We start from the raw sequence: 144,179 nt of genomic DNA on the forward strand, positions 1-144,179 counted from the left end.
ATATTTGAATTGTTCTTTTATCCTTCTTCTTTCCTTCCCATCCCCTCTCCTCTCTTCATAGTATAGAGTTAATTATTATTTTGTTAATCTTTGTTTTTAATTTTTGTATAAAATTTTAAGATTCAATATTTCCGTGTAATTATAATTTTCTCAAACTTAACGGTTCGGGTAGGTAGGAAGAAATTGCCTTAAGGCAATATGCCCGCCTTTATATGTATATATATTGTTTATGTATATCAAGTGTCAAATAAATATGATATGTATTTTTTTAAATATATGTACAGGGTACATGCTGTGCTCGTGTTTATAAATATGTTGGTTAGATTTACGCAAACAACATACGTAAGCAGAAACGTCAAAAAGTCAATTCCGATTATTCAAATTACCACATGACGGACTAAAAATAGCCACATGAATTACGGTTCTCAAAAATAATTAATAATGTATTCAGAAATTCTTGCATATTTTGAATAGCTAACTCGAGAAATGCGTACGGTTTTCTTTAGGTACCTACAAAATAGAATGACGGTGATTATTATTTTTTACAAAAATTATTTATTTACACCTTTTATTAATTATACAATTTTACTTTCAGTTTGCCCAGCTAACAAGGGTACATACTTCGTTCCAAGCTAGGTAATTATATTCTAATATATGATAATAGTTAACAAATTAATAGAGAGCACAGACTAATAAAATGTAAACTTACTCGTATACACATTTTGATACATAAACATACTCACTCACACACACACACATATATATATATATTTTATTTTATATTTTATTTTCGTCATCCAGTAAGAATCTCCAATCCGTGTCATGCATCAACTTTTCTGACTCCCTACGACCAATGTCACAAAAGAGCGAGGTCAACACCTTCCGCAACTTGACAACACTTCGTCTTTCCACGGTTTTGGCAAAGGTTATGGACTTTTTTGCCTACGTTATAGTGTTGTCTCGATGCCAGAACAGTGTTGACCCCTTCACTTAGTATCAGATCCCTTTTAGAGTATTTTGTATTATGGTTGCGGTTGACGCTTGGGTAAATATCTCTATTTATGTGTGTAACCACTACTGTTCTCAATATATACTGTTGAATAATATTCAGTACTCTGAATTCTTTGAAGAGCAAGTCTCTTGGATAACGAAATGTTTTTTTCAAAATGACTCGGATTAAAGATTTCTGTGCAATTGCTACCGGTTCAAGGGCGGTTTTTGTGCAAGCTCTCCAACCAATTAGACCGTGAGTCAACACAGAATTTGCCAGTGCATGGTATAGGTGTTTCAAGTCCGGAACTTTTAAAAATTAATTATTAAACACAAAAGTTTTTTAACGGTGTGGTTACAATTTATTGAAATAGGATTAGATCAGCACGTTGTCACTTAAAGTTCAAAACCGATCAGCATAGTAATAATTATATTAACTAGCAGGCGAAGACTTTACATGATAGGAAACTCGGCTTTTTGGGCTTCATGTAATCAGCAATCTGTTCTCTTGGCCTTATTAAATCAGCCCTACGGGCCTCAGTTGATCGACTTTTAGGACTTCGGTTAATTAGGATCTCGGATGAGCTATATAAGTTATCCATAGTAATAATAATATAAATCAAATACACATGGTATTTAGGATACAAGTGTATTATTTTCGGTATGTAAAAAAATATTTGAATTAAAATTAATCCACAAATATCCCAGTCATTTTTTTTTTTGAGTAAATAATACATTTTCTTTGAGGTATTTATTATACGACTAAAATGGCGCTATATACGATGTATATAAAAATAATAAATAAACATATTATATGGGATGTTGGATTATATGGATAATATTATGTGGATAATTCGAAAATAAATATGGGATGCTTTCTTATTTTCGAAATGTAAGAAAAATAATTTAAGGGAATAAAAAAATATTCCTGTGACACATTTTGGAATTTTGTCTGAATATTATCCCGCTGAGAGATTGGATTGAATAGAAAGGGAGGCCATTGAATAATGAAAAACGTGCGTAGGCAGATATGTAGTAAAAAGGGTCAACATTGATTGAAATGTAACTATCTAAATACTTTTTCCTTTCTCCTCCTTCTTTCCTCACCCCCCACCACTCTTCATATAATAGTGGAGATTTTTAGTTAATTTTTCTTTTTAAAAAATGTGAATACATATATGTGTTGTATACACATATTAATATTGTAAATTATATGGCTAAAAGATGTTCATATACCTACAACTTATTTTCTCAAACTGAACGTAAAAAGTGTTAAATATATTATTTGATTTTTATTTTTATACGATTTTCAAATCTTTCGACTTATTGTGTTGCATTACTGTCTCTAAGATGACCCTTTGCATACTGTGACAACACCAGATTTCTGATCTGACCGAAAACTCTGATTGAATAGAATAATATAATAGATTAATATATGAATAATTTGATATTGTAGTATTAAGTTGTTTCAACTTTAATAATGTATTGAGAATATAAACTTTATCTTATGCTTTAAAAAACCTATTTGGTTTGGTGGACATTTAATTATTTTATTACGTTCGTCGGTTATGTTATATTTTTAGACATTATTTTTTTTAAATTTATTATTTATGTGTATTTTACATATGTGATGATAAGTATTTGTTATTGTCTATTAATTTTTTGCTTATTGATTCCAAAAAGAAAATTAAATCAAAGCAGTTTTAACTCGAAAATAAATATGTATATTTGTATAAAAAAAGAATGTTTAAATTTAGACCAGTTTGGTTTTTGGTCCGATGGAAGATATTGCTTTTAGCAATAAACCCTAACAGAGTGCATATATTTTCGTACAGGAAATATTTATTAATTAAATAAATAAAAATAAAGAAGATTTTGTAATAATTTTAATCAATTATAAACAGAGATTTATAATTTAAATTACATTGATTTACTATCGAACTGGCTTGTCCAACTCAAGATTTATATTCCGTAAAACCGTTAACTAATAATAATAATGAAGAACTTTAAATTTTAATACTGGAAATTCGATTAAAGCATTGATTTAAAAAAAAAAAAAATTACTTATCGTAATATCAGCGTTATGATTTTTTAAAGTTTTGTATTTCTGGAACTACTCCGCGTGTGACGTCTCAAGTTCTCTTCTGCTTCTTCTCGGTCAGTTCTGCTGATTGGTCCGTTGACGGTAAGTAAACTGTAAATCTCCTACAACTCTTTTATCATCGGTTGATTTATATGAACTAGTGACATTGTTCAATCGTTTTCATTAAAATATTTTTATTACTTTTTAAATATTGTAATATTAAATAAATAATATATATTGTTAATATTAATAAATGTTTGAGTTAAGGACATGTGATTTAAAAAAATAATATTTTAATTTAAAATAAAGAAAAAATGTATTATTTATTGATTTGGCGTTTATTTTGTAGAACTCCATATTTACACTTTTAGTATTTAACACTGATTTGAGTCTACTGAACACATTATTTTGATTATAGTAATAAAAATACCTTTATAGTTTTGTTCCACTTTTATTTATAATTTTTACCAGTGACTGGGTTTCATCGCGACCAACATCGTCACACTGGTGGGAGACTAAACAAATAATAAATACAGACGTATTTTTATTATTGTAATTAAAATTTATTCCCACCAAGAAATGTCAGTAGAAAAACTAACTTTATTTTATTCAAAAAAAAATAAAAACAAAAAATCTGTGACAATTGTTTCGCCTTGTTAAAGTATTTTCAAACGAATGAGAAGATTAAATAGAAATTAGTGAAGAATGGTGTGGTATGTCGAGGAACAAGAACCTTTAAATTATATGTCATTCGACCACCTAATAAATCGGAGCCTTATTAGTTATGACAATAAAAATAAAATGAAATGTTCTTATAAAAATGTCCCCTTATCGTTTATTTATATATGGTAGGCAAATTTATACGTAACTTCGTCCTGAATATCGTCAATCGTATACTGTTTCATATTCCAGTAATTATACAGTAATGGCTCTTGCAAAGGATCATAATTAATATTAATTGATCCTTCTGCAAAGGATCGTATATCTCGCGAACATAAATAATAGCACATACCTGAAATTCGAGACGCTGAAATTGTTGCACGTCACGTGCTGCGACTTTCGGGTAATAAATTGGTCGAAAATGAACCAATCATTGACAGGATGGTTGTAAAAATTGATGGATGTGTTGAATTATGTGTTGATATTACTATTTTGGTGAGTTTCACACTTACTTGGTATGAGATAATAAATGATTATAATCATAGGGATCTCTACAACTTCTGTTTTTATTTTATGTGTTTTAAACGCCCTTAGCGGGCTCTTACGTTTAAAAAAAATACCTACGTAGGTTTATTAAGTTGACTGCGAAGTAATAAACTATTCAAAATAAACTTATGCAAAAATACTTATGAAAATAAAACTACATTAAATCACAAAAACAATAGTGATACTTAAACACAAAATGGCTAAATGACCCAATAAATTATTCTTCAATGTTATAAAAGCCTTTTTTTATTGAAACTGGATAGAAAAATATATCAATACATTGCCTGTGAGTTCTATGCAGTCTCTGAATAGGCGAGTGAATATTATAATATTTCTTACTAGATTACCGTATTAGCCCGAATATAACGTGGCCTTAAATATAACTCTATCTGTTTATTATATTTTGAACAAAAATGAAAGAAAAACTCAAATAAACAGCAAAAAATATAGTAAGTAAATTGTATTATGAAAAAACCTTTTTTTCATCACGATCCATTCCCCTAAGACTGGAATTGATGGTTTCTTTATTTCCCCTGTCAGGGGGTGATTTCCAGCTAAGAGCCAGTAAGAAAATTTCACATTTTTTTAAAATTAAAAGTAATAAAGGTCTATGAAATACTGTCCAGTAAAAATATATTTTTTGTTACTTTTTCTTCCTTTAGCGGGGCCTTCTACCAAAACATAATAACAATTAACATTTTTTTATTTACAATAAACATAAGAACAACACAAATAACAATATAGACACAAACAAAAGACAACAAAAGTACAAGAATAACATAAAATAATCATTGAAATAATGAACATATAACTAAACTAACGAAATTCTAACCAAAATTGAAATTGAAATAGGCACAAACAGAAAAAACCCACCAAAAACCTAAGAGCGCCTAAAAAATTTAAGCTTCTAATTTTGAATTCTCGTATAAACAGTCATTCCATTAGGCACGCCCCTAATACGTCGCGATTCAAATTTATTAGTTCCTGGCCATTTAAATTAGTTTAAAACATTGTCACGAATCTTTACGTCACAACTATCAAGGCCAAACATGTCAAAACACTTTTTGAAATTTATTTATGAAAACATTTTTCCACAACATCCAATATTGATTTTGAAAATACAATTAATTATTCCAAATCCATTTCACATATTTTTATCGGTACTCGTAGAATGTGATCTTTTCCTATTGCTGTACCCCTTTCGTAAATTTTCGTTTAAAGGTTTATTGGCAACTACTTCTAAAACTTGCAACTGTCAAGTCATTCCTACTGAAATCATCACAATATCAGGAATCTTTGGAGATTCCATTTTTGTCTTCAATTTAGTTGTCGGATGACTTTGAAATGCATGACATTCGAAATGCTGTGCGTGTGATAGGCTAAAAAGCTTGGCTGTGTGCGTAGCTTGTGTGAACTCTAGTACACCTGAACGCGGCCTAATTCCCGAATATAAGGCGTATGTTTTTTTTTTGAAAAATATTTTTGATTAAGAAATATCGCGGTATATACTTGATTAAAACCCTATTTTTTCGCTACAAAATGAATGACCAGAATCTGACACGAACATCGAATGTTAAAGATCTGGGCGTTAGATTTGTGAGCATCCTGACATTTCATGAACACATAGAGACAATCAGTGGTAATGCATTGAAGATGTTAGGATTTGTTCTGCGTACTGCCATTGTTTTCGAAAATACCCGCGTACTGAGAACTCTTTACAACTCCTTGGTGCGAAGTAGACTCGAGAGTGGCTCGATGATTTGGGGGCCACATGAACTGAAGTACACTCTTATGATAGAGAAAATCCAAAAGAAGTTTCTGAGATATCTCTACATGAGAGAGTGCGGGTAATATTATCTTTGGCTCTACCCGACCTAGCTTCTCCAGGGTATGCTTGGCTACAACAGTTTAGAGACTAAAAGGAATGTGTATTTGACTACATTTTTTTATCGATTGTTAATTTTGAGATTATGATGAGCATTGGTTTGTATGTTCCTGATAATTACCTAAGACAGCGTCAGCATAGATTGTTTCATATTCCAATATACATGACCAACCTGCCTATTGTTATGCCTGTTGGAAGGGCTACCGCTATGCTGAACAAAATCGCTCTGGATATTGATCTATTCCATGTATCCGAAGGGGTTTTCTGGAGCAGGATTCTCCTACTACTTTGATATGAGTCTCTTCCATGTACTTTTTTCTTTTTTACAATAGGTACGTATTGAATATATGTTTGTAATGTAAATGTTATATTTAAAATAAAACAATTTAATTTAACTGAATTTTTATATTATACGACTTAAACTTTCGTGAACAAAAACATTCACCTAACTTTTTTAACATATCATTGTACATTAGATACACACATTTTAATTCGGTAATATACGATTAAATACACGAATTATGAAAATCAATAGTTTTTTATGAGGATATGCGATCCAAGAGCGTATTGATAAATAGGTATTTGAATACCGTTTTTCAGTCACTTTCTCGAAGATGCCTACCCGAGTACCGCGCGAAAAAGTCAACCACACGTCTGACTGATTATGCGTTACTAAAATTGAGAAAATCGAGGTCTCGTATTCCCATTTTCCGCACCCTAACACTGAACTGATATTATTTTTGATTCTTGACTTTTTTTTTATTCAATACTTGATTTTTGACTGATTTTTTTTTTTTATACCAACACGTTTTGTCTAGACGCTTTTAAGGGTATTTGCTTCTAAAAAATACGATTTATCAACTAAATAAAAAACAATAAGGACACACCAATGATAGATATCTATGTGTAAAAAAAGCAATACTCTAGTGCAATAATCCATCGAGAAAATACGAAAATACGTATGCATAAAGAAAAGTTGGAACGCGTATCCTCATCCTCGATCGTTATTGTTGTAATTCCGTCTTCTCTCAACGTAATTTGGTCGCCCTAGTAAAAGCTGAAGAGGCATTTAGGTATTTCCTCTAGTGAGAGTGTATGACCCGCCTCCGGTTCAGTATGGCACTGACGGAGAGCGGAGAGACAAGAGCTGGTGAATCTACTGTGCTTCTATTCTACTTCACTTCGGCCTCGGCTCGTCTGAATTTCAAAACTCCATTTCAGCTCAGTCTGAGAGCGCGCGTTGGCCGGCGCGGCCGCCTGTACCTTGCGAATTACGTACGTACAATTTCACAACAACTTACTGTCAACGACATGCCTCTGATCAATTGACTTTGGGATACATTAATCCGGGTTACACTCTGTGTTGTTTAGTGTGTGTAATAAACATAAAAATTAAGAACTTTCAGTTAAAAGACTACCTGTTAATATTGCTGCATCCCGGATCCAGTATACAGCAAAATTAAGGTAGGATTGACACACGTATTAATAATTATTTATTAAGACATGCGTAAATAATCCAATGACAATTGTGGTATACAATAAATTTAAATTATACCACCTTCGTTTTATTATGTATGTATGTATGTATGTATGTAAATAAGCAAATGCATTGACATTTTATATGCGATAAAATACCTTGCGTACCTGTATAAACTTCATAATAACGTAATGACTTGTTATTTGACATATTTATTTATTAATATACACGGCACGCAGTGCCTTTTACCTAAAAAAGATACAAATTAAAAATAGTATGAACATTTTAATATAATGTGAAGAACTTAAAAATTAAATTGAAAAGTATTATTTTACATAAATACCATATATATATAACACAGCAGTTTTGTATAAAGAACATATTTAGATATAAAAAAATAATTAAACAATGCGTGCAGATAAAATTTTAAAAGGAAAATAATTTATATATATTTTTATTTAAAATGTACAAAATATAAGTATATTAAATACAATTAAATTCTTGTCTCAAAAATTTAAAAAAATAAAATAGTAATGATAGTGACAATTAAAGTATTTTAAAAAATAAGTATACGCGTAAATATGGTATACAATAGTACCCATTCAAAAGTAAACATAAAAAGCACTATAATCTTAAAAATGTAAATTACCGTTCGTCATCTTTGAAATGATAAAATAGAGTTAATTTATATAAGCTATACTTTATGTGAAAAATATCAGCAATGTCGGAATAGTTATTGCCGAGTACGTGGAGTAGATTTAGACATATGTTATATTTTTAATGTATCTGTAAAGTAAAGTTGTTTATTACATGTATCATATTAATAATTCATGTATCATATGATATTAGCCTCCCATTTAGAAAAAAGGTGACGTCACAAAATTCAGGCAGCAAAAAAATATTAAGATAAGGATAAAACATTCCTGAAGAAAAAAATAATTAAAATTCAAACTAAATGTTTAGACATATGTGTTAAACCACCTACAAATTAAATATGTTTATAATGTTATTATTAGAGAACGCATAAGAATATATTCATGTGTGCCCTACTTCAAGATTCAAAATGAGCCTCTAGTGATATTAATGTCATTTTTTTCTCCTGAATAAATTCAATAAAATGAAATATTCAAAACTCACGAAATGTGACTCTCTGTCTTCACAATTTTTCGCGAAAAGCAAAAAATTAGTAAAAATGCGACGATTGCGGAAAAAGTTTTTTTTTTGGTTTAATAAAAGAGTTTTAAAAAATATATAAAGATTTTGTTTCTTTTTCTTCTATGACTGTATGTAAAAATATATATTTTATGAATAAAAACCGATTTTATTAGATACATGAACCCGGTGTCCCGCAAATAAGGTTTTTTTGCTCTACTGCGAAATTGATTATTTGCGAACTCTTAAAAAACTGTCTTAAAAAAATATTTTGCACGCGGTGATGTGACATCGTGTTACGTCAAGCAAAAGACAGCATATTATGAAGTTTAGACATGAAAAAAAAACACAGAGACATACTATAAAGTGATTACTTTTCCATGATTCATAAGAATTGTAATATAATTTATGCCTGTAAAAGCAAAACAAATTAAAAATCATAAAAACGCCGGTCGTTTAACTAGCGTGCACTCCTCTTCACTGCCAATAACAGACTGACTAAACAAATTTCTTCTTTTGTTTTTGAACAGCGCCTCTATCTTCCTTGTTATAAGGTCTTTCTTCTACAGTAAAACAGATTAATTGTGGTATTGGCATCACTTTCATTTGTCTAATTGTTCTTCGCATAGCAAGGGTAAATATTTTTTGTATTAAAATCCAGGATATTTACACAAATTTTACTTTCCAAATTCGGTGCGAAAATGTCCCTTAGAAAATTCCAAAAAATACAACTTCATCATTTAAATAAATAAAAGAGATATATCAAGTATTGTATCATATGTAGACTCGCGTTACACCACAGCCACTCAACAGCCCATGAGCCTGATTTTTCCGTGTACCATTTGATACCGAAGTAAATAATATAAAAACCCAATTAATTATAATCAAATAAATAAATTGTAATGTTTTGTACAACACGAAGTATCATGAGTTGGTGTGAAATTAAATTAAAGTGAGAATGAACAAAACGATTACACACATCATAATTTGTTAGAAAGTAACACTTTGTTGGCTGATAATTTGAATAAAATTTGAGCTTGCTTTACAAAGTTCAAAACATCTGGTGGGTTTAGAGAGACACATCGTGAATTTAGTGAAGAGTGAAATCAATTTATTAAAACTAATTACCCGATGAGAAAAGAACAATATGAAATGGTTAAATTAATTAACGATTAACAATCTTGTGATTACAATAACACGTAATTGCCATGTAACTTGATCATTTTTGTTACATCTAGGTGAGATTATCAGTCTTACGCTTCGGGTACCAGTCCAGGGACTATGAAATATTCTAGTGTAAAAACACCATTCAAAATAAATATTTCATATCAACCATGCCGAGAATAGAGCCCGAGACCTCTTGCATGGTAGGCAAACGCGCTGATCAGCGACACCACGAGGCTAACACGTACAGCAGTATTCCAAAAATCATTTCTCTCAGGCGGACAGATATATAACGGACCTAAACTGTGTTATGTTAGAATCTAAAAAAACAAGAGTATTAAAAAAAAATAAAAAAATTGGTTGATAGACATAAGCGTAAGGAATTAGATAATTTGTAAAGGATAGTGTCAGCGCCCTTGAAGTGATTACTCACGAAAACGGCGCTATAAAAATTGTCGAAATTCATTTATTATAGTTATCCAAACATTATGCAATTCTATTAAATCACTTATTAATCTTTTTTTATTTTTACAAAAACTTTTCATATTTTGTGCTACCTGTTTTTCTCTTTCCATAATATTTTTTTTAATTATCGGAAAAATACTCGAAAAACATGTAAATGTATGACTATGGATAAATAAATAAAATAAAAAAATTCCTGTTATACTTAATACCTCAGAGTTTACAGTATTATAAATTATTTCATATTATTCAAATGATCAGTGTTCTTTATTTAAAAAGCGAAGTTGAATAATATATTTTTACAAATTAACATACAATGACTGGTGACTTTTTTTTATCTCAGGCTAATTAGGGTTTTAGTTCAAATAGTGCCAAGTTTTTTTTTTAAATTATAAAATAAAAGAATACCTATTATTTAAATATATTTTTTTCCTTTATTAGCTTACGAAAACTTGATAACATCGGCCAAAAACAAGTTACATTAATTTGTAATAAACATTAGAACAACATAAACAGAAAAGAATAACAATATAAATACAAACAATAGACAACAAAAATATAAGTACAAGAATAACATCAAAATAGTATTCGTAATAATAAACATATAACTAATCTAACAAAAATTTCAACATAAATTGAAATAGGCACCAAGAGAAAAACCCACCAAAACTTGATAGTGCCTATTTAAAAAGAGAAAGTTACAGTAAAATATTAGAAGGAAGATGGAACTTAATAATTAGAAAAATTATAACAAAATAATCATAATATTAACAAATTTAATCTTATATTAATGATAAATTATAATTATTAAAATTAAAATTAAAAAATAAACGCCAGGAAGTAATAATGACGTTAAAATGTTTTACATAAACTTAAAAATGTAACATAAATTTATTGTAAAAAAATTAAGAATTAATTTAAATATAATTATTTTAATGAAACAAATATTACAAATCATAATAGGAAACAGTTTGAATAGTTACATCTACAGATCGATTATAATTAGTAACTCGTTTATCAAAAATATTATAAATGGGTAGGCGCTAGGTGCACACGGGTAATCTGCATATATTGTATTTGTTTCAAATAACTTAAACAACCAAATGCCATTATTTTCTTTATAGTTAACTCCGAAAAGGTGATCAGAGCTAATTCGAAAACGTAAATAATTGATTATAACATTGATTAATCAATTGAGCCACAAAATCAGCTATTTCTGGTAATGTATTTAATGCGGATACCTTTTTTTAACCTGTAACTGTGGTTTTCATTTTTCGGTATCTTTGAATTATTTAGCAAAAAGTAAACAAAAAATATTACCGGATTTGAAATCAACGTTGGCCGGAATTAACATCTCCGTCGGCCGGAAGTAAGATGCTCCGGGCCGCTAATAATCCACCCTTGACATAAAAAATAATAACTCTTGACATGAAAAATGATGAGTTTATTTTTTCGTATTTTAAATGCGTTAAGTTTTTAATGTACTATTAATCTATGTTAATTTATTTTTGAAGAGATAAGGGATATTCAATTGTTTATTAGTGATATGAATATATTTTATACATCAGAGTATGGATTCTGTTCTATATTCTTCCTTTTTTTAAAATATTTATTTTCAGTTTTTGTCATAACCCAAAAAGCAGTTAACGAGTTTTTTATTCAAACAATTTTGAAACTAAATTAATTGACCATTATGTATTGCTACTTCATAAATCTATTGATGAAATGAACATAAAACCTCATTAAGATATGTTGAGAATAAAATTAAACTTCAAAGTCGTTTTTTTACATTATAAAGTTAGCAAATTTAGCTTGTTCCACAAAACTGTGAAGCAGGCTCCCTTGAACGAGCATCTATTATAGCTATATAGGAGCCAGCTATAACCTGTATCATTGTAATTTTTTTTTTTTTTTAATTTTATTTATTGGGGATATCCACAGTAATACATGTAACAAAAATACAACAAATAAAATATACAGAGAATAAAACCAATGACAGATATCCACAGAAATACATTAAATACACGTACAATACATACTAGTGTGTTTGTGTGAGTGTAAGTGAGTGAGAGGGTAGGTGTTATATTGGAATGAGGGTGGGCATGTGTGTAAATATTGCACAAGTGTCAAGTGTCGAAAAGATAAATATATTTAAAATATTAAGAATTAGAGATAAAATATAATAAAATAAAATAAAATAAGATAAGATAAAATAAGACTTCATTATTGAAACTAAGTATAAGACAAAAAAGTATGTTTTAAGACGCGCATTTTAAATGTTACTTTTTTACAATCAAATGGATCAATAAGGGGAAAGTTCAAATTATATTCACTTACAAAACGTATAAATGGAGAGTTCTAGGCATAGTTCGTACGAACTGCTGGCAGATGAAATAGAGAGATCGACGTGTGACGGGTGCGTTAGCCGGGGACATTTAATGATAACTCCGACAAAAGAGCCGGAGCGAAGTTTAGATACATGATATTTTTTTAAGTTACTTGTATTATAGTTATGAATCATTATCATCATTCCCTTTCCGCACCTAATGGTGCATAGGGCACTGCATTGGTACACTAATCGCAGCGTATCTTGATCATTTTTTGTTACATGAAGGTATGGTGATGAAGGTATGGTGAAGGTATGGTGATCAGTTATACGCATCAGGTACCAGTCTAGGGACAGTGAAATATTCTAATGTAAAAATACCCTTTCAAATAACACTTTATGTCAACCATATCGGGATAGAACCAGAGACCTCTTGCATGGTAGGCAACCGCGCTGAGCATTACACCACGAGGGAGGCCGATAAACGACATTAGACGAGGTGGTTGTGAATATCATAATTAAATGTTTTATTTTAAAATAGTTTATAATTTTAAAATAGTTCCGGTTGTATTCACACGCAACTGTATTCTTCATCCACCCGGTCTTACAGTTACTGTACTGTGGTTGTATACTCGAGTTGCGATCTTATCAAACAAGGTTATCAAGATATTAATTCCAAATATTGGCGGAAAACCCCTCCTACGTACCATGTTAAGAGTGAAGAATCATCATGTCTCAGAAACGTGTACTTAATAATATTTTTGCACGCTAGCACAATCATTATAACATTTAAAGATGATCTTGACAGGTGATGGCCATCTCAAAGTAATTTTTGAAATTATTGTAACCATCGGTTAATGTTCAATTGCTCTTTTATAATCATTAAACTTTTAAGTTCCTAATGTGTAAATTAGTGTAAACAGCCTTCAAAATTTAGTGATGATAAATTGTAGTTATTAATTATTTCAAGAAAGAACATTATTTTATTTTATGAATAACTTTTCAACAGTTATTTTTTTTTTAGTATGTCCAAGCCTTTGTACAAACATGGAATGAATCTTTCAAGCAACGTAGAAAAGCTCCGTTACTTCATGAAAACCAATAAATAGAAAAATGATAGATACTGATTTTCAGTTTATTGATCTTCTGGCAGAAATTGTGTAAAATTAACAAATAAATTTCTTGACTTGATTTGGTTGTTTTTTCAAAAATAGTTATCATATTAGCGTACTGTACGCGTACGTCGGAAGATGGCCAAAATTGGGCGCTTTTATGGGTTTTTAGATGAGCCTAGTTTCTATTATAAGCAATTTATCAAACAACAAAATGGTGTTCCAATCTATGGTGTGTAAAAAATCACTGCTCAAGTGTAATAATCCAGGGTGAAATGACGGGAATACGTTTATATGAAAAAAAGACAGACCGCGTGTCCACTAACGGAAAGATGTTAGATTAATTTAACTTTTATTTTTGTTTTTCATAACTGGTAACGCAGTGAATAAAGGCAGCACTAACACACGTTTCTTTTCAATAAAAATGTATTTTAATATTTTTTTAATAAATCCATCGTAAATATGTCATTAATATTCTATATTTATTGTTGTTTTAAAATTCGCATAATATACTTTTTGCGGGTGCTGCCATTACTGGGACATGTATGTATAGCGTATATGAATGACTTTATATACGGTCTCCACAATTTGTCACACATAAAGAAAAGTTCGAGAAAATTCAATGGACATTTCTTAGACATCTTAACTGGAGATGCAGGTATACCGATCTCAAGTATATGTCTTCCTGCAAAAAACACCACTTGCTTACTTTAGAATATCGCCGTCTACTGTTGCACATGGGAGTGCTTCATGACATACTTAGTGGACGCCTTGATAGTCCGGCTCTTTTGTCGGAGTTATCATTAAATGTCCCCGGCTAACGCACCCGTCACACGTCGATCTCTCTTCCTCTACATTCATCCATCTTCTCATGCATTTTCTAGTATTTGTTGGATTTGGTCATGCCATATCTTTCTCGGTCTTCCTCTATTTCTGCATCCATCAACATTTGCATTGTAAATATTTTTAGCCGTATTTTCGCTGTCCATTCGCTCTACATGTCCAAACCAGCGCAGAGCTCCTTTCTTGATTTTGTTTATAGTGCCTATCTCAGCACATAATGTACGGATCTCGACATTTGTGAGATTATCGTGCACAGTTTTACCACACATTCGCTAGAGATCGTATTTCGACAGCATTCAACCTACTTTCATCCCTGTTTTTCCAAGTCCATACTTCGCTCCCCTATACATCAGAGTCAGGACCAAGACTCCATTGTGAACTGCTAATTTTGCCACTTGCTACAAACATTTGTTTGCCCACGTTGATTAAAGTACACCGTTCACTCTGGTACTCACCCTCCTTTCAATATCTTTCTGTCATTCCATCCATTGTAAATATACTTTCCAGATACACAAATTCCTCTACCTGTTTTAGTATAACCCCATTTACGTTGATTTCACATTTAGTCATATTTTCATTTCTTTCAAAAACCATCACATTCGATTTATCGACATTCATCAACAAATCGCTTCACTTGCACATATTTTTTTTTTCTGATACGTAAAAAAAAATCATTCTTTAATTCATGCCTCGTAGTACATAGGGCGCGGCACTAGTACTAGTAATTATAATATTATATTCAAATATACTCAAAGCGGTGAATGTTAGCATTTCTTTTTCAAACTGTAATTATTAACTTTGTGTTGTAGTACTGTCCCTGGTGCTGATTTTTTCATAAAAGAATACATTATGATACATTGCTTATGTTTTATTTAAATATTACAAAAAAAATATTTCTATATTTATCAATATACACGGCGCGTAGTACCTTTTGCTTTACAAAAAATACATTTTGTGTAGAAATAAACAGTTCAAATAATATACAGTAGAAAAACGATAAAAAAAAACATAAAAAGTTTATATATACATGTTATAAAACAATGGTTTTATTCCATGAACACGCTAACATGTTGTGTTAAATAAATCATTAAAAAGAATATACGAATTAAAAAGTACGTAATATGATTTTTTTTGTTTGAAGATTTTTTAAAAAAAAAGGACAGGTAGGTATATCTTTAATCATAGGTACATTGAACAAAAAAAATACAAAATGTAATTATGCTAAGTTTAAGAGATAAAAATATTTTTTTAAATTTAAAAATAAGAATCCAAAAAAACATATACTACATATTCACAAAAATATACAAAAACTGGAAATTTTGTCTTGAATGCTAACGTTATGGGTTCAAATGTTCATGATTTTTTCCTAATGTTTGCCACTTTAAATTTTTGTTTTTATATGCACGATGTATTTTATACTTTTTTAGGCATAAGCCGTTGAAAAAAAAAATTATTAAGCAATGTAATATCATATTTTATAGGTTAACAGCTTATATCCCCTCCCTTTCCTAACACTACTCAGATACAGATAGCTAGTAAACAAAATCAACTTGTTGATTATAAACCTTGTATATTATAGAACTACTTATACTTTAAAATATTTAAAAAAAACATTTTCGAACATTATTTGCGCATAAAAACATATTTTAGACATTACTGGCAATAGATTTCTCGTAGCATTTTTTTAGTGTTTAAATTGTAGAATTGGACAAACCCATAATATCGTTGCTTAAACCAACTGGTCCAAGAAGATATACAATTTTTAGACGTGTTTTCGAACAGGCTGAGCCCTGTTAGATGAAAACTATGCTTACCAGAGGACGCTCCGTTTTCATTTTATAATTCACTAGTTTTATAGTCTATATATAGTTTTTTCACTAGTTATTCTTGGTATTATTATGTGTATATATATATGCAATAAATTTATAAAAATAAATACAATAATATAAGCAAGTACTGTAACTCCCATATAAAAAAAAGCATTAATTTTCGTAATTTTTCATACTCTCTTTGTAATGTAATGTATTTAGGTACTTTAGATAGCTTAACAAAAAAGTATAAAATTTAAGCAACTAGTTAAACCCTTATTTATAAACAATATATGGATAGACAGAATCAAGAAAGGGGTGCTGCGTCGGTTTGGACATGTAGAGCGAATGGACAGCGAAAGAACGCCTAAAAGGATCTACGATGCAAATGTTGATGAATGCATAAAACGAGGAAGACCGAGAAAGACATGGCACGATCAAGTTCATCAGATACTTGAAGATGGACATGTCAAAAGTAGGAATAATCGACGTGCGTGCATGAGAAGATGTATGAATGTAGAGGAAGCGAGGTCTGTATGCCAAGATAGAGTGTTATGGCATTCTATCCTCTCTGCCTACCCCTACGGGGAAACGGCGTGATGGTTTGTTGTTGTATATGTATAAAAATAATTTCAAAAACTAATCATTGTAATTAAATCTAGACTTTCCGATTACACTTTATCTATTTACATAATATATGGATGCTTGTTTTTACAAAAACCAACGCCACCCACGAAACGATGTGATAGTCCCAGCATCCTTTATCTCTTTTGGCCACTCATTAAATATCTTATGTTTATATGGTACGGATTGTTCTGAGTTGCCTGGATTCTTGTTTTTGGGAGTCTAAAACATTCACCTCCGTTTATATGTCCGTAGGCATCTGTTAAAATTTCTGTCAATATTATATATATAATTTCATGCAATTTTTGGGATCTTTTTGTACCTACGCACGCCTTTAATGGAAGTATTTTGAGTAACATGAATTAGCGCACGCATGTAACAAAATTATTTACATGCCTTTATTCCACCATCACAGCAATAATTAAAAACCTTTTTTAAACCTTTTCATTTTTATGGCCCTTTGAAAATAAACCTTGTTTACCTATTTTTTGAAAACATTGTAATGATCCAATTTATATTTAAATAGAAAACTCAAAATCTTTGCTTGGTTACCTGGATGTTTTGCAATTTTATATCGACGAATTTAATTTAATTTATTTGTTTGTGTTGTGTCTTTAGAAATATGAACAGAATACAAAAATATTGTGTATTTTAATCTGATTCTATTTTTATTAATTAAAAACATTTTTATCTTTATTATTATATAATTATTTTCCTCCCATAAATTTTTCTAAGTGTATTTTTTATTATGGTACTTTTTCCTAAATCAATAATACATTAAAATGGAAAATGATAAGATGAATATTTATCTTTTATTAAAAACATGTTTCTATAACAAAACGCGTTTTTGTTCATTTTTATTTGTATTTATGCTAAAGAATAAAATAAAATTCCGATACTTATACTATTTTTAAAGTATTAAATAACCTATTAAATGGATGTAGTCATTGTGGAAAATAACTATTGTGTGTGATTTTATAAGATATTGCATACATTATTATTTTTTATTCTAAATGTCGATTCAATTATGGACGTACAACTTTATCTCGGCAATCTAGGTTTTTCCACTCCAGCATTTTAATGATCCGGTATTATATTATACCGTGTCCAAACGGATGTAGAATGCAGTTCTGAGTGTGAAATAGAACCAGAGCCCCTGCTTTTCTTAACGGTTTTATAGCGCGTGTTTACGCAGTAATACGCGCAACAAAGGGGTTCAGTTTACAGGGCTTATGACCTGTCATGGGCTGGTTTTTAAAATTGATTCATTTTTATTATTATATTTTTTAGTTTTTTTTTAAATTATACATAAGAAGTAAAACATAGTATTCCAAAAATAAAGAATAAGTACATTGAAATTAAATAAATAGCATTAAAAATAGTAAACAAAAAATCCCACAAAGGTATGGCCTGTTCGTGGGTAGACAAGAAATGTTTATGATTTTTTTGCTCCTGTAATAAAAAGACAGGTATTATATTTTTGTGTAATATAAGAAAGAGAAAATAAAAAATTCTGTTAAAGATTAGAAGGTACTTTTTTATTTAATAGTAATTAAAATAGGAAATAAAAAAATATAAATAAACATAAAAATATTCCTCTTTTTGAAAGGGCAACAAAATATATCATAGAAAAAAAGAATTAATATCTTTGCGTGTTTCAGTGGCCACTTTACATACTGTGTATCATTTACCATTCTGCCTGTGTTTACACATCCATATTTCTTCAACTCTTCCATCTGCTGGCTTTTGTGAAGTAAAATATCTGAGACCTTTATCACGTGGGTGAGATTCATCCGGGTGAACCAATTCGCCTACTAGGCAACGCCCGAAATCAAATTTCCAAATTTATACTTTTTACGCCAACAGATGGAAGAGTTGAAGAAATGTGGTTGTTTAAACTTGGGCAGACTGGTGAATGTTACACAGTGTATATATTGGCCACGTAAACAAGCCAATGACTGGTCATAAGTTCTGTAAATGCCTAGACTTCTATATTCCCTTCTCAAAAATGCTTTCCCTCTCTGTTGCAATAAATTTAGATCTGACTCCCTAGGAAGGAAATCCAGCCTGTCTAAAAACATTTGCGCATTTCACTTTATATTATCTTAAATGTATTTTTACGTGGATTATTTTAGTATAACATCGAGTAGATACATATTTTTAGATGACACAATGTCAACGAAATGTGCTTTCCGAAGTATTTCTAGCACAAAATTGGAATTTACATAATATTCGTGCTTGTATTTCAGCAAAATATTGGCAAGGCAATGATGACATGACGTGACATGAAGTGTAAATAAAAAGTGCTTGGCGTATATTACAGGGATTTTAAAATGTAAACAAACGTCTTCCGGTAAGATATCAAACAGGAATTTTTGCCAAAAATGGTTTGAAAATGTGTTGTACGAAGGAAATGACGTCGTTTGATTTTTTTTCAGAGAATTATTAACGATAAAATTCGATATATATATATTTTTTTTTTGCACAACAACAGGCCAGGAGGCCCAATTACAGTTGTGAATTACATCACAGAACACCCAGGCTTGAGAAAAATCACATTTATTTTTTTGTGTTCTTAGCGGGAATCGAACCCGGAACTTTCCGTGTGTGAGTCAAGCGTCTTGACCACTTCACCACGGAGGCCGCCTAAAAAAAATCCTCCGATTTAATGAGGGGTTGGCATACGTGAGGTCAACGAGGTTCACATTCTGGATTTTTATATCTAGGTAACCCTTCTGCAACACGGTAGATAGGTTTCTACAAAATAACGCGTTATATGAGACTCAAAGTCAGTACAAAGGTTTGGTTCCAAAAAAATCAAAACGGTTTATATATTTAATAAAAACTATCATTTTTCTTTGTCAAATGGTAAAATAATACTATTTCTTTTGTAAAATCTTGATTTAATATTTTTTTTTCGCATCGCTGCTCGATACACCTAAATGTAAAGGTTTTTTTAGTATAATGATAATATCATCATCTTCACTCTCTGAATCTTGTTTATCATTTGCGCTTTGCCCTATCTTTAAAAAAATGTGATTTAAGTTTGATTGATGTTTTTAAAAAAGTCTTCGTAGATTTACTGGTACGGAAACAGGCCATTTTCCAGTTCCTCTTTGAATTTTCGGCTTCTTCGAGTCGCATTTTTTTCTACATAGCCCTTAAGTTCCCAATAAAGAAGACAAAGCATGTAAATCATAAGCTCTTTATTTATCAACAATTTAACTCGTAGAAACCTTTTTGAATTACTGGTTAGATTCCTCAAAGATATCCAACCTCTCACTACTTTGTATGAATGATTGAGTGTTGAGTTCTTGGTTACATGAGTAGTAATCGATATTTGATCTGATGATTTGTAAAAAAAAATGGTAAGTAAAGTTTTGTTGCTGCAATCGAAGTTGAAAGAATAGCCACATATGTTTTGTTCATCTACAAACGAATGTATTATTTTATGTACGGATATTAAGTCTGATAAATAATTTTCGCTTATTGGACAAAAATTAAATCAGTATGTGGTAACCTATCATTATACGTGCGTAAGGTGTAAAATAGTTAGTTAAATAGCCATTGCATTTTGCATTTTGATTGCCTAAATATCCATTTTTCAACATAAAAAATATTTCTTATCTTTTGTCGAATTATAACTCGTCAGCTTAATTAAAGAAGTAACTAACTAAAAAAAATACTATTCTAGAAAAACATTTTAATATCAACTGGTGTATTTGTAAAACTAAGACCTGACCTAAATATTAATGAATCAACAAATTAAAGCAGATTTTAGAGAAGGAAATATAACATTCTAGGCATTTACAGGACTTACGACCTGTCATTGGCTGGTTTAAGTGGCCACTTTAGACACTGTGTAACATTGCGTAAAACTTGATCCAATCTGATGTTTTTAAATTTATAAAACTAATATAATGGACATAGGCTATTGTGATACAAGTAAATACAGTTTTAGCTACCATTCATGTTTGCAATATGGCCATGAGGATGAATGACAATATCCGTTAAAGGCCTTCCATATTATTCGCCAAACTCACAGTGAAAAGGGCAACGAAAGTAGTTGAGTTAAATTCAATTTAAATCGTGATATACGAAATTTAAATTTCTAAAAGAGTAACTCGTGTACTGTCACTGTGGAACATTCACCATTATGCCCATAATTGAACATCCATACTTCAATTCTTCCAATGCTATCTTAATCTTATAATTAATAAAAAAAATAAAAAATAAATGTAATTTTTCTCAAGCCTGGGAGTTTTGTGATGTAGTTCACCACTCTAATAGGGCCTTCTGACCTGTTGTGGTGCAAAAGAAAAATATAAAAATATAAATATAATATAAAAAATATATATATAAATATGATTCTCTAAGGGGTGAAATCTGGTCTTTTGTCTACAAACATTAGAAGATATTCAAAATATTGTATTTAAAATAAAGCCCCCATTATATAACAAATAAAAAATATTGGATGTGTTAATTTTATTACATAGCGGCCTACGTGGTATAATAGCTAAGACACTTGACTCACGAACGGAAGGTTTCGGGTTCGATTCCCGATAAGAACACAAAAAATAATGGAATTTATCTCAAGTCTGGGTGTTCTGTCCTGTTGTTCGCCATTGTAATTGGGCCTCCTGTCCTGTTGTGGTGCAAACAAAAATAATATTAAAAAAAGCAAAATACAAATTACATTGAACTGTATTTTTAAAATAAAATCTCATATCTCAGAAGTACATTATGAAAAAAAAAAATCATTATCTATATACGAAAATACATAAAAGGCAATGTTCGTATATGTGTCCTCGATGGACTGAATAACTACTGGATCGATTTACATGCGGTTTTTGTCGAAATTATGGGCTTTGCCATGGGTATATTTATAACTCTTAAAATGTTGAATCTGTTCTGTAGAAAAAAAGTAAGGAGCGTTGAGGAGAATGCATGTACTAAAATATTGAGTGAACGTTATTTAAAAAAAAAGTTTGTATTTGAATGTTTACAAAAATCATTCGTTTTTATGGCTCCCAATCAGGTGTTTTCCTTTAATTTCTTATTATTTCCACCCATTTTTTCCTTTTTATTGGATTTTTAGTAATACTATAAAAATATGAACTGATCTTCAATACATTTTTGAAAATCGTATTCCTACATTAAGTCCACCCTTGTTTGCAAAAAGATCATAGTTTGACCTTCATTTACAAAAATAATTCAAAATTTGAATATTTATTATGTTAAGTTATAGAAATCAAGCATAAACAAGCACTTAAGTACCTACTTACCAATAAAAAAATACACTCTATTGTTAACGATTATCCGTTTATCATTGTAAAGTATACTTACAAGTATACTTAATAATATTTAATCTTGAAAGAAAACGCAGTCTGACATTCCTACATACAAACGTGTTCCGTATTTTCTCCCTGGATTATGGACTAAAACAGTGTTTTTTATGCACTTACCGTTGGCGAGTTTCTGTTGCTTTGTTTAATTTTTTTATAAATAGTTTACTATGGGAACTAGAACCATTAAAAATTCCGTAAAATGCCGTATTTCATCCGCTGTCTTTGGGCACACGGTATACAAATGGAATAATTATTTTTTTTTAAACACAAGACGTACAAATACAAAATTTTTTATTCAGAAACTCTGTCTAAAAAAATAACGAAATCGGTTCAGTTTGACGTGCGGAAAATGGGACAACGAAACGACAATTCTATCAATATAAGCTAGATATAAATGGTCCGACTTGCAGTTGTATTTTTCACACAGTATCGGTAAGGCATCGGCAAGAAAGTGACAGATAACCAATGTTCAACTACCTATTTATCGGAATTACCTGTCACCGCGTATCCTCATAATTTATGTAGTCCGAAACACAGAAATCAAACTTTCCATTCTGTTCATTTTATCCATGTACAACCATTTGCTCAAATTTAGCAGTAGCAAAGCATTGTCGGGTTCAGCTCGTTTATTTTTAATCATACTCAAATTGTATTAGGAACACTTTTTCTTTGGCCTTATAAAACTTAACATACAATTTTAATTGTTTTAAGTACCATTTTCTTATTTATCTTTCAATCCAGAGAACAAAAAAAACCTACAAAGAAAAACACGATTTATGTACATCCTGTGAAGCCTCTGTATGTAGGTCAGATTTGAAGGCAAAGAAGTTTAAATTAAAAAAGTTATTCCTGGATGACCTCTTACACTGTGGAATCTGGTCCACTTCATAAACTTTTAGGGTAGTTAAAAAGTTGTCGCTTGTAGTTTTAAACGACGTTTTTTATAACGTTACGTTTTATCGTTATAGGGTCTTCTTACGTTTTTTTATTATTATTTTTTAATTTGCAAAAAAAATTTATGTTAACGGTGTATTTATTTTTTTCTTGCGACGTCGTATATATTTTCTACAAAGGTTTAAAATATGCTCATTTTAAATAACCTGAAAAGAAGACGTTGCGCGCCCTATATGACATACGGTACGTATTACGTGACCGCGCCATATTTGTACGAAATGTTTGTCAAAGGCGCGTTCGGCGGGCATGTGACGTCAAAATGACGTGACGCCAACTGCGAACCATTTTGTATGGGCTCGCTTTTAAACCCGAAAATTATTCAGTAAAAAATTTATGCATTGGTAAATATATCATTACAATCGTAAAAATCCGCTCTATATATTTAATATATTTTTAACGTTAATATTTCCGACGTGTGAAAATACCCTATTGCAGTTTAATCTGATTTTTTATTTCTTCTAATAAATTGTAATACTAAATCATGCCTGGATCATGAGGTTAATAAAGTTACGTAAACTCAAAAAATGAAGGTGTACTTTTTTGTGAAAAAAGTTTTTAAATTTATTATTAAGTTATGAGGGTCTTCAAACACTAGAAAACCAAATTTATTAAACTATGAAGATATACGATTCTAAATAATAATAAATTTGTGATTTTTTTTTATTAATTTTTTAATTGTTATTAATTATTTTTATTCAGGAAACATACAGTCATACATAATAAGAATGAAAAACAAAAATTTAAAAAAATACAAATACCAATGAAGTTTTCATGAATTATGTAAAAGAAGTAAACATTAAATGTGACAAAAAATAAATAAATAAAAAACTTAAGTAAGAAAAGAATAATCGTTAACATTCGCATTTTCCTAAAATATATAAAACATATACAAACACATACATTACAAATACATATTATTATTTATTGTTGTTATCGATACATACAATAATTCATAAAATAATACTAGAAATTACCACCACCATCATCATTCCATGTCCGCTCCCTAGTTCGAGCAAAATATACACCCGGTATCTCTGCCAACTGCCAGTTCATGTGCATCCTCCCAAGTTAGATTAGCGCCCAAAGTTTTGACATGATCTGCTGATGATCAGTCAGCAGCGGACGTCCAAAACGACGAAATCCTGATGCAAACAATAGAAAACCATAACTCGATTTTAGATTATATAGTTTGTCTAGTACGTACAGTAGGGCCCCGTCAATCCGGACCCCCGCTTATACGGGGATCGTGGTAATCCGGATGGACGGGGCGGGCATTCGTGAGGAAACCGGGAGGTGTTTTACTTGCATCTAGCGTCGCGCTTTTGATTTTCTTTTTTTTTAGCTTTCCTGCATGTTTATTATTCATTATTATTAATATTGTATGGGTGGTTTTTTTATAACTAAAGAATATGTGTTTTATAACCATCAAAATGATGCAGACCGTTATATGCACTACTGACCATTTTTCATTTTATAATTTAAAAATAAATATAGTAAAAATATCCAGAACAGAACACAAACTTGTAATTCTGTACAATTGCAAAATACTGACCATTAATTAAAATTCACAATAAATTATGATTTTTTTTTCCTAAAAAACAATAAATCGATCATTAAAATGGGTGGACAATTGGTTTGACGTAGACAAACGGGAGAAATGTCAAGTTTGAACATGATTATTTTTGCTAATCGGGGCAAGTCCATGCACACAAATGTTGTTATTTTGTGTCCTGAATACGATATTTTACGTACAAATTTAATTTCTTTCATTACTACATTACCATTTTAAAATTACATTTCTATCCAGAAAATTCAAGTTAATTCTTTCACAATTAATTTTATTTACGCCTGCATAATTCCAAGTGATAACAGGCAATCATTATGTCAAACTAATGATACTTCAATAGTAGTTATTTCATTAGTTACCTTCAGGCGTATTAATTCGATCATTATGTAAAATGTTTGTAAAATGAAGTGAGAGTGTCAGCGATTAACTACTGATTAACATTCAAACAACATAATATATTATGTATGTGCAGTGCATGGATATTTGTACAATGATGTTCATGTGTCCATTTTGTTATGAATTGAATTCCGCATTCAATTAGTACCATGTTTGAGGTCTCGGATTCGATTCCTGCAAGAAACATCAAGAAGTATCCATATAAAATAGTGTTTTTCAAAAATACTTTTTAGATTACCTAGATAAGTATCCGAGGTGAACAAGTCCTCACCTTGTTTTTATACGACGATGCAATTAAGCGGATAAGGTAATGGAAATTGATAAATAAATCACTAGGTCAGATAATACTTTTATGAAATCGACATTATTTTTCTGTTTAAATCACATCTGAACGAACATCTTCTTTCTCTTTCTTAATCTCTCCTCCTTTCCTCTTTATTATTTTTTCCCGTCAAGTAATAGTATTGACTTAAGATAATTCATATACAAATACACTTATTTATATTTTTGCACATCTTAAGCTTTTGTATTTTTATTTTCTAATGCTTAAATTTATTAAAAAAATAATATTGGTTGGTTGGAAGAAATTACGCTAATAAGCCCGCCAACGCACAATTTACATTTTGTACAAAAAGTTAGAATACATTAAATATATATTATGTCGGCCTCGTGGTGTAATGGTCAGCGCGTTTGCCTACCATGCAAGAGGTCTCTGGTTCGATTCCCGACATGGTTGATGTGAAATATTTATTGAAAATGGTGTTTTCACACTAGAATATTTTCATAGTCCCTTGACTGGTACCTGAAGCGTAAGACTGATCACCTTACCGTCATGTAACAAAATTGATCGAGATATGCTGCGATTAGTGTACCAATTCAGTGCCCTATGCACCATTAGGTGCGGAAAGGTAATGATGATGATGATGATGAATGTATTATAATTTATACTCGTATATGATTAACGTGTTCACAAAAACCCTGTTGTACACAACAAAAATGGTGACACGTATTCAAAATGACATTTTTTGTTAGATTTCTTCCAGTTTTTGCTTTTATTTGTGTACACCACGGCTTACCAGTGGCGAACCGTGTATAGAAGCGATTATTTGAAGATTCTTGATTTGGAAAACAGTATTTCAAACATTGTTTCTTAAGGACTATTTTTATTTGAGATGGTACTTTTGACATAAGACCATAATTACTTTCATGCGTCATGTTGCAGGACATATAGCGCTCCACGCGGCCGTTTTTAGCACTATTAATTACTAGAACAATTCGGCCAGTTGACATTTCAATTGAATACCTAATATCGACTGAATTCATAGTGGTATTTTTTTATGTATTTTTTAACGAATTATATATTAAATTAATGGATAATATATATTTATATATATATATATATATATATATATATATATATATATATATATATATATATATATAATATATAATTCATCACGAAGTTACATCGTTTGAGTTGATTTCATGGATGAGAGTTGTTGTATCACACAGAACCACAGAAGAATATCAATTTATAGTATATATTACTTTCATCATATTATGTGCCTCCTATGTAGGTACAAATATATAATATTTATTTATAGCTTTCCCATAAATAAAATCACCATTCGCTACTGCGGCTTATTTACTGTTCTGGAATATGACGCTAATAAGTTTATAGATAATAATAATACATAAAAGAGAAGTTGTTAAGGTCTTCGATTTAGATGTCTTGACCTTTTTTACTGATTTGTCATTTTATTCTTCTGCTTATTGTAAGCGTACATTATTTTTAAGTTTTAGAGAGGCAGACTGAATTTACCTTTGTTTTTGTTTTGTTTTGGAACTTCAACAGTTTATTTTTTAAAGAAATATTCGTCTTCTTACGATTTTCCCAAATAATTAAATTTAGTGGACATTTTCAACAAGGTGTGAATAACTCATTATTAGAAAATGGATATCAAGTTGTGGTAGAGTGATCCCCGAGTCCGCGACACTAACCACAGGACCACATCCCGGTAACATCTTCAATAATTTATTTCGTATGCGTTGCGCAAATAAATAACAGGGCTTTTGATTAAAAAATAACACGACGTTATCCGGTCTCTGTATTTTTTTTCCACCTCAACAGGTTTCTAAAATTATCGCAGAAAATGTTCGAGCGCACGCAATTTACATTTTCAAACAATATTTTCAGTAAGCATACCTAAATACGTATGCGTATTTCCTATGCCAAGGTGCCTTGGCCTTGATTGTTGATAGTATTCGTTTGATACGCTGGAATCTAGATACTACTCTTCATTTTGAGTCCAGTCTTATTACAAATGTTCGAATTTCCGCGCAAGCGCATTAAAGTTCATAACGCTGACGTATTGTTCTACGAGACTCACAGAGATAAAAGCATCCAACTTGAGTAATAAAAAGAAAAAACTACTCTTATGAAATTGAATAAAAATTTTAGAACATCTCGAGTATTAGGTACTGTCCAAATGTTTACAGCTTCTCCGCTATGCGCGCCTGCTCCTGTGCTCCGTTAATTTAAATGTGATCAACTATTTATTATTATTATAATAGAAAACTTACATAGAATCACTTTTTTATAACATAATACCCCAAGCGCCCTTTGCAAAAGTGATTCTCTACAATATTTATTTTAATTAGATGTCTACCTATATGTACTATCACACCCACTAAATGTAAAAACATGTTTTTTGTCAGAATCCCTGCTGATAATATTCACCACACGCGCCTAATTTATATATATATATATATATATATTTATATATATTTATATATATCGTGGTTATACAAGTAAATGTGACCATTTGCAAAAATGACGAAATTGAGATTATTGACTTTTTGACATTGTATTAGCATAATGCTTGACTGGTAAAAATACCAAGTCGATCCGACTCTCTAAAAAGAATTTAATTTGTAAAATATGTGACCATTTGATAGAAACTCACAGATTTTTGAAAAGTAAAACAGACCAACACACAAAGTCACTTTTATCAGTAAATTTAAGACCCAAAGAATTGACTAAGTAACAGTTAGTCAATTTTACTTGTAGGTGATGTCACCAGTGAAGAGTTAGTTAGAGTTAGTAGTCAGTAGTTAGATGGTAAGTATACGTTTTGTATTTGACAGATACGGATTTTTAAAATAAAAAGTTCATTAATAAAATATATTTTTTAGATTATTACGTAACACTTCTTAAATATGATACTTAATATAATACTTCTTAATATAATACTTCTTTCTATTCTTGAATATGCATCTGTAATCTGGTCCCCTCATTATGCTGTTCATATCAAGCGCCTTGAATCAGTTCAACATCGTTTTATAAGAAAAATTGCATGGAAGATGGGATTGGAAAGAGGAGACTATTCATATTCTGATATGGAGAGGTTTTTAAGCATATCAAGTCTTGAAAAGCGCAGATGCATTGCAGATATAATCTGCATGTATAAAATTATGAACTGTCTCATTGATGCCCCTGAAATTTTGCAAAAGATTCTTTTTAACGTTCCCACCCGTAGACTAAGAAATAATGAAATGCTTTTCCTCGGTCACTACAGGACCAATTATGGTGCACAGTCGCCTTTGCCCAGAATGATCAGGCGGGTGAACGATCATCAAGATCTTGATTATTATGGTGTAAGGATGTCTTTCTTTACAAATCAGCTAAAGAATCTGTATAGTTAGCCTATGCTTTTTACTTAATCTAAAAAATCTATCATCTGTCTTTGCTGCTTATTTCTGTTCCTTATATTTTTTTATTCCTTTGTAAAAATTTCTTTTAATTGTAATGTTTATAATGGACTTTGTCCGTAAATAAATAAATAAATAAATAAATAAATAAATAATTTGTTCTTTTTCATTTATTTTGTATTTCTATGTTTATTTAACCTTCATACATATGAAAAAAATAGATTATTGAAATAAACAATCCCAAAAACATAATTTATAGTTATAAAATAAAATACTATCTCCCTCAATGAACGAAACAAAAATGATTATCTGCCAAATTTCATGCCAAATTTTACATGTAAAATTGACTTAGTTTTTCAATTAATTTTTTTTATACAAAAGTAATAATGTTTTTTAAATATATTTTTACTTTACATTAAAGTTGAAAGTACCGTTCATATAATGTAAAATTACCAACCACCGACTTGAAAAATCTGATCTTTGAGAATCAATTGAACTATATAAAAACACTAAAATGGCTCCCCTGAACATTATTGATTTTGTCACTTGGTCAATTTCTCTTGTATGCCCACGAAATATATTCATGAAAATTTATAGTATCTCGCCAGGGACCTGTAATTATTTATCAAGATTAATAAAAATACATGCATGTTCTATTTTTCATACAGAAAACATAAAGATAAATGCTAACTTCCAATTGTAATTCGGGCCCCAGGGTGCCTTGGACTAACTGGTCCAGATTCATCAACAGGCCAAAACATATTTATCTTTTAGTCACTTTTTACCGAAATCTAATCATTATTAATTTTAATTATCTTTTTTAATTTAGGTGTTGGTAGAAACGTTTGTTAACATTTCTACGTAAGTTCTAATAGCACAATTATACCACTAATTCATTATTCTAATCACAAAAGTGTGATATTTGTGAGAAATGAATTACCTATTGTCTGTTTGTAGATTAGCAGTTAGAAGTACTTCGTAAGTGATATAACAATGCAAAAACATCTTGTGTTATTATTTCACTCTATAAAACGCTTAATTACCAATAGTTAAATATAGAAATGGCGGACTTAAATTAAAGCACACTATTTTTGTTTCATTATTTTTTTGTATTTTTTTTACAGCTGTTTCAGTTTTTTAAAGCATCGGAATTTACAGCAGCAGACAGGGAAAACTACTTTGAGAAAGGAATATTTAAGTATAGGTATTAACACTACTTATGATCTGTCATTGGCTGGTTTAAGTGACCACTTGGCACAATGTATAACATTTACCATTCTGTTTTTTTCTTTTTCATGTAAAGAAATAATTACATTCTTATAGTTACTCAAAAAATTTCAATGTTTTTTGGCCATTTTCAATTAGTTATGAATAACTCGATTAAAAAAAATTGAAATCAAGTTGGGCTTGAATGGGGTTTGAACTTTGGAACTCTGATCCGTAAATTCGTGACAATAGCCACGGGGCTATAATCTGATAAAGATTTCATCTCTTTTATAGGATTTTAAGTTTTAACATAAGTTGTGTCTTTTTTTCCAAATGAAGAGAACAAGAGGACACAACAAAAAAAGTGCAACAAATTAGTCAATTTCCTTCCCAAATCCTTAGATATATTTTTTTCAAATCTCGATAATTCATAGCATCTTCACCGTACACTGCGCAAATATCGCGACTAGCATTGGCAACTTTATTCCCTTAATTGAACGCGAACCGAAAGAGGTTTCGCAAATACTCACTTTCGTTTACTTTACATTCCATTTTGAAGGCTTGTAATAAAATAAAATAATTTATGTAATGTAAAAAAAATACAAAATCTTGTAGAGCAAAAAAATTTCTTTCGAATGTCGTATAACCATTTTATCTAATTTTTAGAGCTCATTTAAATTCGAAAAAAAACGGACAAACTTGTGTTAACGCCTAGTACATACGATTGCAAAAATGTAAATAGATTCATACATAAAGAAATGTCGACAAAACTAAATTATTACAAGATTATGACACATTGTCACAATTCCAGAGATGGGTAATAAAATATTATGCTTATATTTTTTTAAGGAGATAATTGATATATACAACGAAGTTTGGATTAGGTGCAAAATAGGTATACTAAGTACCGTTAGTTCTTTTCACCACTATGATCAAAAATATTAATTGAAATAAGCCAAAATAAGCAAATACAACGTCATGTAAATTTAAAAAATGTTTTTCTTTTAATCCAGGTAATTTATTAAAAGTTTTTATCCAAGCAATTTCTCATTAAAAAATAATGTACTGCTTGTTCCGCTCATAAGTAAGTACTAATTATTTTTATTCCCGGTCGGATGAGGATGCCATAAAAATACAAAAAATATAAGGCACGCTTAAATTATTTTCTGTTTTAAATTGTAAATTGTTAATTAAAAACAAACAAAATAAGAAAGGTATGTAAAATCAAAGTTAATACATGATTTATTTTAGTTAAGGTATGTATTTTTGCAGATAAGACAGTCAAGTTTTTACAATTATTTTTGGAAGTACTTAAACTGTATTATGAAAAGTGCTTACAACGGTATTTTTAAAAGTGTTTTTTTTTTTAATATTTACGCATAGTTCTGTGGTAAAAAAACATTACCAATATAAATAAAGTTTTAAATATGTAATTAAATTATATTGATGTTTTTTGTTGATATTTCTTTTAAAAAAATCCATGGTTAATGATTAGGATAAAATTATAAATAAACTTATTAATTAAACTTCTTGGTTTAGATTTACTTTTTATTATTTTGACCAACGAGCGCTTTCGCCTAAGTAGGCATCTTCAAGACGAGTGAATTGTTTACAACATTTACAGTTTTTATACTATTCTTAACATATTTTGGAGATAAGATCAAATAGGTATTTAAACAGGGGACGGGAGCATAAATATTTACAACTAGTTTGCTAAAAAGTCAATTTTTGGGATAAAAACTGTAAATGTTGTAAACAGTTCACCAGTCTTGAAGATGCCTACTTAGGCGAAAGCGCTCGTTGGTCAAAATAATAAACAATAAAACTAAACCAAGAAGTTTCATTGATAAGTTTATTTGTAATTAAATCATTTCACAGTATTATCAAATAAAAAAAACTTTATATTTGATTATACTGAATAAAAAAATAATAGACAGTAATCTATAAGCCCAGTCGTCGCGCTGGGGAAACAAGGTTCTATCTAACAAAATATGTTTTTTTTTTATATTGAACTTTTATTATATTTATATTTAAATATCGGTTCTATCTGTATTAAAAACTTAGAGAAAAACTAAATAAATACTTAATTATTATTAAATTTATTAAGATAATATTAATAAAAAAAATATTAGATTTAATAATGTATTAATTTCTAAGTTCAGTGTCTCAAAAAATTATGAATCTACATAGAATCTTGTTTTCCCAACGCGACGCAGTGGCTAGGTCGTGAGAAAGGGGTTTTGCTTTCAAAAGGTAAAGCCGTTTTGCATTTTGAATGTGTTTTGTGTTCCCAAACCCTTATTAAATATCCTAGTTTTCTAATTTGGCAAGCCTGTGCGCGCGTCAGCATGACCCATATTTAGTGTTCAATCACGTCAATAAGATTGAAATTTCTGTCTATACAATGACATTAACAGCATCATCGTTAGAGCAAGAAGAAGATATTCCGATCACTTAAAATGAGGTGAAAATGGCAATCAGTGCAATTTCGGAAACTGAAAGTAAACTGTCATTTGGCTAGTGAAATTTGATTGATATTAATCAGGTCATTGTAACTTTTTGCCGTATCAGATCTGGCCACTGTTGCACTCCGTCCCATCTTTTTAAAATTAAAATTTTAGACTCCAATGCCTGCGAATGTGGAGGCATTGGAAATCTTAATAACATTTTTTTTTTACATGTCCTTTAATGACTGGGAGGAAAAAAATATTTGATATTTTACTTATGTTTCTTATAACCTTTCCAATTCATTTATCTCAAATTTTTTCTTGTATAAATTGTTTATTGATCAATTCTGTTTATATTTTTTTAAGCTCAAACTGTTCCCTATTGTGATTTGTAATAATTGTGTCATTGAAATAATTATGTTTGAATTAATTCTTTGTTTTTTTACAATAAATTTATCTTGCATTTTTAGGTTTATGTAAAATATTTTGTCATAATTACTTCCGACGTTTAATTTTTAATTTTTATAGTTATAATTTATCATTAATATAAGATTAAGTTTGTTAATATTTTGATTATTTTGTTGTAATTTTTCTAGTTATTAAGTTCTATCTTCCTTCTAATTTTACTGTAAGTTTCTATTTTCTGTTAAATAGGCACTATCAGGTTTTGGTGGGTTTTTCTGTTAGTGCCTATTTCAAATTATGTTTAAATTTTTATTGGTTTGGATATGTGTTTATTATTACAATTGATATTTTGATGTTATTCTTGTACTTATATTTTTCTTGTCTTTTGGTTGTATCTATATTGTTATTCCTGTCTGTTTATGTTTTTCTTATGTTTATAAATGTAACTTGTTTTTGGCCGATGTTATCAAGTTTTGGTAGTAGGCCCTAATAAAGAAAAAAAAAACTTTTCAATGGTGTCAAATTGCAAAATAAAAAATGGGCCGACTCTTCGCAGCATCTAGCAGTGGTATTAAAATAGTTAACAACAAATTTACAACTGATCCAATACCAAAGATACTAGAAAAGTTTTTTGTAGAATCCACGAATTAAGATACGTTGAGCAAAAATATTAAAAAGTGGTCATGCTGACGCGCGCTTAAGTGCTCCAAATTAGATAACTTGGATTTTTCATTGGAGCCTAGGTACATACGATATATCAAAAATCCCAAAATGTATTTGGCCACTGGACTATATGTTGTCATCTGAATGTTTATGAGTATTTATGTAGTATTTTTAAGATTAACTGAATATACAGGGTGTTCTTTAAACTCTGTCACATCCAAAACCACGATGATCAGTATGAGCAAGAAGACATATTGGCACATTAAAATAAATTTTTAGAACGAATAAAATTTAAAAAAATAAAATAATAAAAAAAACAAATGGTTGCTAACTTCTGCAGGGGAGAAACGAGGAGGGGTAGGGAGGAGTCTGACACACCGTTAACCACGCGGCCGCACCCCCCTCGCTTTTCCCCTGCAGAAGTAAGCTACCATTTGTTATTTTTAATATTTAATTTTTACAAATTTTCTTCGTTCTAAATATTTTTTTAAATATGCCAATATGTCTTCTTGCCCATATTGACTATCGTGGTTTCGGATGTGACAGGGTTTAAAGAACACCTAGTATAACATGATTTAAAATGTTTATTATTAGTAATATTAAAGCTTGGTTTCTTGATATCACGCATTTTTTTATTTTATTCACATCATATTTCGGATACACAGAATAATCAAAAAACTCTGTAACATACGAAAATTTACGATTTATTAGTGTCCATTGTTTATCATTATTTCACTATCCACACCTAGTGATCCATAGGTCACTTTATTCGTACTACACATGAAAAGTATCAAGATCGTTTTTTTCATAAAAATAAGGTGATAAATCTTACTCTGGGGTCCAGTCCAGAAGCCACATGCCTTTAGAAGCTGACTCCAGCGTTGGTGTTAGCTTTTAATAGCATGTGTTATATCAGCACGTCGGTTTTATATTTTCGTGCAACTGCTATGATGAAGGTTTATACTGCCGTCGTATGTACAACGGCAGTTATTTGTATTTTTAGATATGACACCTTTTGTTATTTATCAATTATATGCAAATTAAAAAAAACTGTTAATTATCATAAATAAAAACACATTATGCCAATCGTTTTTACTACTACTACTACTACCATCACGCCATTTCTCCGTAGAAGTAGGCAGAGAGAATGGACCACCGCACACGTCTATCCTGGCATACATTCCTAGCTTCTTCCACATTTATACATCTTGTCATACGTGCCCTTCGTTTCTGTCTGCTTTTTGACATGACCAGACGTAAGATTTTGGTTTATCTGATCATGATACATCTTCCTTGGTCGTCCTCGTCTTACGTTGCCGTTCATTTTCGCCATATATACTTGTTTTACCATTCTTTCGTCGTCCATTCGTTCTACATGACCAAACCATCTCCGAGACTCTTTCTTAATCTTATCAATTATACTTGACTCAGATTTACACTCTCGCCTGATTTCATCATTCGTAACCCTGTCATACATTGATTTCCCACTCATTCGTCTTAGAGATCGCAAATCAACCGCGTTCACTCGGCTTTCATCCTTCCTCTGCCAGTTCCATGTTCATGTCCATGTCTATATCTATGTCACATCTTTACTTAGTTTTTTCTTATAAATCTCTAGATATTGTGCTATTTCTTTTAAAACTTTTTTTAAAGGTTTTTTTTTTACTTCTCATTGTCATTTGAAGGTATTGAAAGCAAACGTAGAAATCTCCATTAAATGAGTAACTGAAATATTTGCGAAAAACTTTGAAAAAAGAATTGTGAGGAATTCTAAGGATGCTTCACTTAATGCTAAGTTTGCGGTGTCAAGTACCATAATTGAAATCAGCTTTTGCAAGATTTAGAGGTTTTTTAATTACGCTATTATTTATATTGGTAGGTTTTATCAATAACTAATTTTACGTTTTTGGTGGAGATTTCTAAGTTTTATCAAATGGTTTGAAATTTTTTATAGAACGTGACCTAATATTTACCTCATTTTCGTCAAAAATGTTCCTTTTTGTTTATGACGGTAGTAGGTATAATGGGATTACCATGTTATTGTAATTCATATCCTGACGAAAAAAAGGGTATGACTTATTAAAGTTAATCATTTTCTCTTCATGTTATTACGAATTAGAGAACCGATGCGGTGCCCTATGCACAATTGAGTGCAGATAACGGGTAAGGGAACTAATAATAATGATCATGCCTCGCACTAATTTCATATATACAAAATACAAACCGGTGTAATTCTTCTTTTCTGTTATGGCGCTGGCGGTTAACTGACTTATGTAATTTGATCAAATTGTTATTATGCTTGCTTTACCAAAAGTTACGGATCGCGTAACTTTCCCGTGTGCGGCGAGAATAAAAATCAACAAAGACAACTTATTTGTCTTCCGGCTAGTGACAGGGGAAATGGTCGATGCGCCGTGCTGTGTACACTAGTGAAAGTTTAATTAAGTTACCTGTTCATTTGAATCTGTATTATGCGGACCGGAATACGGGTCATAAAACTGATCAGATTTTGACTATGAAAATATTGTGACGTGTAATACCCGAAAAGCATATTATCACTTGGAAGGAATATCGAATTTAACCTACTCTACAAATAAAAGATTTTTTGAAGATTCTCCTAGAGTTTATACAAACCTTTATAATGAATATTTTCATTCATTATTTTTGTTTCGAAAATAAGGTCTTTCGAAAACGATCGTTTCTCAAGTTGGTATTAAATGTTGTCACAGAAGTTAACGAGTAATGCATTCATTTTAATGTTGGTAATGCCACAGGCCACAGATAGAAATATAAGGAGAGTTGTCTATGTATATTATCTTAAGCCCCCCCCCCCCTTATCCACTCCACACTCCAGTTCCAGGCCTTACAGATGAAAGTGAAAACCGATTGCACCTTACGTCTCGAATTTCTTTTATTATTTATGGTTTTCAACCTCTTCTAAATATTAATTTATTATGATAATGATAAATTGCATTATCAATTTATCATGAACATTATAAATCACAACTCGTAGCGTTTGATAAGTGATAGGACGCCAAAAATGTAAACAAACGACACATAGAAAAAGGAAGCTCTCTATCTATCTGATGACATCACAAAACATCCGAAGACGGCATACTTGATGACGTCACGAATTGTTTGTTTTTGGCACCATTCAAATTACTAGAATGTAATCTTTCATATCTCCCTTATTTCTTAATAGATTTTAATAAAAATAGTATCGATCGGCTTGTGATTTTTTAGATTAATTTATTGGCTAATAAAAAAATCCATGATAATTGCCCATTATTTGAAATCTTGTATGCGAATCACCGGCGGCTCCTGACCAAAAATACTGGCATGTATTCGTTTACAATGCGTTTCTTTACATTCAGTACAATGTTTAACATGAATTTGAGATGAATAAGTCAATTTGATACCAAAATAATATCAAATTTCTAAGTTCCACACTGGTCATGGTCAAAATAGTTTTGTTTTAAAATGAATAAAATATTTTAACAATCTCCCCTATGCATTAAAAACTAATAACACTAATTTATCACTAGATGATCAAAGCAATAGTAGTTTATGTCACTCTCATAAGCGCGTCAGCGTGAGAGAGACAGAGATTATTTTCATAATGCGTATGACGTGCACGTCCTACTATACGCTTATTCACAGATACTACACAATGCGTTTGTGTAAGTTTTGCGAACGCGCCAGCTTAAAATAATCAACCACTACGCCCTGTATTTATAACTTGAGCATTAAATGCATTTATTGCATATCTTATTGCGCATGCCCACGGACTAATTTCGAATCCGAAAACGAACTGTGGAATACATAAAATACCTCCAAATTTGAAATACGAGCTACAAGATTAATGCTGTTCAAAATATAGATCTCTCGTTCAGTTTTCTGATCCGTACAATACGGCCATTACTACGAAAGGGTAAACGTAAACACGTTGGCTCGGCTCCGGCTGACTGGCTCACGGTTACCAATCGACCACACGTTTTTACTATGAGCCACGTTTTAAGGCACTCAACGTCAATATATTATATTGCGTAACGCCACGCCGCGGCCGGTGGGCGAAAACCACGAAAAGTAAAAGCGGTATTCAGTTTCAAGTTGCACGATATTTGTATTTATTTATGCACGGTAAAAATACATGTATAAAGACTAAAATAAGAACAAAAATAGGAACAAAAACGTCGTTAACAGCAAAATAAGAGCAGAAATATCATATAGCAGCAAAATTATATGAAAAACATCATAATATATCGAGGTTTTACTGACATAATGCATTAAGTCTTTAAAACAAGTTCCGAAACAATCGCATTAAAAGCTTTTTTATTCCTTCAACGCATTATTTCTCCCACAACTTTCTTTTATTTTATTTTTTTTAAAGCTTCGAAAGTGTAATAGTAATTTTTGACATAGCATACAATTTTAAATCAATATCTTAGACCTCTATTGTAAATATTTGAATTTTATTAAGACTATTGGTTTAATGCATTCGGTCAGTATAGCCTCCCGTAAAAAATATTAATCTTTGTAATATTTTTTATATAAGTATGTATTTAAATATATATTTATATTTATTTACGTAAATACTTTTTTATCGTTCAGTGTTATTTAAAATTGTTTTCATATCTTCATTTTTTTTATTTATTTCGTATTATCAGCGCTATGTGACGTCAGAGGTTATTTTTCACTTAATCTCGGTCGTTCAGCCAATCGAATTTTCAAAAAACTTGCCGTACAATTTGTACTCAAATTTTTACCGCGCGAAAGAAATAAAAAAATGTATCAATTTTCCCGTAGGGCTGAAAGTTCCTCAATGTGTTGTTTGCTTTATTAAGTCGATAGAAAAATATTTTTTTTTAAAAATATTTTATAATAAATAATCAAAAATATTCTTAATTTCTAATTTAATTCTGTCAAAACCGTCATTATTCAAAAATTGTATTTGTTTAAACGTTTTTGGAAAGTGTCCCTATTTTACAGAAAATAAGAGTGAGTTTACTACATATTATATATAGGAACATACGTAATTAGTATATTGTGTTAATTATTAAAAAAATAAAAATAATCATAATATTATAATTGTTCTATTACTTCCGTGTTTACTGCTGCAAAATGACGTCGGCACGCCGGTAAACTTGTATAAACGGTCTGAAAAAACTAGTCTCAAATAAATGACGTCACGCAAAGATGCTTCTGTGATTTTTTGTGCAAGCGTTTCATGATTAAATCAACGAGGTGGTTTCTCGTCTGTGAATTAATAAATGTTAAATGTCAATTTCGGTAGGTGTCAAAGCAATCATGTTTTTTTTCATCATTCAGACAGCATTTTTGCGATGCGTCGCGCCGCACAGTGTTTCGTTTCATACAAGCTAGAAACTAAAAATTCTGAATGTACTTTTAACTCACGTATGCGATTCATTTAATCCTAAAAAGAGGTTTTTTTCATTAAATATGTAATAATAATTCGTTTTATAAAAAATATGTCACATTTTGTTATTTCATAAACGAAATAAATTTTCTGGAAATTAATATCTGCATCCAATAATGTATTTAAGGATCATAAATAATTGAAATTATTACTTTAATTCTATTGACGGATAAATCGGTTAACCTATAAAATAAATAATTGAAAATTATATTAGATACTTTGGCATAAAATAAAGATTTCACCCGAGAGAACTAATCTGCCTTCACTTGTTTTGTCAGAATAACCATTTTACAGCTGATTTTATTATGTTAAACATGACAACTGAAAGGGTTTAAATAAACTTAAAAGTTTGACATTGTATGGAACACAGAAGTGAGGCAACGGACACAGCAACTCTTGGTATCTACTGTCATCCAAGGAGTTTTGGCTGGCAAGGCCATGTACTACGTATGCCTTCCGAGAGCCTTAACCATGCTTGCCTATGTTACAAAGCATCAGGTTCTTGGCGTCCTGGTCGTCCACTGTTGACAATTTGTGGGCAGTTTGCGTCAGAGTTGCGGTACGTGGACTTAACTTGGGAGGATGTACGGGAGGTCGATCGCTTGGCCGGAGGCAGATTATGGAATCCATATGCTCCACATAGGGAGCGGATATGGTATGATGATGATAAAACTTAAAGGTTTTTAAATAAAACATTTGTTATAAGTGATTTTCAAATAGATGTATTTTGAGAAATATAAAAAGAGCATGTAATGTAGATAAGCCAAAGGAATAAAATTCTTGTCGAGAAACTCTATTAATACTAATAGAGTTCATTTCACTGGGTTTGGCGCCACAAATATAACAGGACATGGTTGACTTATTTTCAGCCAAAACGTTGCAAATTTTACCATCTACCATTATTAAAAGCATTTTAAATTTTATGGACAATACTACACCTCCAATATTAACATTAAAATTTTCAAGTTTTTCAATTGCATCTTGAAGTTTTTCGATTTCAGACTTAGTAAGAATATCAGTTTCTTTGGCGAAAATAAATTTAATAGGACGACAATAAGAGGTTGAGGAAGGGCTTAAATTTTGCCAAATTACTATATTAGGGTCATCAATAAGCCTTAGTTGTATTGGAACGAATGACATAATAAATAAAAATTCATCTATTGCATACTCTGTGTGAAATTTCTGTTTATAATTACTATGTCCCGAGCTTCCATCTTCACCCTACTTGCATATAAGAGTCAGTACAGAACCTGAAGGAACTCTTTCTTTTAAGACTTCTGATTCTACATTTAGCAATCGTTCCACCGTATGATTTAAAATCACTTGTAGCTGGATTTCTGCACTAGTTTCCGTTATTTTGACAAATTTCTCGCTCAGGCAACATGCTTTTTTTGTTTTTCTTAAACTATAAAATGCCGGATATATGTTGTGGTCGGTTTTTATGGCATTTTTACGCATAACTTTGTAGGAATACGAAGATAATTTACAGTCAACGTATAAACTTAGCGCTTCCTCAATTGTCAATGCCCGCTGTTTGTTTACTTGTTGACGTTCCCTACGTATTTTTGCTATTTCATTGGGAGTAGCTTTCAAAATTTTCTTTAGGAGATCGGCAACTGTGCGTTTTCCTGATGCTCGAATAGATACCTGCGTGGCAAACGAAAGTTCTTCAGATGTCTTCGTACTCACTAAATCACGCACTTTTGTCCTTTTGCACTGATCACTGCATGCCCCAAAATCCTTTGCGGGCCTTCCAGTAGACGTAGATGGTTCATTCATGTCTACTGAAGGACTTTGTCGAAAGTTTTCACATATCAAAATATTTTCACTACCGTCGAGCCATTCAAATTTTTTTTTAACAAATCTATCTAGTTTACAGCCAGATTCGGTCCATTTTCTGCTTATATTTAAACAAATAAGCTTAATTTGATTTTTTAACAGTTTTTCACCACTTGCACCGAGTTCACCGACTTCAAATTTACTAACAATATTATTTAACACTCCTTGAAGCCTTTCTTTCTTCGTCAAACTCTTCCACATCACGTACAATTCTTGCCTGGAAATCTCGTATCTGGTTCCTGTAAAATAACAAAATATGATAGATGCAACTTCGTGCGGTAAAATATCGAAACTGTAATGAATTAACAATAAATTGGTCTATTGAAAAATAAAAATAATATTTTGCTACTTTGATATACTCTCCGAGATAAATTCTCGAGAAGTTAGAAATTGATATTTTTTTAACTACTGAAAAATACATAAGTTAAATTATTGTTTTTTTAAATACCTAAATGAAATACATTAAAATATTAGAAAAAAAACCATACAACATACCTTCCAAAATAGCTTCCATTTTTTTTTAAATCGAAATAAAAAACTTTAAACTTGATAAACAACCTTTACACGTCGGACGCCAAAATGCAAATAAATGTAATTAGGCTTTCAAAAACCAATTATCCGACTTTCATATTCTGGTATGAATCACCCTAAGCATTAATCACCCCAATTAGGCTTACAATCGTCACACTAACTATCTGGTAATGCCCCCATGACGTCATCGTTTAAGAATTCAAAAGTGACTTTTTATCTTGTAGCTTGTATGGGTCAAAACACTGTGCGCCGTTTCAATAGCGACCATACATTTTAAAAATACATATTGCGGTATAATGGAAAAAAAAAAAGTTTACCGTAAAATAACATACGGCGTATTGATTTTTATTGTGTTTTTTTAAAGAAATAACCCAATAATTCTCTATTTTAGAAGCTTGTCAGCAGGTGGGAAAGAGGGGATATGGAAGGAGGTTATAAAAATATACCACAACACCTCATAATAATAATTGCAAATATTGTTAATTTTAAACAAGTAATTACAGTACAAGTAATTTGGGGTTTCGGAAAATTTTATTTTTTTAAATATTTAAGATTAATTTATTAATATTATTAAATAGGAACTAATATTAAAATAAAAAGAGATACCTACATTTTTTTAGACGGCAAGTATAAAAGATGTGCAATCTGTTAAAATTCTAGAAACGTAACGCGTGAAAGTTGGGACGTAAAAAAAAATTTCAACAAGAATAATTCTTATTATTAATTCTTATTATATACAAGTAATAAAAATAAAAAAAAAATTTTTGCTCACAAAAAACGGCTTCAACGATTCTACGACGATCCATGTGTGATAAAGTTTATTGTTTACATTTAAATCACGTTTAAAATGTTACTATTTGAATATTTGAATTTTTCCTTTCCTCTCCTTTCGTTTTCTTTTTTTACCCCCTCTTCTCCTGATAGTGTGGTGAAGATATTTTTTTTTAAATTATGACAATTAAATAAATTAAAGACACAAAAAAATACTTCTAAAAATAGATAAAAAATTGTATGTACAGCCCTTTCATATAAAACCAACTACACTGTCAAAAAGTAGCAGAAATACAATTTTGAGAGCCAATGATAGTGTTATATTTATCAATAATTGTACTGGTGTTCAAAACCCTAGATATGTCTGCTTTTCGTTTTTATCACATAGTACCTTTATCCACTCATGTCTTAATATATTTTTTGTTTTTTATTATTATTATTACCTATTTTTTTATAATACAATTAACATTATTCTTTATTACTTGAACAATATATTCATATTTATGTATTTTTTCTAATTCGTTTGGGTGGGTAGGAATAAAGTTGCCTAAAGGCAATACAACCCCTCTTAATAAATACAAAAAAAATGTGTCAAATAGAATACATTTTCATCATAAGCTTTATATAAATAAATATACAAAATTTGAATCTATAGAGTCAATAACATTGTTTTAGATTTTTTTCATAAATAGGACTAGATACTAAGTAACTCTTGTGTGGATGTGATGTCACACTAGTCTACATACGATGCAAGTCTTGATGTATCTCTCTTTTTTTTTTTTCACACCGGATTTGAAAAGTAAAATTTGTATAACTTTGCAGGATTTTAAACCAAAAATATTTATTTTGCTACGTGCAGAATGAATGTGACGCCAATACAGCAATACATCTTTATGAGTGAGAGTACGAAGATAAAAATCATAACAAGGAAGACAGATACGCTGTTCTGAGGCTGGTGTGTGTGAAACAGATTCAGTTGGGTAATAGGTCGGCTTGTGGTAATGCGATGATACATCACCGCGCGCAAATGAATTATTTACCTCTTTCTTTTCAGAACAAAACAACTATAAAAAATAATTCAGTCATATTTTCTTACGCACACGTGTTCTCATTTCTTTTGTGGAATGTTTTTTTTATCAAATTACAAATCGTTGTTTTTACTGTCATTTCTTATAAAATATTTCTCTCTTGTTTTCCTGGAAATAAGGACGATATAATCGTTTACTGTTAGCTATTAAGAAGGAAAACAAGTATCAAAAGATTCATATATGTAAAAGGGTATTTTGATTGAAATTGCAGAACGTTTTTAATAAAATTTACACGCCTGAGCAGATTCTACATAATATAACTTTTCATGTTCCCTTTTTGGGTAGATTTGTAAATTTCATGTATGATGAAATCAGATGTAAACATTTAAAGGTAAAATTATAGAAAACAAATTATTCAGTGAACAGTCACATTCTTCGATTTCTACCCAAAAACATCCGGTAAAAGCACAAAACTAAGGGTGGATGTTTTTTGTGTAGATTGTAAATAAACTACCCGGAATTTGATGTACGCGGGTACCAATTCAAAGAAGACTAAGATGGACTTAAGTCCGTTAATAAATAAGACATATTTTTTTATGTTTTAAGCGCTTACTTTGTGGAACATTATTATTTAATTTATTAAAATAAAATAAACGCTGATGTCTGCAAGTCATTTTATAGAGGAAAAATATCACGTTCTTTTAAAACTAGAGTTAAAGAACATATGAGATGTCTTAAAAACAATGATTTTTCTGAGTTTTCTGACCATATCCTAACAAATAGTCACTCATTCAACTTTGAAGATGGCATCGAAATTCTACATACAAACAAAAAAGGATATGCACTTGATTATTTTGAAATATTGGAGATTAGAAAGGCTGTAAATAAAAGTTTTAATATTATTAATAACCAAATAAATCTTAGTAATAGTCCCGTTTTAAATATGTTCCCTCTCCCTAAACTCCCACACAAACCCCCTCTCTTCTCTACCCCCGTAGCCACGCCCACTCTACCTTCACTGTGAAAAATGTATATATGTTATGTTAGTTTGTAATTAACCCTGAAGAGGCCATAGTATTGCCGAAACTAGTTGGTTGTCAAATTATAAAAGATATAAGTGGTACATAAAAACAAAGTAATTTTATTTTATTTTAATATATTAAATAAATAAGACGTTTATTTATAATCCGTATCTAACAAAAATAATAACACAGGCTAATAAACTATCGGGTCTAGAATTTGATCTAGAATCTTGACCAATCAATATATTTACATAGGTACTATAACCGAAGAATTATCAATATTTTTTTATTAGTTGCTTTTTTGTAGTGCCTACCTAACTTACTAAACACTGATTACTTGAAAACGTATCTGTTTTAATTTTTCATCCAATTGGTGAAATAATAAAAGTGTCTCCATTAAATAAAGTGTTTTATTTAATGCTACCGTTTATAGCCTTAATTTTATAATAACTCATTTGTGTAAGTCTCACTCCAATTTTTAAACGTAACTATATTTTAATTTTAAAAGAAGTACAAAAATTAAAACGAATTTTCAGGCGTTTCTAAGTAGGTGAAATAATTCAGCCAGATGAATCTCACCCGCGTCAATAAAAGTTTCATTTATTTTACTTCACAAAAGTTAACAAATGTAAGAGTTGAGGATATGTGGATGTTTAAACATAGGCAGAATTGGGGATATTACTCGGTGTTTAAAGCGGGCACTAAAACCAGCCAATGATAGGACACATAAACCCTGTGAATGCCTAGACTCCCACATTCATTTCTCAAATATGGTTTTCCTCTCTGTTACAACATAAAAAAATAATGTTTTTATTTAAAAATAAAACAAGAGACAAAAATAAAAATAAATTGTAACAGTACCACACGTTTGTGAATTTATCGTAAGTATACGAGAGCATTTTTGGTTGTTTTCTTTATTTGTACTTAAAAGTACTTAAATGCAATCAGGTAAAAAAAAATGGTTTATATCTTTTATAATCTAAATTCATTTTGTTAATGAGTTCGTCACACAGGCCGTCAGCTTCAAATAACCCTACTTAAAATATATTTTAAAACTGGGTAAAAAAAACTGATTCTTGAGATTTTTTGGTTGTTATAAAACCACTGTAAAAATTAAACATCACAAATATATTTGGACTGGATAAACGCAACTTTACACCTTAAAGTTATGATTGAAATCCTTCAATCGTTTGCTTCTTTGCCGAAAACTGGTAAAGTTCTTTACCTCGGCAGGAAGCTTATCATATAGCTTTGGTTCAGTATATTATGTCGTCCTGCTTTCATATAAGTTTTGTGCTCTAGACTCTGCCAGTTTCATCGCTGTTATCGATCTTGCTCCATGTTAGTGACTCGAGCAGGGTTTTTTCCTCATCAAAATGCTTTATTATTATCAAAGTGGTAAAGTTGCTTCACCGGAAGTACCCCACAATGCTTAAATAGGATTGTGTCATCTTCTTGCCAATCTTTTTGACTTCTTCATTTTCAATAATTATCTTGAAAAGTAAATTTAATCAACGTATGCCTTGTGAGTTCCTCCCCAAGACAGAATTCCGAGTGCTAAAATTGATTCTGCAATTAATGGGGTAAAGTTTACAAACCACCGGCACTACCCAGTTTTTGTGCACTCTTTAATTTGAATGTAAAAAAATAATATTGTTTGACATCTGATGGTTTTGTGGAGTTGTTAAACTCATATAAACACTTTTCGTGATAAAAATTATGCATGTAGTTTACCGCCAGAGTGCAGTATAATCGTATTATGGAGAGTTTTATTGCCTACTGCAGTGCCGATTGATGCCGGTTGTGTTTTTATAAGCAACGAGATCTTCATGATATTCTAAAAGATCATTTAAAAATAAGAATATTTCAATAAATATTTTATTTTGTCAATTGTAAAAAATCAAATCATTTAACTACTTTTTAAATATTTTTTGTTATTTTTATTCAAATATCATAAAAATATCTAATTTATTACTTACCTAAACAATATATCACCTCTTAAAGTGCCAACGACTAAACATTACCTTAAGTGTTATTATTATTACTATACCACATCATCCAAATACTAGAGCCTTATTTATTAATCACGGAGACATGTTCTAACCACATTTAAAGTTCATTTTTATTAAGGTTGTTATTGGAAACAGGAAAACCGCGATAATTATTATTTTATTTGAGTTTTTAAATTCTATAATATATCCAGTTCTTTGACCCGTATTCAATTCTGAGTATAAGCTATAATAATCCATAAATATGTGGTTATACAAGATCTTTTTAGCTCAAAAAACAATTATTCTTAGTCTTATAACAATTTACTTAACCATTTTTGTATCATAACCTAATGGTGCATAGGGCACTGAATTGGTACATAAAAAAAATAAAGGTAAGATGATCTTACGCTTCAGGTACCAGTCTAGGGACAATGAAATATTTTAGAGTAAATATATAATTTTCAATAAATCTTTCATATCAACTATGTCGAAATTCGAACCCGAGACATCTTGCATGATAGGCAAACGCGCTGACCACTACACCGCGAGGACGACTATTGGGATTGAGTCAATACATACTTTTTAAAGCAATTGTTTGCAGCATTTCAATTATTGTTCTAGTGTTTCTTTCTTAGCACTGAAAATCAATATAATGTCATGCATAAAGCTTAGAATAGGGGATTGAGAACAATATTAAGATGTGGCAGATATACAAAAATTCAACCATATGTTGACGGTACTGTATCAAAACTTGTATCAAAACATCGAGGCCTCTAATCAGCTCCGAGTTTTCATATTCTCTAGTTAGGACGGATGTTTGGCTGCATGAGATTTTCGTGTACATCGCGGACTTGCGGAATAATTTTACCCGAGAAGCTTGGACTAACTTAAGGGTCACCTAAAACAATGCATATAGGCAATTGTTTGAACTGCCTGGATACTGTAGTGCCTCCGACATATTGTTTACGACTGGACAGGCAAACTCCTTCGCTACGCCTAAAAGCTACAACAATACGTTTCTCCTACCCACGGCAGGGTGTATCCACCATCCACCCACTCCTGTTCAAGCAGTAGCGACAAATACTGAGACTGCCATAATTTCAACTGTTTGATTTATAAAATTCCTTATTTTTTTGTCTTTCCTTACCATTTGTGTATTTTTATTCCGTTTTTTAGGAATACATATGTTAATTATTTATATATTGTTTTATGAAACTAAAATATGTTTTTTTTGTGTTATATAGTAAAATTTACTGCTCTTTTTAGCCTTTTTATGTCAGTTGCTTTTGATGATAGTTGTACTAAGAAAATTTTAACACCTAGATAAACCTTATCTAATAAACAATATATATATATTCATATAATATGTATTGTTTATGAATACATTTTATACCATTATTTTACTGCCCTTGTTTGTCTTTGCTACATAGTTTTATGTTTTTTTGTTGAGTTTCTTGTATAAATTTTTTATGTTACTATTGTAACTGGCTTATGCCGTATATACACGTAACAATATGTAACTGGGAGGGTGAATCATTGGTGGCAGAGCATTGGGGGACTTTAATGCCTATTGATTTAACACTTTTGTATGTTCTGCGATATTCAATCGTTTAAAAGTAATTCGTATTCTTATAAATTTTAGGAAACATCTGATTTTAGGCTGGATGTCCTAAGTGTAGCCAAACTATTATGTCTACGATCGATTTTTTTTTAAGTAGCTCTATAGTAAGCTTTTTATCCTACAGTACAATTTTAAGTCGTTCCAAATAAAATATAATATTTTCAAATAAATCTGCAAACTTAATTTTTCAACCAACTTTTAAGGGCTCTAAAAATATTTTTCAATTTGAAAAAAAATTTCCACAACCTATTTTGAAAACTACTCTTTTTACTGGAAAATCTACCCTGAAAATTTAATTTTGCTAGTGCTAAGGCATCATGTTAAAAATTGAACTTGAATTGTACAAAAATCGATTTTTTTCTTAAAAAGTTAGCTAGCTTATTTTAGTTAGACTACGCAACGATACTAAAGAAATAAGTTTGCTCGATAAAAGGACAAGATTGAGTTTAAATAAAAATACTAAAACAACGTTGTTTTATTTATTGTTTCAAAATAAATTCTCAAAATGGAATCCATTATTTGACATTTGGCGTAAATTCGAAATTTAACAAAAACATCTTAAAAACCCAAATTACTTTTAAACAACTGAATATCGCGGGATATACGTGGTAGTTAAATCGATAGGCATTGAGATCCTTCATCGTTCTGCCACCTATGATCCACCCTCCCAGTTACACAGTGTAAAATAAATAAACATAAATAATTTCAAAAATAAAACATTGTTTTACAATCTAGACGTTTTCCGATCACACTCTATCTACCTATATGGATGTTTGTTTTTATCCAAAACCATCGCCATCCCACGAAACAATGCGATAAACTCTGCATCTTTAATCTCTTTTGTCAACTCATGAAACATCGTGATTCCTTTGTCATACAGATCGTTCTGAGTTGCCTAAACTATGCACTCATATATTGCGCTGCCAAGTGTAATAAATGTTATACGTTATTCATACGATGTGCATAATATTTTCATATTTCATAATATATATATAAGTAATATAGTATGTAGATGTTTTGTTCTCTCTGTGTGTCGTAATATTGTTTCTCGCTTGGCTAGCAATGATTTGAAAACATGTCGTGAACATTATTTGTTTCATAAAAACAGTGAACTTTCCCTTCATATTTTATTTTACAATTTTCTAATCGCTTATTAATAATATAATAGTCGAGTTCTCCGCACACCTCCGCAAAACAATTTTTCAGATTCAACAAGTAATGAAATACCTATTATCAAATTATAATTTGTTCGTATTCGTCGTAAATTATTTAAAGTTGTTGATTGGAAATAGCAAGTGTTACTGTTTTTTTATATTTATTTATTACAATAATAAATCTAGAATTATATTTCAGAAAAGGCGTTTTTCTTAATTGTCACGGTGGCGAAAAGAAAAATACGAAGTATCTATTTTGCTCCGGCAATGAATATTTCCCTAAAGCTCCGTTAGCTTAACTCTTAAAAGACTGTGGTCAATAATCCCTTTGCGCGCGGTGATGTAACATCGTGTTACCACAAGTAAAAGACGGAATATTCTAAAGGTCAGACATTGAAAAAAAAACATGGAGACATACTGTTTGATAATTCCTTTTCCATATTTTTTGCGAATAAACATATAATTTAGCCTTGTAATAGCACAATAAATTAAAAATCACAAATACGCCGCTCATTTTACGCGCGTGCGTCCCCTATCACTGTCATCAACCGTCAGAAAGCGTCTCTGTCTTACTTGTCATGACTTCTATCTTCGTGCTCTCTCTGGTATCTGTATAGATGTGTTGCTGAATTAGCGGACATTCATTCTTCGCGTAGCAAGGATAAATATTTTTTGTATTAACATTTAGCATAGTTATACAAATTATACTTTCCAAATCGGATGTGAAAATGTCCATTCGAAGATTGCAAAAAATACGAATTCATCATTTTAAAAAATAAGAGAGATATATCAAGTATTGTGTCCTATGCCGACTAGTGTGACATCACAGCCACACAAGAGTTAAGAAGAATGGGCGTAGGTAAGAATTTCGACGGATAGGTATTTGAAGATTGTTTTTCTATTACTTTCTCGCAGATGCCTCCCCGATACCGTGCGAAAAAGACAACTACACGACGGACTGATTTTAGTCAAATCGAAAAAATCTACGTTTTGCTGTTCCGTTCTCCATACCTTAAAACCGATTTTTATATTTTTAAAAAAAGTATCAGAATAATATTTGGTGTGCCGGTACTTTTTTGTTTTTCAAAATTATTTTTTATGAGTGCATGTATGTACGTCCGAAGACGACAAATAAAACTGAACACTTTTTTGGGTTTTTGGATGGTCCTAGCTCCCATAAAAATATTATATCAAAAAAACGATAGTGACACGCCAATAGTATATATCTATAGTGTGCGAAAAATCACTGCACAAGTGCCATAATCCAAGGAAGAAATACGGAAATATATTTTAATAACTTATGTCTTCAGAAAGTCAATGTTTCTTTCCGCAATGCTTGATTTTTTATTTCTTCCTCTGGGTTTTCAAAAATTTGGCCGTATTGTGCGCACATTTGTTTGGAGTTTTACTATTTTTATTATAAAGGTAAAGTTTTTTTTTATATTCTGGGTTGTACATTTTTTGTGATTTTTTAATATAGGTAGTAATTTTAAATAGTTTTTACTCCTAAAACAAAAATGGAATTAATATATTTTAAGAAAACAAAAACAATTTCTTTTCGAATTCATTCCGACATTTGTTAAAGTTTTATTTTATTTTATTATTAATGTTGATTTTTAAAGTCGGATAATTTATATACTGCCATGTTTATCAAAATCACCTCGAATTTCCAAAAATCAGAATGAAAATCGATTTGAAATGAAATATTGATACACAATTACCCCCTATTTTGGAATTAATTGTGATAGTCAGTCTTTTCTAACAAATTGATACAATTATTTTCTGGTATGAAGTACTTATCATACGGCATAATTACATCAAAATATTTCATTCAACGTTATTCAATACTTATTATGATTCTCAATAAAGCATAGAAACCCAAATGCTTGTCACCGTTATAATGGTTTGTCGAAAATCTTTCTTCTTTTCCAGCCTTTTGAGATATTTGATATCATTATTCGTCATAAAACGAAATCGTAAATATTCGATCCCTTTCTCATTATTCTTTTCATATTGATATCAAATTAGTTTTGAAGATTAATTGATTCTCTTCAATACTGAAGGATATTATAATATTTCCGATCTCAATATTCCATTTTAATTTGTCAATCATCATAAATCAAACATCAATATTGTAATACCTTTTTACATGCATAATATTACTAATAACTTCTTCTCTTTAAGAAAGAATTTTAGGTAGAAGTTAACGAGGAAGTTCAGTGCTACGGGAAATCGGCAAAAAAAATCATTTCTTTCACGCGGTAAAAATTAGAGCAATTAATTTTTCGGCGAAGTGTGTCGAAAATGTATGAAAAAATTAACCACTTTGAACGAAAGGAGAATGAAAATTTCAAAAATCTGTAATAGCACTCTTTAATTTAAATAATTACATATTTTTTTTCTTATGTTTGGTACCATTAACGCTTTGAACAATTAACCTAAAGCTTAACATAACAAGAAACGCTATTTTTATTAAGTATTAAATATGCAGTTGGCCGCTTTTGATACTATTTTTAGCGTTTGGCCATCTTTTATACTGAGGGCCTCAGATACTTACAGTAATAAACATATTGATTTTTTTTTTTACACTTTTACAATGTTTGTATTTTTTTTATACATAACAATGTTTCCTTAGTCCCGGGCCGAGTGATAGAATAGTTAGATAAAACTTAATAACGAGAAAAGTTATTGAAAATTCACCTGGAATTAATTTTAAATCACATTTTCCGAATGTTTGAATTTACTGTTTACCAAATTGATGTGCCATATATGTATGCATTGAAAAAAAATATGTTTCCGATCCTATATTTGTGGTGATGTACACTCATGTGGCTGTGTAAACTAATTGCTAGTCCCATCTCAGCACAAGACTTTTAGTCCCATGGAGTTGGGAATTATGTCTTAAATAATATACATTAACACTTATTTGTTTATAAATTTGTATAAACCAGTAAAAATTTTTAATTACACTTCGACCGGTTTCGAGGTAACTACCTCATCGTCAGATATTTAACTAACTTATAATTACACGCGTTGCTATTTATATAATAAAATATTGTATTAAAGAGACAGAAAATTGAAAGAAAGAGAGCGAAAGAATATAAAATAAATCATAACGGGAATAGTTTTGAAAGAGGACTCGAAGTTAAAGTTAATTGATTATTTATTACTTGAAGTTTTTGATTAATGGCTTTACTAATTTCTAATCGTTCTAAATTATCTAAACGAAAACCATTTTTATTTACATGCAAAATTTCTACACAAAAACTTCAAATAATAAATAATCAATCAAATTTAACTTCGAGTCCTCTTTTAAAACTATTCCCGTTATGATTTATTTTATATTCTTTCTTTCTACCACAAAGTGAAAAATGTTTTTGATAACAATAAAATATACATTAAACTTATGTATGTAAATAAATAAATACATTTTTGAACGTGAAAGAGTTTATTTAAGCAAAATAAGTTTGTAGGATTGCAGTATAAAAGTGCAATCAACTATTACGTCATTTAAAAAAAACGTATCTACCAATTTTTTTCATCTTGAAAATCATCATCAGCGTTTCAAGACCTTTTGGAATTTCTAGCATTTAGCTTGTATGAAACGAAACACCGTGCGCCTCGCCAATTCGTATTTGTCCGTTAACGCTTCGCATTTCAATAAAAACGATCATTTTATTATCGGTAGGAAGATACGCTTTCTACGCGTTTTTGTCACGGGATCATATTTTATTTACAATAATTACGGGAATTTACTGCTTTAATCTACCAGTAATATTTACAGCTTTTATCTACTCCATAGTACGCAGTAAATGTTTCTTTGCGTATCTTTTACGTCGGCAGTAATCTAAATCCTACTTAAGATTAGTCTGTTGCAAAGAGAACAAAGACTTTCAGATATTTCTAATTGATTGGATTTTTATGTAGACGTCTTGCATGTCCTAGTTTATTTGTTGATTTGTTATAATTTTTATATTTATCTACTTCTACGTCTACTTTTTATGAAATATTAAAATTAAATTTTACATTGTTAATAATCAAACAAAAGTAAAGCTATTTCAACAAAAACAACCATGCAGCAACCAGGAACAAATTCGGCTCTGTGACAAAGTGAAGTAACGCTAACTGCGAGCCGTTTTGTATGTTCTCGTTATTAAACCCGAAAATTATTAATGAAAACTTGTTTCTTATACATTGGTAGTTAGCCATTGTTTTTAAGGACCATACTGCGAAACTTTAAAGGCACATTTTTTATTATATTTTTAATATTCCAATATTTTTTTTGGAATATCCCATTTAAAAAAAAAAGAATTTAGAAACGCATTTGACCAACGAAACGAAGCGGTATGGACCGGACGCGGAATAGCAAAGCGGCCTCAGAGGGTAGGGATAGAGGTGTGTGGAAGAGACGCTAGTCGGAGACATTAAGGATTGCCTCCATTTTTAAATTGTAATATATATATTTTTTGATGAGTTAAAAAGAAAAGGAATATTTTAAAGTTTACCACGGGGAATTAAGTTTCGCGGTCTGGGCCTAAAGTATACATATTTATAGTCGTAAAAATCAGCTCCAAATATTTCATGTCTTTCCAACGTTACTCCCGATTTGTAGGAAATTGTGCAAAGTGATCACTTTACCAACCAATGATAGATAAGGTAAGGTAGTCATAATGTGCATGTTCTGCATTTCTGTTGAAATTTGTATTCATTTAGGTGCGAGGTTTTTACGATCACTGTTATCAATATGTATCTCTTTTACACGGGATCACCCAAAAAATATACCTATTGATACATCTTTTCGTTTTATTTTTTCTGCTATTTGAACTTTCTTCTTGGCTTGCAAATAAGGACGTTGAAAATTAAATATCAAAGTTCGAGATGTTGTTGTGTTCCATTTATAAATTTAAAAAGTTATAATTGGTACGTTGCTACGACGCGCTATGACATTTTATGGCCGATATTTTCTCAACAAATTTCCCGGATGTTGGGAAACTGATCAAACTTTTAAGTAGTCACAGGTCTCGATCGATCCGGAAGATCTACCAAACGTTTGCCGGAAATTTCCAATATTGGAACTGCTTTTAAATTAGTTTTTGAGTGGATTTTGGATGGTCCTTGGCCCTTGGCCTTAATCCCTTTTCATCAAACTCTCCACACATAATGAGATACACGCCGCGCTCCATGAAACTAACGCCATTATCACTAAGTGCTTTCAGGATAATTCGTTTTGTGATATTCTTAAGAGTGCCATCGAGCTTAATCACTTTATTTGTAAAATAAACAATAGTTTTTTTTTCATTGCTTTAGCTCGATTTTCATTATTTATTTTTCCCTTTTTTTTCGCGTTCTCTTTTTTATACATTTCAAATTTTAAAATAGTACACATAAACACTTCCGTGTGTGTTCTCTTATATTAAGATTATATTATAACAACAGCAACCACAGCAAATCATCACGCCGTTTCCCTGTAAGGGTGGGTAGAGAGGATAGAACGCCACATCACTCTATCTTCATACATCTTCTCATGCACGCGCGCCGATTATTGACATTCGACATGTCCGACTTTTGACATGTCCGACTTTTGACATGTCCATCTTCAAGTATTTGTTGGATTTGGTCATGCCATGTCTTTCTCGGTCTTCCTCTATTACTGTATCCATCAACATTCACATTGTAAATGTTCAAACCAGCGCAGAGCTCCTTTCATGATTTTGTCGATAATGCTTGTCCCAGCCTTACATAATGTACGGATTTCAACCTTTGTGCATCTATCGTACATAGTTTTACCACACATTCACCTGAGAGATCGCATTTCGACAGCAATCAGCCAACTTTCATCCTTGTTTTTCCAAGTCTATACATTAAGTGGTTTAACACATATGGCTTAACTTTTTTTTCTTCATATTTTTTTTATCCATTGAAATAAAATGGATTTTTTTTTATTTTGCCTTGTTTCTTGTTTTGCCTAATCTTTACTTTTTTTCTGGTATTATGATTATGTTTAATTTGACTTTTAATCTTAATTTCCAAAATTCTGTTTTTCTTTTTAATTTCCTAATAATTTTATTCACTAATATTTATTTACTTTACATACGGCCTTAGTCAATTACAACAGTTATATAAAGAAACATAAGTACAATAAACTGAACAAAAAGAACATAAAACTATGTAGTAAGGACAAACAAGGGCAATAAAATAATGGTATACAATATATTTAATAACACGATCAACGTATCTATATGGCTTGGATCTAGAAGGGCCAATGTCAGATTTCATATTTTTCTTGCTATTTTTTTGTAGGGGGTCGATGTCAATAAAACTAGTTTATTCAACTATTTTATACACACATACATGTGTTATAATGTTTCTTATTAAAATTTGTAATGAAAGACGTTAAAAAGTTCATTATGGCCACAAAATGGCTAAATATTATAGTATTCTAAAATTTTATTTGCTTTACGTAAGTACCGTATTTTTTTTACATCATAATCATCATCATTGCTCTATCTGCACACAGTGGTGCATAGGGCTCGGCATTATTACTTTTATTACGGCGTATTTAAATTTTTAAAAATCTTCAAATTACGAGATCAGTCTTACGCTCCAGGTGCCAGCCCAGTGATAATTGAATACTGCAATGTAGAATCACCCATTAAACCAATTTTTCACGCCCGCCTCGTCAGGAATCGAACCTAGACCCTTAAGCAAGGTTAGCAATGAGCCAGCAACCACACAACAAGGCCGTCTAACTCGTGTATAAATTCAGTGTTCTTTTTGAAATGTTTATCTTAGAATCACCAACGAATCGAATTTCACAAGAAGAACTCAATTATTCATTCGTTTGGTCATGGAATACACTACTTCAAAATGTTTACTTTTTAAATGAGTTATTTTTCTGAAAAAGGTACCCAGCATCCTTCTGTTATTAACACCAAAAGAAGCGTAATTTTTGTTCATATTTCATTCCTTTTACTTCAATTTAAAGTTTCCAAACTAAGGAACAAAACAAATTTAAGGAATTCGTGATATTGGTTTTGTATCTCTTATCCATTTCTAATTATGAGCCAAATTGTAATCCTCGTGGTGCAGTGATTATCGCGTTTGAGACAACAAAGTCGGCACAAAATATTTATTAGAATATACCAATCCTTTCAGTTTTACGAAAAACTATTTTCTCTAAAACGTAAGCCTGATCATCTCATCTTCATATTTGGTTAACAAAAACCTTTACGGATTAGTTCCACCAAGTATAAATTTTATGTCACCTGAACTTAACCAATATGGATTTAACCTAAACATCCTAAGACATTATTTATTGACAGTATGATATAACATATCACGTTAATAGCATGAATAAGCAATATGTTAAGTGTGTCATCTTCAAGCCAAAGGTGATAAGACCGCTTGGTTTTTAAACACATCGACAATGTTGTTAAACAAGTTTTCTGTTCAAATGTTCTGAACATCCTGGCAGAGAAAAAAAAATCCGAGGCTAGCTATTAAATTTCCTACGGTACTTCATGCAACTAATTAATGATTGACATATACTGCATTTTGGTACAGATAAATTGATTTTAATATTTAGCGAACAAATACTGAACGCAACCCTCGAGAGATTCTGTTATGATTTTATAAAAAAAATAGTATATACCATTTATAGTTTGAATGAAACCTTTTTTCTACAAAAACAGTAAGAAATTTATTCTTAGCATTTACGCATATATTCTAATTTTTATCAATTTTCAGTATGAAAGTTGTGGACAAAAGTGCTAGAAGAATGGGAATCTAGTAGTGGTAAAACTCGGTTTAAACTTAGGATTTGATCCGTGAGTCCTCGGGATACTACGGGACTGCAAACCGATTCAGTGAAATTCAAAATTTGTAAAGGTTTCAGAAAGGTGAACGATCTGATTTTTAAACCAGCTCATGAGCGTCCTGACTTTATTCCGTTTTTGAAATGTTGTTTTTTCACTTTTGAGATATTTATTTTGATTCGAATATTCACGTCAAAAATACGAAAAGTACGATTATCTCTAAAATACCAAAAACATGTAACCTGACTGTGGAGCACAAACCCATAGATCAGGTCAACACCTTCAGACATTTAAGCATATACCTGGTTGAAGGAGCTGATCTGTGAAGAAATCCAAGCCCGAGTCAACAAGGCAGCTGCCATCTCTGGTACGCTAAAAACCACAATATGGAAAAATAATGATATGACCATTAAGAGTAAGACTAAAATTTACGAAGCATGCGTATTACCAACAATGATATGATGTGGCTGTTAAGCAAGGGCTGACACAGTCAGGGCTTAGCAAGAATTTAATACTTCTGATTTGAAGACATGGGATGATAGCAGGCAAAATTCTAAGAGATCGAGTGAGGAACATCAGAATAATAGAGATATGTGAGGCTGAAGATATCCTTAGATAAAGTAGACACATAGACAGTAAAAGAGGGACTGGCACGGTCATTTTCAAAGAATGGACTCTACCAGACTCCCTTATATTGCACTACACAACAGCCTCAAGCAACTCGTCCTCGTGAAAGACCTCCCAAAATATGAAAGAGGAGCAACCCTCTGGAGAACAAACTTCATGTATACCTACAATACTACTGTATACCTACAGTAAGAAGAAGAAGTCTCTTTTAAGGGCTTAAAGCAGTATTTTTTTACAAAACCTGCTTCTCTTTCTTATATTTTTTTACCCTTTTTTTTTAACCTTTGGATATTCCTTCTCACGTTTGTATAATCTGAATGGAATTCAAGCGAAATTAAATTAGTTGCAGTTCATTACCTAAAGAACTCCGACAAACAAGGTTAATAGAATTAAAAAAACAAGTCTCGTTCGTTCTAAATTTAGAATTCAGCAACGCACTCAGACGAAATTCCGATGCTGTCCATGTTCGCAATTTCGACTAACTATAAACATGCATTGTAAAATAATTAGCGAATAATACAAACACAAATATAAATTTTACTCCGTGAAAAATGTAATTGTGAACATTTTTCCGAGCTGAAATAACATTAAATAATTACGCAGTATTTTAATAGTATTTTACGACGACGATCACTGTTGCTAGAATAAAGTTTGAACAATTGGATCGAAGATGTCTTATTAAAATAATAATAATACGAATAAAGATTTGATCAAAAACTTTAAGAAAATAAATAATAATTCATGCTTAAGCAAACAGCGTGTGAGCGAGATTATAACGAATATTGATTGATTTCTTTCACATGTGGTTTGCGACTAGATACATCGGCCAACACAAAACAGAATCCACGAACCACTTTTCAAAAGGTTGAATATAATTTCTAACTGTATCTTCCTTTTGTCGGAATAATTTTCTCACAATTTATCGATTAAATTGCACGTTTTTGAACTTTGCTGAGAGTACACACTTTTTCAGCTTGTTAACAATAATTGCTTGTTACATTCATTCGAACGCGAACATTTCCCCTCTGTCGGCGCTTATGTTTATCAACGATCGATTCCAATAAAGAGCCTCATTCAATACTCCGTCAATTCGGAGTTTCCATTTCTGTTTTTTATCACAGACATTGAAAAACATATTTATTTTGTGTCAATACAATCCACTTGTGATACACATTATATTTTGATTTATGGCATGAAACTATATATTAGGTTTCATCACACTGTCGTCCACACAACCTTTCGCGAAATAACTAAACACAATTGCAAAATGGCTTACGCAAATAAGATTGTCGCCCATTATCTTATTTATTTTGTAGATATTATTTTATTTGTTCTTGTAGCACGTACTTAGTTGACACAGGTGAAGTTGTCTTGCGCATATATATATATTGTATTGTATTTTTAGGTTAATAACGTCTTGCTGCGTGTACTAATAATACTGTTCGTTGCATTACAAATGGAAGATTTCATTAAAACGTCGAAACGAATGACGCAAGTCTAGAGCGCTTTACATATTACGAGTAGATAATCGTTTCACCGGTGTACATACATAATTTTTGGCCTGTATAAAAAAATGGAGAACTCCTTTTGTTTATTTATTATTGAGGTTCTTTAAAAAAACGAAAAAAAACAGCCTATTATCAATTAAAAACAAATAAAATAAATCAAGAAAGTAAAAAAAGGACTTTCAATAAATATTGGTCGACATTTCAATAACAAACAAACCATCAGGCCATTTTTCCGTAGGGGTAGGCAGAAAGGATAGAATGCCACATCACTCTGTCTTTGCATACATACCTCGCTTCCTCTACATTCGTACATCTTCTCATGCACGCACGTCGATTACTCCTACTCTTGGCATGTCCATCTTCAAGTATTTGTTGAATTTGGTCATGCCACGTCTTTTTCAGTCTTCCTCTGTTTCTGCATCCATCAACTTTCGCATCGTTAATCTTTTTAGCCGCTCTTTCGCTGTGCATTCGCTCCCCGTGTCCAAACCAACGCAAAGCTTCTTTCTTGATGTTGTCGATAATGCTTATCTCAGCCCTACATAATGTAGAGGTATACGTGAAGAAATAATAAAATATTGCATACAAATAAAAAAAGCGCATCTTTACTTACAACGTAGGTGCGCATTTTTTTATTTCCCAGAATTATTACATAAGTTAATTAAAATGTCCGCAAGTGCACGCGTGTAGGCAATAATAAACGAGGAAGATATGTCGATAAACCTTTCCCAACAAGGTTTAAAGTGATTAATTTGAGTGTAGAATGTCGGAAATATTTTTGGCATCTAGGTAAAACAAAGTTTAAAATATATAAATCAGTACAAGTAAGTACTATTTAATTGGTTTAGCAAATTCATAATAACTGTTCACACTTAAATGTTAGCTAATTGTAATTTCTTAAGTGATTTTTCTTTAAACTCGGAAGTAAAAATGTGTAAAGTATTAAAAGAAAATAAACGAAAGTACAGGGTTACAAATATTTTTTTAATAATTTGTCAGAAAAATATTGGAAAACCTCGTAGAACCATTGAACTAGTATAATTCAGCATCAACAACAGAGCCTCCTTTAAATACAATTGTTATAATATATTAATTATTAATTCATTTAATGATAATTATTAAATTTTTTTTATAAATCTTGGGTATAAGGAAATTTATGTTTTAAAAAAATATATTAAGCCAAATATGTTAGTATTATAATTTTTGTAAAAGGCAGATTCGCCGTTTGTGTTAATAAAATAAAATAAAATAAAATATTATGTAGAAGATATGTAAACTACATTTTAGTACAGCTATTTCGTATTTCGATCAAATACTTTTATATGGATTGAAATTTGAATGAAAATTCGCACGTGCGTTTTTATATTATGAACATCAATAGAAATAATAATAACGGGATATATTTTGAGAATTTTAATAAAACATTGTTAAGCTCACACACATTTTCAAAAAGATCATTTCATGTCCGCTCCCCAGTTGGAGCATATGGTATCCACAAAGAGCCTCAATGCATTTCTATCGGCTGCCAACTCCTTCGCGTCCTCTCAAGTCAGGTTCTCGTCCCAACGTTCTGGCATAAACTGCCGACGAACAGTCAGCAGTGGATGTCCAGGACGTCGAGAACCTGATGCCTTGTAAAGTAGGCAGGCGTGGTTAAGGCTCTCAGGAGGCATCCGCAGTATATGGCCTAGTCAACCGTATCACCTCCGCATGGTGACAGTTGCCACCGGAGTTTGCTGCGTCCGTTATTTTTTTTAAAGGAAAAGAAATATTTGCGTTCTTATGATTTTCCCAAATATTTCATTTGGAGGACTTTTTTTTAACGAGTTGCAAATAACTCACTATTAGAAAATGGAAATCAAGTTGGGGTGGAGTGGAATTCTAACCACGGACATTTAAGCCGTGAGTCCAAGACACTAGCCATGGGATCACAACCCGATTTAACATCTCTTATTACTTCATTCCTTACTAAGTTAAACCACCGCACAATCAAGATTCTTCTGAGACACCTGTTCTCAAAACTCAGAATTTTGCTGTTTTGGGCCTTTGTGAGGTGCCACGATTCGCATCCGCAAAGGAGAATAAATGGTATTCAGGCGTTATATAAGCGGCATTTTTTTTTTCAAAAGCAGGGTACTCATTATTTTGTACTCAAGCAAAAATATATTTTACGAATAATGTTTTACTGCTTAAAATATATATGTATATTATTGACTATTGGCATATGTATATGAATCTTTAAAAAATTAAATAATTCATGGGAAAATACTTTCTTTTTTTTCGAAGTTTACATTTAAAAGAAAAATCACTTTAACCGTCATTCATAAATTCAATGGTTATCGAACGGGACACTAGAGGTTGAAGAATTTTGATTAAAGTCTATAATGCAGTTTTATTTATGTGCTTTGCATGAATACTAAAAAGACTGATTGTGGTCCTGTGGTAGTCGTGTGGACTCTGGTTTAAATTCTGATCTAAAATAGCTGTCTTATTTTTCTAATTCAGTTATTACCGACTATTGGAATATGTATACAGAATACTCTAAAATTAAAAGTTGTTGTTTGCAGAAAAAAAATTGTTGTAACTTTTCTACTTTCTAAATTGTGGGTAGACATCTGAACAGAGATAAGCTTTTGAAAAGGAAATATGACTGTCTCGGCATTGACAGGGTTTGTGACTTAGCTTATTAGTTTATGACTTGAGCATCATTCTCCACTCTGGACATGATTGAAGATCCATTAATAATTCATGTTTGCCAAGTATCTATGAAACTTTCACATGGGAATTTCAACTGCTTACCATCTGGTGAATTAAAAAATGTATGTTCATTTTACTTTCTTATGGGTCCACAATTAAATTCATCATAAAATACACGTACAGTTAGGTATACTTATACGTGCATGGAGGAAAAATATTCGAAGAAAGTAACTAAATATAATTAAAAGCTTTTACGGATTTTTAAATTAATAAAAAATTATACATTGATCGGGAATTATTTTAATTAAGATCAATACAATTACCAATCGGTCTCCCATACTTTGTGTTTTAATTTTCACCACTAGGTGTGAGAGAGAAACTAAATATTTGTTTTTTTTTCATTTGAATGTCAGAAGTCACACGTGGGCAAAAGAATGCCAGTTAAAGGAAACTTTCATTACAAAGTAATATTTGCCAACTAACTCCAAGGTGTTAGTGCCTAATTGAAAAATACATGATATCATTATAATATACCACTTGTGTTCATTTATGTTAATCCGGGCGGATGAAAAATACAGTTATGTGTGTGAAAAAGAATCAGAATCCTAAAATGGTGTTTTTGACTCGATGGCTGCTCTCAGATAAAAATCCTAAAAAAATCAATCCAGTGAAGAAAAGTCCGCTTTGTAGTGTTTGCCTACCGTGATTGAGTTCCTGGGTTGGATTCCCCGAGGACATGAAATAATTGTTTGTACGGTTGTTTCACTTAAGTTTTTTAATCGGGTTGTGGTCCCGTGGCTAGTGCAGTGGACTCGCGGATCAGAGGTCCAAGGTTATAATCCAAGGTGGGTTATTTACAACTCGTTGAAAATGTCCCCAAAAAATTTCGATATTTCAGTAAACGCAAGTATTATATATTGCATTGGAGCAGATCCCGTAGAAGATTCTGTAAAGACCACATAAATAGGATAAGCTGCGATAGACTGGTGTCCACAGCAGCCAAAGAATTGCTTTCCGGACGGAGTCCACATGGAAGACGCCCTAAGCGATGGAAGGATAGTTGTGCCTCATCACGGGAGACTGAGTAGTCTAAGTAGAACAGATCGTCAGATCTACAAGAAGACAAAGAAGAAGCTAATATTTATATATTTTATTTAAAAAAGTATATTCTTACTATCCCTAAACTGACACCTTACCTTACCTATTCTTCGTGTAACTGATTATCGAGATACGCTGCTTTTTGTAGCGATAATGCATAGAACTATATTCATCATCGGGAGCAGATAAGGGTTGATAATGATGGTGATGTAAATAACGTATTTTTTTAGCCCTGAATGGTTGAACGCGCAAGGTTGAATGCACAAGATTTTCTGACACTCTTTTACTTAAAATTTGATTTTATTTTTCAGGTAATCTGTATTTACCTTAATCAGATATTGATATTATGTTAAAACCAGATTACCATTAATTACCTTGACTACCTGTCACTGTGTTTGTTTACTTAGTTTGTGTATGTATGTACGTATTTTGTTTGTTTAGCCAAAGCTGTTTAAAAACGACGTGCAATAAGCGTGTCGACAAAATATGTAATAAATACGTTTAATTACGTTTTTAATATTTCTTCTTCCAGTTTCCTTTCTCGGGATTAATTCACAGGAAACTCCTGCATCTCCTCCATTCATTTCGATCCTCAGAGGCTCTTTTTACCTGTCCATATATTGTAGTTCATATATTTTTAGATTTGACAAAAGTACCTGTTCAGTAAATAACAACATTAATCGATATTATTCCTGGCCTATCACCTTTCTTTCCCATCCTTCCCTTTGACCCATTCTTATGGTACCTTCCTTACATCAAGTTAAAAGAATTTCAAATTAGAAGATTTGGATTTCGAACAAAACAAACAACCTTTTTGACACACTAATTACACAAACGATTGCAAAAAAAAACTTTGAAATGTGGGCGTCGTTGTTAAGTTATCATAAATAGTTAAATAATTCATAGTGCATTTCATCATCCAATGCCCAAAATTGAAGAACATACTCATCGTATCAAACGTAGGTGCATATTCCGTGTTCCTTTCCTTTTTTCAAATATTTCCAATCTTTTCCAAAAGTGAATGAAATTCGTTTTTTCGCTACAGTCCACTTCTCGTTAACAGTACCCTCGACGCGACGGCGATGGGGTGTCTTTTCCATTGTTTGTTACTTCAAAATTAGTTTGCAGGAGATTTCAGGTGTTCGATTTAATGAGGCCGATATAAAAGTGGCAAACTGAATAATAGGAACCAAACAGTCAGGAAGGTTATTTTTGTATTTTTAATTGGGTATTTTATAAAATGATAAATTTCCGTTTTTCTCAATTACCAAAATATTTTTCAATCACCAACGGTTCTGGTTCTATTTTACTCACGCGGCTGTATCTTCTTTACGTCCAGACACTGTGAATATTTTTCAATTAATAGACGTAAAATAATACATACATTTACATAAAATAACACCAAATGTCGGTACAATAAATCGGCCATCTGTATTTTTTTCTGTTTTTTAGTTTTCAAAAGTTTTAATCAATATTTCAGTAAATACATATAGAAAAAAAAACACTAATATAGAATGGTCATTCATTATTGAAAAGCAGCACTAAAATATTTTGGTTTGGGGATCAAAGTCTTGAAATTGAGTCGTATTTCAGCTCTCCTGAACATTTTTGAAAATTACAGATGGTCCCTTCTGCCATCTGACTACAGAAATAATTTCAATTTTTTGTCAGCGTTTTCTGTTCTTGCCTCGTGAGAGCTTACGCCTCACATCAAACATCATCTGGTTCTTAATATGCTAGACGTCCGCTTCCGACTTTTCGTTGCCAGTTCATGTCAGAACTACGGATTGAGAATCTGACTTAGGGAGATGTACGGGAGCTCCCAGTCAACAAACTGAGGGGCCTGGGGAGCAAGTTATTCTCATGTGTATGGGATGATGATGGTGGTGATGGTGACGGTGAATTGATTCTTATTTTGAATAAAAATACATGTTTAACCTTACCATTACAATAAATGTAAGTGTCTCCTTTTCATGACGCTTTGCCTACCTATTTGACTATTGTATTAGATAGCTACATAGTATCTACTCGTACCTGCTATTGTAGTTGGCGCTATTCATATCTCGTCTCGCTTTATAAACCGGTCTAGCTTAACCTTCAATTCGTTTTGTTGTGATCAATTTGTTATAACTTGACCATTGGGAGTCACTTAGCCGGGACAAGTGACCCATAGACCAGTTTTATGCTTCACTTTTCTTTTCTTGGATCTAACTCGCCATGACAGGCCACTACTGGGACAATGTAGGGTTATCATTTTTACAATAAATAACAAGTTGGTTTTTTTTTGGTCACTATCGCAAGAAATTATTGAGAATGAGATGAGAGAGAATGAATGAGAACAAACATTTTTAAGAAGGGAATATGGAAGTCTAGGCATTTGCATGTCTTATGGATAAATAATATGTATAATGAGTCGGTAATTGATAAATAAATAATAAATATTACAAATATGACTTGATCAATTATGTTCTTTATAACCCTGTCGGGTTTTCGACATCTATATACATATATACTAGCTGACTCGACAGACGTTGTCCTGCCCGAGCATTGGCTTGCCTTGGAAAAATACTTTTTATTGATAAGTAGGTACCTAGGTACTTGCTTGTGATTAAATTCCAAAACTAAAAATAGATAATATTCAAATATTAAATTTAAGTAGGAACTTGTTTATGGTTGAATTCCAAAACATAAAATAAATATTTTTTCAAATATGTCATTCATTTTGCAAATGTCAAACTCCGGCCGTCTCACCAACAAAGGTGTGTACTTATGTAAGAATACGATTTTTAAAAATGTATTGAATTTTATATTATTTTAGTGTTACCAAAAATCCAATAAAAAACAAAATGGGTAGAAATTATAAGGAATTTAAGAAAAGAATCTGATTAAAATCCACAAAAAACAAATGATGTTTATAAATATTCAAAAACAAACTTTTTTTATAAACAAAAAACAACATCTTTCCATTTTTTGCAAATGCATTCTCCCCGAATGCAACACTGGTAGAACGATGAATAAAACATTTATGCTCCTAACTTATTTTTTACATATTCGATTAAAGATTTTTATATTTACGAACACGCACAGCGCAAATATCTATATTTCTTTGAAAACCGCAGATAAATCGATTAAGCCGCTTAGGAGGAGTACGGTGACATCACACGTACGGAGGAATTATATATATATAAATATGTATATATATAAAAGGCAATATTTGTAAGTGTGTCCTCACTTAAAAACTACTGAACCGATTTACGTACGGTTTTTATCAAAATTATGGGCTTTGCCATGAGTATATTTATAACTCTAAAAATCTCTAATCTCTTCTGTAGAAAAAGATAGGAGCCTAAATATTTTAGTCATCACTAACCAGGTCTGCAATAGAGAAGAATGCGTATATTTGCGTTATTTGAAAAAAGTTTGTATTTGAATGTTGACAAACAACATTTGTTTTTTGTGGCTCCCAATCAGAGGCTTCCTTAAATTCCTTATAATTTCTACCCGTTTGTTTCTTTTTACTGGATTTTTGGTGATACTAAAATAACAAATAAATAACATTTAATGCATTTTTGAAAATCGAATTACTACATAAAGTGCACCCCTATTGCTAAGAAAAGCAGAGTGTGATATTTTCAAAAATAATTATTTATTTGAAAATCAATTATTTTAAGTTTTAAAATTCAACCATAAACAAGTACCTGGATACCTACTTACTAATTAAAAATTATAGCATATTTTTTACGTTTATCAGTATAATTACAAGTGTACTTAATAATGTTTAATCTTTAGAGGAAACACAGTCTGACATTTCTTTATACAAACTACAAACGTATTCTCGTATTTTCTCCCTGGATTATGGACTAGAACCGTGATTTTTTTACACACTATAAATATTTCCGTTAGCGAGTCCCTGTTGCTTTGTTTTTTTTTTAAATATAAATAGTTTATTGTAGGAACTAGGACCATCCAAAATTCCGTAAAACTGCACTGTTTTAACCGCTGTCTTCGGGCACACAGTATACAAATATGATTACTATTTTTGAAAAATACAAGACGTACAAATTTAGAGTTTTTTATTTTGATATTTTGTCTAAAAAATCTATTCAGTTTTGAGGATCGGAAAATGGGACAGCGAAACGCCGATTTTGTCAATAAGTGAGGCATAAATGGTAGGGAGGCATCTATCTGCAAGACGGTGACAGAAAAACAATCCTTAAATACATATTTGTCAAAATGCTTCACAATTTATGTAATCCGAAATACAAAAATCAAACGTTCGATTGTGTTCGATCTGTATGCCATATACTCAAATCTAGCAATAGCAAAGCATTGCCGGGTTTAGTTCGTTGACAAATACAAATAATAATAAAAATACGTCCATACAGTGTGTTCTCTGAATTCTTGTTTAATAATTTATTAAATTTGATACATTTATGAGAGACCATTTCAAGTTATTTATGGCGTTTTCCTGGAATTTCTTTATGTTGTCGTCTTTTAAAGGATCATAAATTAAGTTTTATTAGTCAAGAAGTTAGTTCAGCGAAAACATTAAACATGAAAATGATGTTTACACGTGCGACCCTGTGTGAATAATATGCTCAATATGCCATGTGAAGTGTAGACACTTTACTGTTATCTGCGAATGTGCGGCAGTGCGTACCTTGGTACTGTATAATGTTGTTTGTGGGCAACATCATCATCTCCCTCTCCGCACAGAGTGGTGCATATGGTGCTGAATTAAAATGTTAATTGCAGCGTATCTTGATTATATATATCCTGAAGAAAATGTGATCAGTTTTACGCTTGAGGTGCCAGGTAAGGAATAGTAAAATATTGCCGAGTAAATCCAACTTATTTTTTAAAAATATTTTGAATCTCTGGCACACATAAAAATATTTTATGTGTACTCTAATAATAACAATGTACTCGTATATAATGTATTTTATTTGTAACCTTCTGTTTGAATTCTGTTTTTTTTTCCCATTTCATAATATTTTTTACCTGCCTTATATAAAATTAAATTTGGTGACTTTATTTACAAATATTTTATGCTGACCCTGCCGGAATTGAATCTAGGACCTTATCTCTCCCGCTCCTGTGTTGTAACCGGCGTTGCAATTTGCACATAATAAGCAATTACTATGAATATTACCACGATGTTTTTGTAATCTTCAAGTAAACCTTTACACATAGAAAAAAAAATAATCACATATTTAGGTATATAAGATAATTATTAATGACATATTTTGACCCCCTTTATCATCCAAGACTATAAATGGATATATTTTATTCATACCATAATATTTTTTTACGGCCTTATATTTGTCGGTCTCGTGGCGTAATGGTCAGTGCGTGTGCCTAACAAGCAAGAGGTCTCGAGTTCAATTCCCGACATGGTTGATATGAAATATTTATTTAAAAGGGTGTTTTTACACCAAAATACTTCATAGTCCCTTGACTAGTACCTGAAGCGTAAGACTGGTCATCTAGCCTTCATGTAACAAAACAAATCGATTGGTGTACCAATGCAGCGCTCTATTTTTTTCACTTGCGGTGATATTTTTTAAATTAGAAAGTTCAGTGGGTGTTTTAAAATGTTTTTTTTTGTTTTGTGATTTTGAAATTACCGCGCCTGTAACGTCTCAAGTTCTCTACGATGAGTTGTTCTGGTTGGTGGGTTGGCTTCCCGGTAACCACAACACTCTGTTATTGGTTGATTTCGGAGAACTAGTGACGTATTTCAAAGTGGTTTATTTTTATCAAAATCATATTTATTAATCTTTTCATACATTTTCGAGAAACTTTGTAGTACAATTAAATGTTCTTATTTTTACTGCGCTTAAGAAAACATTTTTTATTTTATTTCCCCTTGCGTTGAACTTCCTCATTTTTCGCTTCATTTCATTATTTTAACAAAGCAAAAATCAACCCTTATTTTGGTCATCTATGATTATCGATATGTTTATTTTCCTGATTGAATTATGGTAGTCTTACTTGTTTTTTTCTATTATTTGTGTAAGTGAAAATCCTTATTAGAAGGGCATTATAATTTATTTTAAAAATGGCAAGTTGTATTTGAATCCTCAAATTTGGAATAACCGAAAACCAGTTTCAGCACTTTCATTTCATCACACAGCAATGTCTCAGAAGTTGTCGTGTCGAGTTTGGCAATCAACAAGTTTAATAAACCCTCGAGTCTTACCGAAAATACTTTTCCTGTTTTCTAAAATGATTTATTTTATGCATACAGTACGTGAGGTTGTGAGGATTAAGTAAATGTTAGCACGCTCGTGATAAGTCAGATCTGGTACAACAATAATTATTACTATACAAACCCAGCGCAACCGTGAGAATCAGAGGCTGGTGTGTTTATATTGACGGGAAATACCAATGATAAGATTTTTTCATTAAAAAAACGATTTCCGCAAAGGTTGATAAGTAATCAAGTCGGGTTATGGTCCCGTGGTAGTGTCACCAACTACGGACATCAGAGAATCAGGGGTTCGAATCTGTGATTTCCATTTCTAGCTCGGCTATTTAAAATTGTCATTATCTCTCAGCGCAATATTAGCTTTTTTCCTATCAGCACTCAGCGCAATATTAGCTTTCCAATTGTGATTGGAGTATCTGGATCATTTACGTTACATGGAAAATAGAAGGTAAGGTGGTCAGTCTTATGCTTCAGGTATCGGTCTAGGGACTGTGAATTATTGCACAGTTAAATCACCATGAGGACACATATTTCACGTCGATCCTGCCAAAAATCGAACCCGGGAGTTCAACAATGAAAGAATGATTGGCAAATGAGGTCGACTTATCCTCGTGCCATTTTATTTTTAAGGTTTTTTATCTGAGAGTAGCCATCGAGTCAGAAACGCTCGTCCAGTTCTCTGATTCTATTTCCCAGACAGAATTGTATTCTTCATCCTTAAAACTTCATATAATTTAATTGATTTGTCTTTTTGTACAACTTTATTTGTATCTTGTCGAGCTTCAACCAACCAGTATTTTAAAGTGTCAATACAATTGGGAAAAAAAAAACAAAGCAAAAATATACTATTAGTCAAATATAACTACCAATGTTATTTTGTCACATTTGTTTAATAAATAAGTGCCACTATGTATAAATTAAAATCAGTCGAATTGATACTTAATCTTTGAGTAAGTAGGTAATTTCGTTCTATCCACAAATTTATTTAAATTAGTCTGACAAGATATGCAACCTCCGCATAGACTTTTTTGCCATTTTAACATTTATCCTCAAGGTTGTATTTTTTATTCGAGTTTTTTTCTTTAATCCTTCGATGTCAAAACCCGAGTGACACCATTGAAATGCAAGGTTCATGCTAAAAATAATATAATTTTATTATAATTTAAATCTTTAATATTAGAAAAATGTTTTCCAATGGCTGATGGCTCAAGATTAAAAACAGTCAAAAAATCTACGACTGCGACATTCTAAGACGACCATTTTATGTTAACTTTTTAAATTTAATATGAGCATTTGTATATTTTTTGATGTCTTAACTTAAAAACAATATTTCTTGTATGTATAAAGTATAAAAAAGGAAAAGTGAGAAATAATAAAGCTAGCTATCTCGATCGCTCACTAACATAACTTTTTGTATACATATTTGATAATATTTTTTTAGCTCTATGTACTAAAAGTGAATGATTATTTATGTTTTTATTTATTTATGTATTTCACAGTTTTAAAATGAAAAGAATTTTCGGTCCCGATTGCGATGCGTTTAGGAAGGACCTTCTTTTTACATGTGTTTTTTTTTATTTCATAAAAAGATGCTCAATAAATTCAAATTATAATAATAACATTAAAAAAAATCAAAATAAATATAAATTAGAAAACATGCAGGTAATAATAATAAAAATTTAATCATAAATTTGAAAATATACCATTATTAATTAGAAAATAAAACATTAATGCAAATTTGAAAACATACCGATAATAATAAAAATTTAAGCATAAATACAAATCAGAAAATATACCATGAATAGTTCAAAAATGGGACATAATTATTATAAATTAGAAAACATATTGATAATAATAAAAATTGAAGCGTAAATACACAGTAGAAAATAAAGCATTAGTAATTAAGAAATGAAACATAAATATAAATTGGAAAACATACCGATAATAATAAAAATTATAGCATAAATATAAATTAGAAAATATACCGATATTAATAAAAATTGAAGAACGTACATGTAAATACTAGTAATAATAAGCAAAAAAATGTTAATGAATAAATAGAAAAAGTAAAACTAACATATAATATGAACAACTATTTAATTTATTTTAACAGTTAAGAAGTTCAGCGGTTTTTTAATAATTTAAACTAACTAGAAATATATTTTTATAAGTATCGTATTATCATATTTTTAAAAGTTTTGTAATTTTGAAATTACTTCTCCCGTGACGTCGCAAGTTCTAGTCGGTGAGTTATCCTGTTATACCAGAAACATATCACAACAATCTTTCATTGGTTGATTCGGAATTACTTGTGAGGTCTGGTGGTGAGACTAGTGAAGTACTGATTTTCCTAATTTTTTATGTCCATCACTTCTCGCCTAAATAAATTAAGAGAACGCCGGTCAGTAATAATAATAAAAATAATAGGGAAAAAGAACTTTTTTTTTACATTTTTAAAGCAATTAAGGTCTATGAAATACTGTCCAGTAAAAAAAAAAAGATTTAAATTGTAATTTTGAATTCTCGCAAAGACTGGCATTCCATTCCCCCTAATACGTCACGATTCATGTTTATTTGTTCCTGCCCTTTCAAATTTATTTAGCACATTGTCACGAACCTTGACGTCACAACTGCCAAGGCCAAACATGTTGCGTTTTTCTAGCAACGTATTTTTATTAAATTTCTTTTTAACATTTATGTATGAAAACATTTCTACACACTATCCATATTGGTTTTGAAAATACTATTAATTATTCTAAACCCATTTCATATATTTTTATCGGTATTCGTCGTATGTGATATTTCTCTATTACTTTCATATCTGCATCATAATTTATTGATGATACACTTATCCGCACCTGACGGTTCACCGAGCACTCCACGTGAAGTTGAACATCTATAACATGAGAATATTACGGTAAGGTGATCAGATTCAGCATCATCATTCCACCAAAACACATTTTAACCACCCGGGACCTCAAGGATGACTTGTCTCCACTTCCGATATCCTTTACATGGATTTCTACCTTTGGTGAAAAATATTTGTCCAAAATTGCAGTTTTTTTTTTAGATAAAAAATAAATATTTCAATTTTGGGCACCATATTAAACGAATTGTAAATAAAACGGAATTCAAGTAGGGGTAGTTGAGTTCGAGCTTCAAGCCTCGAGCCTCTGATCCGTGGAATTACAACCCGATTCTATCTGGCGGACGTAGAACTGTCTTCCACGTCCGCCAAGACACGGAAAAACTTGTTAATAATCTATATTTTTTTACTTTTAATACCTTTTTTTTACTTTACTTTCGAAGTGCGGTTTAACAATGCCCTAATATGCATATGACTCTTATTTTTTTATCGTGGACTGAATAAATAATAGTATTTGAAAAACGATATTACATTTGATTCGTGTCCTATCATTTTAATCCGAGCAAGTGAAGATGCCGATTCTTTTTTTTTAATACGAAATAAATACAAAATTAGGTCAAGGGTCCCTTAATAAAAATTGAAACTTATTTGATTCGCAAAATAAAATTGAATGCTCCTATTCAGGAATTCAATAAATGAATTATTTTTAATTAAACACAATTTTATTTGATTTTCTGAAAATGTACTCGTAGTTCTGTACCGTCTTTTCTATTTGTATTTTGACAAGTTTTATGTTTCGTTAGGTTCATCATCGTCGTCGTCTTCAAACCTTTATCCTAATGATGCATAGAGCATTGTTATATACAAGAAGGCAAGATGATCAGTCTTAGACTTTGACGTCATTTCAAGGACAAAGAAATATAGCATAAAAAAATGTGTGTTTAATTAAATACGTCAGATCAATCTTATTTGGAATAAAACCTCAGAACTTATACATTATGATCAAACGGTTTAAAATGAAAAGAGAAAATAAGTATTTCGGGTTCTTACATTTTTGAATGTTATAAAAGGGGAAACAAGTTCTGGTAGAATGGGGTTCGAACCTCAGATCTCTGATCCGTGAGTCCGCGACTCTAGCCACGGGGTCACAACCCGATTCGATTCATGGCAGGTTTGACATGAAATATTTGTTTTAATAGTTTTTTAACGTTGTGTTTCACTGTCTCTGGGCTGTAGCCTGAAGCGAAAGGTTGATTACCTTACCTTTCATGTAACAAAAATGATCAAGGATACTCTTCGAGTGGAGTACCAATGCAGTGTTCTATGCACCACTTGGTGCGGATAGGAAAATTATGATGATGATGAGTTCAAGGTTAAATATATATGTTCGGCATACTAAATGGTATAATCGATGTTCCATCATTACTGGGACAAGTAAAATCAATATTCCGACTCGTTAGTTGAGAAACAATGAAATACCGTTCATTGATCAGCATATAACAAACTATGGCCTTAATTTTTCAAAGACCCGTCTTTGTCGTATTGCTAACTCAAGATAAGATCTGGACTTTTTTGGATTAAGTTTACAACGATTTAAACGAGCACTAAATAAATAGTCCATATCTTGTCTCGATGTCCCTTATGTTTGTCAATGCTTCTTTTCTTCTTTTTTAAATGTTTTAAACCATTCTTTAATTGTAATATTTAAACCCTATAAATTGTATACATGGACAGTATCCGTTAATAAATCAATTTTAATCGGGTTGTGGTCCCGTGGCTAGGGTAGAGTTATATTTTTTTACAACTCGTTGAAAATGGGTCCAAAATTGTAATATTTTGGGTAAATCATAATCACGCGAATACATATTTTTTCAAATTATTTTTTTTAATTATATAAAAACTGATGAATCTTCAATAAGAAAAATACACATTTGTTTACTACGTTTACTATTTTTTATTTTATTTTTTTTATTTTTATTTAAATCTTAAAATAGGGCACACATATCATACATATTGTTATGTGTGTTCTAATAATAACATTGCAAATATATTTAATTTATAAATTGTTTATCACATATGTCTTGACCATTATTTTAAATTTTGAAATGTTTTTTTCTTCATAAATATTTTTTTCCATTTCGTAATACTTTTTCATTGCTTTAAATAAAATTGAATTTTGTGACTTTGCCTTTTTCCTAAATGGAAGTCTAATTTTGTTCTTTATTGTGAATAAAAGCCCTATTTTACAGTATTTCAAAAGGAAATAATAGAAAACTGAAGTGCAGCAAAGAGGTTATGTACCGTTATCATTTTTTTATTTTTTTAAGGAAAAAAAAATATTTGCTTTCTTATGATTTACACAAATATTTCATTTTGAGGGCCATTTTCAACGAGTTGTAAATAATTTTTTTTTTTTGTGTTTATTTTTATTTAAGAATGTAAACATGAACATTAAAAAAGATAAAAGGAAAAATAACAAAACCCACTTAACCGGCTTGTCAGCAGGTTTCTTATTTTTCCTTTACAAAGAAAAACGTCAGAGAAATTGTAAAAACTTAAAAAGTAATATAAACATTAATAAGAAGTAAAAGCATACGTATTATTTCACAAAATGTATATATAAAAAACCAAAAAGATGACTCCTAACATAAAATAATAATCAATATAAAGCCTTGTTACATATAAGCCATTTAATCATTTTTGTCTTAAAAGTTTCTTCAACATTTTTTTAAAGATCTGTTTAGGAATCTTATTGAAAATTTTAATAATTATATAATGAAGTGTTTTTTGGCTATACTTGTTTACAAACCTCGGTACTGTCAAGCCTGCACTTTGTGCTAGCCTTGTATTAAATGCATGTATATACATTTTCTGGTAAATAACTCACTATTAGAAAATGGGAATCAAGTTGGGGTAGAGTGGGATTTGAACCACGGACCTTCGAGCCGTGAGTTCGAGACACTAGCCACGGGGCCACAACCCGATTTAATTTTTACTTAAATAGTCGTGATTGTATGTCAATGCATGTGCGAAAAATGTTATTTTGACTTTCTTTTATATTTGATCTAGAGAAGGTTTTATAAAGACTTTATATTCCAGGTTTGATAAAAATAATGTGTTTATAATTAACTCAACTATCAAAAGATATACTTTGGTTCTTATCAAGTTATGACCTAAAGTGTCCAAAAAAATATTTTACAACAAATTAGTCAATAGTTCATAGCATCTTCGTCGTACTTAGCATCTTAGGCAACTTTATTCCTTCGATTGAAGGCTTGTCTACTTGACATTCTAATTTGAAGGCTTCTAAACAAATAAAATAATATCTGTACCTTAAAGGATAAACCACGGAAGTCATATTTAACGAAATGTTCAGGAAACAAGATTATGTAATTGTGCAATTTTTCAAAACATCATAACTTTTTAACCAAATGAGATTATTTCAATCTACAAAGACCTTTAAATATAAATTCATTATATGTTGATAATAATAGAACACATTTAAAGGATTGTCTGGGACTACCGATGTTGTTTGCATCAAAACAAAGCGGACTTTAGATTTTTATTTCAACTTAAAAATGCATTTACATGTCGAAAGCGGACGTCGGTATTTTATCCACGTATAAAATAGCTCATTGCGAAAACTTCTACCTTTTTAACTTCGAAACGGAAAAAAGTGGACTCCCGTGTTTTAACCTCTAAGGTACAGATATATGTTACGGAATGAAAAATAAAAAATAAAATTTAGAGCACATTTTTAAATTTGGAAAAAAAGCCGACAGAACTGGGTGGTGCCTATGCCAATATATTAAACCCTCTTAAAATAGTACTATGATAAATTGTTAAAGTAATTTTAAAGAAACATTCAACATTAAATACAGAAATTCTATGTAAACTATTTAAAGTTCATAGAGTAGACAATATTTATAAAATTAATTCCATTATACAAATTTATAAAGAAGAAAAAATAAAAGAATTTGAGATAAATAAGTGACTGAAATACCAAAAAAATATTAACAGTAATATTTCCACGGAACTGAGAGATATAAAAGCTACGCTGGAGTTTCTTACAGGTGAGTATGATCAGCTTAAATCAGATGCCACAGTGAATAAAAAAACCATAATTAAGTTGATGTCAGACAACCAGACACTTACTGCCAGTAATGAGTTACTTGTCAGGCAGGTTAACATGCTTAATCAAATTAATCGCCAATGTAATGTAGAATTACAATTGGTACCCGAAGAAAAATCCGAAAACCTCACAGAGATCATCCGCAAATTAGGCGCCGCAGTAGCATATCCAATTGACGAGGAACAAATATTGGCCTGCTACAGAGCTCCTCAGATTAACAAGGAATCCATAAGACCGAAAAGTATTATTTTCCAACTACCGAGTATTCGTACCAGGGATGGACTTTTGACCGCAGTAAGAAATTTCAACAATAAGAACAAACTCAAGAAATTAAACGCGGAACACATTGGCATAAACAATAAATCTCCCATTTTTGTAATAGAGCATCTAACTAAGGAAAATAAAGACCTTCACGCTGCAACCCGGCACTCGGCTAGAGAAAAAAACTTTCGATTTACCTGGGTCAGGAATGGAAAAATTTTTCTTCGCAAAGATGAAAATTCTCCTGTTATACATATTGCCAGTAAGGAAAGTTTATCAAAACTGTAACTTGTTGGCTTTTTATTCTGTATTTTGCTCTTATTTTGTTTCTTCGTTCTCTCATTTTTTAAGCTTGAAAAACATATTATCTTGTATTTATTTTTATTTTATAAGTATCACAGATGTATCTTTTTGTAGCTATAACTTTTATCTTACAATTTTTGTATGCATATTCTTTTACATTTCTTGCTTTCATCTTATAGGTTTATTCTCTTATATTTTTAATTTGTATTTTAAAGATGGACCAGACACGTCTTTTTGTAGTTATATCCTTTATCTTAGAAACTTTATTAGCGTAGTCTTTTATATTTCTTGTTTTAATCTCACAAATTTAAGAAACATATTTTTCTTTATTTTTAACATGTATTTTAAAGGTATAACAGACATGTCTTTTTATATTTATAATATCCATATTACAAATTTTATTAGCACATTATTTTTTAATTCTTATTTTAATTTTATAAGCTTAAGAAACATTTTCTCATATATTTGTTATATTTATTTTGAAGGTATAACAGACGTGTCTTTTTGTAGTTATAACCTTTACCATGTAAGTCCTCTAAGCGTTTTGTTTTGCGTCGGTTGTCTCAATTTTATACACTTGAAAGGCGTTTTCTCTTTTACATTATATTTTTATTTTATAAATATTGCAAACATATATTTTTGTACATACAAACTTTATCTTGCATGTTTCAAAATCATTTTTTTCATTTGTATTTCTTATTTTCATTTTACAAATCTGAAAAACAAATACTCTAGTATTTTAAATTTTGATCTTTTAAATATTAAAGACACTCATATTTTTTATCTTTATTTTATAAATATTACACGCGCATATTATTTTGCTTTTAATATTTTTCTTACTACTCTTGAATGCACACAATTTTGTTTCCTTTATTTTAGATTTAAAAGATCGATAAATTGTTTCACTCGTATTTTTGATCTTTATTTTGTTATACGTATATTTTCTTATAGTTATAACCTTTATCTCGCAAATTTTATATGCATACTGTCTTGTATTTTTTACCTTTACTATATAAATTTTACAGGCATTTTCTTTTATATTCATAACTTTTATCCTTTAATATGTAAGAACATGTTTAATTTTATTTTTAACCTTTTTTTAACAGTCTTGAATTTTTGTAATAACCACTATTTTTTAAGTTTAAAATGCATGAGCTGGTCGATCTACTATTACTTTTTATGTTTATATTATGTACCACCTACAACTATAACAGGTTGGAAGCTATCAGATATACATTTACAAATTGCTTATTATATTTGTGTTATAAACATAAAACAAATCATTGCTTATTATACTCTTCAAAACCAAGGCCATGTTCTCAAAGTCTTATCCTCAAATTACCGGCGCTAGTTTTTTTGAAAATGTCTCTGACGTAAACCGGATGATGGTACAAGAACAAGTAACAAGAAATAGTGGAATGAGCTCTACAAACTTAGAAAAAAAATATTCCTTAATTCAGGATTATGTTGCTGTTGAGACCTCTCTGCGTATAATGTATATGAACGCAAGAAGCATGCGTAACAAAGTGGATGAAATTGAAGAAACTGTAAAAGCTGTTAATAGTATCATACATATCTTAGTAATAACAGAAACCTGGCTGACAGAAGGAGAGGAAGTTTTCTTCAACTTTACTGGATACACGGGCATATATTCATCGAGAAATAATGAACGCGGAGGAGGGGTCGCTATATATGTTCATACAACATTAAATCATAGTTTAATAGAAAAATGTAACTCTGATAACACCTTCCTAGGAATCAATGTAACTGGTAAAAATTTCAAACCCTTTAAACTTTATGCTTTCTATCGTAAACCGTCTGGCAATATCACAAACTTCTTCACCTGCCTTGAAAATATTTTACAAAAAACCAAACAAGACACAATTATTACTGGGGATTTTAACTTAGATATTCTTAAAAACAACGAACATACTAGTCGCTATATTAACACATTACAATCGTACGATTTTCGCATTTGCAACATGACATTTCCCACAAGAATCACGCAAAACTGTTCCTCTTTGATTGATCACTTTATTTTAAACACAAAAAACATATCCGGCGTTATTTCAAATATTGATGATCCTCTCAGCGACCATAACTTGCTCATATATGATTATAAAAACAACATAAAAATATGCCCAAATAACAGAATATACAAACTTCATGAAAATACAAAGATAGACTACCAAAAGCTTAAAACCTATTTTCAAAGCCATAGTTTTAATCATATAAATAATATCAATGAAAACTATACTAATTTTGATGAACATGTAAGAAAAGCGATTGTCCACAGCAAAAACTCAACTCGATCTAGAAATAGAAATGGATATCTAGGCAATACTCCATGGTTTGACCAAAAACTAAGCCTGTTAATAAAACAAAGGAATATTCTACACCGACAATGGAAACTTGATCCTTGTAATATTAATCTTATGCATCTTAAAAACAGAGCTAGAAATGATGTCACTAACTACCGAAGGATCGCTAAAGTAAATTATTATAAGCAACAATTTCAGGAAAACATGTACAATCCACGGAAAACTTGGAAAACAATCAATTCTATTTTCTCCAATAATAGATCCCAATCTAAATCTGTATGTGAGTGTCTAGATGTAAATGGAAAACAATATACTGATTCTAAACAAATGGCAACAATGTTTAACGACTTTTTTCTATCAATAGGTGAAAAATTATCGGCAGTTATTATTACTACATCGCCTGACCGAAATACCATTTACACACAACAGAAAGCTAATCAATCACTCTACATGCCACTTACAAAAAAAAATGAGATCGCAAAACTAATTTCTCTCCTTAAATCTAAAGCAGCTCCTGGATCAGATAATCTTACAGCATCTTTATTTAAAATATGTAAAAACGAACTTATTGACCATCTTGTTGTTATTATTAATCAATCATTGTCACAGGGTATTTTTCCAGATAAATTAAAGATCGCAAAAATAATACCAATTTACAAAGATGACTGCAGTAAAAATGTCCAAAATTATAGACCGATATCTATTCTCCCGGTTTGTTCTAAATTGTTTGAATATGTAATTAAAGATAGACTCACAAAATATCTAAACGCAAATGATATCCTTTCGAAAAGTCAATACGGCTTTATAAAACAATCTAATACAAAAGTTGCAGCATTAGATTTTGTTTCATCCATTCAGAGTTATCTTGATAAAGGCCTTTACACTGCGGCAATTTTTATAGATCTCAAAAAAGCCTTTGATACAGTCAACCATAAAATTTTATTGGAAAAATTGGAACATATTGGAGTTTGTGGTACTTCTCTTGATTTACTAACCTCGTATTTAGAAAATCGAAAATGTTTTGCTGAAGTGGGAGGTGAGCATAGTGAAATGGGGGATATTACATGTGGTGTCCCACAAGGTTCTATTCTTGGCCCACTTCTCTTCCTGATCTATATAAATGACCTACCGAACTTGAAATTCATGGGAACAATACAACTCTATGCTGATGACACGATTATTTACTTTAACAGTCCAAACCTTGTGAATTTACAAAATCAAATGGAACATGACGTTTCCCAGCTTACGACATGGTTAAAAATCAATAAATTAACATTAAATGCAAAAAAATCCCACTATTTAATATTTGGAAATAAACTTAATATAAATTTGAATATAGCAATTGGTTCAGATCGACTTGAAAAAAAATATGTTACTAAATATTTAGGCTTAACCATAGATTCAAAACTAACCTGGAATGATCAGTTTAATCATGTAAAATCTAAAATTGCGCCAATTGCTGGAATCCTGTATAGACTTCAGAACATGCTTCCGACAACACTTCTTCGGGCCGTATATTTTGCCATGTTTCACTCTCATCTATCCTATCTTACCTGTGTCTGGGGATTTGCGACGAAAAAGAGGATTGCGGAAATACAGGTTCTACAAAATAGAGCAATAAGAAATGTATTTCGTTTTCGAAGAGATAAAAGCATAAAGGAGATATATTCCGAGACAAATATAGTTCCTTTTAGTATTTTACCTTCATATGAAATAACTAACACTTTTTTACAAATTTTGCAACATAAATTAAACTCAAATTTAGCGCTTACTTTTAACAGTGATATACATAACCATCGCACACGATCTCATAACTGTCTACATTTACCCCCTGTACACTCCTCTAAATTCGGATTGAGGTCACTCCTCTACATTGCCTCTACTCAATATAACCTCCTGCCTATTCACTTTAAATCAATTTCTTACCAGTCTACGAATGGAAATCAAATAACACTAAAAAATCATTTCCTCAAATTATTTCTCGATAACCCTTAACCCATGTGATTTAATGTTAAATAATATATTATAATTTGTTTTTAAAAAGGTCTCCAAAATATGTCCATTTTTGTTTTAATTATGTTCAACAAAATGTATTTTTATTTTTTATCTGATAATCTTAAATTGTATCAATCCCAGAATGAGTTTGCTAACTCATGGGAATACAATTGTGTTTTTGTACATTTTTGTATTTTGAAATAAAAATAAAAAAAAAAAAAAAAAATATTAAATTCCCTAAATTTCACACAATTCATGGTCAAAATAGCTTTGTCTTCAGAGGTGTCAAAAATTACAATAATCTCCACAATGAACTAAAAACGAATAATACTAATATATCAATAAATACATTCAAAGTAAATTAAAAGATTTTTTTTGAACAAGTGTAAAAACTGCATTCAATTTTAATTAGTATGAATGTATTATTATTTTCTGTTTTTCCTTTTATATCAAACGAGTTTTTATTTATTTTCTCATGTTCTTGTATATTCAAAATTATATAAATTCTAATAAAGAAATAACTATAACAGTGTAAGTCACTCTCCAAGCACAAGAGTTAGTCTCTTTTTTGGAGATTAACCGTTATTAACATTTACTAGATGTATAAAGTTGATTTGTATAGAATAAAAAAAACATGTACCATTTATAAAATATATTGATTTATAAAAAAAACTAATGTTTGTAACTAACATTGAAATCTAAGTTATTATATGATTACGATAGAATTCCTTCAAGAATTTTCATTATATTACTTAAATCGAAGAAATCTATATTATATATTCATCTAAGGAATCAATCGATATCGAAATCAATATTTATAAAACCAACATTTTTAATTTTAACATATTACAACACAGTTGAAGAACATTTTAGAGAAGGTAATATAGAAGGCTAGGCACCTACAGCACTTATGACCTGTCATTGGTTGGTTTAAGTGGCCATTTTACACACTGTGTAACATTCACCATTCTGCCCATATTTGAACATGTGTATTCCTTTAATTCTTTCATATGTTGATGTTCGTGAAGTGAAAGAGCTGAAACATCAACAGAACAAAGAATTTAAGGAATATTGATGTTCAAATATGGGCATAGTGGGGAATGTTACACAGTGTGTACATTTTTTTTACATTTTACATTTTTTTTTTTTTTTTTTTTTTTTTTTTTTTTTTTTTGCACCACAACAGGCCAGGAGGCCTAATTACAGTGGTGAATTACATCACAAAGCACCCAGGCTTGAGAAAAATCACATTTTATTTTTTTGTGTTCTCACCGGGAATCGAACCCGGAACCTTCCGTGTGTGAGTCAAGCGTCTTGACCACTACACCACGGAGGCCGCGTAAAGTAGCCTCTCAAGCCAGCTAATGACAGGGCATAAGCCCTGTAGGTGACTAGTCTTCTATATTACCTTCTCTAAAATGTTCTACATCTTTGTTGTAATATGCTAATATTAACAGCTCCCCAGGGAGTTGAATCCAGTCCTTGTCCACAAAAATTTGGACAAACTCAAAACATTGTTAAACATTTTTAATTTCATTGCAATGCTTGTAGACGATTTATTTTGCTTGAATATCTGATTCGTAAACCATTTTTTTTTTTAATTTTTCAGATTCTGGAATAGAAATTAAGGATACGGCTTCAACATGGTGAGAGCAAGTTTGGAAATCGGGAACAGTAATCAGGTAAATATTAATATTAATTGACAAGTCTGATCATTGCATGCAAAGAAAATTACATATTTTATTTACGAATTAAAAAAATACTTGTTAATAACAACCTGCTTCTCTTCTACAGTAAAATATTTGACACAATACTGGCTAATAACTTTATTTTCTTATTTTTTGATCAAAATTGTTTTGCAAAATACGAATAAATTACATAGGGTATGTAGAATGTGGATACATAATTAATAATAACCTTTATTGTAGTGATAGGCTATAAAATCGTGTTCAGAAAGGGATTTGGTTTTACACCTATTTTTATTTTTTCAACAAATGAAAAATTACATATTGTGTTTTAAAATAATCATAATTTTCTACCGTATGAAGTTCTTCCCATGTATTTTTTCAATTAAGATTTAAACGTTTTAATATTTACTGTTGATGTTAAGGTAATATTAAAAATGTTAGATGACATTGATTTTTTATAGCAGTTTAGATACATCATTTCATTTAGCCCCCCTTTTTTAAAATTTGTTTGTTAATGTTGTTGTTAATGCGTTCTCTACCACTAAATTTTGGCTTTTTGCCGACGATAATAAGATTCTTAAAGTAATTAAAAATGTTAGTGACTGTCTTGCTCTACAATATGATATTGATTTTTTTAATGACTGGGGCAAAATAAATAACATTGACTTGAATATCAATAAATGCTAAATAATTTCTTATCGTAAATCTAAAAAAAATATTTCCTTCGATTATAAACTTGATGACCAAATTCTTTCCATTGTAACTTCAACAATAGATTTCGGTGTGTTTCTAGACAACAAACTACATTTTAATGAACACATTGGATATATCATTAACAAATCTCTTAAATTATTTGGATTTCTTAATAGAGCTACATCCGATTTTGAAATTATATTAACTCTAAAAACACTTTACCGCTCATTGGTTCGTCTCATTCTTGAATACGTCTCCGTAATATGGTCTCCTTCATATGTTACTCATATAAATCGCATCGAATCAGTTCAGCATGAATTTATAAGAAAAATTGCGTTCACACTAGGAATCACAAGAGATCACTATAACTATACCGACATGGAACTTTTCCTGAATATATCAAGTCTCTTACAACGTCGATTTTATGCAGATTTAATTTGCATGTTTAAGATACTTAATAGTTTATTTGATGTCCCGACTATTCTCCAACAAATATTTGTTAATGTTCCTTCACGTAGACTGAGAAAAAATTAAATTCTGTTCTTTGGTAATCATAAGACTATGGTTTCCATGCGCCTCTACCCAAAATGATTAGATTTGTAAATGAAAATCAAAATCTTAATTATTTTGATTGTAAATTGAGTTTTTTTCACCCATTTATATGCTCAAAAAATAACATGAACTATCCCACAAAGAAAACAAATTCCGTTTATGAGTAAAAAATAAATCTGGAACCCTAAAAATGATATTTTTTAAATAAACTAACTAGTTAGAGATGATTATTTATAGATTACTCTTTAAAACGATTACGAACATTGGATTATTTCCATCAATTATTTACGGTAAAAAATCGATAAATTGAAGGTAACTATGGCAGATTACCTTTGTAATTGTCGGTAATTACCCGGAAAGCGATTGACAGTGAATTGGTTGCATTTATTTTTATGAGAAAATAGCCTTCACATATTAACAGTTATATTCTCATAACCTACTAGATTTTGTATGCAAATGATGTTTGTTAATTATCAAGGTAACAAGAAGGTAATTTACTCTCAATGATAAAATGTTGTCACTTAATGTATTTAAGTAAATGTTACAGAACAAAGAATAACATAAAATTTTATAAGATGATGCATAAATTATCATTTTATTTTTTTTAGAAAGGCGTGGCATTTATTATTTGTCTTACTTTTTATATAGATTTAAGTGTTGGGATCAGGAGGAATATTCTAAAGCGGGCTAATCGGGAACTTTTCCAGCGTTTGCTATTGTGAAGAGGAAACCACTTAAAACTTTTCAGAACAGTCATCAACAGGCCTTCCGTTCTACTTGAAAAATATCCTGCATTTTAAATCCTACTTTAGTTTACTTTACCAATGTCCTGTATTAACTTGACTATGTAAGATACTACCTCTAGTCTGAGTTCTTTATGATGTATCACCGATCTGATGTCGCATAGGTCTTCACCCATATTTCTGCATTGCACTTCAAGCTATTGTCTCTGAAAGCTGAAAAACGGGCAATACATTAACGGGTGAGGGACATCTTGAAATGTTTCATTTAATTCAGAATATTTTCATCATTCCACTTTCCGCGCCCAGTGGTAAATGAAAAACTGCATTGGTAAGTCAACACTTCTAGGCTCTTTCTGTAATGTGATGTTAAGGTTTATTTTCAATTTTATCTTTCTTCTTCTCTTCTTTTCCACATCCGCTCCTAAGTGGAGCAAGTGGACATCACCAGCTGCCTCCAGGAGACCCTATACGTCAATCCAGTGCCTGTTGATTCCACCGAATAAACTGGAAAGATCGTCTTCGACGGCCTTCCAGGACGGCGTGAACCCGCAGGTTTAAAGAAGATGCAACTTGGGTTTAGGTTCCCCTGAGGCATGCGCAGCTCGTGCCCAAGCCAGGTCCACCGCCGCATCCTCAAGACGCTCTTTATAGGAGGCTGCTGCGTCCATTCTTGGACTTCCATGTTTGCTCTTAAAACTCAGAAGTTTGGTGTTTTGAGTATGGGTAAGGTGCCAAGATTCGCACCCATATAGGAGTACTGGCATTATACAAGAGTTGAATAATCGGCATTTCGTTTTGATCTATAGACTAGACCTCCAGACAACACGCATCATGTTAAAAGTTGCTCCAGTAATTCCTAGACGGGTTGCGAGCTCTTTGTGCATGCTTCCATTCTCAGTTATCTGAACTCCCAAGTATTTAAAACTTATCTACAAAGTAAAATTAAGATTTCTGTTTGAAAAATAAAACATGCATCCATTTTTTTTATAGTGTTCAATTACAGGTTACCGACGAAGACACTTTAAATTTTCATAAAAATATACACATTTCCGTACATAAAATTTCGATATTACTTTATAGACAGTCAAAGATGACTTTTTTGACATACTTTTATAATTGGGGTCCAGGAATAATACGATATTACAGTTTAAACAACATATAAAATCAATATTTCACGTCCACCCTATCAGGAATCTAACACAGGACCTAAAGGCGAATGCGCTTACCACTTGACAACGGGTGGACTTATACCCTATTCACCACAAGGTGCTGATAGGGAAATGAGGAATAAGAATGCTTTTATCACGCCAGTTACTAAAAAACGCACTCAAATATTTCTTTTTTTTTTTTTAATAAAAAAATAATAATTTCACGACAAACTTGAGACTAACTCGTATACTGCATATTATAGAATGTACATACATTAAATAAAGTTGATTATATTTAAAATGGGAACGATATTGAATAATTAATAATACGGATACTTGGTGAAAAATCAATATTTAGTTCTAATTTTATAATCTACTGGGTACTCGCAATCGTATATCGAAGGAACAAACGAAGATGAGTCTATTAAAAGATTTAAAAATTTTATTAAAAATTACCCATATATTTATAATTACCTATCATTGACCTTGCTTATAATTCATTTATTGACTTGACTTTTACATGTACATACAGAGGTTATAAACAATTTACAAATATAAAAATGCTATAAATAAAATAAAAAACTCAAACACTAGAAACTCAATTACTATTCAAAAATATTAAGACTAATCGTTTCTTGGAATTGGTTAAGGTTGTAGCAAATACATGCATATATTTTTTGGCCATCTGTGTGTTTTGTTTCCGAGAGAGTGAAGTCTTGTGAACTGAAAATTGATGTGCGAATTTGACTTAAAAACTTCCCCTCTTGTTTAAAAGAGGCTACAATATTCCCCATTTACAAATCTGGGGGAAAAACATCAATTTCCAACTATCGTCCTATCTGCCTATTGAGCGTCGTTTCAAAAATCAATCGAAAAAAATATTAAAACCAGACTTCTGAAGATCTTCTGTCGGAGAACCAATATGGTTTCTGAGAGGCAGAAGCACTGCGGATGCTATAGCTGCGGTTACTCAAAATATCACACAAAGCCTCGACAGTGGTAATAAGCTTATTGCAGTATTTTTGGTTCTAGCCGAGGCTTTTGATTCGGTATTTCATATAATACTTTGAAAAAAACTAATACATATCGGTATTAAAGATACGGCTCTTGGGTGGCTGGAAGATTTCCTTATAGTAAGAACATAAACAACAGTAATACGTGCATCACAAGGAAAAGTACGAAAAAGAGATTCTCGCATCCACTTTGGGGTTCCGCAGGGAAGTGTCTTGGGACCAGTTCTTTTTCTTATATAACTCATTGTGTGATCTGAATAACGGTGGAAAAACTACATCGTTTGCCGGTAACATGGTTCTCTTGTTTTAAGCTATGGATTGGTACTCTCTATTCAAAAAATCTAATTGTGTTTTTTGACTTAATGAAATTAATAACCACATTTTGGAATTACTGCTTGTAATTATTTATTTATTTAAAGAAAACGACAGCCATTAATAAAAATATGATATTTACAAACTTACCATAACTATAGGCCAATTATTTAATTAGTGGGCAGATACAGCTTGAACAAACAAATTTATTTGTAGAAATCCTTTATTAATACGGGGAATGTGGGATCGAGAAAAAAAAATACTTAAATATTTCAGTAGTTAAGTAGTTGTAAAAATAATTTATCGAGCGCTTTTAAGTGCACATTGAAATAAAGGGTTTTTACTTTTTTTTGTAAATTATGAGTACTTTTACGAAAAATTTTTACAATGGTATAACTCGATGAATCAAGAAAATTCTTCATGGCTCATATTTGAACCACCGTATTGGTAAAAACGTACGTACTAAAAACTGGCCCAACGTTTAGACGCTTTGATCAGCTCTGTCAGTCACAAATACCCCCCCCCCCTCTACGTGTTTGCCAATAAGTTCTTGCCAGCATATTGGTGAACATATAGAGCATAAACTCATAGAGCCAACGTGTAGAGCTACCTTTACACTACTTACAAAAGTAATATTCCAAACGCTCTCGCGGCCGTAGAAAACACTTTTACCCTGTATGTAAATACGCGAGATAAAAGTGTTTTCTACGACCGTGAGTGCGGTTCAGAATAGCAGGGCCGCGATTACTATTAATAATATTCCAAACGCTCTCGCGGCCGTAGAAAACACTTTTACTCTGTATGTAAATACGCGAGATAAAAGTGTTTTCTACGACCGTGAGTGCGGTTCAGAATAGCAGGGCCGCGATTACAATGGGAAGCTAAGGACGTCATACTTTCACCATGACGGTATAGTTTAAGATAAATTTTCCCGAGCGATCGCAAAGATACACTACCAAATCACCTTCAAGTTTTGGGTAGATACATCGATATGTAACAAGGAGAAGCGTACGCCGTAGTACACATATCCACGCACTATACCGACATACCTTCATTGTGAGGTCATGGTTGTAGATAAATTATCTCGAGTGATAACGAAGATACACTACCGACCCCCCACCTTCAAGTTTTGAGGTAAGTACATCGGTATGATAAAAATTTGTTCCGCCATTTTTGACAGCAGTTTTTGCTTTAATAATAATTTATTTAATATTTAAATCGATTTGGGGGGGGCAGTTTTTTCCTTCAAAGCCTATTTAAAATATGAGAGATAAGTAAGTAAATATTAAAGACGAATTAAATTCTGACATAACAGTCAGTTTTGAAAACGAATGCCTAGGTGCACAGATAATGTGGCTAGATTCTGCCCTATTCACATGTAAGAGCATCTAGCCATAAAAATGTTGCCACTTTAAAAAATACATTTGGTTATTTTATTTTTCTATATGTTTAATTATTTTCCTGAGTATACGAATCGAGATGTCAAAAAAGCCGGCTTTGTAATCGCTCTGTACACAAATACAGACAAAAGTTAAGAATACTTCCTTGATAATTGTCAAAAGTCATATGATAATCATGTTTAAGCGAGTGTTTTTGGCTTGAATTGGGATTTATTGGAGTTTATAATCTAAAAAGTGGTCATATTTCAAATATCAATGAGAACTGATTTAGTTTTTTACTATGTAAGGAACGCGAACTAAATTTTCAGGGTCATTCATTGGTTGGATTCGATTATATGACATCGAGATGACAAGTCGGTAGAACACACCGGAGTAGACAGAGATAGTACGGAAGTTAAATTTACCGTATCGGCATGTACCGATGAAGATATCTATAATCGCGGCCCAGGTATGTTAGGTATGTTAAAAATAATTATTCATGCGTATTTTAAACATTTGATTAAAAAACTTGCACGTGTTCTTAAACTTTTTTATGATTAAAATTGAAAACACAAATAGGGTGAAGCAGCCGATCATTAGCACTGCACTAATTATTTATCAGCACTGCAAAATTAAAATAAAGATAATAGAAGTTCAGAACTTTTCATCGATCTCCTGATACAATAAAACGTGGACGTATATTTTATTGCTGGCAACACTTAATAAGAAAAAAAAACATATAGCGAAAACTTTTTAGTTAGAAGTGAGGTTGTCGCATTTTTAAAGCTTGTCCGCCATTTTGATTCTCAGCAGCATAAAGTAAGTGCTCAACTTATCTCCATATTTTAAATACTATATTTAAATGTGTTTTATTTTATCTAGAACCATTTGTATGTCGGTACTATATAAATGAATACATGCATGTAGAAAAATGCTTTATTGGTAATTTTATGAATTTATTTCGTTTTTATTTGGGGGCCAATATTTAAATTTATAAAATGACTTATTTTCTATTATTAGCATTTGCGCTTAGTAATTTAGCTGTATTTTAACTGATTTTATGAGCTATTTTAATTCAAATTTGTTTCATTAAACTCTTTATGTAATTTAATTTAATTTTCATATAATTTTTTTAAGTTTTAGCTCAGTGCTAATAATCTTGTTACCTGTTTTTAGCTGTATTTATAATTGGTGTAAACTAGTGAGTGGCATTTTTTTCAGAATCATTAGTATGGTCAATGAAGGGTTTATTGTGGTGACCAAAACAAAATACGTATTAAAAGTGTTGTATGTAAAATAAAAAAATGTGATCCTGAAAACTTGATAAAACTTCTTAAAGCAGCTTACATAATGTATACCGCATACCGCATTTGAGTACTTAAGTCTCCTTGGCGGTGTTCACATACAAAGAAAATTCTCTCGTTGCCGAACCAGAAAAGTTGCCCAGGTGTGTTCTCTGTAATCTGATAGCCTTGTCATATTTATGCAGAAAACAGACATTCCAGAAGCATATTATATGTAGGTACTTAATTAAATTGAGGAAAAGAAGGAATTGAATTATTTACTGGCCGGTATTAAATTATAACAAAGACTAGACAATTTTTGGAAGCTACCAAATCTTTCTAGCTGACACGACCTATAAAATAACCACAGATATAACCGAGATGCTGCATTTAGTATTCACAGAGAGACTGAAAGTGACAAGACTACAAAATGTGTTCAGAAGATTTATTATGATATCCACAGCAGCGTGAAAGGGAATCAACATTTTTAGAACAAATAGAAGTTCTGGAAGCAGTCAATAATGGGATGAGTAAAAACTAAGGGCGAAAACTTTTAATGTGCCACGGAGAACTCTTATAAAACCATACCATACCAAAACATAAAACCAAAAAGTGATTATCATTATGCCTAAATATATTTTGTGCATAAATGAGAAGCAAGCAGCTAGCTTATTTACAAAATTACTCGACTTTTTTTATGCACTACAATTTCATTTTAAGGTGATGTTCAAAACGACGATAATATTAATAATGAATAAAAAATCGTGTTTTGTAAAATTGTGAAATAGAACAGAGTAAACGCGCTGATGGAAAACATATTTTTTTATGTACCTGATCAAGATATGAACTCCTATTCGGTTGATAAGTGTCCTTGCGAATGCAATGACAAACAAATGAAAAAAAAAACAGTATTTTAGAAAATATTTGAAATCGCAATAAAAAAATATACTCTAACAGAGCTGGGGGAAATATTAAAACCAGAAAGTTGGTTTTTGGGAATTATTTTTAATGAAAATTTTTGTTTGTGATTTTCAAAATGACAAAATGCAATCGTTGCCGAACAGGAAATGCTGCGCGGAAGGACAAATTATTTTTCAATACTTTTTTTACGTATAAGATAACAATGTAAATAAATATATAATGAGCAATATAGATTCTTCATAATAACCCGTTTGCTTTATTTGTGTACTAGCTTCGTTTTTACCGTGTATAATGAATAATTGCGTCAATATTAATGGAATAGAATGTTGAGTTTCACTATCAGAACCACTAAAAATTTCAAAGATATTGGTGTACTTAAAATAATGTACACATCACTTGTAAGAAGCATTTTGGAGTACAACTCTACAATCTGGGCTCCTCATTATTCTAGGCACCAATATTATATTGAAAAGGCCCAAAATAAGTTTTTACGATTTATTAATTTTAAATTAGGTGTTAGTATTGAATATTTAAATTATAATTTGTTACTGTTTATTTTGAAAGTATTAAGACTAAGTGATAGGAGAGTTATAACTGATTTATTAAATTTATATAAAATAATCCATTCTATGTTTGACACCCCTGCAATTTTATCACTAATTAATTTCAATGTACCGAAAAGGACAACTCGGCAAACCTACCAATACTGTGGAAACAATACTTCGACATCATATGGTAAAAATGCAGTCATCAATAGACTTCACTCTCTAGGCAATGAGTACCAGGACGTTGGTGAATCATTTCACATGAAATTTAGTACATATAGAACGGCTCTTCTTCTTTATTTCATTGGTAATAGTTCTAGGTAACTATTTGTTACTATTGTTAAGAATTGTTTTAAACTTCTTTATTAGTGTTTTTTTTTCTTTTTTTGTTTCTTTTCTTGAATTAATTTATAAGTACAAAATATTTCTCTTCTACATTTTTTTTACATCATTTATATTTTTATACATAAATATATACTATTTACCTAAGTATTAGTTTTAAATAATAATTCATGTACATATTTTTTTTTAAATTTAAATTAAATCAAATTTTTTTTCTAAGTTTTTTTTAACTGGTTTAAAGTATTTCTATTTTCTTTTTATTCTATTTTATTTTATTATATTTTCTTTTTTTATCGATAATTCTATTACTGGTAATATTTTATTATTTTATATAGTTTATCTTTTTTAGACTTTCTTAATTTGTTAATTAATAATATTGTTTTAAACGCTCTGTATTACTTATGCTTACATGTATGTATATTTAATTGTATTTGTAACTAATGTGTAAAAGGCACTAAGTGCCGTTTATTAAAAAAATATTTAAAAAAATATATTTGCAGAAAGGCATGCTAATAATTGACTTTTGGGTCAGTTGGATTAAAAAGCTATTTTTAAATAAGTACAGTGAAATTCAGCATTTAGACTACCTTCAAATGAAAATACCTAAATTTAATATTTTGCAATCAAATTTTTATAAAATAAAGCGTAATATTTTGATAATTATATTACTCCGAAGTCAGACGATGCCTTAAAGTGCTTATACTTGGGTGCTTTACCCTAGAGATAGTATAATTTAACTAGTAATCTCATATGTATGTATATGATTTATGTATGCATATATATGTATGCGGATGACATAACCACATTTCTGATTATCGTAGGCAACTGAAATGGCTCAAAATTAGACAGCGGAGAGACTATCACTCCCTCTCACTTCTGTTCAATGTACTTCATAGTCCTAACGCTCCTATATACCTGTGTGAAAAATTTCAACGCTTATCAGTTCATGGTTTACCTCTTCGTTCTCATTCTCAAGGCACTCTCTTAATACCCATACACAATTCCTCTTTCTTCTCTAACTCATATAGTGTCCATGCGGCTCGACTGTGGAATCATCTCCCATCCACCATCAAAGATGTTACTACATTATCTCTGTTTAAATCACGTCTGAAGAAACATCTCCTTACTCTTCCTTAATCTCTCCTCCTTTCCTTTTTCCTCTTTCCTCTTTCCTCTTTTTTCCCATTGAGTAATAGTTTCGATTTAAGGTAATTTATAAACAAATACGTTTATTTCTATTTTTATATATCTTTAAATTTTTAATCTTTTTTTTTTTTTTCTATTGAATATGTTCTGTAACTTGAATTATAAAAATATAACTTTTATTTTATTGGTTGGTTGGAAGAAATTGCCATTTGGCAATAAGCCCGCCAATGTACAAATAACATTATGTACAAAAAGTTAAATAAATAAATAAATAAATAACGCGTGCATTTTGCATAAGTTTGTTCCAAATACAAATAATCAACTCCATCAAAAGTTCTAACGTTGTAATTATATATCTTTTTTTAAAATTACTGTCACTTTTTGTACCAACAATCCTGTTTACTATGTTTTCAATCAAAAACTGACTTTTCACGAATTTATTTCAAAGATATATCAATAATTTAAATAGGTAATGTACATTTTTATTTTTATCTACTCAAAAAACCCAATTTTTATGAAAAGCGTTTAAGTTTAGGATAATTACAGCCTCGTTAGTACAAATGGTAAAAGATTTCTGATTTTTATTCTCTTTCTTTACTTGGTTCCTCTTTCTCTCTCCTTCCAAACTCATTACCTGATTCCACTTTCCCCATTCTTTAACATGTATAACATAATATACTTTCATTTAATTTTACATGTGCAACCCTTATCTCCCCAACAGCCGTTATTTTTAATTAATTGCGTTTTTTATGTGCGTAATTAATTTTGGATATAATTATTTTTTTGTGCAAATTTTTCACCAACTCTTCTTTTGACCAGTCGGTTTTTTGGTTGGCTGGAAGATATTGCTTTTCTGCCAATGTACTTATTCTTTGTACTTGAAAATATAAATAAATAAACTTTAAAGTTTCTACTATTGTCATACAACCTGTCATTAAATATTTGAGATATGAAACTCAATCATTTGCAAATGTTTCTAAGGTGTTGATCTTTCGAAAAATATATGCCGTTGAGACAATAAAAAATAATGTTTCCGATTAAAAAACTTACGTGAATTAAAAATTTGCTTGAAAACGAATGAGTTTCCATACATTTGTACTACATCTTTGTAATGAAAACTTGGTCGGTCTTTTTTATTTCAATGCATTTTGTTTTATTATGTGCGTTTGAGTGTGTTCTCTGAATAATAGCAAATAAATAAAATCAAATAAAAAACGTTCAAGGATGCAACATTTTCTCATGCGTACCTGTCTGCTTTATAACTGATCCACGAATCTCTCTTGATATCGCTCTATAATATCAAATCATTAAAATTCTGTACAACAATGATTTGCGGTTAACCTTCAAATGCATCATCGTTGCGTCATTCTAAGATGTGTCAATCGTTCTTTGTAGTTATTTGAAAGGTTTATAGTTTTCACACACGTTCACTTTACCTTTTCACTTGACATTTGCAACCTCCATTGTTGTAATTTTTTTATCTATCGTTGTTACCTTTGGGCGCGATGCTTTCAACATTCTGTATTTGCTTTATGAAATTCCAACAAAATAGCCGCGAATCGCATAATTTCAGCTATCCCTAAAAAAGGCGTATGTGAAAAAGCACTCGCAGATTATTGATCCAAGGTTTAAATTTCCCTATACTATGATTACCTTAATGAGGAAATCCAGTGGCTTTTTAAATATTTTTTTATTTGTTATTAGACTATCAGACTAAGAATTTTTTTTTTTTGTATTTATGCATCACTATAAAGTTTTGTATTTTTTAAATTACTTCGCCCGTGACGCCTCTAGGTGTCGTCGGTGAGTTGTCCTATAAATATATATTTAAAAAGAGAACCCCGTACGTATGAAAACACTCTAAATATGGCTTCCCGGAAACCGGAAATTCAACACACCTACTTGATTGGCTATTTTAAACAGCTGTGTAGCACTAGAACTTGTAATGTTTTAAAGTAGTTCTCTCAAACATAACCAGATTTTCCAATTTAGTTGCGTAATATGCATTATATTTTTCTTCAGAATGATAGAACTGAATTTTCCTTTCTGAGAATTTAAATGCTGTTTTTTGCGACTTAGTGACTTCCATTTCTTGAAATCGAATTATTGTTAATTTGTGTAATACTAACTTGTTTTTGTAAACATAAATAACGGAATGGATTTCCTTTTCAATAAAAAAACTAGAAAAAAATAACCACCATAATATTATTATGAATTTATTAGGTACATACATGGCAAAATTAAATACATTAAAAACTGTATAATATAAATATATAGTACAACAGAGAGCGAAAACATTTTTAAGACGAGAGCATGGAAGTCTAGGCATTTACGGGGCTTATGACCTGTCATTTGGCTCGTTTAAGTGGCTCCTTTACATACATATTAACATTCACCATTCTGCCTATGTTTAAACATGAAATTTTCGTCAACTCTTCCATCTGTTGACTTGAATGAAGTACAAGAGCTAAAACTTTATTAACGTGGGTGAGATTCATCTGGCTGAATTATTTCACCTACTAGGCAACGCCTGAAAATAGTTTTTAAATTTTATGCTTCTTTTTATACCATTTAGTTTAATGACTATATCAAAATGTTTGTAGACAAGCTAAATTTCCTCTCTATGGATTGTCTAGACTTCCATATTTCTTTCTCAAAAATATTTTTTTTCTCCGTTGCAAAAAAAATAGATCTTACAAATCCCTAGGGAGGAAATCCAGCCAGAGTTTAAACATTTGGATTTACTCAATACATTATAGATTTATTAAAATTTTAAACATTGTTCATGAACAGATAACGCAACAATCAAAATTCTCAAGATTAAATGGATAGTAAAAAGAGGGAAATCTCTTCATATTCCCCTTTTAACCCTTAGTACCACATGCTATTTCTGGCCACGCATTTACACACGTGGGAGAGCATGGTCCTCCAAAAAGAAAAATCGTATATCATTACTATTTTTTATCACGACCAGTTTTTTTTAACGAAATAATTTAAATACTTTTTCTAAATGTCATAAGAGTGTTTATTTATGTCTTTTAACGTAAAAATAGACATTTCTGGCGTCAAACAAAACAAGTTACAAAAACACGTTAAATTTGAAGAGTCAACTTTAGAAAATAGTTATGTATTAAAATTATTAATAAAAAATAAACCAAGTCTTTTTTATAGTTACTCTTATCTTATAAATTACAAAATATGCATAAAAATCTATAAAAATACTCAAACATCTCAAATCACAAGGGGAATGCACAATGTACTTAGCAAATATAAAAAATCCGTCAACTTCAGAAACCTTATTTCAATCTCAATATTTTTTGTCAAAATAATGTTTATGGTCTAATCAATATTTTTCCTGGCATTTGGCATATATTTTTACGTCTACAGAAAGATTACGACACACATTATTCTTACATTTCTACCACACTCTTGGAGTGTTGCTGTTTGTCGTGGGCACAAGCGATTTCTTAGTTCTCTTTTTTTGGCTCGGTCCTTGTGCAGATTGATCTCCAGGTAGCTCAACACCAACCTCACGGAAAAACTTGTCAATCATATCTTCAGTAAATAGACAAAACCATGCTTCCAATGGAGACATATTAATCTTGGCTTGTGCAGGACCTCTAAGACCAGGTAAATGAATAATAATGTTATGTCTTGGCACCCGTGATCTCGATGGTGGTAAGTACTTTACATCATTTGTAAATGTTTCTGCCATAAAAAGCACTGCTGTTTCGGCTTTGTTTATCGTTGTCACTTGAGTCTTCATTTTCAAAGATACTTTCCGCTTTTTCTTCACTTTCGGTATCGTGATCACTGATTTCAGACTCCACGTCACTTAAATTTCGTAAAAAATGTCCTCATTCAGGTTTTCCTCAGAGTCTAAGTCATTTTACAGATATTCTATTTGCTAGGGATTCAAATGTTTATCCATAGTGCGCCACAAACCTACAAAAAACAAATAATAGAGTAAATGAAACTACCAACTAACTAACGTAATTACACTCGTGGGGGACTAGGCTCCCCCATCGACTCGTAGCTCTTGATCTAAGCACAGTAGCCGGGTGCGCATCCACTCCCCGCGAGACCTTAGGCAGCACTGGGAATACACGAACGCACAACCGCGTTGCGTTTCAAACACTTAAAATATTTTCTAAAATGTGAGTGGTGGGGGACCCTACTCCTCCACGTGTGGTGTTAAGGGTTAAAATAACCCTTACGTACCTTTCAACTTTATAATACAATGCGAGTATCAATCTTCTGTTTACGATTTTGAAAAACACAAAACAATTTTTTTTAATATTACTGCACAGCATTAAAAAATAAATTATTACGTTACTATTTTTAAGAATATTTCCAAATTATTTTTATTTGCGTGTCAACGGATACAAATATAATAACGAAGGAGCTGAGTACAATATATTTTAATTTAAAAACAGTACTGAAATTAGGTAGGTACATTTATAAGGATCCTTTTAAAATACATAGATAATTACCGGTTGTGATGAAAATTGTCTATTCTAAATATTAGATGTTTTGTTCTTTGCATGCAATGTTCGAAATGTTTCAACCCCGTTATTACACTAATCTATCAATAAAGAAGTAGTTCTCCCACTTACAGGAGCTGATGGAAAAGTCTAATCGCAGGAAACTGCGAATATGGCTCATGTGGGTTGTGATCGTCATCCTGGTGGTGGCGCTGATAGTCACCGCCGTCATACTGCTCACCAAGAGGGGCGGCGGAGGCGGGGAGGAAATACTCACCAAACCGATTACCCTGGATGACGTCATGAACGGAAAACTTACTGCGTTCAGGTTCAATGCTACTTGGGTGTCAGGTAATTTTATTTCTTTATTTTGATTAATTCATTCTTGTGTGGCTGTGGTGTAACGCAAGTCTACATAGGATCCAAGATTTGATATATATATCTCTCTTATTTATTTGATCAATGAGACATTTTCACACCGGATTTGGAAAGTAAAACTGGTATAAATATGATGGATTTGAATAAAAAAAATATTTATCCTTACTATGCGAAGAATAATTTTACGAATGAAAATGATGCCAATAAATACCACAATAAATCCGTTGTACTGTATAAGAAAGAACACGAGAAAACAACTTATAACAAGTAAGACAGACGCTGTTCTGTGGCCGGTGTTTGTGTGAAAGAGACAAAAACAAAATAAGAAATTCGTTCAATCAGTCGGTTATTGGCAGTAAGTGAGAGTGCGCGCTTGCTATATGACCGGCGTATTTATGATTTTAAATGTATTTTGCTTTAACGGCTCTATATTTAATATCAGTTTTATAAATGATGGAAAAGAAACTATTGAACAGTATGTCTTTATGTTTTTTTTTCTTTTTTCAGAATATTCTGTCTTTTACTTGAAATAACACAATGTTACATCACCGCGTGTAAGGGAATTTCATAGCACAGCCTTTTTAGAGTTAAAGCCAATAATTTATGTTTCCGCAAAATTGTAAATATACAAGTTTATTGGATGGGGACAGGCGAGTTAAAGGCCGTTTGCACGTAGGCAATACGATATTACTTTGTCCCAGGACTCGACCATTGTCCACATATAAACAGCAATTTGTAGGACAATACGTTGTCCCGAGACATCACCACCGATAAGGATGGGCAGGCTATCTCCGCGGAACAATGTTTTTCTCGGCAAAGTACCCAAATTTGAGTGATACATAACAGCGGAACAATGGTTACCGATAAAAAAAATCTGCCGAAAATGGCGGCAGAAAACAATCGTTTTTATACCTATTTAGTTCGTCCTTTAACGATTCCAATACATCTCAGTATAAATTTGATTAATGTCGGCTTCGCGGTGCAGTGGTCAGCGCGTTTGCCTACCATGCAAGAGGTCTCGGGTTCGATTCACAGTCCCTGAACTGGCACCTGAAGCCTAAGACTTACCATCTTCCCTTTAAGTAATAAAATTGATCAAAATACGGACCAATGCAGTGCCTTATGCACAATTAGGTGCGGAAATGAATGATGACGATGATGATAAAATCAAGATATTAAAAAAAAACACTATCGATATTTATCATTAGCGTGTCTCTATGGTTTTGCTTTTTTGATAAATTGTTTCTTATGGGTGCTAGAACCATCTGAAAACCCAAAAAAGCGTCCAGTTTTATCTCCCGTTTTCAGACGTACGGTATGCAAATATAATTTAAAAAATTAAAAACAGAAAATATTCCGACATAGAAAATTTCATTCTGTAAAAATAACCAAATCGGCTATTTTTTTTAAAAAATGTCGATTTTAGTTATGCAAAATAAGAGTTTTACACGCCTAGCGGCGCAGTTGCGAAGCTCTTCTTAAAGTTACAGGAGTGGACTGATAGGAATATGGTTTTAAAATATAATAATCGTAAGGTCATTTTTTTTGCATTCTTCAAAGTCCACATAATCAAATAAGATTTTGTTATTGTCTTTTGCGTCTTCCTTTATATTTTTTGGTAGATAATATACATTTAAATACCCCAATTTACAGATTCAAAACCCTGTTAGTATGTGAAATTAAGCTCAATATTCTTAACCCATTTACTATTAACGGCTCAATTAACTCAGAGTAAACGAGCCTTTGTACCAACATATGATTTTAGATGATACATGTTTAATAGGCAAACTATTAGCTCGGTGCAAACTGTTTTGACCTGTTCCTCCCAGTTAAATTAATAATCTATAATTTCTAAGTACTCATTTTTTTGCACATCTGTTTTTAAACATACACAGTCTTGTAGAGCTGTATGCAGGCATCTGCATGTATGTGTTTGTGCATTCACATATAATGAAAAACTTCAGTCCTACGGAAAATTTGATAAAATAAATATTTTCTTGCGCGCGGTTGAAATTGGGGCCTTAAATCATTGTAAAGCGGAGTTTCTTGAAAACGGCCGAAAAATTATAAAAACTATTTCTGTAAAGTTGAACTACTTCGAACGACGTCATTAGTTCATATTTATCAACCAATGATAAGAGTTATGGAAGATTTCTTGTTTGCTTACCGTCAACGGACCAATGGGCAGAACTGATCGAGAATAAGCGGAAGAAAACTTTTGGCGATACACACGGAGTTATTTCAGAAATACAAAACTTTAAAAAATCTAAGCGCTGATAATACGGTATATAAAAATAGAAAGAAAAAAATTGACCTTATTTAATAGTCTATTAACAGATACAAAAAATAATAAAACCACTGAACTTCCTCATTGCATTTGCTAATCAAATCAAAATGTTTTTTGTTACAGATGAAGAACTAACCTTTATTGATGATGAAGGTAATTTAATGCTTTATAACGCTACATCCGATGCAGCAACCATTCTATTATCAAAGGACAATCAAGTAAGTAATAATTGCTCGAACAATAGCTACTCCATTTGAATGCATATCTTACCTTTAATTACTTTAATTAGTTAAACAACAATAGCCTGTAAAAAACAAGTGGTTTGTGTTTACATTAAATCACAAATAATATTTATTAATATAATCTTCAACCGTTAACTGTATTGGCGCTTGAAAAAAACGTCAATTTTCTTCGTCTTCCTTTATTTATTGGCTTTTTCACTTCCCTACACACCTACAATCGACAACTGAAATACAAAAAATAAACAATAGTACTATGTAATTATAAATAGATACACTGATTAGCGTGATTGATGCGTGGTGTCACGCCCTGGGTTTAATTTCTGGCATGATCTACATTAAATTACTTATTATTATAATAATTCATAATATACTGAATTTTCACTCGAATATTTATGTGGTTTGGATCTAGAAGGGCCAGTGTCAGATTTCATATTTTTCTTGCCACTGTTTGTAGATGTCAATATTCAACTATTTTACCCACACATGCATATGTAGGTACATGTGTTATGTTTTTTAAAAATAAAAACGTCAAACAGTTCATTATAATGCCACAAAATGGCAAAACAATTACTCTCCTGTAATATTACGACAAACGACATTGGCTCTTATAGATCCAAGCGACAAATTTTATCGTTCTTGCGTACAAAAACATGGACTGATCATTTTGTCTTTTTGTAACAAATCATCAAGACATTTTTTTATATTTTTATTTTATTCTATTAACATAAACGGCAAATCTGCCTTTTACAAACATTTGTAATATTAACATATTTGGCTTAATATGCTGCAGTTATTGTACCAGTACCCATTGCACCATTATTGGGAAAATATGAAGAAGATTACATGGGTGGAGACGTTGTCACCAATGTGATGATAAATCTCATATAATATTAATTTGTGGGTACAAATGTAATCCTAATATCTCTATGTATAATTATCTGTAACTGTTTGCAAAGTTTATATTTATTGTGATTTTACAGATTCTTTCTACATCATTTGACCAACAATTCTCAGCTGACAAGAAGTTTTTATTGCTTGCTTTCAGTTATAGAAAGGTAAAAGGTATTATAATTTTATACTTTCAATGCCGTATGGTTAAAAAAACTTTTTTGGAATAAAAAAACGTATTATCACATTTTCACATAGGAGATTTTTTAAATACAACTTTCGCTACTTCGGGTGTACTAAAATAATCATTGTTCTAATACTTTCTGAAACAGCAGTTGAACAATACAAGACAACCACTTTGGAATGAGCTACCTCTTCATATAAAAAATGCGCTTTCTCTAGCCATCTTGAAAAACGCTTGAAACATTATTATTTATCCTCAGGATCCTGGACTCCCTGAATTTTACTGTTTAAAAAAAAAACCTTTTTCTTTCCCTGGTTCCTCTTTTTCTTTTTTCCTAACTCATTATCTGATACCACATTCCTCATCATTTAACAAGTATATGTAATTTAAAAAAAGTTTAAATGTGCAAGCCTTATTTCCCAATTAAAAAACAGCTGTCTTTTTTATGTTTGTATCTTTTGATATATATATATTTATGGTTTTTTAGGACAAATTTTTGTCCAACCTTCTTTTGGCCGGTCTGTTTTTTGGTTGGCTGGAAGATATTGCTTTTAGCAATAAGTCCGCCAAAGTACTTATTATAATATTATATTAATAATAAATATTCTAAGTAATAAATAAAGTAACGAGTTAGAACATAAAACAACAAAAAAATATATCTGTGACTAATCTGTGAAGCATCTATGCATCCGCTATTCAAAATTCAAAATTCCAATTACTTAAACGTCAAACTGACAGTTTGACTGACGTTTTGATTTGAATCAAATTTACATTCCTGTAATTAATGCATATTTTTGTTAAAATATTGCTATTCTCAAGGACTGTGTATTTCAGATAATTTGTTTTAAACTCACAAAATATATCTCCACGTAATATGAATCATATTTGCTATTTTTGAAAACTTAAAATATCTGATGACTGACGATACGCGGATTTTTTTAGCATGTCGGAACACGAAAACAACTTTAATGATTCCAAATTAAAGATTAATGCATAATGCTTTTCGTCTTTACTTCAAGTAATAAATGCATAGTTAAGAGAATTCTTAAAACTACAATTTGTATGCAAATGAAGTGCCATTGTTAGATTCGAATAAAAGTAAACTAAATGGAACACTGAGTGACAAAAAATATGAGCAAATCACAGTTAATGACTTTTTATTATAAGCATGCAGGTACTTGATTACATTTATATTATTATGTAACCTAAAATTAAGTTTTATTTTTATTTCAGCTCTATAGGCATAGCTATACTGCGCAGTATGTGGCCATTGAATTACAGACGGGAGAACAACAACTTATTACTCCAGATCTTAATGAAACATATTTAGAATTGGCAGTTTGGGGTCCGCAAGGAAACGCTATTGCATTTGTTCAAAATAATAACATTTTCTATCGAAGCCATGTCACTGCTCCGACAATTCAAATTTCGAGTGATGGCGTACCTGGAACCATATATAATGGAGTAGCTGATTGGGTATATGAAGGTATTATTTCTCATAAATTATTTGTATTCAAAACAGAATAATACATAACACTTAATAATTGTGAATATGGAGCTCCTACACCAGTTAGAGATTTTTTTTATTTACATTAATATAAATTTCTACACGTATAACATTTTCATTATTTTTTATTTTATTTTTTACAGTAACTAAAATCCCACCGAGCCACTTACTGTGGCTTGTTGGTGGAGATTTAAATTAATACTTAGCATAAATATATTGTTTATAAAATCAATGAACAGATATTATTAATAGCTTATTAATATTTTTTTTTTTGTAAATTTTATTTGTTCTAAAAATTTATTTTAATGTGCCAATATGTCTTCTTGCTCATACTGATCATCGTGGTTTCGGATATGACAGAGTTTAAAGAACACCCTGTATAGATACGAAAAAACTTTTTTTTTTGTAAATACAAGAAAGAAAATATATAAAATAAGAATATGTACATATAAAATAGTTCAATAACTATGCATATATAAAATTTTGATCGAGTAGCCACTCTCTTATTTTGCTTTTGTTACATAGTATGTTAAATTTAAGTTCATTTGGTAAATTAAATATGCTAGGTACTAAATAATGAAAAGATCTATTAGTGTACTTATTGCAGAAGAAACGATGTTGATGCTCAATGTATATTTCTTACATGCTGAATTTCAGTGTGAGTGACGGCGAGAACTTAATCGAACTTAATGAGCAGAACCAAGTCAACTAAACAATGTTACAACTCCTCTTGCCCTTTAATAAAGTAGGAAGTCGATACCCTCAAGTCATCTGATTTCATTTTTAAGAGTTAACGTCCCGTGTGTAATAAGTTGGCCTTGCACAATATAATGTACTGTGCTAAAACACAAAAAGCAAACTTGCTGTCGTCGGTCAATGTCCTAGATCTGGTGAAAAAATGTACTGACAGTTCTTCCCCTGTGGTGAGATGGTCTCATGTTACATACGGTAATGCTCCTGTTGAACAGGCGAACCTTATTGATTATGATTGATGCGCTAAGTACTGCTGATATTAGTATCCAGGTAAAGTGCTGACAATGCTATTCTTGAATTTGCCGACATCAATTTTGACCCATGTCATAAGTAATAATGAGACAGTCAATCAAGATGTTGGTGCTGGTATTCATGAACTGTAGGATTTCTCTTGTTTGTGGATATAAAGTTCGATGTTCTGAGATAACTAGCAAAATGCTTGTTTTGTTTCTCACATAGAAGACACTCACTCATTAAGGTACCAAATATTTTTAACCTTGCTAAGTGTGATTTCGCACCACAATACCCCAATGACATTTAACAATCAGCAGAAGTTCACTGCTCCTCCCCATGAACCAACCCCAGTGGCTCTTTGGTATGTCTTGTATCAGAGCAATGTATATTTTTTATAGAGTTTATTCCACTGTTCCGTTCATCTTACCAGCAATACTTTATTGTGGCGACTAGAATATCTTCAAATGGTTAAGGGAGTATTTAGTAAGTTATTTGATTTTATTCTTATATCATTATTATATTTCAGAGGAAATATTTGGGACAAACAAGGCACTTTGGTTTTCTAAAGATGGTTCCCACATGGCCTATGTTAAGTTCAATGACAGTTTAACTCGTGTGATGGCCATTCCATTCTATGGACATGCTGGAGATCCAGATTCTCAATACACCAGGCAGCTCTCTATTCGGTATCCTAAGGTATAATGATATTACTAAATCAGTTTTCACTACCATGCACTTACATGTTCTTAATATTTGTTAATCTTATGAGACTTCATGCTGCGTTGACCTGATTTTCTCATCAGATTTCATTTTGTTTTGTGAACAGCAATCGGTCTCCGAAAGCATTTGACGATTCATTACTATTTTGATGTTGTTAAAATGTTGTATATTATTACCATACAATTTGATATTTTTAAGCATATATAATATTAAATAAGACATCTGTATTACTTTTTTGTCCTAGGCAGGTACCACAAACCCTACTGCTGATGTGATTTTAGTAAAGCTGACTGAACCAATAGGGATAACAAACCTCCCTACTCCGGAATCACTAAATGAGTAAGAGCAGTTTTCATTTTTCCAGTGCTACATTTAAAAAAAAAAGTTTATTCTTTAAAACTGAATTATTAATCAATTTCTTAGATTTTCACAGCCATTCAGATATACAATGAGGTTTTTTTAGGTTATTATGCCATGTCTCGTTCGCATTATTTGAACCAATCTGAATCAATCGGATTACCGGGTCCATCATCGTGAAATTTGTGTGACCGGGACCCTCTCGATGATAATGATATTTCAACAGTGCTTTATTTATTTAGTTTTTTATTGTTTACTTTTTAGCAGAAGCATTTGACAAATTATCTACTCTGCTCAATGTTTATTTTTTGTAAATTTATTGATATAATTTTAAGTTGCTAGAATTCCACTCATCCATGCGCTTTGTAGCTGCAAAACGATTGGTAATCTAGCTTCAATACGTAAATTTTATCAATTATCAAATACCTAAATTTTGTAAATGGGGTCGAGAATTTCAACCATCCATGCGCTCAGTAGCTGCAAGACTTGTTATAATCTAACTCACATTTTTAAAAAGGAATTTTTTATGTTTATTTTAATGTCATTCAAACACTAAACTTCATTGTGTAAATGGGAGCTAGATTTTTTACCGTTCATGCGCTTCACAGCTGCAAGACGTGCTGTAATCTAGCTCCTATCAGCTATAATATAAATAGTCATAATTGGAAACGAGGAACTAGAATCCCAATCGTCTATGCGCTCTGTAACTGCAAGACGTGCTGGGATATTTATTTACTGTACAGCGCCCATGAGGTGATTTTCACAATAATGGGGCTGTACAAATTATCCAACTTTGATAATATTATTAATAATCAATAACCCAGAATGCTTCATTGCGCATTTGAATTGTGAAAACAAGTGTCCAAAATTATTTTTACATAAGTTATTCTATTGACTAACTATTCTTCATATTTCTCGCTAGTGACTGATTGATTATAAGAATCATACATTTTCTTATTCCTTATCTATGATTGCATAATAATATGGTTTTCTTTACACTGTTGTAAAAATTCATTTGTGCTCATAAGTAATATAATATGTATTACTTTCTTCTAGGAAGCTGTTTGAATTAATTCACGTTTACTTCAACTCAAATAATTTGAAGATCGAATCTAAAAAGAAAACTGTGATTTTATAAATACCCTATTGAATTAGTAAACTGAAATTAATAGATTGATATTTGTTTCAGGCCATTGGTAGCATCTGTAACATTTGCCACTAACTCAACTGTTGCTATTACATGGACCAACAGAGTGCAAAATGAATCCGTGGTTGTTTTATGTGATACAACATGTCGACAAGTAAGTATTAAGAAATAAGAATGTTGCATAAAATAATAATAAGGAAAATTTAAAGCCTGGATCTTTTGGTATTAAGGCTTCTGATTTTTATATTTTGTATATATTTATATATATTACGAAAGTCAAAATTGTTAATTCATTTAAATGATTTGTAATATTATTCAGGTATGTATATAATATTATTAATTTGATCAGACATACATTGCTTACAACCATTTTTTTACTTATACACAATAGTTTCTATATCACTATTACTCTTAAACTATGTATAATGAAACTAGATTTTGAATTGAAGTAATGGAAGGAATTATTCTTGCTTAACCTAAGTAGGCACTGTCATAGGATTACCTAATATAATTTTTTATAAGTTCATGTTGGTAATATTTTTTGCAGATTTTCGATTATTCTGAAAGTGAAGGATGGGTCGAAGTTTTAGAAGCGCCTATTTTTATACAACAAGGAAGATCATATTTGGCAATATTGCCCGAAGTAAGTCAAAATTCCAAGTCACTTTATTATTAATTTACCTGTGTCCAGGCGGATGAAGAATAAAGTTTTGTTTGCGAAATAAAACCAGAATCCTGGTCGAGAGTTTTTGACTCGATGGCTACTCTCAGGTAAAAATCCTAAATAAGGAAATCAGATGGAGATACGTCCGCCTCGTTGTGAAGTGGTTAGCATGTTCATCTACCTTTCTTGAGGTCCTGGGTTCGATTCCTAACAGGGTAGATTTGAAATATTGATTTTAAAGGTTATTAATAAAAGTTTTAAAACTGCAGTATTTCATTATTCCTGGCCTGGCACCTGAACCGTGGAACTGATCACGTTACCTTTGTGTAACAGATGATCGAAATACGCTGCATTTGGTTTACCAATACAGTGCCCTATGCACCACTTGGTGTGGAAACGAAAAAGATAATGATGATTATTTAAAAAAAAACATTACTAATAGTTTTACAATCACGCACAGTTGCTGTGTTTATGGATTTTTTCAGCTTTGGATGTCATTAATTTAGGGTGGTAATGGGTAAAACTAATTTATTTTTATTTTTACATAATATATGTAGTTATCACTGTAAGAGTACAAATTAACCAAACTACCAAATCCTGCTATTTTGTATCTTTAATATAATATGACATATTTTTTATGACTACAGTAGCTGATACTTACATGGATTACTTACCTACTTACTTTTCTCAGCATAAAATTCAGTGGCTAAATTTCAAACCAAAAGTGTTCCATTTTCATTATTTTGTTTTTTTTTCTTTTTCATGTATCTTTGCAAATTTGAATAATATCTGCTTATTCACCTCCGTTTTTTTTTTACATTTCTCTTTTTAATATAAACTATTTATGTACTTTCTATCTACAATCGGAATCCAGGTACATCCTGATATAATCTGATTTCATTTCCACAGGCAATTGGCAATGATTCGTGGAGACAGGTGGCCAAAGTTTCACAAATTACATTAAATATCAACTCTTGGAAGAAAACATCATTAACTAAAGTTCCTAAAACTGTTACATCATTATTGCATTGGGACGAAGAAGCGCAAGTATTGTAAGTGTATTATTAATTTGTAATTTTCAGCTTGGAATAATATTTGTGTGTTTGTTTTAACGGTAATAACTATAAAGAATATTCTGGATGTGGTTAAAAAAATCATATCAAAGTTAAAGAATCTTGGTCATGTTTGTCAACAGACTTGAAAACTTATAAACATTTTTTTTAGAATAATTAGTAAATTAAGATGGTTGCTGTGTGCTTTTCTTTGTTTGTCATACAGTATTTTGTTAAAATTTACTCCGCATCACACACCCCATCAAACACCTCATTTTTGTGTTGAAATCTGGTGTCAAATGGAGATTTTTGTGTCACTGCATTATTAAAGTATTTTATTTTTTAACTGTCAATTATTATTTGAATTAAAATGGGCAGAAACCTATGCTTATGTGCCTGTATCTATTTATCTGTGGTGTCTATTTTTCAACAGATGCTTGAGTAATGTTATGCTTTAATAATATAATGCTATAATGCAATACGAATAGCGAGGCAACATACGATTCTATTGTGGCACTTCAGTTAATGACAAGACACATTAAAAGTGCAAGGCCGATTGCATTTAAATTCACGAGCCTTTCTTCTCTTTATTTGCTAACTGACTACGCAGTAAATTTGCTATGCAGTCAATTTCACCATCTGTAATAGCAAAATTATTTAATTACATTGCAATTGTGAAAAACTGAACGCATTCATAGTGTCGGTGGGCGCGATTTTGGCAAAAATTATATTTTAACATGGAGGGATTTTGAACTCTTATAGAATGTTCCCTAATCATACGATACGCGTGGGACCAATAGCAGGCTAGCTTTCTGAAGAAGAATAGTATCGGGGATTGAAGAAAATAATGTGTTGATTTTAAAAACAGTATTTCCTGTCTCCTGGAAAAAGTTGATTTAGTAGATTGGAGGTAATCACGCCGACCGACGATATATTATTTAATTTGTAAATACAATCTAATTAATGAAATAAATAGACGATTCTTAAGGTTTTTAATGATATTTTTTACATTATTACAAAGCACACAAATCATTGTCACATATGTACAGGCTCACACACCGCTTTAGCTAACAACACCGCGTTCATTTTTGCTCTTTTTACAGGACGATGTAAAAACTGCTTATTTGATTGAAAATGGAATTAGTCTTATGGTTTTTAATAGGCGACAGTTTATGGATTAACATTTCATTTTAATACATTTAATGACGTAATTTAGTTGAGCTTTAAATAAAATAAACACTTTTTTCGGCACCCTGTAAAAATAACAAAACTATTAGCTAAAGGACAATATAAAATTCTGATAAAATAAACTCTGGCAGTTCATTTCTTTACGTTTTGTAAACTTCTTGGCAGCCTCCGAGATGTAGTGGTCAAGACGCTTGACTCATACGCGGAAAGTTCCGGGTTCAATTCCCGGTGAGAACGCAAAAATTCAATGTGATTTTTCTCAAGCCTGGGTGTTCTGTGATGTAATTCACTACAGTAATTGGGCCTCCTGGGTGATGTAAATTTTGTAATTAAATTTAAATTCTAGTATAAAATTATAATGTTCAATAAATTATAATATAATAAGTCTTACACGGTATTGTAAACGAGCTATAATATGTATTGTGCAATGACAGTTTACGCATCGGAATGAAATTGGAACGCTTAATCTGCCATTGTTTTTGTTTATGTACTGTTTTATACACACTAGCATTGTACGCACGTTGTTAATAACTAAATCACATAAATTCTTTACAATATTCTGTCAGTACGCATGTTCAAAGTGAACTATATGTCTAGGCATGTGCTGGCACTGCATGGATTATATATATTACCTTCTCTCCCTAATATATAATTTAACGCTATGAAGCGTAGGCATACAAATTTTGGCTAAATTTAATTTTGCAACAAATCCCTGATTCTTTATATCAAATATTTTCACTATCAATGATTTATTCATACATATCGAGGCTTTACTGACAGAATGCATTAAATCATTAAAACTACTTGCGGGATTATCGCACTTAAAGCTTTTTTATTCTTTTAACAAGCTACAGAAAGTGACTTTTTGGGATTTTAGCTTTAGTAAAAATATAAAAATTTAAATGTTAAAACTATAAAAATGTATAATTATATTAAAAAATGAACAAATAAAAAAAAAGCATTATTTCTCCCACAATTTTATTTTATAATAATTTTTTTAAAGCTTTAAAAGAGTAATATTTATTCTACGCATAGCATAACATTTGAAATCAACATCTTGCGCCTATATTAAAAAATATTAAAAATATATAAAGACTTAACTTAATGTATTCTGTCCGTATAGCCTTGATATATTTCAAATATTTTTAATATTGGTGCAAGATGTTGATGTCAAATTGTATGCTATGCCTAGAATAAAAATTACTCTTCTAAAGCTTTAAAAAAAAAAAAGAAATTGTGGAAGAAATAATACGTTGAAATAATAAAAAAGCTTTTAGTGTGATAATCTCGCACTTGTTTTAATGACTTAATGCATTCTGTCAGTAAAGCCTTGTATTATTTATATATCATTTTTAATTCATTTCCATACCTTGTATTATGTGTATTTTGTAATTTTTTGAAACTTTTTTGTACCCTTTTAATTTGTAGTGTATCATAATTTTTATTCTGCTTTTGTAAATGATGTTATAGTTTAAAATATAAAAACGTCTGTAAATAAATATTGTTATCTGCATGTCCCTAGATGAGTTTTTTACAAAAACTCCTTGAGAATATTATATAAAATTATGTATAGTAAGTTTTTCAATTTAAATAAAAAATATTTTTTACTTGGCAGTGCACTGCACTTACCACCTTTATCTTACATCTTCGCATTTCTGGAACAAGTTAGTATCTACAAATTTAAAAAAAATGATATTGATTCATAACTGGCATCAAAATAATATTTGTTTAAATAGTGAATAAAAACATTTCTTATTTTATAAATACGAAATATAATATGCTATTATATTCAACTTGCAGTTTTATTTGCATTATTGATTTCGGATGCCATTTTAACTTGAAAAGTGCAATATCTCACTACTAGTAAAATGTTAGTTACGAACTTGTTTCGAAAACCCTATGTTATGTGTTTAAAAATAAATAATTTTCAAAATACTAGCATTTCAAATCGACTGTTTATGTATTTTAAGATGGTACATGGCCACCAGTGAAAAGGATTCTGCATACCAACATTTGTATTCTGTTACTTTGGATGGAGAGATTAAATGTTTCACTTGCAACATCACTCACTCCACTGGAAGTCAATGTTTGTATAATGAAGTGGAAATTAGTAAAGATGGCTCGTACTTTGCTGTTACTTGCTCGGGTCCTCAAATTCCTGAAGTTTACATTTACAACAAGGTAATTGATTTTATACAAGACCGATGATGGCATAGTGGTGTCGTGAAATTAAAAAAAAAGGGTTTGATGAATTAAGTGAAAACACACCAAATAATAATGTCGATGGATTTTTAATTCATTTGCAATAATTGCTCGCAGAAGAAAAGCAATTATCGTGATCAATATAAGAATTCATTTACTCAAAATCTGCTTGACAATCTATTAATCATCTCCACCAATGAACTCTTATCTTACCTGTCCCTTATAATGAAACAAAATAATATATTGTGTATGTAAGTTGAACACTGCGGATGAATCATTTGTCAAAATGTTTAAGAGGGACAAAAAATCTTGTGATTTCGTAAAACAAAAAGACAGTAACTTATATCAATATGTTACAACAGAGATGATGAACATTTCATAGAGGGGAATATAGAAGTCTATGCATTTACAGAGCTTAAGTGGCCACTTTGCACAATGTGGAACATTCAGGCGTTGCCTACTATAATTCGTCAGAATATCACCCCCATCAATAAAGATTTCAGCTCTTTAACTTCACAAAGATCAACAGATGGAAGAATTAAAAGAAAATGGATGTTCAAACGTAGGCAGAATGGTGAATGATGAATGTTACACAGTGTGTAAAGTGACCACTTAAACCAGTCAGTAACAGGTCATAAGCCCTGTAAATGTCTAGACTTCTATATTTCCTTCGATAAAATCTATACCTCAGAGGCAGACGGATGCAAATCCAAATGTCAAATGTTCTACCAAAGCCTAAGGAATCTACTTTCGCTAAGTGATTTCTAATCATTTATCGTAATCATTTGAATTTTCAGTATCTTACATTGGTTCTTTCATTATAAGACTTACATTTCTTCAAAATCAATGGACATGATCATAAACTGGATACGAAAATCGAAATGTCATGTCATCGAATTCTGGATTTGCATCCGTCTGCCTCTTAGGTACAGAAATGTTCTTCATATCTGTTGTAATATATGAATATTAATAATTCCCAAGGGAGTTGAATCCTGTTCTTGCATACAAAAATTTGGATGGTCTCAAAATATTGTTGGTAATAATTCATTATTTTGTGTTTTTTATTTATATTAGAAAATCTATTTTTACTATCGTATGCGTCTATACGTAGTTAATTGTGGAAGTTAAACTGGCAGTTATGTATGGCGTATTCGCGGTATTGCCTTTACGCAAATTGAGTATGTCTCGTCCGCTGTATTAGATTTAGAGATATATTTATTATTTATTTATTTTATAAATTTATTGCATAAATAAGTATACATATTTAATACCAGGGAATCTATATAAAAATAGTAGATTAGAAAATGAATACGAGACATCCTCTGGTTAGGATAATCTCCATCTAACATGGCTCTGCCTGTTCTAAGATTGAGATTTTGCTTCTTTAGTAGGGGGATTCATTCGCAGTACTAAGTTTAATCGAATGCAAACAGTCTATTGGTCGATTTCGAAATTCAAATATACCAATTAATGCAGCTTGTCACATTAAATATTTATTTACGTACTTATGATTTACAGTAATAAATGTTAAATTATAATCGTATTATACCTACCCTACTTGAAAAATAATTTTTCACTCTACTAGAGATGGATGTTGTCTAAAAAACATGTGCTTATTTGTGGTGAAAACGATACAAATATTTTTGTACAAATAGTTTGCCTACCATGCAAGAGGTCTCGGGTTCGATTCCTGACATGGTTAATATGAAATATTTATTTAAAAGGGTGTTTTTACACTAGAATATTTCATAGTCCCTGCACTCTTACCTGAAGCGTAATACTGATCATCTTACCTTCATGTAACAAAAATGATCAAGACACACTGTTTACTTTAATCGTATTCCTACATAAAGTGCACCTCTGCCAGTGAGAAGAGCAGAGTTTGACATTTGCCAAAAGAATTCTATATTTAAAAATTTACTTTTAAAAGTTTTAGAATTCAATCATAAAAAAGTACCTACATACCAATGAAAATACTCAAATCTAGCAATAACTAAGTATTGTTGGGTTTAGCTCGTGATTTTTTTTTCTAGGCTGGTGTAAAGATTAAAGATTGGGAGAAAAATGAAAGGCTGTCTGAATACTTGTCATATAAAGAAGTTCCTGTAGTGAGAAGATTTACAGTCCAAATTGCTAGTCAAGATTTGCCTCCTGCTCAAGTACTATTGATGACTCCTCCAAATGCTGATTTGTCTGGTTCAACAAAGTACCCGATGCTAGTCAATGTGTAAGTATGTTTTTTGTTTTTTCTTGTCTGTATCCAGGCGGATAAAAAATACAATTCAGAGTGAAATAAAACCAGAATCCTGGAAGAGTGCTTTTGACTTGATGGCTACAGGTAAAAATACTGAAAAAGGAAATCGAGTTGAGAAGTCAGCGTTCAATCGCTTGCCGTGCTTGAGGTCTCGCATTCAATTCTTTTCGTCAACGTCGGGAATCAAACCTGAGATCTCTTGCATGGTAAACAAACGCGCCGACCGTTATTGTTGATTGTTATAAATAAGTTGTTATTTTTTTTCTAATAGAGTTAATAACTTGATGCTACTCAGATAATATAACAACTAATTGCAATATAGCAATAATAGCACTCGTAATATTAATTTAATTCCAAGCTTATAAGTGTTGGGTAAAATATGCAATTAGAAAACTCTTCATTTTTCTTTTCTTTTCTATCTAAACTTAGGTACATGCTTTAAATGTTGAATTCGCTAAAAGATTTTGAACAAAACCAAGTATTATAAAAATATCATACTTCTTTCTTGCAATTCAACAGGACTTTAATTATGAGAGTTTGAATATTAAAAAAAAAGGATTAATTTATATTAATAAATGATTATTTATCTTATTTTTTGTTTTAACAGATATGGTGGTCCTGATTCATATCAAGTTCTCGAAAAATGGCAACTGGATTGGGGAGCATCTTTGGTTGCTCGTTGGAATATAATGGTGGCACTCATAGATGGTCGAGGTTCTGGTTTGAAAGGAAATAATAATCGCTTTTCTGGATATAGAAGCCTAGGAACTGTGGAAATAAATGATCAAATCAATGTTACGAGGTAGTGTATTTTAATTATTCAGAATGTGAAATACCATAATTATTTAGTGTTTCTAGGTTGATCGGTTGAAATTCTTCATGTCATCTGGAATTTTTAGTTTTTCTTTTAGCGTCTTATAATTCCAAAAGTATCAAAATTAAATAATATATGATAATAACTATTGCAAATGATTTCCTGCATTTTTTGCTGAAATGATCCAGTAAAAAATAATAATTCATAATTAAATCAGTGGTTTTGTTTCAGTAGTTTTATAAAAATCAAATTTTAACTTAACGATTTCCACTTGTTCTTTAAAGCTAAATTCAGATTGTTTTAATATTCAGAATGTTATGAAAACTCACAAAAAAATTACAATACTTAGCACAGAATGTTGCTAATCATTTATTTGCTTAGAGGAGTAGTATATTATAGTAGGTTCAGTGCGGATGATGAAACACCTATACACATTCTATGTGATTGTGATGATCACAGAAGTAGCATCCTCGTGGGGCTACTGATTAGAGGGTATTAAGAGTGCTCGCCCCCTTCGTAATAGCCCGATACTTTAAAGATCTGGGCATGGAGGGGTAAATTGAGCAATTTGAAAATACTCACCCTCCACTCAATAGTCAGGCTCATTAAAGACCTGATCTTGAAGGGCGAGAATTAATTTATGAGGACCCTTCACCCACTGGCCCCAATTTTTCAGAATAACTATATTATAACTTATTACTTTTAAACTTTTTTTTTAGCTTGTTTCCTTTAAGATTTTTCATCCCACTGTTTTGTCGTTTCAGAACATCAAAGCCAATTCTCATTTTTTATTATTTATTCATCTTTTCCAACTTTTACATCCTTCAGACATCTCCAAAAGTCCCTCGGGTACATAGATCCTGAAAGAACTTGTATCTGGGGATGGTCCTATGGAGGGTTTGCCGCTGCTCTATCACTTGCGAGGGGTGGAGATACATTTAGATGTGCCATTTCTGTTGCCCCTGTTACTGATTGGACGTATTACGGTAAGTTCAACTTTGATCAATTACCTCCATAAATGTAACTATCAATGAATGCATATAAGTATTTTCTAACCAAGTAACCTTAGTGATGTTTGCCTCTTAAAATATATATTTTTTGAATGGCATATTCATCTCAAAACAGAAATTTTTAGGATTGGTGATTTTTGCCTGAACGGCGACGATATGTACTTAACATATTTATTTTGCGTAAAATCCTCAAATTTAAATTAATATGCCTACCTGTTTTGAAACATAACTCTTCCTTTGTCAAGGCATAAAAATAAACTAAACTAAATATTTTATATTTTATCAAAGCCAGTTGGTACTAGGTAGATAGGTAAAATAGGTACCCAATGCCCACACAATTGACAATTTAGTACAACAATGTTATGAGTATGTCCAAGTGTTTGCAGACCCTAAGTTGGTAGTTTAAAAACTACTAACAAGCAATTTTATGCCATAATTTCAGCATGAAATAATTATGTTTTGATTTTTAATACCATTGTATCAACTGATTTTAATGCTTAATTTTTGCATTCAAATCAGCATAAAATTAAGTAGAATGAAAATGCCAAAATACCATCACATCAACTGATTTCAATGGTTTTATATAAAATAAATCTATATTGGTTTGAATAAACGGAGTTATGCAGTCCCATATTCTAGAATTAGTTGGTCTTTAGTTCATGCATAACTGCGCAGAGGAAAGGTTGTGCTTGGGGTTCACCACAATTTTTATTTATAAGTTATTTATGAATAAATATCGAACCAATTGCTGAGTGCTATGATTAACAACAATGTTATTTTTAAATATGCGTTCATAATAAATTCTTACAAAGATTCATTAACTTGTAGCTGATTAGATAAAAAATTAGGTACCGGTTGTGTAGTCAATTTTTTATGAAAGCATGGTTCCATCCTATCTATGGGCGGACTGACCGCGTGTGGTGTCGAATGATAAGTTTTTTTTATTGTAGAACAAACAAAATCAATGTTCAATAAATAATTTATAATTAATAAAAAATTATATTGATGACTACAAAATAATATTCTAATTAACTTTATCTACAATTTGACATGAATGAAGCCAACATTGCTACACCCTGCAGCGTATCCTAATGTAACAAAATATGAAAGCTCTTTTACTTTTCTACATCGATAAACTTGTTATTTTTTACTGATTATATTTACAGATTCTATTTATACTGAACGATTCATGGGAATCCCATCATTAGAAGATAATAGAGAGGGATATATGGTAGCAAATCTAAATACTCTTGAAATTGTAAGTATGAAGTAATATAAATAAGTATTTACTTTTATCAGGGTATCTATCATTTTATATTTGACAATTGGGCTTAGAATACCCAGAAAGGCATCAAAGTCCCCCGTTATTTTACAGCTTACTAGCAGAGTGCATGGCAAAAGAAAAGTGACAGTTAGTGGTACGGTCATAGCGCAGATTAATTCAAAATGTTGTATGTATGAAGGTGAGGATTGAATGACACTTGTGTTCAGTAGCAAGAACATTTATTGACTAATTGAATACAAAATATGAATGGGAGATTACATAGACTCCATAACACTTAAAACTCAAGACAATTTAGAAATGCAAAATTAATATTTTTTAAATTAATTTAATAATTACTGTGGCGAATGATCATTACCAGTTGCTACTCCCAGAATCTTCTCCCATTTCTCTACTTAAGGATATAATCAGAATTGGTAACATAGCTGCATTCAAAAAGGCCACTAACTCATTTCACAATTACAAGAGTTACTAGATACTCCCTGCGATGCTGCAAAAACAATTAAAAATTAATACAACCTTCGGTCAAAGAGGATTGGCCTACTCGGTTAAAGTGTACGATCTACTTGCATTGTCCATAAGGAAAATTAGTAAGTACTCGCAATATAAAATTGCTTTTAAGAAATGGATAGTGGAGGTGGGTTGCGCACAGATCGATGAGTGGATCTAGCCAAATAGGTAAACATTTGTGTCCTGATGGTGAAATTTTGTTTACAAGTTTATATGAATTTGTTATGTTTTTTATGATTATTTTAGTTTATATTGCTTATTATGTTTACGATTATAATTAGGTTAATTAGATTAACTACGTTTTTATTTTCTTATTGTGTAAACTATGTTAAATAACAAAATTACTAATTTGGGGCATGATTCATTACACTTATTGTAAAATATTTCCCTCGGCACGGGACACTTCAGTGAGGGGGTTACATTATTCTGTATAAAAAAGATAATACAAAAATTGTAAAAGTATAAATAAAAATAAAATAAAATCAAATAGTTTTGTAGTGAATCTTTTGAACACTCGCTATTTATTTTATTTTTCATGTATTGTGGTATGTAAATATTATAACGTGTTATGCTACAATACTTTAAATAATTATTTTCTACTTCATTAATGATAATTAGAATGAGTAAGTTCAGTGGTTTTAAAAAAAAAATACGCTAAAACTAAGCCAAAATTTAACAAAAGTATTTTTGTGTATCGTGTTATTAGGGCAATTTTTTTTTAAAGTTGTGTAATTTTAAATAAATTCGGTGAGTTCTGCTGATTGCTGAATTGGCTTCCCGCAAATTGGAAAACTATCACAAAACTCTATCGTTGATTGATTCGGAAGAACGAGTGACGTCGTTCAAAGTAGTTTTTTTTTTTTTTCATACATTTTCAAGAAACTTCGCCATACAATTTAAAGCTCTAATTTTTACCGCGTGAATGAAAATATTTTTTATTTCCAATTTACCATAGCACTGAACTTCCTCACTAACTCATTATGATTGTAGTTATAGAAATCCATTGATAAATATGTATATTCTCTGTGAAATCACTACGTATTGTGTATTGTACACTATGTTGTATGTGGCACTGAAACTAATATTATCAACAATATATTGACAATTTCTCCATGTTTTGAAGACTAAGACTAGATTTAATTTGTTCAACAGAGTTTATCAAAATTGATATAATATGAATTGCAATATAGGTAGAGAACATTTTCAAGAAGAGAATAAGTTTGGGCTTTTACAGTGCGAAATATTGAGTGACAAGTCATAAGTTCTGTGAATATTCTGCTTAAACAAGACGTGTAAAAGGAAGAAGCCTGGCCGAAAATAATATCATAAGCTCAGTTTTTCTGTACTGCACAGTCCTTATCGTTATGTGTTGTCATTTTCAGGCTGAAGAATTCAAGAAAAAGAAATTTATGCTTGTACATGGAACATTGGATGACAATGTACATTATCAGCAATCTATGATGCTGTCAAGATCGCTGCAGCTAAATGACGTTCTTTTCACACAAATGGTAAAATTATTATCTTTAGTAATATGTTATGCTTTCTCTTTTTCAATTTTTATTTTTATTTATTCAAATATACATATTACAATAAAATAATAACGATACAGCATAATGGAAAGTGGAAGCATGCATATTAATTATTAATGATTACTAAAAATTAAAATTATTTTATAAACATAAATTTTAATAACATCTGGACAACACTTTTAATAGTATATAAATCTATGCAGTCTCTTCCCTTAGACAAAATCCAAACTTGTACACTTCTCCTGAAAAAGGCTTTTGTTTTGGAGAACTTAATATGTTTAATCCAGGACATTGAACACTATGGGGCCACAAAAGAGAAATTTCTCTGAGCAAAAGTCGTACATGTTTCTATTAATAAAATACAATATTCTTCTCCATTCTCCAACTTTTTATGTTGATAAAAATAAACCATTTTTTTGTCCTGTTTATTTTTTATGTGTCTAGGCAAACGAGTTGAACGGCCCCTTAGCGCAATATCCTGGATGAACATATGGAGTTCTTGGCGATAGGCGTCTTCAGGAGAAATATTCATAATTAGATATTTTTCATATTTTTAAATATGTTTCCACTTTAAAAAAAAAACTTTGCTTGTGCTGATAAAATATACATTTCTGTGTGTGAAATAGAACCAGAACCCTGGACGAGTGTTTTTGACTCAATAACTCCTCGGATAAAAATCCAGAAAAGGGAAATTGAGTGCCTTGTCCGCCTCGTAGCGTAGTCTGACGCATTCATCTACCGTAATTGAGGTCCAGCGCTTGATTCGTCCTGGGTGGATGTAAAATATTTGTTTTAAAGGTGATTCCACACGGCAACATGTATCCCAATGAATTATCTCATTCAATAATTTTATCCATATGTATATAGATTATTTATTTGGGTACTTAACTGTTTTTTATTTTGACATATCAACATTTAATACTTACAGAGTTATCCCGATGAAGATCATAGTTTGACAGGAGTAAAACCACATCTCTACCACTCTATAGAAAGGTTCCTCGAAACTAACTTAAGAAATCCTGAAGAATTGTGAATTTAAGTTTATAAATAAAAATAAAAATAATTGTGCCAATGCGTCAGAATGCGTACCATGGGATATATATGTATTACCAAAACATGAATATGTAAATTGTGTAAATTAATTAATTCCTATAAATTAAGCTGCAGGTTGAGTTTTCCTGGGTTATTGTGCCATGTGCTGTTCCTACTCTTTTCCAACATTTCGTATCGCATTACAGTGTCCACCATCAGGGTTGACATAACCCAGTAAAACTCAATTCGCACCTGGACGGCCGTGAAAATCTAAGAAATTTAATTATACAATAAGCTATTAATTAAATTGATGTACAGATTGATGTTATGTGTAGATTTGTTCAAAATATTTTTAGAAAATGTTTTGACTACTTGTGTACTTTATAAAACTATTACTTTTATCTTATAATATGGATTCTTGAGAACTGGAGATACTTATGTGGTATTTAAAATGTTAAATTAAAATGTTAAATTGAAATACTACTACTCGTTTCACAGTAGGGGTAGGCAGAGAGGATGGACCACCACACGTCTATTACCACATACATACGACCACATACATTCTTAGCTTCTTCCACATTTACACATCTTGACATATACACCCTTCTTTTGTGTCTGCTTTTGACATTACCAGACCCAAAAAAACCCTGTCATACATTGATTTCCCACTTCGTCTAAGAGATCTCATTTTGACCAAGTTCAGTCTGCTTTCATCCTTCCTTTGTGCCAGTTTCACTTCAGTACATAAGTGTTGAGACTAAAACTCCATCGTGCACTGCCAGACTAGCTTTGACTAACATATTTTAATTTTCAATTACTGGACAGCTTAGTGCGCCATTAATTTTGTTACCCTCATTCACTCTTCTTTTAATATATTTTTCTACTATTCCATCTCTTAAAAACATTATTCCCATATTTTTCCTCTTGTTCTGCATAAGTATATGTATATAGATTATTTGACCTATGACTTATCATTGTAAACCCTATAAATGCCTTGACTTCCATATTCACTTCTCAAAAATGTTTTCCCTCTCTGTTGCAACAAATTTAAATCTGAATAACTCCCTAGGGAGAAAATCCAGCCTGTCTGCAAACATTTGGACATACTCAAAACATTGTTGAAAAAACATATTTTTCAGTTAGTAAGAACTGTACCCAATGGCTCGATACTTTATGGATTTGGGCTTGGAGGAGGAGATTTAGCAAAATGAGAACTCCACACAGTATCCAGGCTCTTGAAAAACCTGGGCTTGGGGGGCGAGAAATAATTTACGGGAATCTTTCAATAGATCTTCCGGTCGCAGTGACATGAGATGCTTAAATTGCACTGACCCCCATTTCAAAGAATGATAATACCAAGAACTATTAACATGATAATTTAGTTTCTCTAGCCATTACCGCCTCATGTTATGTATGTATGTATATTGAATGATTGTTAATTTGTTTTGTGTACACATATTTTGAAATTATTTATTTATTGATCCATCTTAAAATAAAGTTGTGTTTATTGAAAGAGTGTATTATCTTTAGAATTTTGCATTTAAATCTGTATTGTAATAATCAGATATTGGTCAGTGTATTTTTTAAATACAGTTTGTCAAAGGTACAACGATTTTATTAAAAACATAATCAGGTCGAAGTGAACATTCCGTTGTTAAATGTTATGACTGTATTAAGACTCTGTATTTTAGTTGTCCTTAACATAATTTATTTTAAGTTGACGTTATGTAATTATTTTCAACTTTAGATTATATACATTGAATATTGCAGTCATAGTTTTATTTAAATAATTAAATGTTTGTATTTAGATCCATCATAAATATTTGTAATAGCTTTATCTAATGATAAATACCAAATGACTAAATGTATTTGCAGCTAATTCTTTTATTTTTTAAACCATTATTTAAACTGTTAAATTAAAAATTGACCATGAAATATATTTACATTGTAATTTACCATAGAAATAAAAGACAATAAATCCACAAATTTTAAATAACCCGCTAAGACAAGAGTTTTATTTTTTAAATAAATCTATTTATACAAATTAGTCAGAAAAAATTCTATGACAATACAGCAAAACTCAGTTTTAGGAAATCCAGTCAGTCATCCGGATTGTTATCAGAAAATTAATAATACGAGTAAAAGAAAAGTTATAATAACAAATAAATAGCGCGTTTCTTCGTCAAAGCAATCAGCTTTGCTGGGCATATTTTTATGTGATAACGTCTGACAGTCATTAATTAGGATAATCGGAGTTTTACTGCGTTACTTTTTTTTTTGTTTTGAACACCTTTTTACAAAGCGTAACCAGGTAATACATGAGTTTATTTAATCTTATTTTATTCAGTTTAAATTTATTACTGCGGCTTTCGTTTATCAGCTACTTGATAATTAAGATACCTGTCTTGATGTGATATGAGGAAAGTGACAAAAGCAGTTGCTTATAATTCCAAATATCTAAATCTAAGTATCACTCGTCTTTTATTTCTTTAATAAATTACAATGAACTTGAATTATTAATATTTTATGAATCTATGAATGTTTTAACATGGTTTGCTTAAAAAATAATTGATAACTATTTGTTTTATTGTGTGGTTACGTTTTAATAGTTTCAAACAACTAAATTAGTTATATCTTTGAATTATATTTCAAAAAGCTTTTGCAAAATTATTCCATAGAATACATATTATCTATAGAGTATTATTCGGTTGAATACTTAGCTGAAAGTCTTTTTTGAATTAAATCTATCAAAAATCGTTTAACTAAATAGAATATTTATGTTAGAAGTATTAGTATTTATAAAACAATGTGTATTTGGTGTATTAATTAGAAAATCGCATTTAAGACAAGTCTTACTAAGTGATGTTATCGTCTGACTTGAAAATCTTTTGAGAAATAAAATGTTCTAGTTATCTTCTCACTTTTACATATATTTTTTTACTACTGTTAGCAAACTGCTCGAAATTCAACAATTTTACCCCAGTGACCGAGTAGGTATCATAATCGATGATATCATATGACTGGAAAATTGTAAGTAGGAATGATACATAATATATAATGAATGAACTTGCGCACACTTGCATTCTGTGGTTGCAAACAGTTACAAGATCTAAAATGCCCTTAAAACTATATTCAGTTGATTTAAACATGATGAAGATAAAGATTTATAATTATTGTCATAAAATAGAAAATTAATAAAATTTTGATTTTATTTTCAAACACTTATCACACCTTCTATACTGATTTTTTAAAAGGACCTTTTAACAAAGGTAACCCAATGAAAATGATTTTTAAAAAAAAACCCCCAAATATTTCCCTATAATATCGTACATACCAATTACGTATGTCTTAACTACATTATGTATTTTCAAAATTAAAATTGATTGCTGAGAAAATATGCAGTATGTATTTCGAGGTTGTAGCAAAAAAAAATCTCATTACAGAGAACATGGTTTAAGCACAGAACTATCTAACCTATTCTGTTTTCAGAAATTTTCTATACTTATCATACCATAATAAAAATTAATTCTTAAAAAATTATCATACCATGATTTTAACATTTAAAGGTTTATTCATGATTTCTTGTTTCTACTATGTATTATGATTTTCGCTAAATATAAAAAATCATTATAAATATCATCTTCTCAGACTTCATTAAATAGTGAATGCATGAAAGTTTATGTTATAATAATATTTGTTAGTTGTTTTGTATTTATTTTTAATTGTTTTTGTTAAACATTGAAATTCATAATAATTTTACTTGTGTATTATGTTACCATTATTTATAGGGGTTCTTACTCACTTAATCATTAAAAATAACTTTCAATGCATAAAAATTATATTTTAGTTGTACGTCAAGCAAGCCATAGAGATTGTTATATTAATTAACATTTGATTCCATCCATATTAAACATGTAATATATAGTTTTTTTTAACAGTTAAAATCATCGGTTTTGTTTTGGTGGTGAAAAGACCCAAGAGAAAATTAAACATTTTAGTAAGGTTTTCTTTTGAATTTTGAAGTATAACCCATTAAAAAAAAAAAACAAAACAGTTATCCTAAACCAACTGGGACTGAGATGTTAATCCCTTAACGAAGATTTTTAAAAAGTTGAATCATTCACAAATGTATGGCTGAAGGTAGCTAATTCACACCAGTTATTTTTAATAGTGCTTTTATAATTTACCCAAATATTTCAATTTCGGTGGCCATTTTCAACAAGTTGCAAATAACTCACTATTAGAAAATGGAAATCAAGCAGGGGTAGAGTGGGGTTCGAACCTCGGACCTCTGATCCGTGAGTCTGCAACACTAGCCACGGTATCGGTAATTCTTCAGCCTATTTCTTTCTATGCGTATTCTGTGTGGCTGTTTAATCACATAAATGATAAATTCTTGTGAAAATGTCGACGTTTCCTTTTAAAAAAATACACAATTGATAATGATGTTTGTTTTGAAGCTACGCATCCCTTGAACAACCGTAATACTCAATGCGGAACTGGATGTGGAGCTTGGTTTTCACCACCAAAATGACAATTTATTCATAAAAATTTAAAATACATATTGTTTTTGGATTTAAACATGGTATAATGTTTAAGAAAGATCCTTACGAGTATACTATTGTTTTATTTTATTAGCTAATGTACTTTTTTATATTTGCTATTCTCTAAAACTTAACTTCTTTTAGTGTATTCCTTTCCTTAAGCTATTTTAATTATAATAAATAATATATATGTGTAAATATATACATAATTTACTTGTTTACTGTAATAAATAGCCTATTTAAAAAAAATACTTTGGCTATATTAGTCAATTTTCTTTTTAGTTTCTTTATTTTAGAATTGTTTTTGTATGAGCATCTTAAATTTAGTTTGAATTTATTATGAAGGTACATAAAAATTATACTTTAGATCTCCCAAACAAAATTCAAACTACTTGTTAGAGTTTTTGGCGAATCCTTGATTAATGCATATTTTTTGTACATGTTACCTTCAATTTATAGTATATTAATAAAAACCATGTATGTAACTATAATATTTGTGAAACTGCTATGAAATAAAAGATGGAAATTATGCATTTGAAATGTCTATTTGTTACCAATTAAAAAACACATGAAAAGTCTTCGGTTTGTTAAACATTAGGTTTAATGTTCATTCATGCCCTTGGAATATCGTGAACTAAATCAGCGACAATGTATGAGAAAGCTGTCCAAAATGCAGCACATCTATCGAGAACATCTGGCTTTACCACACTCAATGTATCTCCCTCAGTGTGGTGATACCAGAAATAATTTTCATTTTCATTAGAGAGTCCCCCCCCAGGAACTCCTTGCTTCGTGAATAAACCAATATCTGGTCCGGGATTACCCAACGATAACTGTGTTGTATTTATTGAATCAAATAACTTTAATATCTCTTTCATCATACATTCTCCCGTCTTGCTCCCAGAATAAGTTAATCCAAGGGGAGAGAATGTACCACTATCGGACTCCATAATAAAATTTATGTTGTCGTTATCTTCTCGGTGCGCTTTTTCATAGGCTTCAGCTCCGATAAGTCCAAGTTCTTCAGCTGTCCACAAAATTGTTCTCAGTGTTCTTCGGGGACGCAAATTTAATGTTTTTAAAACAACCGGAGCTACCCAGGATATGAAAGAACCACCTCCGTCATCCATAGCACCATCTCCTACGTCCCAACTATCTATATGTCCTGATACTATAACTACTTTATTTGGTGCAGTAGATCCCTTTAAATCTGCTATAGTATTTCTTGATATTTTGGTTTCAGATGATGATATCATAATCAGTTTGATTGTGATGTTTTGGCCGTTGTTTTGCATTCTCAGAAGTTGGTCAGCATCTTCTGTGGTAATGGCCGCGACTGGAACTTTAGTAACATTATCTTGGTAATTTTGACCTCCTGTATGTGGGGTCGCTAGTGAAAATGGGGTTATAGATCTTACAAGAGCTGCTACAGCCCCCTTTTTTGCTGCTTCAACTGCTCCTCGACTTCTGTATACAACAGAATCCCCATAGCTTATGAATGGCTCTGCATAGACAACTATTTTTCCAACGACTGTAGTGTTTGGAAGAGCTTTGAGTTCTTCGAAACTTTGAACAACAATGACCCTGGCAGTAATGCCCTCGGGAGGAGTAGATACACTTTCACCGAGGCCTAGTAGCGGTAAATCTTTGACTCTGGGTTCTAACAATGTGGCACTTTCTTTTCCTCTCACCCAATATGGAACCTGTAAAAACAAATTATTTTCTATTAACTACAATAATTATTTTAGCAAAATAATAAACAATCGAAATAAGGTATTTAAGAACTACAATTCACACTGATACATTTTCTTTTAATTTGGCATCAAACGCTTTACCTCTACATCTTCCGTATGAATGTTTTCCAAGCCATTTTGTTTTGAAAGCTCCACCATGTAATCTATAGAATCTTCTAATATCTGCGATCCCGAAAGTCGAAATCCAAACTTATCCACAAACAAAGCCAACCTAGAAATTGGTATATTTTATGATAAATTATCTCGAGCGGTTACGAAGATACACTAATGACCCTCCTTCATGTTTTGGGTAGGTACATCGATATGTAAGTAGAGGAAGCGAACGTCACGGTACACATATCTACACACTAAAGTGACATAGCTTCATTATAGTTAAATAAATAAATAAATAAATTATGACGTCATAGTTGAAGATTCTTCCGATCAATTACAAAGATACACTACCAATCCTCTTTCAAGTTTTGAGGTAGGTAGTAGGTAAAATTTAGTTCCATCGAGCAATTTTTCTTTTAATTACGATTTATTTTAATTTTTAATCTCTCTGAGGTTGGCACTTTTTTCATAAAAGCCTATTAAAAATATGAGAAAGTAATAAGTAAATTTCGAAGTCGAATTCAATACTAACATAACTATCAGTTGTGAAAACGAACGCCTAGATCCACAGATAATGTTACTAGATTCCGGCCTATTAACATATAAGAGCATCTAGGCGTAAAAATGTTGCCACTATAAAAAAAAAGTACATGTTATTTTTCCATCTGTTTTACTGTCTTCCTGAGTGTACGTATCGAGAACTTAAAGGCTTTAAAAGAGCCGGTTTTGCTCGGTAGATACATTTAATACAGACTATCGTTAAGCATACCGTCTTGGTAATTGTCAAAACTTATAGATAAATCATGTTCATGCGAGTATTTTTTTACTTGAATTAGAATTCATTGGAGTTAATGGTCGCTTTGAAGTGGTCGCTTTTTATTATAGAATCCTATTTAAAATATAAATGAGACCTATTATAAAATGTAATTAAGTAAGGAACGCGGACTAAATTTAAGGGGTCATTCGTTGATTGGATTCGATCATATGATGTAGAGATGACAAGTCTATAGAACATACTGACGTAGATAGATAGTATAACGTCTCGGTATGTACCAATGACGATCGCCTTTATAAAAGTTAACAATTATCTTCAATTTTATCTACAAATGAACATTTAGTTTTCTGTATGAAAAGCAGCATATGCATACAATTTTTTCTTCTTAACATGTTCAATTATAGGTTACCGACGAAATACTTAAAAATTTTATGCAAATATACTCATTTTCGTACACACATATCGGTTTTTTTTTATACACAGTCGAAGGTAACTCTGTTAACTTTCCATTGTAATCGGAGCCCTGGGCCGCATGCATATTGAAGCTAGATTACCAATCGTTTTGCAGCTACAAAGCACATGGACGCTAGAGCAACCTAAAATTATATCAATAAATTTTCAAAAAATAAAATTTGTCAAATTTTCATTTTAAAAAATAAGCAATAAAAAGCTAAATAAATGAATCCCCGTTTCAACATGATGGTTAATAAAATAAAGATATACAGGTGTCCTTTAAACCCTGTCACATCCGAAACCACGATGATCAGTATGGGCAAGAAGACATATTAGCATATTAAAAAAAATATTTAGAACGAAGAAAATTTAAACAGTTGACGGCGTATCAGACTGCCCCCTCCCCCCGCCTCGTTTCTTCCCTGCAAAAGTAAGCAACCATTTGGTTTTCAAAATATTTTATTTTTTAAGATTTTAGTCGTTCCAAAAATTTATTTTAATGTTCCAATATGTCTTCTCGCTCATACTGATCATTGTGGTTTCAGATGTGACAGGGTTTTATGAACACCCTGTATATCCGAAGAGTAACTTTTGTACATTGTAGGTAGTTACTGCTGGACATGTGGCTAACAGGCTGCTTGCTGATTCCTGGATATATACATTTTAAAATATTTAATATTAAAATCGCGAAATGCAATAAATTATTCAAGATAAGAGGATATAATATGATCCAACCAGACACGTTAAGTAAGTAAGTACTATGCTTAGCCGTATTTCTTTATGATAATAATTATGTAATTCCCTATTTAAGTACAATGAGGAAGTTCAGTGGTTTTAAAAAATATATAATTTGTTAAAAGACCATCAAACTAAAACTTTAAAAAAATGTATCAAACAAGTTTTACAATTTTGAAATTACTCCGTTGACACTCAAAAGTTGAAAACGTTAAAAACAATGGCCACCCGGAAACCGGAAATCAATCACAACACATAACAACGGTATAATTAATTATTGTTCACATGAACCTGTCATGTTCTAAAATAGTTCGTTTTGATGAAAACCATTTATATTACTACTACTACGATCACGCCATTTCCCCGTAGGAGTAGGCGGAAAGAATAGACCGCCACACACGTCTATCCTGGCATATATTCCTAGCTTCTTCCACATTCACACATCTTGCCATACATGCCCTTCGGTTCTGTCTGCTTTTTACATGACCAGACTTAAGATTTGGGTTTATCTGATCATGCCACGTCTTCCTTGGTCGTCCTCGTCTCACGTTACCGTTCATTTTCGCCATATATACTTGTTTTACCACTATTTCGTCGTACATGCGTTTTACGTGACCAAACCCTCTCAGAGACCCTTTCTTAATCTCATCAGTTATACTTGACTCAGTTTACCCTCTCGCCTAATTTCATCATTCGTAACCCTGTCCCACACATTCGCCGAAGATATTGCATTTCAACCGCGTTCACTAGGCTTTTTCATCCTTCCTCTGCCAGTTCCATGTTTCACTTCCATACATAAGTGTTAAGACTAAAACTTCGTTGTGCACTGCCAGTTTGGCTTCGATTGACATATTTTTATTAGCAATTACTGTGCTTAGTAACCGTTCATTTTGTTGCCCGCATTCACTCTCCTTTCAGCATAATTTTCTACTCTTCCATCTCTTAAAAAACATGCTTCCCAGATACACAAATTCTTCTACTTGCTCGAGACATTTGTTGTTTACATTTATTATGCAATCAGTAACCTCACTTCCCCTTTCAAACACCATCACTTTTGACTAACTTTTGTTCATCGCCAATTCGCTCTCCAGGCAAACTTAAAATTAGAAACATTTTCGAGAAACTTCGCTTTACAATTAAATGCTTAAATTTTTACTGAGTATAAGAAAACATTTTTTTAATCCAATTTCCCGTGCACTAAACTTCCTCATTTACACATTCAAACTTATTATCTCAATAATACAGCGGATTATACCGAATTACATACTAACCTTGTGACTATCTCAAGGTTACATAATTTTAACTCAACGCAATGACGTATTTTATTTTATTTTAAAAAAATCTTTAGTTTAAATAAATTAAATATTGTTAGCAACAAATACATAAAAAATAAGAGCAATTCTCGTTGAACTTGTCGAAAAAAATCAGGCTGTTTGGCAACTGTAAAAAATAATAGAATATAAAATAAAAACAATATTGCAAACCAAATAAAAATATCAATCTACATACATTTTCTTTTAAATTGCAAAAATATACACATGCATATACCTACTCATACAATACATACATGTATTAAATAATAAATAGATATGTTATTTTTACTGTAGATTGTTTTATTTTAACTTTAATTTTTGGTACTTTAAAAAGTATAAATTATGTTTTTTTTTTAAATCTCTTAATCATTAAAACACTTTTGAAAATTACGTTAATTACGACGTTAAATAAACTGCGTTAGTAAATTATTGAGAAATATAATAAATTATATATTATAACATAGTTAAAATACTGTATGGAGTTTCATTTTAATTTTTACCAGTGACCGGGTTTCGTCTCGACCGACATTGTTAAAGTGGGAGATCAAAAAAATATTGTGTCGTACAAGTGAAAGCATAATAGTGATTTTATATAATTATGGGAATAAACGAATTTAAATCAAACAATACTTAAATTCGTATAATTATAATTTCATGATACTTAAATTCGTTTAATTTAAATTAGTTTATTCCCATGATTATTAAAACCATTACCCATACTTGTATATAACATTAGAATTTGTTTAGTCTTCGGTAGCAGACTGGTGAAACTGGCGATGTCGATCACCCAGTAACTCGTAAGAATTACAAATAAATGCGAAAAAAACTAAACACAGCATTTTTTTTCTTAAAATGTAAAAACTAATAAAAAAAAATTCCTTAGTTTTTTTTTTCATTTCTTTTTAGACTGTCAAATTAAGCTATTTTTTTATTTTTTTATCTATAGTATTATTATCGCTATGATTTTTTCAATATTCGTACTTTTTAATTACTCCGCTCGTGACGTCACTTGTTCTCTTCTGTGAGTTATCCTGGTTGGTGAGTTGGCTTCTCGAAAACCGAAAATCTATCAAAACTCTATATTACTGGTCGTTTAAAGAAGTAAATTGTTATTTAATTAATATTTAAAGCATTAATGCGTGTCGTGTTCGTTTTATATTTTTGTGCAACAACTATGGTGAAGGTGTATAGTGGGTTTAGCATGTTGGTTTAATTGGTGTCCTAATGAAGTGACGAGTACGTCTCGAAACCGGTAGATATAGAAAAGTCGGTAAGTGGTTATATACAAATATTTAATAACATTTGCTTAATTTTTATTATTTTTTTCATACATTTTCGAGAAACTTCGCCGTATAATTTAATGCTTTAATTTTTATCGGGTGCAAGAAAATAATATTTTTATCCAATTTACCGTAGCACTGAACTTCCTCACTATTGAGAGAATAAATAAATCCGTATCCGTTTTCTTTTTACATATTCTATTTTTTAATAAAAAAGGCTGCACTTACTGATCCCACGTTTTTCCTTTGTAATCACCCTTAGTAAAATACTCTATTATAATATTTGTTACATTGGCATATTCAGCTATGTCCCTTTTTACTTCCGGAGACAGGTTACACTCGTCAAAACTTTCGTTTGATACTAATTGCTTTTCGGTTAATATTCCCAACGGCAATAAAATACCGATAAATAATATTTGTAAATGCCACATTTTTATTAAATAATACACTGTTAAACTAATTTAATAATACCAGCGCCATGGTATTTTATACACAAATGTATTATCTTGAACTAATTCCAAGGATTACCGGGATTACCAATAGTGTGCGAATCGAAGATTACTTTTATTTGGTGTTGCGTATAACCGGTTATGAATATCGAATTATCGTTATTGTTATTTCCACTTTTCCAATAATCCACTTATATCCATAATAAGTTATGTAGACTTGCACTCAGAACAGAGAACTTCCAGAAGCGTTGATAGATAATTATTACCAGGCATCAAAATACAATTAAAATCACAATTGTTCATGAAATAATACCATTATAAATCGAACATCATGTTCGAACGCCATTTTTCAAAATATTCTTTGAATTCTGATGCGGAAGTATAAGGATTTTGAATTATTCCAGCAGATGCAGAAAAATCTCAGAGTAATAATGCGTAACCTAGAGAGAAGCCCTATCACTGTTTCATAGAACGCAAGCGATGTTGTTTGTTGGTTAGCGATTGGTGGCCATTTCGTTTTGTTTGACAACATAAACATAACGGTTTGATTGGATGCTTTTGTAGCTGTGCTTAGCTTTGTTTGTAAATAAATGGGATATTTACGTTATAGTAAATAAAAATCGACTATGGTGAATTGCAGAATGTTTCGTTGCAGCTGTAGGAGCGTCAAAGGTGCTAAAGGAGACAGTTTTCTCAGGTAATTGATTTCGAATATTTTCCCATGATTTTTGGGATTTATTGTCCCGACACGTGTATTATGCTGCTCAAAACTTTGCTTATATCAACATTCATATACTTCAGATACTATTTTTTCTCAATTTAGGAGAAAAATTTGTGAATTTAAGTATGTTTACTGTTGATTTTGACGGTTGATAGGCATCCATATAAAGTTTTAGTTTTTATCGAGTAAAAGTCGATTCAAATTTTATTCGAAAATAGCAACGTTAACCTTGAAATCGCATCTAAAATGACAAGTCCAAATTTCAGGCCGCTACGACTCGCCGTTTCGGAGATGTGACGGACAAACAAACATACTCAACACAGGACTTTGGTTCCATTGACGTGGGATTTATGTCTCAATAAATGTAGCATAAGTATATTGTGAATAAAATTAATAAATCAATAAATAAAGAAATAAACACACACATGTATTTTCAGTTTTACAAAAGAAATATAGGCGAATTATAGAAAAATAAATTGGAATAACCCTGCAATAATAAACACACAGGAACATATTTAAAAATATTTACAATGCAAATTAATATCCATTTGGCAATTCTCGACCTGAGTACAGCCCATTGTTTTGCTGCGAGCTAACTCAAAACCATTGGGTAGACTATTGAGTCATAGAATGGTTTTCCTACGTTTGGGCGCCTCTACAGCTTGGCGCATTATTACTCTGAGAGAAAAACACATTCTAAGTACTTCCTGAAAAGACTAAAACAATATAAATTGTGATCTGAAAGATTGGGGTCCGGAAAAGCGAATAATACGAATCCTAAAGAATCGATTGCAATAAATTATTATTTTTGGTACAATAATTCATCGTCAAATATTCATTTTTTTCCAACAATTTAACATTTGTTTTTTTTTCTAATTACAATAAACACAATTAACAAAAATACAATATAACTAAACAGCGCCAAATTAATTACATAATTAGTATATCGGTGAGATTCTAAAATAAAAAATAAAAAATTAAAAAGCTGAAATGAAAATTGAACAACACATTTTTACATTATGTAGCTCAATGACAAATAACTATCGACGTGCTTAAAAACATGCTAAGCATTTGAGCGATCACAATGAACAATAATGAACATGCTAAAGTTATCGCAGTCATAAGTCAACGCGTGTGTAATCTCTAAGTAAACGCTCGTGTCGGTTTGTTTTTTGTTTTCCTCGTAAATAAATACAGTTCACTGGCAAAAAATCGGCGTTTACTTTAAAAAATAATACAATATATTTCATTTGCAAAATAGCAAGGGGTATCTAATTTAAAAAAGTGAAAATTAAATTACGATTTCTATGGCGACTGCTTTTTTGACATTTGGCTTGCCAACCGCCGGCTAAATGCAATAAAAAGCATGATAAATAATAAACGAAAATAGCAGTTTTGGAATATTTTCCATATTTACACCGGTGAAATTCAAATGTGTGATTGCGCAGCAGGATTATTCGTTGCAAAACGTAAATATTTTGAAATTTTATTAGGTGTTCACGGATGTTCAATTGTAATCACGAATACGATAAACAACCGTTGTGAGAAATTGTTATCACGTCGCTTATTAGCACGTCGATAGTTATTTGTGATTGAGCTCCTGATGTCTTTTATAAGAAACTCCTACATATAATTAGTCTGCTTGTGGATTGATTGATGGATAGAAATTTCATGTGATTGGTTACAGAATGTATGCATTATTTTTTTATATTTTAGATCGATTAAATATTTTACATTAAAAAAAAACAAAGTTTTAATGCATTATTGCTGTGAGAATATAAACCTTAGTTTAAGCAAGCCGGGTATTGGTTTCATTTAAACAAAACAAATATTATTATAAAGTTTATATGTGAAGCACTAACTTTGTGGTTATTCATTATAATAAAATAAATAAAACAACGTTTTTAACCACTAATTTTTATTTTTCACCGACCGGTTTCAAAGTAAACAAGCTTCTTTGTCAAGGTTTACGTAACTTTCGGTCGGCGAAAAATAAAAATTAGTGGATAAAAACAAAGTTGTTTTATTTATTTTATTACAAATATTATTACATTATCACTACTTATGATTTCTAAATTTTAAAAAATAACGAGTAAAACAGCAAAACCTAAGTTAAAAAGTATCAATCGGCAAATCAAATCAATAATTATCAACCAAAATTAATTATTTTATTATCTTGGAATATCATCAGCTAAATCAGCTACTATGTATGAAAAAGCTGTCCAAAAAGCTGCACATCTATCGAGAGCGTCAGGTTCAATAACATTGATTGTATCTCCCGCCGAATGGTGATACCAGAAATACTTCTCGTTATCATTAAAGAGTCCACCCCCAGGAATTCCTTGCTTAGTAAAATAACCAATATCTGGTCCAGGCTCATCTAACGATAGCTGGGTCGCATTAATAGAGTGAAATAATTTTAATATTTCTTTCATCATGCACTCTCCCGTTTTACTTCCTGAGTATATTAATCCGCGGGGTGAGAATGTACCAAAGTCAGACTCCATAATAAAATTTATATTATCATTATCTTCTCGGTGTGCCTTTTCATAGGCTTCAGCTCCGATGAGTCCAGGTTCTTCAGCTGTCCACAAAATTGTTCTCAGTGTTCTTCGAGGACGCAAATTCAGTACTTTTAAAACAACCGGAGCTACCCAGGATATGAAAGAACCACCTCCATCATCCATAGCACCATCTCCTACGTCCCAACTGTCTATATGTCCCGATACTATGACTACTTTATTTGGTTCAGTAGATCCCTTTAAGTCTGCTATAGTGTTTCTTGATATTTTGGTTTCAGATGTTGCTGACATGATCAGATTGATTGTGATATTTTTGCCACTAGTTTGCATCCTTAAAAGTTGGTCAGCGTCCTCTAATGTAATTGCTGCTACTGGAATTTTATTTTTATCATCTTGGTAATATTGACCTCCCGTATGTGGGGTTGCTAGTGAAAATGGTGTTATTGATCTTACGAGAGCTGCTACAGCTCCCTTTTTTGCAGCTTCAGATGCTCCTTGACTTCTGTATTTAACGGTCTCTCCATAACTTACGAATGGTTCCGCATAGACAACTATTTTACCGTTGACTGATGAACCAGGAAGAGCTCTTAATTCTGTAAAACCTCGAACAACAACGACACTAGCAGTAATACCCTCGGGGGGAGTAGCTACACTACCACCTAGACCAAGTATAGGTAAATTTTTAACTCTTGGTTCTAATAATGTGGCGCTTTCATTTCCTCTTACCCAATGTGGAACCTAAAAGACATATTGAAATGATTAAAATGAATTACACGGAAGTAAATTGTTCCAGAATATTTTTCACAATAACGTTATTGTTTTGGGAGAACAAATATAAATAAAAAGAGAATTTGACAACCATTCTTGCTTTCGTGTTGTACAAGCTCTAAACGTCACTGCGACCTGTTAAAATCTGTTGTGATGGGACAGCCATTTTTACAGGCGTAAAATAACATTGTGTGTATTTGCCAATGAAGTTATTTTAAATCGATCATTTTTTAATTTCTAAATTTATTACACACACATTGAGCATTTGTGTATATTTTATTCTTGAGTTACCTCAACATTTTCTGTGTGAACATCTTCTAAACCATTTAGATTTGAAATCTCAACCATGTAATCAATAGCATCTTCTAAAACTTGTGATCCAGACACACGATTGCCAAATTTATCCACAAATACAGCCAATCTGAAATAATAAAATAGTATCATTTAAATATCCACTTTATATTCGACTTATGTTAGTGAGAACATTTTATTAAATTTAGGTTTTTACGGCTGTGCACACTGTTTTAAGTTGTTGTTAGACAATAACAAAAAAAAAAAACGTTTAAAACACAGCGCTTTAATTTTTACGAATATTGTTTATCATGAGAACTAGAACCATCAAAAAACTCTTTGAAACGCACATTTTTTTCTTTAGACGTACGGTAAATAAACATGATAAGTGTTTTTGAAAAACGCAACACACGGAATGCTTCATGATCTTTCTAAAAAAAAACAACAAAATCGGTTCAGTTTTGAAGTGGGAAAAACGGGTCATCAAAATGCCGGCAAAATCAGTTCAACGTGCTGTTATCTGGCATCTCACATGCTCTTAACAAAAAAAAAAAAAAAAAGTTTACTTACTGATTCCATGTTTTTCCCCTGTATTGTCCTTTGGTAAAATAGTCGATGATGCGATTCGTTGTATCGGCATATTTCGCTATATCTTCTATTAATTTTTGCGGCAGACTGCAATTATCATTTTCACTGCTAACGATTTTATTTTCTTGCAAGGAAAGACATAATATTCCCAACGGTAAAAATGTATATAAAAGCAACACCAGCAACCGACATGAAGACATTTTGTTCTACAACACTAAGATAACAACTCATGTATTTTAATTTATTAGCAGTCTAGTTCGCGTTGACAAAGTGTTTAAATAAATTGTTTCCAAAAGATAAAAGATGAGACGAATATTGATCAATGTCACATTTTTGTAAGTTAAAATTTATTCGGAAGATGCAGGTCCTAATTATTATTCCAAATCTTCTTTCGAAAACCCCAGTAGCCTATTTATTTACAAATATCACATCACCAATAAAGTTTATGCCTAAAAATCCGCATGTAAGAACATGAAATCTACTGCAATTAACAAATTAACATAATAATGTTAATTATATAAATAAAACACGAGTGATACTTTAATCCACAAATTTAGAATATCCAGTGACCGGTTTCATCGCTTTCGCGACATCTTCGAGACTGGTATCTTTATTAAAGAGTTAAATGTATTTATACAAAACAGAGGTAAGGATAGATAATTCAAAGTTATATGTAAGTAAATTAAATAAAGTTATTTTTATCTTAAGGATCATTATTATAAAATTTTCTTTGGGTTAACTAATGAGTTGATATAATGCTATTTTAATGAGTTTTCTCACTCTGATAATGAGTTTGAGTAGTTTTCTCACTCATTAAAATAGCATTATATCAACTCATTAGTTAACCCAAAGAAAATTTTATAATAATGATCCTTAAGATAAAAATAACTTTATTTAATTTACTTACATATAACTTTGAATTTTCTATCCTTACCTCTGTTTTGTATAAATACATTTAACTCTTTAATTTCAATTTATTTCAATTTCAATTTATTTATTTTAAAAACGTTTATGTACATAACAAAAAAATTCAATGCATACATAAAACGAAAAAATGAACACTAAAATTTAAATATACAAAAATGGTAAAATAAAAAATACCCAGCAATTATAAAGAAAGAATGCAATCCTCTCTGAACTTTTTTTCACTAATATGAAAGATGTCAATATCCGAAGAGATACGGTTGAGTAAAGACATTGCTCTTCCTACTGGCATTACCATCGGCAGGTTGGTTCTGCAAGCAGCAAGATAAAACAGCTTAAGCTGTCTATGTCTAAGGTAGTCACTAGGAACATAAAGAAAAATACTCTCCGTTATACCTATGTTGATCGTAATACCACGGATCAATCGGAAAAAATACATAAGCAAGTATGCATTTCTTCTTTTCTCCAAACTATTGTAGCCAAGCATTCCCAGTATGAAGTCAGACGGGTACAACCGCGGATAATATCCGCACTCCCTTAAGTAAAGATACCTCAGAAATTTCTTCTGAACCATCTCCAGCATAAGAGAGTACTTCAATTCGAAAGATACCAGTCTCGAAGATGTCGCGAAAGCGATGAAACCGGTCACTGGATCTTCCGAATTTGTGGATCTAAGTATCACTCGTGTTTTATTTTTATAAAATTACAATGAACTTCCATCAAGAATTTTTACTTACAAACTTAAATGTTTTAACATAATAATGTATTAAATAAAATTTAATTATTATATTATCAATCCGCCTCGTAATCTAAAATAAAGGCTAGCACATTGTGTACCAACCGAGGGGTCTTTACATTCAATTACCGGGATTTAACATAAAATTGTGTTTTTACACTGCAATATTTCAAAGTCCCTTAACTAGAACTCGAGGAGCATAAAACTGATCGATGATCGTGTACCAATGCAGTGCCTTGTACATCATCAGGAATATAAATATAAGTTAATTATAAGGATTACGGGGAAGTTCAGGGTTTTTTGTTTTGTTAAAAGATAATCAACCTAAGCTAAAATTGAGAGTTTTTCAATTGTCGTATTTTCATCGATGCGATTTTTTAAAGTTTTATTTTATTTTTGCATCTTGTCACGCCAGGACGCCCAATTATAGGGGTGAATTACATAATAGAATACCCAGGCTTGAGAAAAATCAAATTTAATTTTTGTGTTCTCACCGGGAATCGAACCCGGAACCTTCCGTGTGTGAGTCAAGCGTCTTGACCACTACACCACGGAGGCCGCCGTTTTGTAATTTTTAAATTACCCAGCGCGTGACGTCACTAGTTCTCATCGATGAGTTGTCCTGATTGGTGGGTTGGCTTTCCGGAAACCGGGAATCTATCATAACACTCTATCATTGGTTGATTTAGAAGAACTTGTGACGTCATTTAAAGTAGTTCACTTTCATATATTTTTTTGTACATTTTAGAGAAACTTCGCCGTAAAATCAAATGCTCTAATTTTTACAGCTTGTAGAAAACATTTTTGGATCAAATTCACCGTAGCACAAAACTTTCTCACAACACACCTGTATAAAAATTGTCAATAAACTTATTAAAAAATCTTACTAAATTTTCAACTCATTAAACACGTTATTTCTTATTACAAAAAAACTTTTAAAAAAATAGGTAGGTAGCTTATTTTTTTGCTGAATAATTTCCGCTTTGTTTTACAAGATTGACATCAAATTTAAATTTATTCTCCTAAACATCATCCGACGAAAATCATCATCTCGCCTTCATGTAACGAATAATGGATACATATGTACACTGCAATTTATTGACGCTTGCTTGTTGATGATTATTACATTTATTTTTAACTCTACAATCGCGCGGTATGTTTATTAATATGTGTTTTTAAATAAATCGCTTCACATTTTCTCCGTTATGCACACTTCTACATACGCTAAGGTCTTGCAAACGACTAAACTCCTTGCTTAAATTGGTTCTTTAATAGCTCATATAAATGACAAAGCATCTCAATTGATATTCTCAAAGGTCTTAGTACAAAGATTGTATGACTTGTAAAGTGCATTTAACGTGAGATTACAGGGGTTTCAAAGTTCATAGTTTTAGGGTTAATTTCTGACTAATTTATACTTCGATATGTATAAGTAAAATACTGTTACACATTTTATTTGTTAACACTGTACTTGTTTATTATTTTAAATTTAAGTATTAACACACCATTCAAATTTATTGTTTTTGTTATATTATTTGGTTTATTGATCAAAAGCGTATTCGCCTAAGCAGAAGTCTTCATCTTCAAGGCGTCAATATTAACATATAGCAGCATTTAGCTGTTCGCTTAAAATTTAGGGTAATTCGAACGCATGCATAAGATCACGTGATATGAAAATAAATTAAACAATCGTACTTTTCCCACATTTTTTCCTGTCTTCAAGAGTGCACGTATCGACAAATCGATAAAAGACGGCTTTGTAGTTCGTAGATTAAAAGAGATTGTACAAAATTTAACCATACTGTCTTGAGAATTGTCAAATTTTATATATATTTTTTTTAATTTTCAATTTTTGAAGTGACTACTTTTTATCACAGAAGCGAATATGCGAATACGAAATACTTTAATTTTAATTTGGCATTGAACGCGGAGTCTATCTTCAGGGCCGGCTATTGGTTAAATTCGATCATAAACCGTCTGAGTTGACGTAATGAAAACACGTATCAACATGTCACTATGTCAGTAGATTAAAATTCGCCAATCCTTGGAAGATACAGAGAGTAGAAAAGTTAAATACGAGGCATATTCAGAAAGTAGGAGTACTGTGGCCCTCGGGCTGTGAGATTTTTATTCCAAAAGTTGGCAACACTGATTAGTAGGGGGGTCTCCTGAACACAACGAGCACCGGTGACCCTCGCTAGAACCAAAACTTGCCTCGTTGTGTTCGTTTCTGTGAAAGATGTCTATAAGTAATCCCGCCACGTGCGAGGTGCACGCTGTCATAAGGTTCATTCTCGCGGAAGGAAAAACTCCGACTGAAATTTTTGCACGGATCAAAACTGTTTATGTCGATGGTGCTATGAGCCGAACAAACGTATTTAAGTGGGAGACCTGAGACAACAAAACAATCATCAAAGTGGCAGCACGCTAGTTCCCCATCTGCTAAAAATTAAAAACCTCAATTTTGGTCAAAAAAGGGAGACGATTACACGATATTTTGTTCATTAACGCCCATAAGGCATTTATACATGCTAACATACTGTGGCGCCTCCGTCATAAACAATCCTCAAGGACCTACCGAGGAGCGAAACCACGCAAGCGAACGCAGCTCGTTAAGTTACCAGCCTGCGGTTCGATACCCAGCCGGAAGTAGAGGGCGACAAGAACAAAGGCTATAAAAGGCGCGAAGTTCAAGGCCCGTCCTTCCCTCCTTGTCCGAAACTCAACTGCAGTGCTTCCTCACATAAAATTAGTCTTCTATAAAACACGTGTTAGATATAAATTCGAAGTAAGTTAGATTTTATTGAACGTGTAATAAAATATCTTTGTATTACACACCAGTTTTCTTATAAAATAAATAGTGTTATCCATATAAGTAAGCCGTTCTTATTTCTTGTGTGATAATATATATGTGAATCTTTTTCCCCGCCACCTTCTGAAAAGAACGTAGTAGGGTGTTGAGCGAGAGGCCATAAGGTACCGACGGGACCGATTGCAGGCTCCAGCAGGGACGCGAGGCCCCGAGCGGACTGATGCAGGTAAAAAGGAGGATTGCCTAATCCTACCTCACGCACACGCCTGTGCGTATAAAAGTTACACACAGCGTGTACAGAGAGACCCCGACAGGTAAGCCAAACGCCAACGCAAGCCAACGCAAAAGCCAAATCCACCCACAATACTAAATAATACAGAATATACAGAAAAAATATGTGAAATTAGTTAGAAAGGATATAATAAAAAGTTATACAATGTAAAAAAAATCAAGAATAACAAAAGTATGCAAGAAAAAACAGTGAGCATATAAACAAAAAATGCAAAGATGCAACAAACAAAAGATGAAGCAAAAGCTTATGAAATAAATTATGTAAAGCAAACACAGTAAATAAGGTGTTACTGTAAGCAAGAAAGACAAATTGAAGTTAAATTAATAAACAAGCAAGCATATATTATCGCGAAAAAACAAGAAATAAAAATATGTACATATGAAATGCGTATTTGCCAATACTACAATGCAATTTGATAAAATAGTAAAAAATAAAAAACAAGTATAAGGTAATAAAAATAAACGAGTAAGTATTTTTTTAATTTATGATATTGAATTGACAATAATAGTTTGACGAGCAGCTACAAATAAACTTAATATTGCGGACTTATAAGATAATAAAGAATTGGACAGAATGTCTGCAGCCGTTCCATAAGTGTTACCCAACCTATGCCGTCTCGGTATCAATGAATTGTTTTGTTGGTTGGAAGAAGTACTGGAGAAATAATAAAGTACTCTTAGTGTTGATAGCAGGTACTACTAAAATTAATCAATTCAAGTATTTTTGGTACGTCAAAAAGAGAGTTTACAATTTTATACAGTATAATGAGATCATTAATAGTTCTTCTTTCAGAAAGTGTTGTTAGGTATAATATGAAGGCACGATCCTATGAGACAACAAACAAAAGAGCAATTCAAAACAAACGGAGGGGAATGTTGACAAAGGGAGTGTGTTTGTTGCAGGACAATGCCCGCTCGCACACGGCCAACGCCACCAAGGCGCATTTGAACTTGTTTGGTCGGGACATTTTAAATCACTCTGCATACTCCCCTGACTTAGCGCCTTCAGACTTTCATCTTTTCCCCTTCCTGAAGACTGACATGGGTCGGAAAAAAATTCTAACCGATGAGGAGGTGAAACAAGAGGTCTCGAAGTGGACGAAGGAGATGGCGGGAGAGTTATATGAGGAGGGCATCAAAAAGCTTGTGTCAGGACTTACAACTTGCATAGAACGGGAAGGCGACTACGTGGAAAAATAAGTCATATTTATAAAAACAATTCACTGTAATTATTTTTTAAATATTTAATTTTTAAATAAAAAAAATGAGTACTCCTAATATCTGGACATCCCTTGTATACCATTTCGGTATGTACCAATGAAGATAGGGTTTGTTATTTTGGCCCAGGTAAGTATTTTAATTTAAAAACAGACAATATAATATACGTATAGCAAAAACTAATTTGCAAAACCGTTAATTTTGATTGGCTAAGTTTAGGATTAAACAATATTTATTAGACAAAGGGTGAGGAAAGAAAGGGGGAAATATTACTTGTTTTATATTAAGTCATGTGATCTGTGTGCAGGTGGATGATTAATACAGTTGTGTATGTAAAATAAAAGCAGAACCCTGGACGAGTGTTTTCTACTCGATGGTTGCTCTTAAGTAAAAATCCTCGTATGGACGTTTTTTCCAGGTTGTTCAAACTGTAATATTTAATAGTTCCTGGACTGGCACCCGAAGCGAAAGAATGATCATTTTACGTTAATGTAACAGATGATCGAAATACGTTGTATTTAGTTTATTAATGCAGTGCCCTATGCACCACTGGGTGCGAAAGGGTGATTGATAAACATAATATTAAATTAGCAATACTTTTTATCTTATGACAGTTACGTTTATCAAAATCATTTATTTTGATTTCATTTTAAAAATTAATTTCATCGTTTTAATTGCAACGAAGTTTTATCCAGAAATAATTACAAAATACATATAAATATTTTGTTTTAAAAAATACGTATTTGTGGTTCATAATTTATTAAATGTTTCGATGTCATTTTCAACAAGTTGTGAATAAATAACCTTACAATAAAATAATACGCTGCTATTCATAATTATTCATAATTAATTTAGTATTTATTTGGGTAAAACGGATCGTAGAACGAAATAGCAATAATCCCAAACGATTATTACTGCGTAATCAAAATAATCGGTCTGGTCATAAAAATTATCGAATAATTTACTTGTCTTCACTACTGTTTTTCATTTATCTTGTTGGAAAATTGTTTGCTTTTCTGCGCAAGCTTACAATTTCATTTTCTGCTGATCGTTAGTCGTCCTAACTATTAATCAAAAGACCAATATATTTATTGTTTATATATTTAATATATCCACCACGCCGTTAAAATCACTCAAAAACAATCGAGATGTAAATAACTCTCCCGTGTCTAGAACACGGGAGAGTTATTTACACACTACAATCATGTAACGACCGTAAATAATAGACGATTGACAAATATGTAAACAAAGATAATAAAGCAATATCACATACTACGAATACCAATAAGAATATGTATAATGGATCTTCAAATCAGCATGGATATTGTGAAGAAATATTTTCAAATAAAATTGTTAAAAAATATGTCTCCATAAAAACGCAACATGTTTGGCCTTTACAATTGCGACGGTGACGTCGAGATTCGTGACGATGCTCTATTTAAATTTAAACGGTCAAAAACATTAAACGGATTAGGGGCAATTATTTGTGGCAATTAACAGTTTTTGCGGGAATTTAAAAATATAAATTTAAAAATATTTTTAATGTTACTAATAAGGACATTTTTTTACACTTTAAATACGCGTATAATATAGAATCGAATTGTAGACCTGTAAAACCTAGTGTCGTAATCAGAGGTCCAAAATTTAAATATTTGAGTATTAGAAAAACATTTATTTGAAATTACTATACACGATTTTTAATGTATCTGGTTATCTATATCATGGGGTCATCAATTGGGTGAAGGTGAGACGATAAAACGAGTAAGGAAATTTAGTGGTTTTTCACTATTTTTTTTTATTTGTTAATGGACGATCAAACTAATTCAAAATTTCAAAAAAAAATGTGTATTGTAGTATCAGCGCTATGATTTTTTTAAGTATTGTAATTTTGAAATTACTCCTCGTGTGATATCACGAGTCATCTTCGGTGAGCTCTGCTGATTGATAAATTGGCCGGGAAATTAAACGGGAATGTATGTTGATTCGGAAGAACTAGTGACGTCGCTCTAAGTATTTTTTTTTCTTACATTTTCAAGAAACTTTACCGTACAATTTAACGCTTTATTTTTTACCGCGCTTAAGAAATATTTTTACCCAATTTCCCGTAACACTGAAGTTTCTCATTTAGAGACTACTGAAAATACGAGGCATTATCCAAAGTTTCACATTTACATTGATAGTATCTTTACAAGTAAATATTACAGTCAAATATTACTGGTTGCGCGAGTGGTTGATGGGATTGAGTGGTTTGTGGCTGGATGGACCACCGGTGGATAAAGGTCCACCTATCCTACCCTTCCTGTGATCTCCCAACTTTCAATGTTAGTCATTTTCCTCGTCTCTTTGGCTTTGGGTAGCTACGGTTGCTATGGG

General features: G+C 31.1%; 4 protein-coding genes and 1 long non-coding RNA gene across 10 annotated transcripts; 2 read left to right on the forward strand and 3 right to left on the reverse strand.

Annotated features, from left to right (window-relative positions):
* Nucleotides 1-7,388: 7,388 nt before the first annotated feature.
* On the forward strand, nt 7,389-119,567 carry ome (dipeptidyl peptidase 4 omega). Of its 2 annotated transcripts, none has more exons than XM_088227168.1 (18): nt 7,389-7,628; nt 82,666-82,738; nt 97,425-97,656; nt 100,094-100,188; nt 101,193-101,267; nt 102,518-102,770; nt 104,305-104,474; nt 104,743-104,837; nt 106,045-106,156; nt 106,550-106,645; nt 107,576-107,718; nt 110,877-111,087; nt 113,142-113,335; nt 113,970-114,164; nt 115,005-115,162; nt 116,353-116,444; nt 118,361-118,486; nt 119,436-119,567. In XM_088227168.1, exons 2-18 carry the CDS (start codon nt 82,700-82,702, stop codon nt 119,538-119,540), a joined length of 2,391 nt encoding a protein of 796 aa, XP_088083294.1. In that variant the 5' UTR covers nt 7,389-7,628; nt 82,666-82,699; the 3' UTR covers nt 119,541-119,567. The 2 variants fall into 2 exon arrangements, with proteins under 2 accessions (XP_088083294.1, XP_088083295.1); XM_088227169.1 differs by lacking the exon at nt 7,389-7,628 and adding an exon at nt 67,596-67,782.
* LOC148281154 (uncharacterized) lies at nt 24,200-59,079 on the reverse strand. 3 transcript variants are annotated; one of them, XR_015822410.1, is made up of 3 exons: nt 58,941-59,079; nt 57,340-57,409; nt 24,200-24,576 (listed from the first exon to the last, which is right to left on the reverse strand). It is a non-coding gene; the product is annotated as an uncharacterized LOC148281154 (long non-coding RNA). The 3 variants fall into 3 exon arrangements; XR_015822409.1 differs by lacking the exon at nt 24,200-24,576 and adding an exon at nt 25,084-25,571; XR_015822411.1 differs by lacking the exon at nt 24,200-24,576 and adding an exon at nt 29,393-29,720.
* On the forward strand, nt 76,177-76,725 carry LOC148281155 (uncharacterized). Its single transcript, XM_088227160.1, has one exon. The coding sequence runs from the start codon at nt 76,177-76,179 to the stop codon at nt 76,723-76,725; it is 549 nt and encodes a 182-aa protein (XP_088083286.1).
* A 5,042-nt stretch (nt 119,568-124,609) lies between the features above and the next one.
* On the reverse strand, nt 124,610-138,729 carry LOC148281156 (carboxypeptidase Q-like). 3 transcript variants are annotated; one of them, XM_088227173.1, is made up of 3 exons: nt 138,333-138,729; nt 125,919-126,048; nt 124,610-125,786 (listed from the first exon to the last, which is right to left on the reverse strand). In XM_088227173.1, the coding sequence occupies exons 2-3, from the start codon at nt 125,973-125,975 to the stop codon at nt 124,695-124,697; spliced, it is 1,149 nt and encodes a 382-aa protein (XP_088083299.1). In that variant the 5' UTR covers nt 125,976-126,048; nt 138,333-138,729; the 3' UTR covers nt 124,610-124,694. The 3 variants fall into 3 exon arrangements, with proteins under 3 accessions (XP_088083299.1, XP_088083298.1, XP_088083297.1); XM_088227172.1 differs by having other exon boundaries at nt 138,373-138,728; XM_088227171.1 differs by lacking the exon at nt 138,333-138,729 and adding an exon at nt 130,715-131,055.
* On the reverse strand, nt 133,486-136,084 carry LOC148281157 (carboxypeptidase Q-like). Its single transcript, XM_088227170.1, has 3 exons — nt 135,808-136,084; nt 135,238-135,367; nt 133,486-134,916 (listed from the first exon to the last, which is right to left on the reverse strand). Exons 1-3 carry the CDS (start codon nt 136,023-136,025, stop codon nt 133,828-133,830), a joined length of 1,437 nt encoding a protein of 478 aa, XP_088083296.1. The 5' UTR covers nt 136,026-136,084; the 3' UTR covers nt 133,486-133,827.
* Nucleotides 138,730-144,179: the final 5,450 nt, after the last annotated feature.

This window comes from Micrasema longulum, unplaced genomic scaffold (genome assembly GCF_059751315.1).
Source record: "Micrasema longulum isolate JH-2025_06_02 unplaced genomic scaffold, ASM5975131v1 h1tg000490l, whole genome shotgun sequence".
Lineage (NCBI taxonomy): Eukaryota > Metazoa > Arthropoda > Insecta > Trichoptera > Brachycentridae > Micrasema > Micrasema longulum.

Coding starts and splice junctions, on each gene's coding strand:
- ome (XM_088227168.1), top strand. CDS start 82,700: ATGGTGAGAGCAAGTTTGGAAATCGGGAACAGTAATCAG. Junction 100,189..101,192: donor TATTATCAAAGGACAATCAA/GTAAGTAATAAT, acceptor GTGATTTTACAG/ATTCTTTCTACATCATTTGA. Junction 102,771..104,304: donor AGCTGATTGGGTATATGAAG/GTATTATTTCTC, acceptor ATTATATTTCAG/AGGAAATATTTGGGACAAAC.
- LOC148281156 (XM_088227171.1), bottom strand. CDS start 130,917: ATGTGGCATTTACAAATATTATTTATCGGTATTTTATTGCCGTTGGGA. Junction 126,049..130,714: donor AAAGGAAAAACGTGGGATCA/GTAAGTGCAGCC, acceptor ACCAATTTCTAG/GTTGGCTTTGTTTGTGGATA. Junction 125,787..125,918: donor TTCATACGGAAGATGTAGAG/GTAAAGCGTTTG, acceptor TTGTTTTTACAG/GTTCCATATTGGGTGAGAGG.
- LOC148281157 (XM_088227170.1), bottom strand. CDS start 136,025: ATGTCTTCATGTCGGTTGCTGGTGTTGCTTTTATATACATTTTTACCG. Junction 135,368..135,807: donor AGGGGAAAAACATGGAATCA/GTAAGTAAACTT, acceptor TTATTATTTCAG/ATTGGCTGTATTTGTGGATA. Junction 134,917..135,237: donor TTCACACAGAAAATGTTGAG/GTAACTCAAGAA, acceptor TATGTCTTTTAG/GTTCCACATTGGGTAAGAGG.
- LOC148281155 (XM_088227160.1), top strand. CDS start 76,177: ATGTCAGACAACCAGACACTTACTGCCAGTAATGAGTTACTTGTCAGG.